The sequence below is a fragment of the Aythya fuligula genome, chromosome 3 (genome assembly GCF_009819795.1).
Source record: "Aythya fuligula isolate bAytFul2 chromosome 3, bAytFul2.pri, whole genome shotgun sequence".
NCBI lineage: Eukaryota > Metazoa > Chordata > Aves > Anseriformes > Anatidae > Aythya > Aythya fuligula.
In genome coordinates this window covers 78,889,437-79,019,534 of record NC_045561.1, presented here as the reverse complement: position 1 = coordinate 79,019,534, position 130,098 = coordinate 78,889,437, and the positions used below count along the sequence as shown (strand labels likewise).

General features: G+C 41.6%; 1 protein-coding gene across 1 annotated transcript; it reads right to left on the bottom strand.

The window, feature by feature from the left end:
• Positions 1-9,118: 9,118 nt before the first annotated feature.
• On the bottom strand, positions 9,119-71,181 carry RSPO3 (R-spondin 3). Its single transcript, XM_032185197.1, is given in 6 exon segments — positions 9,119-10,172; positions 31,282-31,479; positions 33,819-33,965; positions 36,037-36,228; positions 70,644-70,715; positions 70,718-71,181. Coding segments are annotated over 6 exon segments (825 nt in total). The 5' UTR covers positions 70,740-71,181; the 3' UTR covers positions 9,119-9,978.
• Positions 71,182-130,098: the final 58,917 nt, after the last annotated feature.

The window sequence follows — 130,098 nt, the reverse complement described above, 5'->3', positions numbered from 1 at the left end:
ACAGAGAAAAGGTAAAATTATAAACTGGCTGCAGATGGGATGGAAGCAGTATTTTAGTTTTACCTAACTAGGTTTCTTAGAGTGTTTGGCATGTGTTGCATTTTCCTTTGCTCCCTGCCCTCAGTGGGTGTTATTGTTTATTATATCCAGAAAAGAGAGAAATGAGGTTTAGACTTTTAAGGAACCCCTTTAGTTCAGTTTCCTGCAGCTGTCCGCTGAATGATTCCCGTTTGTGGCCATACCCATCTCATCTTTGGCAGTGTTGCTATAAACATGTTATCTGCTTTATAGATAGTTAGATGTGAGAGAATCATAACAAAAGATGGCAAAAGGAAACATTAAGAGATAATATAGTCCATCCCTCGGTTCTAATGCATCACCACCATACACCTTTGTTGTTTAATAGCTATTTTTCTAACTTGTGCTTGCTGAGGTTTATTGACAGAGGCTCCACAGTTTCCTTATAGCATTATTTCAACCGGCTCATGCCTTTTGCCATTCAGTACTGTTTTTTAATGCCTCATCCTGATATCCCTTTCTGTAGCTCAAAACCATAACATCTCTTTAGCTTGTGTGTGCTGAATGACCAATGGTACATACCTGAAGTATGTCCATGTGCCCCCTCCATCTTCTCTTCTCTTGCCTAGCAGTCCAGACCCCCGAGTCTCTCTCCTCACGGAACGTTTTGCTGGAGCTCTGACCATACTCAGTGCTCTTACCTGAACTATTTCCAGTTACACCATCTCTTTCTTGAACTGTGATGCCTTAAGAGGACAGTGTATTTCAGCTGAGATGTTTAGCAGTACTGAGAACAGAAGAATTGCTTTGTTTGTATGTTACAGGCTACATCTTTGCTTGTGTGTGCCAGCATGATGTTGCTTGCTTTCTGACACTTGCTGACAGCTGTTACCACTGCTGCCTAAACGGCCTGTTCTCATTCCTCTGTGCATTTGTATATTCCTGCCTATGTGTGGTGCTCTGCATTTTTCTTCTTGAATTTCATCCTGCTGCTTCACAAGTACCCATGGGTACGTTCAGCTGTTGGCTGAGGACTTCTCAGAGACTTGTTCTTGTGCTTAACTGAGCAGAGACACTGCGCATGTTTCAGACCAGCCAGACACCAAGGAAGTGGTAAAGCAGCCCAGGCACTTATCATAGCCTGGCAGCAGAGCTCATGCAAGGCTGACAGCTTTATTTGGAGTTGTGCTGATGGCTTTTTATGGGATTATTAGTCATTGTTATTGCTTACATAAAAGTGGCATGCAAAGAAACCTTAACTTCAGATCTGTGTCACTATATTAAAAAAAAAAAAAAAAGTCAAGGAAAAGGCTGTTTGAGAAAGTATGCAGTGTTATCAACGTATCCTCTAAATAAGCCTCTATCTAGGTGCTTTCTGTTGCTCGTTGCCTTATAGCTCGCAAAGAACATCCACTTTTCAAACTGATATTGAAATTCCTCATGGTACTATCAGCCATTTTTCAAGCCATGGCAGTTATTGCTTTCCTGCAAGGGGAGATAGCTGAGGGATGATGAGGATGCTGCTGCAGCTCTAACTCTTAGTAATAAATAATACAGTGCTATTAGTGCTATTAGTGTGATTTTCATGAAGTAACGTTTCCGTAAAAGCTGGTTACAATACACACTAAGTAGGATTTATAGGCCTGAAATTATAACTATCCAGCATTCCTGACCAATGACTTATTTATTCTTGTAGTCGGAAGACAAAGCTTTCTATATTGAAAAATAGTTGATACCTCTTTAATTCCAGCTTAGGTACAATGTGGACATTGTGCTTTTTAACCACCCGCTGACAGTAACTAAAGTGCAGTGGACCTGCGTTTTGTGATGTATGAAATTGCTCCTAGGATTCTGCAGGACCCATGAGAAAATTGCAAGGAATTCTTACTTATCCCTGGGCTGAATAAAACAGAAGTCTTTCTAAGAGCTTCATTCTTAAGACCTTATATTAAGGTGGCCCCCTAATGGTGTACCAGAATCTCAGTTTAAGGTGCCCAGCTGACTTTCAAATACTTACTTTTAATTACCGTCTTTTCTTTCCCCAGGGATTATTTTTGAAAATGTAGGTCTCAGGGTGCATGTGCTTAAGAAATTATCTCATGTTGACATTTCTCCCTTGTACAACAAAGCAAAATGAACCAAAACAAGAAAATGATCTGTCAGGCAAAATTTCCACTAACTTGAGAAGTCTTGCTTCTCTTTTCTCCTTCCCTTGTGCAACGAGCACAATATGTCTAGACTTCACTAATGCATTAGGCACAGAGAATGCAAAGTTGTAGGAAATAGGATGTGAAAAGAAACCACAGATCAGAGATGCTTATTACAACATTTGATGCACTACTGGAGCATAGATAATGCCAATTAATAAAAGAACTCTTGTAGGGTAAGATGTGTGCTTGTTCTTATCATCTGGAGAGCTATCAGCAAAAGATGCTCCTGTAAGATTTGTCCAGATAGAGAATAACAGACAATAATGCAGACCACTTCATTAACATGTAAATGCTCCCTTTCAGGATTTCAAGGTGTTTAAAACTGGTGGCTCATGTAATGGTAATAGTGGCTTATGTAATGTGTTTCCTTTTTTAGATAAGTGTGATCCGAAACCCAGTCTTTGCCCAGTCCTTCCACCCCTGACCCCATTGCACAACACACGCACATGGGGCTTCCAAGTCATGCTGTCAGCAGAGTGGAGTTAGCAATCCTGCATATGACCCATCTGTTGAACAGAAGGTGTCTGAGGCAGGGGTTGGTGAGTAGGAATGGATTTTAGGGAAACATAACTTGAATCTGGAAAAACTAGGTGCTCATCACACTCCAGGAAAGTCAAAGTCGCTCTTCAATGGAAGGGAGAGATGGGAAGAGCAGTAATATCTCAGGTACAGCATAGCAGCAAGACATACACATCTGACAGAGGCATCATCACCAAAATTGGCAGAACTGTGCCCTTATGCCAGTCTACGAGAGATCTCCTGGTTTAGTAACAGTGAGTGACAGCTCCTTCCCAGCTAGTGAGTCTCTTGTTTGCAAGAGCAAATACTACTCTCCTATTAGCTAGCAGACAATTAACAGTGGGGAGAAAAAGGGCTGAAAGGGTGAGCTTTGTTTTATTTAATATTTTGGGCATTTCTTTTCCAATAACTAACAGTGGTACACTGACATTTGACAGTGTTACGTAGAGGCAAACTACCCATTTTTAGTTCCTTCCCACTGTGTGAGACTATCAGTCTTGTTTCAAAGAGCAGAATTATTAGAGTAGCTCTATGACAGATTTGCTGTCATTTACTCACTGGAGGTTTCTTTTATGAGCAAAGTGTCACAGTGGAGGAACAAAAAAAAGACTATCATTTTTAATTTTATTTTTTGCTGTAAGGTGTTTTTCAAAGTTTGTTCCTTTGACAGCAGAATAAGACAACATGCCAGTTCTGATAAGAAAAGAACATACCCTTGCACTGGTTGTGTTGACTTGCCTATGAAATTTTATCCATCTTTTCCTTATTCATAGAAGCCTATTTTAAGGACTGAGATATACAGAGCATTAATAACACAGTAAGGATCAAACCATCAGCATGGTTTTTGTGATATTTTGTGCTCTAGCATAAGGTAGAAAGAGGAGCTACCTTCCTGTTTTTCAGTCATACATGCACACAAACAAACACAAAAAGGCAGTTCCTTCATTTCTTTCTCTGTGAGAAAACCTGTTTCACACGTTGGTTGCTCTACTGGTTCCCCCTGGGCAATGACTGTACAAATGTCGCTAGAACTTCATTAACCTGCTCGGCCCTGGGTATGCTGGAGTAGGCTATGAATCAGTAGAGATTCTTTCATGCACAGATTAAATAATCATGAGAGTGTGTTTTACAGTCTCTTCTCTTAGCCAGTCATCCCTCTGTTCCTGTATCTGCCTTAATTTGCTTTTTTTTCCATTTTTCTTCTATAGGCACATCAAGAATAAAATAAATAGAAACCTGTTGGTTCCATTTGGGGATCATTTATCTTTGTTCCTTATTCCCGTTATACAAGAAAAAAAAAAAAAAGGTTGCTGTTGCTAGTTTAATTTTATTCACATCATCCTTTTAAAGGTGCCAGACCAGCTCACAGCTCTTCACCCTCTTGTTCCTGTTATATTGCAACCTAATTTTTGTGCCTGCATTTTCTTCTGCCTCCACAGTATCTATTACTGAAAAAGTTGTGTGTAAATTTCATCCAAGAGAGCTTCTTTCCCTAGGATGAGACTCCTTGATTACAAGGAAGCCTTGTGTTGGAACAGTTTGGTTTTGCTTTACTTCCTAGCCTTCATAAGATGAAACAACTGAAGTAAGATAAGCATGAGAAAAGTGCAAAGAGAAGGAAAAAGAAATAGGAGCCTCAGCAGTCAAATGCAAGGAGAGGTTTGTCATTCAGGTAGCAGATTTGTCTGTCAGGATACCCAAGGAAGAAGATGGATTAGAAGAAGGAGAGGATCAGTGTTAGTGCAAAAGAAAGGGAATAAGAAAAGGACACTTAGGATTGAAATGGAGGGGACAGAAGGAAGAAACAAGAACAGAGGAGAATGTGAGACTAATCTGTGTGACCGCAATGACCAGAGCTCCAAAAATTTCAGACAGGCAGGGAATCCAGAAAGTATGTGTATGCAGCTGAATAAATGCCAATCAGAAAGGAAAATGGTTAAAGACCCACAAACGAATCCACTCACAAGAGTGGCTGTGAGCTAAGAATAATGTAGATGCACACACAGAGTAACTGCAGGCTTGTGTGTGTATCTAGAAAGCAAGTTGGAAATATCCTACCTTCTATTGTGTCCCATGAATGGCCCCGATTGGATAAGGTAAGGATGAGATGGAAACGGAGCCACAAGGCACTGGTGTACATTTCAGATGACTGCTAGGAAATACTTAGTACATTCTAAAGAGGAGAACCAGATGGACAATTTCAAAGTTCCTTAAAGGTCTGTTTTCTTGCTGACATGTGTATGATCATTCTCAGACAGCTTTATATCTAAAAAGATGGTTAACAAATGTTACCCAGGCAAGATGATCTTCCAGCCAGCCTTCTGCACGAGTGCAGAGAGTTTATTTTTAAGAAATTGAATGACTGTCTTTGAGTGTGAGGGATTCATGTGGACATTATTAGTATATTGAAATACTTTAGAGAATATTATCAACAAAAGTTTCATCCAACCATGAAAAAAGATAAATTTCTGTGCCAAACAAATCAATGCATGCACTAGTTTCTCAAAGGCAGATACAATTAGCATTCTGGAGCTGAAAGAGCAGACCTAAATCCACTAGGAATATCACAGCTAAGTTAGTAGAGAAAGATGTAAGAGACAGATGGGCTATCGTAATAGTGAGCAAACACGCTGACTTAACATCTGTGCAAATGATAGCAGTTTATCACAGAATGCTAGGAAAGGGCTGATCCCCCTTTATCAAGAGGCCGTATAGGAGAATTATTTGAGAGTGTATACCTGCAGAGTATTCTTGCTGCCTAAGAATGCAAGATCCTTAGTGTTCAAACTTTGTTCTAAATAATGGCAGTGAGGTAGCAGATGTGAGCCTGGAAATGTGACAGTATCACCCAAGCCCTCCCTGTTGGATTTAAGCTACCCTGAAACTGCAGCTCTAACTGCTGCTTGCAGAACGTCACTGCAAGTAAGGAGTGACTCCCATAATCATCTCTTATGTCATGCTATGCAGATTTATTGTTTAAATTATTGTAACTTCATGTGAACCATACCGATGAAACCCAGTGCTGTCTCTGAAAATAACAATGCATAGCAATTAAGTACAAGACTTATTGTACATTCATGCTGCGTCACAAAGTCAAGCCTTCAATAAGCTGCAGAGCCTAAAACCACAGAAACAAAAAAGAGATGACAGTGACTCATGGGGCTATAGAGGAATACTTCTGAATTAATAACAATATTCATGTGCTGCTTTCCCATCAGCATAACAACCACAAATATCCAAAGGCAGTTGGTAGAGAGCATGACACAAGACCTTCATTGTGAGGGCTGGCTGATGATGGTCCCACTCTGCTGGTGGGTCCTGCTGCTGCCGCTGCTACCGCACGCAGCTAAGCCCAGCTGAGCGGAGAGTCATTTATTCAGTGCTTTAATCAGCCCAGCAATTCTCCTGTGGTGGTGGCTGAGAGTAAAGCTGCTGGCACAGTTTCAATGAAGGGTTCAACAGGTCACAGCTTTAACTGTTCATGACGCCTTACCACTGGATTCCCATATTCAGGTCTTCACTAACATGGAGCCAGGTGAGGGAACCAGGTACAGCTTGGTTAGACAGGTCTGAAACCTGGGACATAACTGTGGCTTTTTGGAAATATTATCCCTTTTTGCTAATTATAATTCCCTAAATGGTTTTACTGTCAGAAACAGCACATCATTTGTGTTGTCCTACTGTTCATAACAGATACTTAATATTTTATTCCAGAACTATTCTTTAATAATTAGCATACCGTGAATTTGGCCAACAATTAACACCTATTCAATTAGTCCCCATTTTGAGAAAATCAATCATAATCCTACTGTGTTCATAATGCGACTCTGGGAATTACTTAAAATTGACTATTAAGGTTTTGAGGTATTTTGTAACAATCGTCAGGAAAGAAATTTCCCACAAATATAGTCACAGTTACGTGCAGCACTTAATTAGCATTTCTGCAGTAAGGTCATGAGACTCCCCATTAGCTCTTAATGAGTTTGCATGTAAGATCTTCAGCCCCCAATTTCACATAGTTATTGCTTGGTGGGCTGTGAGTGCCATTGCAATATATCTGACCTACAAAGACCCGTATTCTTCAGCTTCTTGGTAGTCCCAATGGAGCAGTTCACCTGCAGTCAGTGTAGTTTCCATTCAGTGCCAGGGCTGGAGAAACTCGTAGTTGCCCAGATGAGTTGGATGTACTTTTTAGTGCTTCACCATGGCTACAAGAAATATTATCAAACACTACTTCTTGTGGGAGTGAACAACATGACGGCAGCTTCCTTGATCATTTCCAGGAAAAGTTGTATCATGGTTTTTCAGGTACTCTTCCTATAAATTATTACTGCCACAAGCCAGATTCCTTTTACATTTGTATGCCTTGATGAAATGTTGCAGTATTCCAAGTCTTGCTCTTGGTAAGACAAGCCGTCTCTCTTGTCACTGCCACTTGCGTAAGAAGGGAGAGGCACTCTGGATTTTCAAATAAAGGTTTATATGCCAGTGTACAACAAAGCTCACATTTGTATCCTAACTTCTCTTCCTTTGGCCCTCTTTTTTCCTTCAACCTGTTGCTCCTGATACTGCTTTTCCAGTCTTCTGTCTGTCTTTGCTAGATACATAGCACTCCTTTGTTTCCTCCAAATGAAGTAGCAAAAAACAACTGAGATCAGGGACATTCTTAGTTTGGCTCCCTTATTTTGCTTTTTCCTCTTTTTAATTCCCCTCTGAACACTCTTGTTTGTTTTTATAGGTTTTGTTCATAATTCTATCAAGAGACATTCTTCCGTTTGAAAGCCCCTTGCCATTTAACTCCTATGTTAATTAAGGCAGGGAGAAGCCACCATCCTAGTGGTCCTTTTTAAGGGCCGCAGACAAAGCGCTCTTGGGTTCAGTTATTCATGTGGTCAAATTGGTGGTCTAGCTTGAAGTATCCGTAGGGATGGCTCATTTGGCTATCAGCCTGTCCCTGGAGGAAGTAAATTGAGCAGTATATTTCTCCTGAGCAGCTGAATATCCCTGTCTGCCCACCAGCACCCCAGATAGATGGGTTGCTACAGCTTGAAGCACTGAATGCTGCTTTCTGTTGCGATGCCAGTCCCTCTCCGCACAGAACTGCAGCTGGCACCTCATCTTTTGGTGGCAACATCTGAGCCTGGCAGCAGCAGGAATTCCCCTTCCCTCTCTCTGCCTCCCCACAGCATCACCTGGAGCCTCATTGCAGAGCACAGGTCCTGCACCTTCCAATTCTCTGACACCAGCTTCTCCTGGGCTGGTGCTGCCAAGACTGGGAGAAGATGCTGGTGGAGGAAAATATCTGCTGCTGCCAAGGTCAGTGGTGGGAGGTAGATGCCAGTGCACTGTGAAGGAGGGTGTAGATAAGTTACTTGGCGGAGGCACCTCCTTTCAAGTTTCCCACCACTGGGTACCTCGCACAGGCATTCAGCACACCCCACTTTTCCCTCATCTGTTCAGACATTGTTGTACACGAGGAGTGTTACACACGTATGACACTCATCTCTGCAAAACTCAGCCTTTAGTGTTTAGTTCTTCTCACCAGCAAAAATATGACATATGCACACAATCTGGGACCAGTTACACAAAGTTTTGACTAGTTCTCATGAAAGATGAAGCCAAGCTGTGGGAGCCTTAAACACCCGTGTTATTAGAGTACTACATCTATACACATATCATTAAGAAACAAAGTTCTTACAAAGCAAAATGTAGGAAACTATCCTGCATCGCTGGTTGGATGATTAGTATCTTCCTCCAGAAGTCACTGAAAAGTCAGTGTTGGGTAGGGTCGTTTTCAATGTCCAAGACAGACTGTCTAGGCAAAATCGTTGTGAGAAAGAGCTAATGAGTAGGGACAGGAACTGGCGAGGAAGGCTTGCCTGCCGCGTTTTCTAGACCACACACCACACTAAGCAGCCTGCTACCCTTATGGAATCTACCCTTGGGAGGAGTGTGGCAACAAAGCAAATGTGATGAGTTGGCTCCTCAGTGTTTTTCTGCAAAAATAAACCCATTTCTGAGCAGAGAGGCAGCATATAGTATAGCCTGTGCTTCTCTTGAGGGTCACTCTAGCCACTGAAATAACTAGAATGATATTCAGAGGTTTTGCTTGTTCCCTGAGCAATGGAAATTTTCACCTCTACTTTGTGAGAGAGAAGAACTAGGACAAGAATTTAAGTAAAATTGGACAAAAGTTTACAAATTCTTTTTATCAGTAGAGTTATGATTGTGGGTACCCTTTCACTAGATGCACATCGTGGCTGAAGTTGTGTCCTTTTCTCCCTGTGAAGCTACTAAATTCTTCCCCCCACTCCCTCCAGCAGAAAAGGAGACAGCATCACTGTGAAAAACAAAGAGGGTTACGTGGTCTATTTCTCTGTTTTTTTATTAACTCAACATTGTCTCCTACAAATACGATTTGTCATTCACCAGAAGATTTGAAATGTAGACTTAAGTTACACATAGGTATAAAAAGCATAAAACAGCACACATGGTACCACTGTTTAGACCAGAAAACATTGTGTTGTCCCATAGATAAGAGCTCAAGCTCAATATTCAAGCTCAGCACCGTCACTTTCTACCTCAGGGATTCAGTCTTCAAAGCTGCAGATGTTTCTGCTTCTTTTCCCTCAGTTTTTGAAGCCCTGCAGGCTTTCCCCTGGTGTTTCTCACCCACATCTGGAGCGCGGACCAGGGAACCACAGGCAAACCCACTCTGCTCCACCAGAGGTTATAAAACCTTGGGTTCCTACTGGCTCTTCAGAAATGTTTTCCTCCTTCTCATAATATTTATGTACAATATATGAAGGGATACGATTTGCGTCTTTGACTTAGACATATCTTTTGCCTCATACTTAAACAATAACTTGAAAAATATTTTACAAAGAAAAAGAACATTGTTCATCTGAATGTCATTCATTATTATATTGCTATATTTTATACCCTATTATTAATATATACAAAAATTCTTATTTGCCTTTTACAGATGCATGGAAGCATATAATATAACAGTTTTAAAGTATCCCATTTTTAGATTTTATTTCTTGGCTCATCTCAATCTCTTTAATAAACTATGGTTGCTTGGAGAATATAGGAAGTATTTGGAATGTTGTTTAGAGTTTAATAATAACTGGTAGCATTGTCCATTTGCGGCCTGAATGGTTGGAGCACCTGTCAGGGCGGTCTGGTAGAGATAGCAGCATCATAAGACTTAAACAATCATGGAAGGCTGTTAATGTGCAGTGTCGACGGGTGCCAGGGTCTCTTCTTTATTGGGGGCTTTTCGTTTCTTCGGCTGCGTTTTGTTGTTGTTTTCCCTCTGTTCTCGGTTCTGTCTTCGGGCTACTCGCCCTTTGCTTTCCTGTCTTGTCTCTTTACTTTCGTCTTTGTTGGACTTTTTTCTTTTCTCCTCCCTATTTTTTTTCCCTGAAATAAAAATTATGACACGTTAGAAGATTTGCTCAGGCTGCTGCAATTTCTGACTCCCTTGCCTGTAAAACCTGGGATTAGCACCTCCCGTTGGAAGCTGGACACCAGTACTAGTGCCTGCAAGTGTCCAACGCTTCATCAAACCACTAAATTCAGCAGCTGGCCTCACACCTCCCATCTGACTCTAAGCAAAGAGGTGGAAGTTCCCTGGAGAGTCTCAGTGTTTTAGAGCTGGTATAAATATATTCCTGTCTCTCACAGCCAAGGGCACAGCTCCAGGTACTCCACCAAAACACAGCAGATTTGAGGACTTCTATGGCCTAAGCCAGGTTGTGCTAACTATTGACTGGTCTAACTTTATAAACAGCATAAATTTTAATAATACTGTAAATAATCTATCCCACTTAATTGCAGCACAAATACTTTTTGCTTTGAAATATCAGCAGAGATAACTCAGGCTTTCCTACACCAATGCTAGGAGAGTTAAACAAATTTGACAGTAGCTCTTGTGGTTGAGGATGCTGAATACTCACACTATGCCCCTTCCAAAACCAGAGCTGGGATTTTTTGACAGCTCAATGAGCTCTGCAGGAGTAGGCTGTAGTAGGGGAGTAGGCTCAGGGCAGTGGCTTGCTCTTAGAACAGATGACCATCCAAGGTCAGACAGAGTAGAGGTACTCTACCATCCAAGGTCGTGTACGTCAGATAAAGGGAGAGAGGTTCAAAGGAGGGGAGGAAAAAGCAAACAGCAAGAAGTAAGACTGAGATGTGAGGATACACTGTACCCTCTTCTTATCGTGTAGCATAGAATGGGATATTTTACAGGTTCTTCATTCCTGACCAACTCTGAGATCGGAGACCAAGGGAAAGTTTAGATGCAGCTGTTGAGTCAAGCAGGGACAAACATCTGATTTTTTCATCTGTTGCTGTTGAAACACACAGTAAAGCTTTAAATGTAAAATGGCTCCTCAACCTTTCAGTAACTAGTCAGATATGACCCCAATACACACACACACACACCTGCATAATCCCTCTCTGGATTTGGCAGTGCCACCTATGATACCCAGGGGTGAGCAGGGCAGACCTGCAGGATGGGCATGCGAGGCTCGGTGTGAGCTAGCCACCCCTGGGAGAGCTCCATGCGGCAGTGAGCACACGTCTTACTCCGCCATAACGCTGTCTCTGACTAATGGATAAATGACAGTATGGAATTTCATTCCAGTGGTTTGTAAATACAGTTGGCCCAAGATGAAATGTTACTTGAATGGAAACTGTCCAGGCATTCAGTGTTTGACATTGTTCACTTGGTGATTGGCCAAAATCCTTCAGCTGTGATGTCCTAGCCACAATTCCTTAAGCACGTTGGAAAAATACTTAATGGTTTCCCTTTTTGTCAAGGATCAAGATGTATTTTATTATTTTTTTAAATCTGTGTGTGAATTTATAAAGAATGCACACGACTGTACGTCTGAAAGTTTTGAGGGAGACCTGACATCTAGCTAGACCCACCTAGGCATGCTTTTTTCTGTTGCTCAGCCTACATAGGATGAGCAAAACTGATTTCTGGTAAGTACTAAGAACTCAGTCTACTTTTCCTCTGCTCTGAGGATGACTAATGTGAAGTCCTCTGTGTGGTTTTATGTGTGGGTTAATGCCAATATGTCCATATTGATGAAGTTTGTGAAGGGTCTGCCTTCTACTCCTGTGCTGTTCGGGTAATGTGGTAGAACACTGAAGGGTCATCTTTGTCCAGGCTGGTTGTTCACCTCCTTTCACCACTGTCTCAAAAAGTGGGAGGTGTTATGTTGGAGTGATGCTACTCCGTTTTATCCCACCCAACCCTTGGTTCAGCATGCACCCGAGGGAAAAGTCTCCCAGCAATGACATCTTGCCATGATATCTGCTGGCATCATGACATAGCCAGAGGGAAATCCCTGCATTTATCCCCCTCCCTGCTCTCCTCCGAGAGCATACCTATATCCTCTTCCCTGAGATTTGTTCCCGAATATTTTTTTTTTCTACGGCAGAGAAGCAGTGAAAACTCTTCCTAAAAGCGGGCGCTGGGCCGGGTGAGAAGCACAGGAACAGCACGGGCCGCTCCAGCCGCACGTCTGCCCCCGAGCTCCTCTACACGGAGGACGACTAGGCGAGGAGGGCAGGGGCCGGGCCGGAGCCCCCGGTCCCTGGAAGGGGCGGTCGGGGGGCGCGGGGACACCGCGCTGCGGCCGCGCGGGGGCGCCCCGGTGCCGCGCCGCGATCGCTCCCGCTTGGTGCGGGGACATCGCCGCGTCCCGGGGGCTGCGGGGACCCGGGGAGAGGTGAGCTGCCCCTCCTGGCGGGTCAGCGAGCCCTTCTGAAACAGAAAAATGAAAAAAAAAAAAAAAAGAAAAAAAAAATAAAGGAAAAAATAGGGGGATAAATCTTTTTCAATAAGAGATCACCAGATGTTTCCGAGTGAGTCTTTTCCTCGTGGGTTCGTGTTGTGTGAAGCAGTTAATTCGTCATTAAAACAGCTTTTATTCCAAAACCGAAACTTTGTATGGCCATCTGTGCTGGAGGAATTAGTCTACAGGCACGGTGCAGTCTTTCCTTGTAGATTGGAGATGCTTTGCTGCTTCTAATGCTACAGCTTTGCATATTGAAGTAAATCTACAGACATGCCGTAATGTTGAGAAGTGCAGTAGTTCAAATTGAATGCAGATGGTGAAATTAATTCAGAGAACAATATAATTACATGTCAAAGCAGCTTAAAGGTGCTGAGTTCTTGTTAACCTAATTTATAGCCCACGGTCTCAGAAATCCCCACATCTGCATTTATGTAATCTGTGCTGGAATACATCTTTAAATATGCAAACCAGACCATTTCAGTGACATCTTTGCATTACTTCATCAGATGTGGGGTTTCCACTAAATCTATAAGCACATCTTGTCGACTAAAAGGAGCAAAGGTTGGTCACAGTTTGGGAGAACTTGGGACTTCAGTACATCCTAGAAAAAATCATAGCTGAAGTGGAATAACCACTACAGGTTCCAGATTTTGTCATCTTTAGGCATTGTCCCTTAGTCTCACCCTGTTACATTGGGCTACAGTTAAGACATATATTTGTTCATATCACAGAATCACAGAATTTCTAGGTTGGAAGAGACCTCAAGATCATCGAGTCCAACCTCTGACCTAACACTAATAGTCCCCACTAAACCATATCCCTAAGCTCTACATCTAAACGTCTTTTGAAGACTTCCAGGGATGGTGACTCCACCACTTCCCTGGGCAGCCTGTTCCAATGTCTAACAACCCTTTCGGTAAAGAAGTTCTTCCTAAAATCCAACCTAAAACTCCCCTAGTGCAACTTTAGCCCATTCCCCCTCGTCCTGTCACCAGGCACGTGGGAGAACAGACCAACCCCCACCTCACTACAGCCTCCTTTAAGGTATCTGTAGAGAGCGATAAGGTCGCCCCTGAGCCTCCTTTTCTCCAGGCTGAACAAGCCCAGCTCCCTCAGCCGCTCCTCGTAGGACTTGTTCTCCAGGCCCCTCACCAGCTTCGTCGCCCTTCTCTGGACCCACTCAAGCACCTCGATGTCCTTCTTGTAGCGAGGGGCCCAAAACTGAACACAGTACTCGAGGTGCGGCCTCACCAGAGATGAGTACAGGGAGAATATATATTATATACATATAATATACAGGGGGAATATATATTATATTTATATCGTATATATCATATTTGTTCACTTCTCCCTTCTGTGGGCACTGAAATCCCAAACCACCGTAAGAAGGCATTAGATCTGATGGTGCAAGAAGGCTTTGCTTTGGTGGGGGCTTGTCACAGGGTAGGTCCTATGGGGTGAGAGAGGGGTGAGAGTCTGGCGTCAGGCACTGGGGATAATTGTATTTCTTTTAGAGAGATTGCTTCTGTGAATAAATTTACCCTGGGAGAGAAGAAGGGACAAGAGGAGTCCCAGAGCTGCATCTGGAGGGATTGCAGGCACCTACGTAATAGGCCCCTATCAGGAAGGGTCCTGGCACTTCGACTGTGCATGTCACCACGGACCACAAAATCCTCCCCACTACACTGCTTTCAGCTGAAGGGCTATAATAAGAGACCACAAGCCACAGCTGTAACGTGCCACAGTGTTCTTTCACACTCCTCACAGCCTCAGCTGACCCCTCAGCGCTTTCCCTGCTGCTGGAGCACGGTCAGCACCCGCGCTGCAGCCCCTCACGACCCCACAGGGCAAGGGTACACACTCTGGGGGCCAATTGCTACTACTCCATGTCCCTGCTCCTTCCCACCTATCTGCATCTTTTTCAGAGACATTTTCAGTCTAGTTAGGGATGTCACCCCTTCCTCACCGCACTGCATGGACAACAGCATGATAACCTGGAAGAAGCTGTGCAAAGTGAGGATACCAGTAAGAGGAGCATGCCCCAGGCTTTAAAATCACTTACTACAGCTCTGTCCGTAATCCAGTCATGTTGTGTTATGCAAATGGACAGCTCACTCTCATTTCCATGAAAAGTGACACATTTTTTTTCTGGAACACGAGCTGTAGCATGTACTCATACTACTTGCCAAGATAACAAGCCTCCAAAGCTGCAACTGCCCAGTGATGCAGAGGACATTGTCCTTTCATTCACAAGCCATTAGTGGCTGATTCATCTGGTAAAGCTTCTGAAGTTTAAACAGCATAGCTTTCTTATCAGCGATCATTTCTTTCCTAGTATGGTGGCCCTATTTCATAATCACCACGTCTGCAGGTGACCAAAATGGCAAGGGTTACCAGTTTCAGAATCACCTAGGTGCTACATGGCTCAGTGCATTTCCTCTCCTTGCTTTTATTCCTCTTGAAGATGAACCAACTGCTGAAGCAAGTGATAAAAAATTTAAAGGAGCTACGGTCCAAAGGCATTTAAGGAGCAATTACTTAACTCAGGCATAGGTTCTCCTGATGTTAGGATGCATGAGGACAGCTGACCTGGCCTCCATGTACCAGTCCAGATGGGTACAGATCTTAAAGTACCTGTATGTTTATATCCACTGTACTTGGATACCTCAAGGTACCTCAAATGATGCAGACATACGGTTGAGCAGCTGCATTAGGGGACTTGGTGACTAATGTACTTGCCTGTCTCCTCTAGAAAATGGAAATAATTTTCTAGATGCAGACTGGAGGGGATGTTGGAGCCTGAGACCCACAGTAGTGTTTCCATGAGGTTTAGGGTCCTTGAACTACATTTGCCTCTGAAAATTTAATTTGCCTCTGGACTACTAAATTGCATTCACTTGAAAAATATACTTGCTAATGTTATGTGCGCTAACCTGTCCTTGCAAGGAAAGGACAATGCTGAGGTAGGCACATGATGGGGAATGAGAACACTGTGTCTAAATACAGGAATAGATCAGGCCTGCACAGAATCCATTTGCATAAAGCAGGCAGAGGGGAAAGGAAGGAGGCCGAGCAGATTAACGATGCTGAGGCAGGAGATGTCAGAAGTTGCTGCTGTAACAGATAAAGAGCAAGAGCAAGCTGCATCCCATTTAGGCATATAGGAAGTAAGAAGGGATCATTTCTTCCATGGCCTGCTTGAGAAATGGCACTGCTACACTCATGAGGTCATAAGCAATGCTTATGGAAAGTCCCTGGTCTGAACTGAACTCTGCAGTAGGAATGGGCTGGAGCTCTCTTTCTTGTGCCATAGAAAAGACATTGCCAGCGCCTGAAAATACAAGAATATCCTCCAGTCAAAGAGAGACAGAGGAGGAGGATTTCTCTGATGAGTTCTGTTTGCTGTTTGTGGAGGCATTTATTGCTGTCTGTTCAGAACAGAGCCTGTAGGCATCCATTTCCTTTGCACTTGCCTGTTGGGACTGAGGAAGTTTCTTAGCAGCCTTGTTTTAATCAGCACTAATGTGCTAACAACAGCAATTTTATAATTACATAACAGTTTGCATCTTATAAGATCCCACAGCTTATAAAATCTCAACAGTGCTTCCAAAGACAGGAAACTCATGGCTATTTAGCAGAGCAGAAAACCACTCCACATTGTTTAAGATGGGAAGTGACATACAACATGCTGGTATTTAGGAAAGTGGTGTTCTCCCTCTGACCTTTATGCTGAGCTTGCACTGAGATTTTTAACAGTGATTTCCGGATGGGATTTGATTTTTACAGCTTTCCTAAAACCTGTAAAAAGGTAGATGACCGTCCAAAACCACCATATCATTCTCGTTTAAGACTAATGCAATCGGATGACAACAGAAATATTGGAAATAGTAGTGATTGGTACCAAAAAACCTTACCCTGTTAAAGTTTCAGGATATTGGCAGAAATCTATAATAGTTGATTTTCCTTTTAGGCACCAGTAATCCAAGTCCTCCCACTAGCCCAGATTGAGGTGATAAATATAGTCCTTTTTAGAGACTTAGTTCAGATGGTGCAGGCTTTTGGGCAAACCAGAAATAAAAATGTGATGCTGCATTATGTCAGAGACTCATGTTTAGTCTGCCTCTCTAGAAATAATCAAGAAAAGTTATACATGATAAGAGACAGATGCTTGTGCCTCAGCAGACATTTGAACTCTTTCTAGTACAATAGTAAAAAGGAGAGAGAAAACACCCGAAGAAACTTGTTTCTTTAGTACTCAGATTTCTACTCAGAGTTTTTAGAAGAGAGGGATAAACAAGAGAAGCCTTTTTCCTTGGCTTTACTTATGATGATATTGCATTGATGTAACCTGACAATTCGTAAGATATTCATACAATTCAAATGTTTGGATGCATCCCTGCACAGCCAATGCAGAATGCCTTTTTCCCTAAATGAACATGACTTTGTACTGGGCTACATTGATGATCGATCCTAAAGTGGATTTGCTGATGCTGACTATAACACTTGGACCAGGTCATCAGTTCCAGCCACATAATGCGACCTTCATTTGTGGCTAGCACTGTGCGTGTGCATGCGAACAGAAAAGTGTGCGTGCAATACATATTTGTATAGATATAACCCTGCTGCTCTGAAGCTCATGTAAAGCACAAGAGTGCAAGGTGAGAAGCCCCAAAGAAGGGAGGTGGTTCAGAAGACCTCCAGAGGTCCTGTCCAGTCTTGAACACTCTGTAATTCTGTGGCTCTGCTCCCAGTGGGGAGGGCCAGGGCTGGCCAGGCTGGTGCTCATTGCCTGGAGCACTGCTGAGCTGTCAGAGGGGAAGCCAAGGAGGGGAAAATCCCACCTTGATACATCACTGGGAGCTCAGAAGTATTTCTAGCCTAGCTGTACTCCTAGCCATGTCTACTAGTGCTTAAACACAGCCATCAGGAGGACTGCTTCTGCCACCTGTACTGTTGAGTGGTTGAAGAGGTCCCTGGCATGGGTCAGTCTCCAACATTTCCCTGGCGTGCCTGAGAGACAGCCCAGGCTAGGGATAGTTCCCATGTGGCCCTCTGAACCAGGCCACTCAGTTCTGGAAGCAGAGAAAAAGCTGTCTTTGGCATGCCAAATGGCTCTGAGTGCTGAGTGGCCCACAGCATGGATGTGGCCTGGCCATACCATCCAGCACCAGTGCCAGGGAACCTGGGGATCTGGCACTGTTTCCTTTGCCAGGATAGGCACAGCCATGCGTTCCACCTGGAGCCCTTTCCTTACATCTCTTTAAGTTTCCCGATACCCCAGGAAGATGAAGGAAGATGGGGAGTCAACAGGATGCCACGCTGGCCTTGCTCTGCACGGTTCACTTGTCCCGTCTCCTCTGAGCTCCGTTTGTTTGCTTTCCCACCTGTGGTGATGCCTGTGCTGACAGGTGGATGGGCGCCCCCGCACATTTTGCAGATAATCCTGGCCAGCCTGGCTGATTGATCAGCCAGTCCACAGAGGCTGATATAGGTGCAGGAGGCAGCCTCTGATGGATCCACTCAGCAAAATCATCAGCCCAGAGCCAGGGTGTTATTACTTCAATTTGCCAGAGGCCCGATTCTGCCCTCTGTTCTACCTGCTCAAACACGCCAAGGTCACCAAGGTTGTTTTCTGGTGTAAGTGAAGGGAGAATTTGCTTTCAAGGAGATTTTTCACAAGCAAGGTGTTGAAAAATGACTGTTTCTTTCTGTTAAGTGCCTCCAATATCTGTGTACTATTTCAGTTGGCTGAAGCACCGATCTTCCCCTCTCAAGCAAGTGCCAATATTTCCAAATACATTTTCATCCTTAAAATGACAGGTCAGGTTTCTAAATTTCACACAGATCAGTGACAGCAAAGGTCCCCTTTCAACAATAGTCATGAAACATTTAACTTTGGCCACTCTACATTTTCTCACCTACCCAGAAGATACCTGGCAGCTCAGCAGGCAGAGAGCAGCTTGGGGAGAAGGGGATTGGGAACACCAAGAGTCCTGGGCTGCCTCTGAAAAAGGCTCAGGAATTTTTTTGTGCCAAAGGGATTCGGAGTTTAGCCCTATGAAGCTCAAGGAGCTCAGGTGACCAAGATGTTCTCAAAGGGATCTCAGGTTTTCAGGCTCTTGAGTCCTTGTCAGCCTGCCAGGTCGGCTGCCAAGGGCCCTCCCAACAGACAAACTGGCAGAACGCTAGACAGAAACCTAACACAAAGGCAAAGCTGTTTCAAAACCTGCCTGCTTTCCACTGGGACTTCCTTGAAATCAGCATATTTCTGGGAAATGTGATGACTTTGACAATTTGGTATTTTCCATTCCTTTGGAAAATTCAAACCTATAAAATACTAAAAACAAAGATTTCTAAGAAGGGGTCATGGAGGACATGCATAAAAAAATGAATGCAAATATTTTAACGTTGCCCATAAGTCTTCAATTTGAAATGAATCACAGATAGAAATTGTCCATGTAAATTTTATACAGGCCTTTTTTTTTTTTTTTTTTTTTTTTTTTTTTTTTTTTTTCCCAAGAATGTGATAAGTTTATTCATTTTTAATCCCTCTGGGAATGAACTGTGAGTCTAGAGCTGTTTGTAGTAACACAGGCTTTGCACACTGAAGTTAGCAGCTGGCTTTATGAGTAGCTTGAAGTGGAATGTGAAGAATGAGTATTGCATGTGGTGATGCATCACTGGAGTCCACTTTATTTGGTGTACTTTATAAACTGACCACCACGCCATTTAGATCCGGTATGAATGAGGTTAGATGGCCCACAGGCTAGATGAGATGCAGCTCCCACTGAGATGAGAAAGCAGCCTTTCATGACATGGGGCACCAGGCAGCACTAAACAAAGCCTGTAGCCCCCTAGCCACCCCACCAGGAGATCTGTGCTGTCCCCTCTGACACCGTTCCTACCAGCAGTCTATAATGGCAGCCCAGCAGAACTTGCTGCAGGCATGTGTTTTTCTGCTTGGTGCTCGGGGGGTGCCTGAAGAGAGCTACAGCAGTGCTGGTAAAATGGTAATAAGCCTGGGCCTTACACTTCTAAGCATGCCTGTGGGATGTGCGCTGCCTGTACTATAGGGCCAGTTACAGGCGCCAAACTGTAGGGCTGCTGAAAGGTTCTAGGGAACCAGATGTAAAAACAGAGTGAGTGATATTTTCTCTAGTAGGACACATGGCAAGAAGTCAGGACCTTTTCTAGACCCTGAAAACTGGGACTGTGGGGACCAGCATTCTCTTTCCAGCCACCTCCTTCCTCCATCTGAACTAGAACCTGTACACCAATCAACTATACTGAAGAAAATCTCATGCCTCTCTTTAAAACCAACTAACTAATCACTTTCCCACCTGCTCCAAGAATATTTAAATTAGTCACAAACAAAACTACCCACTGTTTCTACAAACCTGACTGCTGCCAGTCTTTGATAGGAACTCCTTAAGCACTTCTATAACACCTGAGACCAACCCCATAGCCACTAAAACCAATAATATTTTTCAAGGTTCTGGTATGACATAGTCTGAAACACTTCAGAGACTGTCATACAGAAGTGTAGAAATGTCAGGGACAAAAAACAACAAAAAACAAAACCAAAAACCAAAACAAACAAACAAAAAACTAACAGTAAATACTTGGAGCGTACATACACAGTCAGATGTATCCCTGTAAGATATCCGTATAAAGATACATTACAGCATCCATGTAACACCAACAAACTCCAACACCTTAAAGTAGACTGTGGATGGAAATGTGATCCTTCATCTTGGTGATAGACTCTTTTTTCTTTATAGTACAGTCTTTATATGATTCTCTCATGTTCCACAACTGTAAAATGCAGATAACTCTTCCTTAATTTTAGTTAGTGTTTTTGGAGCTACAGATGAAAACCACTACTGGTATAAATCAAAGCCATTGAAATGGATGGAAAGGCTCCTCCTTACTTCAGTTAATGTTTTAAAGGACTGAACATCATGCTTCAATCACACAGAGAGCTCAGGAGCCTCCTTTAGAGTATCGTTTTCTTGCTTGTGCTTAAAGGTAGCACGGGCTAGATCTCCTACTGGCATTCTCTCCCACCACCCACATCTGTACAAGAAATAAAGTCAGTTCCTCTGGATTTAAACTGAATCCTTCTGGTTTAGCAATGCACATTTCTACTTAAGCAATAAACATCTGTCGTCTGCCATTCATTAATATTAATTATAAATGGTGACTAGCTCATGAGATCCAAGTCCACCAGCTGAGATTTTTCCAACTGTGACCTTGTTAGGGTTTGTATAAAAAGTGTTCAGAAGGGTCCTTCCAAGCCTGAAGCCAACAATAAGTGCAATTTGCAGAGTACATACAGCGTTTAGATTATGCACTTAGAACAAGGGAAGTTGGAAAGGGTGATGGGGAGTGGGGGAGGGAGGGAAGGAGAGAGTACAGGGTCTGAAACAGGGCTTCTTTAAATGCTTAAGTGTTTTAAACCTTTCTGTAGGCTAATGACAGGGAGAGGCATTGTCCATAACTAGACTGGGCCATCCATTAAACATTACTGTAAATGAAAGGTTGCGTGAATTAAAGGTTGTTCATCTCATGTTTCAGGAATGTAGCTGTGTTTCATGTCTGAAGCCTGTTTTCCTTTTAAACGGAGTTCTTCAGATGACAAATGAGAGAGAGAATTTCAGAAAGCAAATGGGCAGAAGTAAATACACGCTTAAGAACAAAGCAGAGACATAACCATAGCTGTAAATCTTTATGCTGGGGCTACTGTTTGCCATAGATATTGGGGAGGATTAGGTTAAAATCAATAAATTTCATTACTAGGTCATTTTGCTTATAAGCCAAAAAACAGTAGAAAAATCCCCCCAGTTAATCATTAAATTCTTGCCTGTTTATGATTCACTTGTGGACCACTGGTCAATTCTTTTACTATCATTTCTTGTTTCAAGGAACTAAAAATAGAAAATTTTGGAAATGCTTTTTCTGAATTTTGCATTAAAGACATGGCCACAGAACTGTTATGACAAATGATCTTCTTTCTTCTCTTTATTTTCTTGCCACTGCAAAATTACTTCAACAGAAATTAGTGAAAAATATTGTTTGCATCAGTTCTTAACATTACCTCGTCCCTTTCTTTTTCTTTCTTCCTTTCTTTCTTCCTTTCTTTCTTCCTTTCTTTCTTCCTTCCTTCCTTTCTTTCTTTCTTTCTTTCTTTCTTTCTTTCTTTCTTTCTTTCTTTCTTCTTTCTTTCTTCTTTCTTTCTTTTCTTTCTTTCTCTCTCTCTCTCTCTCTCTCTCTCTCTCTCTCTCTGCTTTCTCACTTTCTCTCTCTCTTTCTCTCTTTCTCTCTCTCCTTCTCTCTTTCTTCTCTTTTTCTCTTTTTCTCAAGCCTAAACGTGCAACAATATTCTTCTCATGGGCCATACCCTCACTTGCTTTTAAAATATACATAGCTTCATTGACAAAGTGGGGCTAGCTTCCATCTCTGGTGAATTAATGTGATATGCCAACTGAAGTTTTCTCTTTCTATCATAATGATTCAAAGCAGGTAAATGCAAAGGGGAACATGGCAGATATACTAGCAATGCAGGATGCATACACCAAACAAAATGGAAGGAAAGTTGGTTTCAGTTCCCTGTTTCAGACCCAAAAGAAAATCTGAACTTGGTAGAGGCAGCAGGAGGCTTTATTTTGATGTCAATGAACAGAGACACTTGAACTTTTGCTCTGTAAATGTACAATGTGCTGTCTCTCTGTGGAAGCCTTACAGAAGGCAATAGGCGTGAAGAAATTTCATGGACAATTTGTGGTAATTTCAGAAATGTAGAGAAGCCTGTCAAAGCATTATCTAGTCCCTTACTGGACTCTGTGGCTGGACTACTATACTCAGACTGTCTCTGATGGATGTTTGTCTAACCTCCTTAAAAATCTTCCATGGTGGAGATTCCCACAACCTCTTGCCTGATCTTTATGGTCTCTGATAATAACGCTGGATATTATCTCATTGGGAATAACCTGAAGCTCCTTTGGAACTTTATAATTTAAAATTATGGCAGTGAGTGTTTTCTTTTTCAGAGCTATGAGGCTGGAAGAGAGCTGGGAGGTGGCAGCTTAAGCAGACCAAAGGCTACAACAGGTGTCAGAGCTGGCAGGGAAAGTGTGTTGAGAGAGACAAGGAGACTGGAGATGCAGAGACCTAGCTGGGGAAAAGCAAACAGAGCTGCCTGGGTGGGGAAGAACAGACAAATATCTAGAAAGATGAGGAGAAACTGCAGCCAAAAAGTACTTGTTTTCACTTTGTTACAAAGGAATGTTGAAAATCTCTTCTTTACAGCTAGGTCCAAAGTATTCTGAAATCAATGGGATTTCAGTGGGCCTTGGATCAGGCCCTTTAAAAGAATTAGGCAGCTAATACAATACTGAATGAGTGCCATTGCTTTCCACAATTTGCAATGTTATAACAGCATTGCTATACATGGAAGTGTTCCACAGCCCAGGATTTAGCTGATTAAACAGTGCTGTGAGTGTCACCATCAGGCTTGAAACACCCACTGCCTGATTTACTCTGTAGCTTGCATACCCCAAATGTTTTGCATTCTCGGACTAAATTCGATAGATGTACCAGCAAACTTCTTTCTTGCATATGTTCTTCTTTCCAGGTCATACAAGCCAAAATGGTGTGGGGTTTAGATCTCCAGATGACAAGGGCTGGGTGAGACTTGCTGTCAGTAGCCGCTTTCCTACATCTTTATTTTGTGGTAATATCGCCCTAAGACAAGTAAAAAGATTGCTGTGGTCTTCTGCAGAGTCAAGAGAAAGAAGTTGTCAAGGTATTTTGCCATGGCACGCAGCCTTGAAGAGGACGATTTCAGCTGTGATAAAAAAACATCCCTCAGGAAGAGCTCCTTGAATTGCTAGAAGTTAGGGTGAGGACTTTGGATGTATCAGCCTTGAGAAGTGAAGGGAAAGATGGATAAAGGAGGATATGCAGGCAGACCAAGGAAGTGATGTAGGGAAAGAGAGAATGGTATTCTGCTCTTTCACAAGAGATTTCCCCCCTGCACCTTTGCACCCACAGCAGCCAAAGTTTCCTATTTTCACCTCCCTGAAGCACAGTGATATGATGCTACCAAAGGTGAAGGTGCCATGGATTAGTAAAGTATGATGAGCAAAGGAAGAAGGGCAAAGAGCAGGCAGGCCTCTTTGCGTCTGCACTGGTGTGGGACTCTGGTCTGCAGCAGCTCTCTCTCTTTTGTCTCTCTTTCCCCAGACAAATCTGCAGAATAGCCCCAACTAGTCTGGATGCAGATCAAAAGATGCTCCTTGACCTTGTGGTCAGGGAATACACCTTTGCCTGCTTTTCTTTGGCAGCGTAGACATAGCTGCAGATTTCACCTTCTAAAACTGTAGCTACTCCTCTTGATCTCAAACATTTCTATTCAGGACAGAAAGGTGGGGGAAGTTTGGTGCTGAATGGGATACCTGATGGGCACTTTGGAAGGGTGGAGGGAGAGGACTTGGTGACCTCCTGTTTTTTCTACAGAGCTCAGACATCTAAAAGATAGCCTGCCAGCCACTTCTGGAGCACAAAGAGTCTCCAGAAGGGAAGATCAGAAAGAGACAAAGAGCTGACTTTTATCCCTTATTTGGTTTGGTGATCTGAGGAGAGAAGACCTCGTGTCATCCACACTTTAATAGAAGAATGCAGTCAGATTTTTTTTTTTATTTTTTTTTTCTGATTCACTTTCCTTACAGGAACAGTTGACCACCCACTCCTTTCTCAGATTTGACAGGACTGCCACAGTGCATAGTAATGTATGTGCAGAGGCACACAGCATGTTTGTATTACCTGCTTGCACAGTGTATATGTGTCTGTCAGAACTGGGAGGTACGATGAGAATTTAATGTTCACACTAGCACAAAGTAAACGTACCTGAAGCAAAATGCAGTATTTCTATTAATTAGCTCAGATTTTAAGGTCCCAGTTTGCAGCTAGTTACCTAACATGACTTTCAGAAGTGCTTAACCATGATTAAATTTGGAAAGTGCTGTGATTAAAGTTTAGAAATAGCTTTTTCCTATCTTTTCAGCCCTTGAATTCTAGTGCCAGTACATCCTTGGATATAAGCTATTTTGGATTCACAAATCTCTCTGACTCATACCGATCCTCTTTTTCCCTTCTTAACCCTTCTCACCCTGGTCTCTTTTCTAGATGGCACCTATTTGTGCTGGCCAGTGGTGGTGGGCAGCCTTATGCTGTCCACATCCTGCCTTGCTCAAAGTATTTCCAGAAAGTCATTTCCCTTGATGCTGGAGGTAATGGATTCCCAGTCTCAACAGCCCTACTCTTGGAGGCTGGAAATGTGTTAAAGTTAAAGAGTCAAAACCCCTACGAGGAAAGGAAATGAGAGGTCCTCTTGGCAGGAATAAACAGAAAATAAACAACCAAACTCTTTGCAAGACAGATTCCTCAATTATAGTAACTCAGGCTTGCAAAGGCCAGAGTTATGACCCATTGGCGTATGCAGAATGTAAACACGGGGATGCAGTAATTAGCTTTGTGTTCATCTTGAAACTTCAGAAGTCCTGTGACCCGCCATGGAGTAAGGTCATTAACCATAACCACACGAGTGACCTTCACACAGGACACCCCATCTCTCACAGTTAGACTAGAGAACTGTGCACTGCGTTGTCTCTGTGGCTCACATGCTCCAGTCCTTCTGCTTCAAATGTCACTGAGCTCTACGTAAGGGAGTGGATTTGACTTTCAGGATGAGCTGTGATCAGAATATCTTACTTTCCCCGTGTAGCTATGCTTATCACAGAATCACAGAAGGGTGATTGGAAGGGACCTCGAAAGATCATCAGGTCCAACCCCCCTGCCAAAGCAGGTTCCTCAGAGCAGGCTGCCCAGGTAGGCGTCCAGACAGGCCTTGAATATCTCCAGAGAAGGAGACTCCACAACCTCCCTAGGCAGTCTGTCCCAATGCTCAATACTTATGACTTAAATATGGTTAGATAAAAATTTGAAGTATCAAAAATGTCTAGAATTGCCTTTTTTAATTATTATTATTTTAATGAGAAAAAAAAAAAAAAAAAAAAAAAAAAAAGATTAAAAATAGTACACTAGGGAACTGTTAGCCTGCCTTGGGCTTCCCTTGCCCTGGGAACAGACTTTTCTCTTTAGTGTGTGGAATGGATAAAACCAGACTACTTATAGCTTGCTCTGTAAACAAGAATTCACCTTTGAATAAGCAGGTGTCCAGCCATTAATAGATGTTTATCAACAAACACAACAAAACACTGCCTAACCCTGATTTTGCCAGCACTTAATGAAATGACTATTGCAAACAAGTATTTTTCAGTTCTACTTTTTGTTTTACTTTGACTGACCCATGGATCCCCTGACACACACTTGCCTTGCTTACTGAGTCAGCCTGGGTGAACCCTGGGTTAGATTTTGCAGTGTTACAAAGTCATTACACTGCAAATGGGGAAAATGTGTCATTTAATTAAAAATATGTAGAAGTTAGCAGGTAAAAGGCCACATCACTCACCCTAGACTGTACTTAGCTGAGGGGAAAAAAGGGCACCTTCAGGGGGCAAATCATTTTGCCCTTCTCCGAATGCATCTAATGGGGCCATGAATCCTCCTCCCTGGGTGCAGTATCACACATTTAACATGACCCATCTATAACTTGCTTAGACATAAACATCTGATTATTAGCATTTTTTTTTTCCTTTTTCCTTTTTCCTTGTTCCTTTTTCCTCTTTTTCCTTTCCTTCCCATACTAAAGGGCCTTCAGTGATTCATTTTTACCTGGATCCATATGGCATCAGAGTGTATACATTAGGGTGGGTAACTCAAGTAGTTTAAGTTAAGTGAATGTAATTAGTTTATGGCCTAATATTTTAGGCTTGTTAGTATTAAGTTACACTGTTTTCAACTAAAGTAAAATCTTGATAAATGGCTTGGAATTTTTAGCTGAGTGGTGGTTTTGGAAGTCTAATGGGTGCCTGATAGGACTCCTTCCTCACACCATAGACAACTGAAGACATTTTCAGACATAATCTGATTAATATGTTTGAAGCATTATGTGGACACATACCAACAAAGGGTAGAGGAGTTACTTCACAGAAACAACAGAGATGACCTGAGTATCAGCCTTCTTAGCTATTAAAATCAAAACTGCATTTTTATATTCACATTTACACAATAGAGTATAGAAACATTTTTTACACATAACTTTAATAGTTCTCCCAAACACATATGCTTCCTTCAATAAAACTGCTCAACACAAAATCCTGTTCCCTTAGTTCCCTTATTTCTGGCAGTGTGCATCTAGAAATCAGCTCCTCATCTCAAAGGCTCTGCTTTCTGTCTTATTCTTGCTGCACACCAAAAAAGAAACCACACTGTAACAATTATATTCTCCTTAGAGCACAAAGCACTTATTTTTATAACAGCATCCTGCTTTCAGACCGTGTAGGGTGACAATTACTACACTCTACAGTGAAAAAGAAATGTATCATTCCACATTCATCTCAGCATTTTTTTAAATTTTATTTATTTATTATTATTTTTTCCACATCTAATGCTTAAGTTTTTGCCATTTAGGAAGAGAACCTTCCATTGGTTTGTCTTTGCACAGAATGGACACAGTTAGCATTCATTCTCTCCTTTGAACATACGAATGCCACCAACATACAAATGAGTGAATATATGAGCAGAAAACAACTGAAATATGTTATTTATTTTTTATAACAATACAATTGTGTAACCAGTGTAGCCTATTAGCCTGAATAATACCCAGCTTTCTAAGATATTCTCCCTTTTTCCCCCTTTTTTCCCTGTTTTTCCCACTTAGTCTTTTGGTGAGTGTTTTCAGTCTCTTCCAACTGATCAGAAAATGTTATCTGAAAGCATGTAAAGGTGACTACTCTGTAGGGGGGTTAGCTGAATATTCTCTTCCATTTGGATGTGGGGTCTTGGTAGAGTTACTTGTGCATGAAAACATGCAATTCCTTCCCCACGTACTTCTGGATGCAGTTCTGGCATTTGTCTTTTGACCAGTAAAAGTTAATCTCATCCCCATTTGCAGACCAAAAGGGCTGCAAATTGTTTGTGTTTGGCCAAGCACAAGTAATTCAACCAAGACCCCACATCCAAATGGAAGAGAACATTCTCCACGTAACTTTCTGTTCAGTCCCAGCTAACCTCCCATTTTTACCTGACATTTATTAAAGCAAACTAATAATATAGATGGATAATTTGCAACATTTCTCCTGCTCTGAAAACTATGCTTTTCTAATGTATCTGAAAATACATTTGCCATTTATGGACATGGATACAAGAAAGAGTTGACTATCTATGTATGCCTTCTGCCAGTGCAGAAGGAGATGTTAAGTGTAGAAAGGTAAAAGCAGCAGTGCATTGTGCTGAGGGCACTGAATTATGGAAATATGCTGGAGAGAAAGGAATAAAAAACTGGAAATTGAAATCATAATCTTGTGGACTAAAAAGAACTGTACATTGTGAGTTTTAAAAAGGACAATTATGAAATAAGTTGCAGTGAGGTTTCAATTGGACTGAATTATAAAAGGAGCCTATATGGGAAACACATGCAAAGTACCATGTCAAAACACATTGGAATCAACTAATGTAGTGCTAAAATGAATAAGAAGAACCTTTTAGTCTAGTAAGGCTATTGGTAATCTAATTATTCCCATTTGTTTGCATTCATTCTGGAAAAAAAAACTAGCATCTTCTCCCAGTAAAACTTAATTTAATAGCCAGTGAGGGGAAAAAACGAGTTGTAGCAGATTGCACCAGCTTTAAGGACACACCAGCAGATGGAAAAAAAAAAAAGAAAAAAGAAAAAAAAAAAAAAGCTGTATTCATTTGTTTTATCTTGCTTTGCATAGCTGTTCCAGAAACATGTTCTTTCTTCTGTGAGATAGCAGCAATTGAACTGACTAACATCCTGTCTCTGGTCTCAACTTCTTGAGCAAAGTCATTGAGGCATCTCTGACGGACATACCCCATCATCATGTGGTCTTTGCCCTTACTCCCTCGGCCACAGACATGTATTCAACATGGAAACGGCAGAGGCTGACCAAGCTAACTGTCTTTGCTGCCGTGGAGGGAAGATCATTAGCAGTGCTGTCAGTAATGGCCAGCTCTGCTGCCAGACTTCAAGCCAGAGCTGTGGAAGCTGGGCTCCAAACCAACTCCCAAGTGGCAATGTGAAGTTATACAAGGCAAAACAGTATTTTCAAAATTAATTAACAGTAAGTATTTACTTTCCCTTCTCTGTCCAAAAGAGTTTTTGTTGTTAACTTGCCTTTCCTTCATTGACTGGACCAGCTAGCCATAAGAACAGAGCCTGGCTTGGCTTCTTGTGCCAGCGCTCTCGTGTTCAAAGGGGAACAGAAGTTTCTCTTGGAGTAATATGGGACAGTGGCAGTAAGCAAGATAAGTTGCCTGGAGATTTAAGTTGGAAAGCTTCATTTCCCTGCTTCAGTAGGAACATAAGGAAAACCTTTAGCTTAATTCTCGGTTTCCTGGCTTGTGTCACCATAATCTATCTCTTCAAGCTATTTTAACCTAATGTTTTATATGTGAATTTCCTTGGTTTTATTAATTTTTTATTATTATTTTTTTAAATAATAAATTCATCTCCCTCTGAAGGTGTGCAAAAGTAAGACATTTGTGGTTAATGTTACAAAGGATTGTACAATGGTGGATTTCAGAGCACTAAAAAAAAAAAAAATACTTCTAGCCATAGACATGCAAATCCTAAGGGTACAGGTAGTGTTGGAATATATGTTACATCTGGCTGCATTTGTTTCATAGGAATTGTCTACCAAGAGTAGAACAGGCTAGGATGTAGTCTGTGACTTGCTCAAGAGGAAGAAAAACAAAAGAGTTTTATGCATATTGCAGGAAAAAAGAAGATTCACAATTTTAAAGGAATTCTTGTGGTATGCAGCATTTTTCAAATATGGCTTGGCTCAGGTCCCGTAAAACAAGAATTGACAGTAAAATACATGAGGAGTTTCTTTTAAAGTACTTACTACACAAGAACAGCAAATGAAGAGCAAATATTTCTCAAAAAGAAATCTTTTGTCCAGTCTGAAGATGTTTCCATATTGCCATAACAAATACAAAACAACATTATCACCTCAAGGAAAAACAACAGTTTTCAGTTTCAAAATTAAAGTAAGTTCAGAATTATGTTTTCAGTTCTAGCAAAAGTAACTGGTAGGAAAAAAAAAATACACTTTTTGGCCAGTTACAGTGGGCTAACAGGGCCGTGTTTTTCAAGCTGTGCTGCTGTACATGAGCAAAAGTGATAATCTTCATGGACATTTTGAAGATAGAGTCTTAAGCATGAGGGAATCTGTAAATAGTTTGCCTTGGCTGCTCCCTTGAGGCAGCCACACTGCTCTACCTCTCCAAGGCACTGCTGGACACAGGGAGGCTGAACCAAACTCAGGAAGGTGAAATCTGCCCCGTAGGTTCCCATAAATCAGTAGATCTAGCCAGTTCTTCAGTGAGGGAGAGGCACCTGAAGCTTCTGCTTCATAACATCTTCCTTCTAACATTTATTTCCTCATGAGGTATATTCTGAGGGAACAAGCCATCCTTCAAAAGGATTACGAGCTCCAAAACCTTTTCACATTTCTATCAGTAATCTGCAGCAATTCTAGTGATAATTTAACAATAGACACTGAGTTACTTCTTGCTGGCTCACACACATTCAGCTGCTGCACCCCTTCCACTCATCCTCAGAATAAAGCCTGCTTTTGAGTTTGAAAGGTTTAGGGGAAATAGAAGGGATGGAGAAACAGGAAGGGTGGGGAAAATGGGAGAGACAGTGAAAAGGAAATGTTCCCGTGGCACTCCTGTGTCAACCACAGTAACTGCACTGGAGACAGAGCAAGTAACTTCCCTGTACATTAAGGGGAGAATATCGAATAACAATCTCTATTGGGTAGAATTTGTATAAATTATTGTTTCATACACTTCTGAACCATCTCCCATTCTTAACATGTTGGATGGCATCCACAAGGTCCTGTGATGGGAAGTAAGCCCGACACGCTGGCTCATGTGGAGGGACAGTTCTGCTGGCATTCCTGATAACTGGGCAAAACCAGGTGGAGTGTCCCTTGGCTGCCAAGCAATGCTGTGGTCTTTCTCCCATGCTGGAACTCTGCAAGCCACATGTAGATGGCAGGATCAGGCCACATTGTTCAGCCAAAGCTATTATAAAGAGGTCAGGGTGGGAGAGAGGCCACAGCACTGTAACTACAAGAATTATGGGCATACCTGTAGGGGAGCATGAAATAGGAACCAGTTTGGAGGAATCCTGTGGTTGAAGCATAAAATTTGACTGCCTGATACCCAACAAGCAACTCCCACCATGACATGTTTTATGACAGACCTTTTTGCTCTGAGCTCCACATGCAACCCCTCATCTTGGCAGTTCTTTCAGCAGAACTTAGAGAGAATGTGCCTTCCCATCCAGCCCACCCTGTCCTCTCTAGATCACACAAAGCACATTTTTTCAGCAGCATTAGGACTTTATTTACTCCAGGCAAGGGCACGGCTCTCTCCAGCCCAAAGAACACCACATCAATGGGAACTTTGGTGAAACCAGCAGTCAAGGCCTGGGAATTCAGATGTGAATTATTAAACAAGCACAATACCAGTCTCAAATTATGATGATGATAATGTGGTACCTTTTCCTTCCTTCTGACATCTCTTTCTTTGTACAACACATTTTCTGCTCTCGCTTGTAGCTGGGCAAGGATTGCCCCTTGCTGACGGATGTTGTACGATCTCTCTGACCCTTATTTCATTTCCTCTTTTGAAACCACATGTTTTTCCTTTCTTTGTGCAAGGGCTCCATGGACTCCACTCACTAGCTTCACAGTGCACTGCAACAAACATAGGACAAGCTGAGCCTGGCCAATACCTTTTAGTATACATAATGCATATGGTACATTCATTTTATTCTGCATCAGCCAAAAGGCAGCAAAAAATAATGGAATTAATCAGGATTTACAGCAGTGAATTGAGTGAATTTGGACTGCTGAAGGTATATTACATAAAATAATGTCCAACAATCATGTCAGACACTCTTTTGTACCCACTGTTTTGTAATTCTGTTCCTGAAACAGGGCAACACAACAATTGCTTTCAGTGAAATCAGTTACTAGGTTGCTTTGGTTCTGTGGAGATATAGATCCTTATAACCTCAGCAGAATTAAACTTTGGTGTGACAGGAGATTGAAATCATTGTGTCAAGCTGCTGCAGTTGGTCTTAGAGGTACTGAATTTGGAAATAAATAGAGTTATAGTGAAACAACTAATATCAAAAGGTATTACATTAAGAGTCAAGCATCTTTGGTTATCTCTTGCTTGGTATTCAACTTAAATAATGAAAGAGCCAACATCTGTAATGCATATAATATTTAAGTAGGCAAAGCAGAGGGATGTAATCTTTTAAGAAAAGTACAGGTTGCCATTTCCAAACTACAGTGACCTGAACATACATCCTGTACTATTGGGAACTCAAAGGTGTGCATATGAACACTTGTCCTAAAAATATAGACAAAAAGGGGAGCAACCCTTGGAGCTTCAAAACATGCTCTTAATAGCTATGCTACTCTTGTGCCATCTCCTCAGTATCCTTCTCTTAACAAAAAGCAGTAAACACTTATAGTTGCTTTATATTCCCATGTGTGCTTAAGACTATAAACCTCCTCTAAAGAAGGAAAGGATTCTTGCTCCTCTATCAGGAGGATTTTGTAAGTCAACATTTTTCCAGCTCCAGAATTTACTTTCAAATTTTTCAAAACCTAAAACTATAACTGACCTCAGGCAATCTCTGAGCCCTCCTCCAGTGAATCGTCATGTGGCTCATTTTGTTTTTAATATTACACTGGAGCTCTCCTGTTAAAATAATTGGCCTTCACGTGCACAAAAAGGTTCTGTTTTTCCTCCGTAGCTTTAAATGGCTTTTCCGAGTTGAGACTGAGTCATTGTTAAAGCAGCTAAGTCTACGGCACTTGGAAAAAGCCACCAAGAAACAAAAATGATTTCTTGAATTGCTTTCAAAGATGAAAGTCTTTGCTAGAAAATAAAACCATAAAAACCATCACTGCCACCTGAACTAATAAGCGACAAACTACTTCACATTACTTTTACTCCTGCATTGCTTGCCCTGCAAAACAGGCCATGCCAGGGTGAGTTATGTGCACGACGCCGTGGGAGAGATTTCCATCGTGGCCAGGCTGCGCCTAAGTGCTCCCTGGTTGCTGGTGGCTGAAGAGGTTACCGCTCCCACCGCAGCTCCCAGCCCGCAGCCACCACAATTCACAGCCCGTGCACTAAAATAAGCTGAGCCCTGACGCAGCCTCAGCATGCCCGTGGCAGCGGATGTGAACTGCAGCAGCCCACAGGCAAACACATAACTCTTTCTGCTCTCTCTCAGCTGCAGGGGTGGTGGAGGGATGGAGCAGACAGCTAGGTGTGGTGACCTCCAAAATCACCCTGGCCGTGAATAATCGGAGCTTGTGAGTCAGAGGCTGAAGAGATACAAAAGCAGTTCTAGTCTCTGCAGCCGTGAGTCACTGCAGCAGTGCTGCCAGTCTCATTCCTTCGCTGACAGCGCTGTGCTATTCGGCATTTTGTTTTAATCCTCGCTGTCTGCAGTCAGGTGATTATACAAAAATATCATTTGGAATTTCATCTTTATCTTATTTTTTTAGCTTCTAGCCTTTGCTTCTGGGAAGGTAAGCTTCAAAATGCTCTAGCACACATGCTTGGAAGAGTCAGGTAGCCTAAGGGACTGAGAGCAAAGTAGTTAAGTATTTTAGTCTTTAAACTAGGTGCAGGGCCTGGCTCAGGATTTTTGAGCCTTTGATGTTAGCGATGCTGCATAACGCTGTAACAGATCATGCTTGGGATGGATGTCCTTCTACCTCAGGGTAGGCCAAACAGGTGTGATGACATGGGCCATAAGTCCTGAGGCAGAACTGCTCTTAACTTCGGGGCTGTGTTTTGGGGCACAGCCAAGATTGGCTTTTGTGAAATGTCATGAGTTTGCTGTGCTGAGGAATACACCTTGTGATGCAGAACTTGTCCAGGGCAGATTTAAGTTGCCCTTCCCTGGTGCCGTGACTGATCTAGCAGTTCGTGGCCTCCACTGACCCCCCACCCCCCTGAGGAAACCGGAGAGGATCAAGCCGTTATGTGACGGGGCCGGACTTACCGATACTGGTGCACTCCATCGTGTGGTTGTTGGCTTCCAGCCCATCAGGGCACTTTTCAAGGCACTTTCCACTGTACAAGTAAAACCCACTTTTACACTTTGTGCAGAAGTTTCTGGTGAAGCAGGTTTCACAGTCAGCTTTACATTCTGAAATGCAAACAGACAATAACATTGATGCTCTTTGCCATGAAAAACCACAGGCTCTCTCACACACACTAGAATTCAAGGCAAAATCACTTCATATGAATCACACACAGAATCACAGAATCACAGAATTTTCTAGGTTGGAAGAGACCTCAAGGTCATCAAGTCCAACCTCTGACCTAACGCTTACAGTCCCCACTAAACCATTTCCCTAAGCTCTACGTCTAAACGTCTTTTGAAGACTTCCAGGGATGGTGACTCCACCACTTCCCTGGGCAGCCTGTTCCAGTGCCTCACAACCCTTTCAGTGAAGAAGTTCTTCCTAACATCTAACCTAAAACTCCCCTGGCTCAACTTAAGCCCATTCCCCCTCATCCTGTCACCAGGCACGTGGGAGAACAGGCCAACCCCCACCTCGCTACAGCCTCCCTTGAGGTACCCATAGAGAGCGATAAGGTCGCCCCTGAGCCTCCTCTTCTCCAGGCTGAACAAGCCCAGCTCCCTCAGCCGCTCCTCGTAGGACTTGTTCTCCAGGCCCCTCACCAGCTTCGTTGCCCTTCTCTGCACCCGCTCAAGCACCTCCATGTCCTTCTTGTAGCGAGGGGCCCAAAACTGGACACGGTACTCGAGGTGCGGCCTCACCAGAGCCGAGTACAGGGGGACGATCACCTCCCTATCCCTGCTGGTCACACTGTTATGACTCTAGCATTGCAAAACAATCTTCAAAGGTAGCAAATTATTTTTAGATCTTCCCTATGCCCTGTACACGCACTGTGGGAAGCAACAAGTGGTCTTAGTATGAGTCGGATTTTAATAAGGATGGCCTGATGCTGAGTGGTCACACACTTCTTGTATTCTTGCAGACCTGTTCAAACTGAAAACAGAGCACAGCTCATCAGAATAACAATATAGTACTTATGATCTACCTTGACATAGCACAGGTAGTAACTAACTCCACCAGCTACATGTACTGGACCCAGTTCCACGCTATTTATCTCCATCCATCCAGAAGAAATAAAACATGTTTTATGTCAATGTAATTTTCATATTTTAAGTGACTTTCTCATGTTTGACCAACAATCCTGTAGTATTTCACACATCCTCTATATGATTACCCAGAATGGCATTAACAATATATTTTCCAGTTCTCAAGTATTTTTAAAAGACATAAGCAAAAACTGGTGCATGACATAGCTCGTGTCTTATATTTAAGGCCACACACTGCTAAAAAGTGAGCAAGTACTTACAGTGTCAAGTTACTCTGTAAGATTTTACTCTGGGGTCTGTTCATTAAATAACTTTTATTACCAGGTAAAATCTGGGAGAGTGGCTTGGCTGTCGCATGTATGTTTTTATATTACCTGTGGGGTTAAAAACTGAACTCAACAACAAAAATCCCAGGAGGGAGGGCAAGGAGGGGAATGAGAATGCTATTACAATCTTTTCCAGTTCATTTATGGTTCAAAATACACAGTAGGGTCAAAATGTTGCCCAAATGGTAAAGAATAGAATTGAGTTCTCTGTCTCCCAGCCCAGAGGCAACATGGATTGTTAACCTCCCCCAGATCAGGCTGAGACCTTGCCAGCTGGTACAGACATTTACACTGCTTGTGAGGCAAGCTATAAAGAGACCAGGGCAAAGCGCATCTCCACAGAGTGCCACCTTGTCTTCACATCTCGGGAGAAAGGCCAGGAACTGCCCCAGTCCCTGAGGCTCAGTGGCCTTTAGCCTCTGCTTTACAGAACTGCAGCTGCTCAGCCTTGCTGCCCCAGCCTTTGGAGGGCAGTGCCTGTCCCTGCTGCTGCCCTACTTCTGCATCAGGGTGTAGAGACAGAGGCCACCTCCCAGCTCCTAGGCAAGTCACTCAAGCAGAGCTGGGACCCTTGAGCATTAGGCACTTTTCTAATTTTTCAACTTAACTCCTTGTTCAGGTTAATATTTATTGCACTACTATAACAGAACTGAAAAAATAAAACTCGGCCTGTCCTCCTGCTTCTCTGTTGACTCGACTCCTAAGGAGCATTCAAATGAGGACAAACAAATCAATGTTCTTCCCCTTTCCCCAGCACTTACTTGCACACTTATTAATATCAGGATACCGTGTCCCATAGTATCCGCTTGGACACGAGGAAAGACATACTCCAATCTGTTTCATGCCAATCCTCTCCAGAACAAAGAAGAGTCTGGGCTTACATGACAGGCATCCGTTGTAGTCCGAACACGTAGCACACCCTCCTTGGCAACCCTGGCTCACGTTAGGATGCACTGCAAAGAGAAGTATTAAAAAACAAGGTGGAGAAGGAAGAGAATAAGAAATTAGAAAATTTCTTTCCAAAGAACAAGAGCATAATGGTTCCTCTGTACTTGGAAGGGTGGACCACCCTCCTCCCCTCTGACAGTTCTTTAAAGATTGTTTGTTTTTTTTTTTTTTTCTTGCATCTTTTATTATGATCCAACATTTCATTTCGGTGATTACTTCACCTGCATAAAAATGAGAAGCTTAACTGACATGCTCACATCTTGCAGAAATAACAAAGTGCAAATTAAATTTAAAATAGATTTTGTAGAACAGCAGCATCCTAGAGAAAAATTATTTTTCTTCTAGTTATTTCCAGTGTTTTTCCTGCTGCTTCTTCAGTTAACCTTGTATGCACTTGACTCAGCAGATAAATACACATTCATATATATTTGCTTTTCAAATCTGGATGATTAAAAAACAACCCAGTATATCATTTCCTTCATTGACTAAATGTATTTTGATTGAGTTCTGCTGTGCAGAATATGCCCCTGTTAGATCTAATGCTAATTTGCTCTAATAAAAAGACACAGGAGAGCCATCCTTCTCACCCTCCTTCTTCCTCTGGAATGTTCTCTCTGGCATGTTTTTAATCTCTAACAATTACAACCTGATGTTCAGACTTAACTGTGGCATTTACCCTGCTCCAATCCCAGCATGGAGCATAGGTAGGATTATATTTTCTTTTCAATTGGATTGTTATAATTCTTCAGACAACGAAAGGAAACCTTAGTACACTGACTGCTTAAGACTATCCAGTTTTTATTTGGAAGTAGCAGAAAAACGGGAGATATTGCAGGCTGTATTTTCAGCAGCAGATATTAATCAGTGAATTACTTCTCAGTGGTACAGAGTAATGTTTTGTATCTCTCAGTATTTCAGAAGTTCTTACCTCCTTCTAATTCCTTCTTGGCTGCATTCTTAAATAAGAGTTTGATAATTAAGCATCAAGTAGCTCTAGGCCTGTGTCACTGTTTTTTTGGCCTCTTCTTGTATGACAAACCCAGACGTTTTTCTAACTGTAAACTTTAATTAAGACATCTGATTCTATTTTATATGTAAGATAAATCCAGTCCTCATTTATATTTGTAAATCCAATTTGTAAATACTGTCATCTTCCTGTTCTGCTTTGTCCTCAGGCTTGTGATATTATTATAAATATGCATGTTCCATACTTTTATCACCTATTTTAGTGTTCTGAACTTATTTTTATCTGCAGACGCTGATAAATAGTTCCCATACACAATGAACTTGCTTTTGTCATCTCCCTTCTGTGGATCCCTTGGAAGTGGACCAGAAGCCCATATGAATCCATGGCTTACAGGGTGAAAAGCACCACTCTTGCTGCTAGCCTGGGGGAGTTTGCCTGGTGGCAGGGAAGTTTGGTAAAAATACATAGCCCAGAAATGAGAAAGGCACTCCTTTATACTCTGAGATTTCAATGGCCAGTATCACAATCTGAGAAATCTCAAAAGGAGTTCAAATTCACTTTTCCTCTTCAATTAACAGAATACAGAATGAAGGTTATTTCTCTCAGTAGGGCTGAACAGGTAGGAAAAAAGAAATCCTTGGCCCTGCTTAGGACAAACAATTTCAATGAGAACATAAGAGCCTAATTCTCTGTGCCCCTAAGGCACTCTGTGGAACAACCACGAGGGAAGTGTATTTACCACCAAGACACACCACTACCATAAGAATAAACAGCATTCTGCATAGTGAGAAGCTGCAAGCACAAACCATTTATCAGATATGTTTTCACCAAAGTAGTGAACTCAAAGTACCAAAAGTAGTTTGTCACTTCAAAGTAGTGAATGCTCTCTAAATACAGGACAATGTTTTGCTGAGAAGATTCCAAAGGTACAGAGTGTATTGATTCTGAAATTAAGAGCCAGAAAAAATTGCTTTTAAGAGTTTACCATGTGAAAATGTCCTTGTCTCTCTCAACCCTGTGTTTTGGTTCTTGCACGAGGCTACTTTCAAAGGCAGACATCGTAATGTGATCTAAGAAGCTGACATTATTTAAAAACTATCCATGACTTTCCTTCATTAAGTCTGACAGAGGGAAGAAAAAGCAGCTGAAGTACAAAATATTTGTCATCAAAGCTGCTATATAAAATATGGATGATCACTTTTGACAGGAAACATATTACGTGTGAGCACCTGTGACAGATCATTATGAATACATTCACTTGACAGAGAAAACATTACGTGCAACTGCTCAGAGGTCAAGCTTTGTGTGTGAGCCCTTAAGACAGGCAGTGCTTTATTGCCAAGAGAAGATAATTCTCTACAGCTAAAATCCATCACATGGCCAATTTCCATCTCCACTAACTTCAGCAATATTAAATATAAAATAACATGTTTGCATAGCCATTTTCACACTTTCTCCTCTTTTATTCGTCTCAGATATATCTAAAAAAAAAAAAAAAAAAAAAAAAAAGCACATAGTTTCAAATGGAGAATCATGTTGTTAGTGTTACGGAGGAAGGAACAAGTTAACATATGTAAGTCAAGCTCCATTTAAAGGTTGATTTCATGCCATGTTATAACACAACGTGTGAAACAAAACAAGCTTCTGGTCTTAGAAATGCAGAGCAAACGTCTCATTGAAAAGTTAGAATTGATATTTTAAATTAGGAGGAGTATTTTTTTTTTCTTTTTATTTATTTTTTTAATCTTAAAAGCTATTAAAGGGATTTTTTTTTCTGACTGTCTGTTGTGCTGGACATTTCTTTGAGCCTGATAATCTGTGTAATGAAATTGTGTCTCATTAAGCTTGCTTCGAATGCAAGGTAGGCCCCTATGCTGGCTCAGGCAAGGAGAAAATCAGGAACAGACAAGTGCTCCAGAAATTGGTACTGTCTGAAAGCCCAGCACTGTGCTTTGTTAATGAATCTGGAAAAAAAAAAATTATGGGTGGAGGGAAAATATTTGTGTCTAGAAAATGAGGGAGCATGCTGGAAAAGGGTCATCTCCAAGATCTATCTGACAACCTTGCCCTCCATAACTCTCAGCCTCCACCCTCTCCAGTTTAGGGCTAGGCACTTGCCCGAGGCCTGCAACACAGTGAGCAGTGGCTGCTAGGGCTGGTCCCTCCCGTTCCTAAGGAGGCCAAAATGAAATAGGACAAACTCATGCTTCTGACCACCTTTGTGCCTGGGGAGGGACCTTACTGCTGCAGGGCAGAGAGCTGGCCTTTACTACTTCTCTCTTGGTGCATCAAGCTGCTGAAGCCTGGAAATCTCAAGCATTTCAGCAGTTGCACACTGTAACCATGAGGAAGCAACCAGAAGTGGTGAAATCTGGCCAGTGGTGAAATCAGGCAATGCCTGGCACAGGCATTGCTTCAAATTTCTATACTTACTATACAGTAAGTAAATACTATACGGTATTACTATACAGTAGCAACAAATAAGTAATGTAAAGAAGTGCTTTGAGGTCTACAGGTGAAAAATTACTAGGAGAGCAGCAACTGCTCCTGTTAGCCACAAGTTTTAGATGTGGTAGCCAGGCAGAGAGAGGGACGGTGCCTTGGCAGGGGGTCAGGCACTGTGTCCGCACAGATTAGGCCCTGGCTGTACAGCCAAGTGGTCAGGGTTTTAGCATTCCCCAGAATGCTCTCACTTGTAACCATGTGGCCTTTGGTGCAACCTACTTCATTACAAAGACACGATAAAATAAAATGTGTTATAAAAATTCCTCCATAACCCTCAGAACAGTTTTTTTTTTTTTTTTTTTTTTTTTTTTTTTTTTTTGTGACTTAAAATGGAGGTATGCTGTGAGCAGCCTGCTAGGAGCAGTGCCGGCAGTCAGAGGTGGCCCAGCAGCAATTGAGCAAGCCATCCTCTTGTTTTCCAGAGCTCTTTGAACACAGTGAAATCCTACACTCTCAGGGATGGAAAACACAGCACAACAATGGGCAAAGCAAATGGTGGAAGCACAGAGACCCACAGAGATATCCTTACCCACCTCTTACACAAGGATCAACCAGGACTGCTTACTTGCATCAGATCCAAAAGTATGTGTGTGCAGGCTCATGACTGGTTTTAGGTCCAGAATCCATCCATTATGTTTTTCTCTTTAGAAAGCCTAACTACTAGAGATCAGAGAAGACACTAAGCTAATCTTGAACTATTCCCAGCCCCTGTCTGTCTTTAAGCTCTTTTTGGCTTGAATGCTGTTTTCTGTTTTTGTTTTTGTTGTTGTTGTCATTGTTGTTGGTTGGTTGGTTGATTGATTGATTGATTGATTTGTGTGTGTACACTGTTTGTCCAAATATTAGTTTTCAGCCTCATTAGTGAATGAAATCACTGGGGATTTTCCTTTCTCAGAATATTTTCCAAAGTACTTCTCTGAAAACAATGAGTTGTGATCTCCCTATTAAAAATAGAAAGTTAGGGACAAGGAGCTGAATTTGAGTCTGAACTTTAAATCCTGGGATGATAGGTGATTTTGATGGCACGCAGCAAACAAATTCTAACACCTTTGGCGATGAAATTTTGCGCTTAGTTTTACTTCGTATACATATTGAAAGTGATGGTATTAAAAAAAAAAAAAAAAAAAAAAAAGAGTATACATGAGAAATCCAGGAATCCAGGCAGGAGTATATTTTCACAGCCGGGGGAAAAGCTTGGGGTAAAAGAATATTCTTTTCCCATTTGCTGCAGCTGAGGTGCACTGTCTTACCATCAATCTTCAACTACAAGAAGTCCATTTAGAGGGTCATTCTTGAAATGGATGTGCTAGACAAATGAAATCCATCCGTGCTAGGAAGCTGTTGTTACTTCTGGTTTCTCAGGCCTGTGAGTGCTCACAGGAAATATTTTCACAGCAGAGTTACTCTGGAATTCAGCCTCTCCTGGGTGGACCTCGCTGCAAGACCTGAGCCCTGCTTCAGCTTCACCTACCAAATCACACCCCATGGGTACCAGCCCTGGTGATGGGAGATTTGTGACAAGATATCCCTTGAGTTCTTGTAACACTTATCACTCTGCAAGTTCTTTGGCGTCTGTTTTTCTCTCTCTTGCTTAGTGTGAAGCAGCTGTCTGTGGCAGTGGCCTGAAAACAATACTTCGTGTGAAGCACAGTTACTCTTAATCATGCGGACTGTCCTTTAGGCAAAAGCAAATAGCATTTGGCAGTGAGCTCTTCTAATGAGAAAGTCATTAAGGAATTCAGTTTGCAAACCACAGCATATTTCCTCATACTCTTTCTTGGACAGCATTTCTCTGTGTGCAAAATACATTAGAAATGGAACAGACAATTGTGGGGCAAAACCACTGAACCAATGTGTAGGTAACATACAGTGCAGAGCATGGGAAAAGCCCAGGGGTGGTGGAACAGCACTGGGAGAATAAGTACACATGGGTTTGATTAGCTTGTATTATCACTGCTAAAGAGATTGCCAGCCTGGGCTGAAATGAAACCTGAGCTTAATCTTACAGGCTAAGCTCTGCTTGATAGCTTGGCCTTAAATCACCCACACGGAGGCCAGGGACTTGATGTGTTGTGATGGGGCAGCAGCTGGGCTCTGTAGGGGAGGTAGACCCATTGCACAGTAATTGCTACGTTTGATTGGCCATAAGGTTTCTGGGATGCAACGGAACCAGTGGTGATGCCTGAGGAATGTGAGCTCTCCATCCAACCTCCCCTGGATTTAGAGTAGTCTGAGGAAACCTTGAAAGGAGAGACAGCCACAAAAAGAGCAAACAGGAAAACCAGTCTCAAAGTCAAGTGTTAAACTCTTAACATCTTCTCTTCCTCTTTGTGATTTGTGCTTCACAAACACTTTTAAGATTTCTTTCTAAGAGGATGGCATCTCTTCCAGATATTTGTCCTCTTCCAGATATTTGTCTGACTTCAATTTTGCTTCAGAGTATTGCTACCTTCTGTAGTACACAACATATAAAAAAGATGATCGTCAAGTGTTTTGAAATAAAAAGATCCCATAAGGACTGAAACATCTGCCTGGCCTGACAGAACATTTTCCTCCTCCCTCAGTTACATCTGAGGATAAAGAAACCAACCTTTTTTGTTCACCAAGTGTCAACAGTTCTAAAGAGGAACAGAAAGATGAGTATGGGACTGTCCCACAGTCTGAGGGAGTATCCGTGACCATTTTGTAGTGGTGTCTACCAGCAAGGAGGCCCTCATCACAAACAGCCAAGATCTCACTGGGGGATGCCTCATCTTTATTAAATACATGTCTGGCAAAGTGATCCTGAAAATTAAGTACACTGGCTGCCAGAACACATTTCCCCGGAATTTAGTTAGAAAGAGCATCAACAGACTGAAAAATCTCACCAGGGGTACAGAGTTTTGTGCAGTCTCCTAGCATCTTCAGTGCAACAGAAATGAGCCACAGCAACCACAGATGGCTCCTTCTCATTCCAGAGAGTTTTGTAAATAAACTGAAAAATTCTTTTCATGGAGAAAGAAGGGAAATTGACTTTTTTTTTTTTTCTTTTTTTTTTCCCCCACGTACTATGGAGCACCACTACAATTCAGGGATACAGGAAGATTAACCACTATAGGGAGCAAAGAGGATTCCAAAGGCAAGTTGCCTTAAGCACCCTTGTGATGATGGAAATGGTAGGATCAGGTCATGCAATATCTGTTTACATCAAGTTCTAAATCCTATAAGCAACTACAGATTTTACAGGTAGAGCCAGCTATAGTTATTTCCAATAGCCAACCTTCAAGACTACATTATGAGTCTTCTATAAGGGTAAGAAACTGAATGACATTAGCACATCCTTACTGTCTAGATAAGATTACATGTTACAGAAGGAAATGTATAGGATCTATAAAGAGTAGCAGTAAGAAACACCTAGTAGCTCTTTAACCAGTGTGTCATGACATATGCTAGACTCGGCTATATGCAAAGCAAGCATCTGTGCTGAGGAGAAAGAATGAGACATGAGTTTTGGGAAGAGATTATACTTTCTGTATGTATATTTGGACAGTATTTTAACAGTCTAAACCTGCAAGATGACGTCATGAAGCTCTCCAGTTGATTCTGCACTGTTTTTATGGGCACAGAACTCCAAAACCAGCGGTTTAAAAATTGTCAAATGCCACCGTGATCCCCATGACTCCCAGATCTCTTCATTACAAGAGGTGCAGACTTTATTCAGGTAAGAAAAACATACTCTTATATTGTACATGCTCATTCTCTCAAATATGCAGGCACATTTTCTGCCTTATGCTAGCCTTCCATTTATTATTCATATGTTTCTAACAAAGCTCATTGGTGATAAGGTTGTCGTGCTGGCAGCAGAGCCTGTCCCCCCAGTTTACCTCTCTTTTTTTTTGCTGCTCCAGCATACTGGAGACTTTTATTGTTGCGTATTACACAGATGCTCGTGCACTTCCAAGCTGTATAAGGATCACTCAGCTCATACTGTCAACATTACACAACTACAGTAGCATTTGCAAGTTTCCCATTTCCCACAGGGTCTTTGGAGACCAGAGTTTTTCTCTCAAAGTTTTGTTTCAGAAACCACAGAAAGAACAGCAGGATGTAACAGATTTTACTTTCCGTGCTGGGGACTAGGGAGAAGGGTTTAGACAGCAAATGCCTGTAATCCCATGTCAAAGTTATGATTTTTCTACTACTATGTTTACAGCGTTAAAAAATTAATAAGCTAGACAGCAAGCCAGCCCACTGCCTTGGCGTTGCTCAGATGTGCCTTTGGTCAATTACTTAATATCCTCTCAATTTTGTATATTTTCATAAGTGGCATTGATCAGAAGTTTGTACTGAATGAACTAATTTTTTTCTGTGTGATGATTAAATTCATACCACGCTGAAACTAACTGGAAGCCCCAAATTATGTTGTTTGCAGTGGAACTATTCTGGATCGATGCCTGCAACCATTGAATCAGAACCTGTCTCTTTAAATTCAAGTCTCACATCAAGATTTGGACCCAGAGTATAGATACTAAGAAATATTGCAGTGCTGGAAGGTCTCTAAAAATTGGGTTCTACAATTTGTAACAGTGATAATGATCTCAAATTTTCCTAGAGGAAAAAGGGTAAATTCTTCAGGCTGACTGGCCTATCAGTGACACAAGATACCGTCCAAAATTCAAGTTTAAGTTAATGGCAAAAATACTAGAAGCAGTCTAGTGACTGCTTCTCTGCTGCAGCATTGGGTAGTGATGCATACGCTATCAACACCTAGCAAATGAAGACACAACTATTTTCATCTCTCTCATGCCACTGGGACCTGTGCCAGTTAAAAAAAAAAAAAATACCAAAGGTTTCTGAATGCAAAATGTGATCAGTAATGATATGAAATCAAATTCAGCTCTGGTAGAAAACAGACAAGAGACTTCACCACCAGCTGGCTCAGACTCTTTGGCTGCCATCCTGGCCCACCAAAGTCAACAGCACAGATCCTCTTAAGAAAGGGGGACGAGGATCTCACTCATTTGTTAATCAACAGCTTTTGGGTAGCCCATGATTTGGAGCGCCCTTATCTGATTTATAAAGGTCAGTGTGATTAGATGGCCTGTTTTGAGTGGGATTAAGCTTTAGGTTGGGTGAGATTTAAGTAAGTGTCTGATTCCTGACAAACTGACTCAGTTCAACAGCTCTGCAAGTCTGGCCCTCCTTGTGAAGTAAATATGAATGGCACGTAGTTAGGGCTTGTTTCATCACCCTTTGTGCCTTCTGCCCTCCCTTTGAAGTCCGAGCCTCCCCCTCCCAACCTTCTTTGCTGCCTCACACACTGGCCCACATGAAAGACATTTCGCACTCACACCAAGCATCCTTCTCTTCCCTAAGACCATAATAGATCCAGCGTCACTGCCCTGATACGCAGCAGGCAGCTTACAGCCAACCCAGAGCCATGCTGGGCAGTATTTGAGCTGAATTATTGGGGCACGGGTGATGAAATCAAGGCTAATATCCACTCTGGGCATGAGCAGGGACACAACTCATTTGTCATACGGTGGTGGTGCACCACCACTGCCTGAGGATTTGCACACCCATCTCCTCCGCTGAGTGCAAGAGAAAACAAAGCATCTTTTTCATTATTGTTACTTAAATGTGGCCTCTGTAAACATACGTCCTTCATCCCAAAACTAATTAATGGCATAATGCTCACACACCAAGCTCCACAGACAGTTAAATCAATCAAAAGCATGCAGCAATCCCATTGGGTGCTGTGGTGGCAGGAAGAGGCCCAGGCAGAGGCCAAGGTACCTGGAGGCCAAGGCGCCTGGGGGGGAGGCCAAAGTGCCCAGCTGCCTCCTTGCTGGCAGGGTGGAGGAGCCACAAGCTGCCCAGGGTGGGGGTGGCCTGGAGAGGAGGCCAAGCACTGGGAGTTCGGTTCTGGTGGCTGAAGGGCACCCCTCATTTGCTCTGATGCTTGTCCCTATGGATCAGCTGTGGAGCAGAGGATGGGAAGGCTGTTTCACAAGGTTTTTTAAATGTGGGATTCATGGGAAATTGTCATAAGAACCAAAAAAATACAAAATATTCCATTTAAAAAAGATCTATTTCACTTTGTTGGAGATATTTGGCTTCAGTTTAACTTTTTCAAAATTCATATTACATATAATAAATCCAAACGAAGCATTTGATATGAAAAAACAGTTCAGAATATCTCAAAAAATCAGTTCCAGAAGATGTTACAGGTGTTTTTTTTTTGTGTTTTTTTTTTTTTTTTTTTTTTTTTTTTTATGGTACAAAATGCTTCTTATTCATTCTCAGACAGAATTCTGTCAAAGTTGTTTTATGAAATATTTGAATTTTTAGAGAGTGGCATGTTCAGTTGGAATGTTTTTCTGTAAGTGATTCTCCAAGTGGCTTTAATTTGTAATAACTAAAATGGTATGGAATGGTAAGATATAACATTTTAATTTGCAAGAAAAAGGAAATTCTAAAGAAAAAAAAAAAAAATGAGACCACCTATTGACAAGACTAGGTAAAGAAAAAATAACCAGAAAGGCATACAATTGTATATGAAACTGGTAATTAAATATCTAGAAAAATTTGGGTTAGCATTATGAGTCTGATTAAATATTTTCAAGTAAGAGTTATAAAATCAAAGTTTTTTAAACTGCTTTAATGTTCTTTCTTCAATTGGGACAAATTACCCCAAAACCAACAAAAAACAAACAACAACAAAGAAAAAAGAAAAACACAAAAAACTTGTGTCTTTAAAATCAATTTAACCTAAAGTAGAAATTAAAAGAAATAAATTAAAAAAAAAAAAAAAAAAAAAAAAGATTATGAATTGTAGCTTCTAAAGGTGGCTCATTTTTTATTTGTCAGATATATTATTTAACATTGTTGTTGAACAGCAAATGTGATGTCCAACACTTCTAATTGCACAAATTGTCTTAAAAATATACTTTTGCTAGTCTTTCGCCTACAGCAGTAGTATGTGTCACATAATTTAGACTGAATCACAGCAGCATCCTGAGGGCATGTCACCCTACACTGCACAAGTACAATTTGTGAAACACCTCTTCCTACCCAACTTGCTTCACAATGAAGTGACCCATTTGCTGAGATGCCTGCTTTTTCAGGTGTCAGATGCCTTAGCCAGCTTGAAAAATATTCTTGGCACTTTGCAACAGTGCTCTGTTGAAGAACATTTTTCTAATAACTATAGCAATGAGGAAGAGAGGACTGTTCTGTTCTGTTTTGTTATTCTGTAAAATAATTAACAGGATGCAGAATAAATTATAGAAATAGAAACCATTGCTGCAAACAGAACTGTCTAATATAAGCTATACCAACAATTAGTCAGGCTTCAGTGAAAACCAAACATCCCCCAGATATTAGAAAAACATGAAATCACAGCAGTTATTTTTAAAGCATCCAATACGATGAATATTTGGCAGCTCAACTGGTGGCTAGTGGCTTGCGGCTCCACGTTAGGCTGCCATGAGCCAGGCGTCAGATATGAAATGACCACAACAACACCACTCCAAATGCTGGGCTGCTGCAGCAAAATTGTGATAAAAAATGACACAAGCGGATGCCAAAAAGGACAAAGTGAAAGGAAAGGTTGAACTGTGCCCTAGTATGAAAACATCCGCTTTAACTGACTCCTTGGGTTTGTGGAGTTGCATGAAGCAAGTCAAGTGACTTGCTGTTACAAAGAGGTATCAGCTCCTCACCAGTACAGTATCTGGAGACAAAAATTCACAACAAGCCAAGCTGCAGGTTTAGGGGATGCTGTTCTGATGCAGAGTGATGGACCAAGTCATCAACCTGTAATCTGTAGAGCACTAGAGGTCTGCATCGTTTTAGGTATTGAAAAAAATGATTGAGATGGTTTTGGTTCCCAATGCCAAAACAAGTTTCCATACACTTCAGTACAGAAAAAAAATGAAACAAATATTGTGGAAGAAAACAAAAGGAATAGGTAAACTTTCAACATCTAGCCTACTATTTCCATATATCTGAAGACCCTCTAGCAGCACCACAGATTTTTGTACTTTTTGGAGAAAGCTAGGAATTCTTGTATTTGAAGGTTGATGAAATTACCTCCATATTGTCTGTTTCAGAAATATTTTCTGTTTTCTGTCATTGGAAAGCTGAAACTATTAGCATCAACATTTTCAAATCCAGGGCCTTCAGTGAGACAACTAATGCCCCCACTTCATTCCTGAACACATAACCTGATTTTCGACATGCCTGTGGAAGATGCAAATGGTCAGCAGTCTGAAAATGCAGCTATTTATTTAGGATGTTAATCAAAGGGTTGTTGCTTCACTTGTAGAGCCAAACTTAAAAGTTTTGGCCTTGTCATATTTGGGCTTCAATTTCTTCAGCTGCAAAGAAGAAATGATACCTATCTCTTAGGAGTGTCGAGGTGTTTAATTCATAGATGTTTACGATATGTTCTCAGCTTTGGCTGAAATTTCTGGCTTCTTACTTTGCCTTTATATGTAACTCTGTGCTTGGCACTACATTCTGCTTTGCTTTATATGAGATTCTCTTATATACATCAGATTGTTACGAAAACATCTACTGAGTCATGGGTGCAAGTGTGGTAACAATTTATTCTAGTTACTTGTATGACGTTTCCAAGCACAGATTTCAGAGGCAGATTGAGACAAGTTGGGAAGTCATTTCTTTTAACTTTCTGATTTCTGCTCTTTGACTGAGGAGATTAGATTATTGGAAAACATGCTATTAGCGCTGGCTTGTAACCAAAGGATCTGCTTTGCATTCTGCAAGGGGTGCTGTACTTGCTGTAAATGAAGGAAAAGAGCTGGTTAAGTTACTCCAGCAAGGAATGTTCCCTTTGGGAATTGTCCACAGAAAACTAGAACTGTGGTTGGTGAGCAAAGAGCAACAAGGAGAAGAAAAATAACAAAAAAGGTCAGAAATTTCAGGGAAATAAAAGGCCCTTTTTCTTCTCTATACCGAGCACCAAGTTAACAAGATTTAATGTTTGTTGATCTGTTTTATGCTGCTTTCTGCGTACCCAGACCCAACAGAATAAAAACCTAAACGATTACCATGTCAGCCCATGCTTAAATTCCTCCCCATTCAAAAACTCACATCAGCATATGGTTACCTTCACACATGTGTTACAGACCCCTTGACTTCAATTAGACCTAAATACCTGATTAAAATTAAGGACACATTCTTGAATAGAGGCTCTTGTGCTTGGAGCAGACACATATCTTCCTGAAGTAGGCAAAAGCCTGACTGTTAACCTGAACTTTGAAAAGAATGCATAGCACTTCTTATCCTTTAATTAATTCAAAGATTCAACTTTTTTTTTTTTTTTAACTTTTCAATATTTTAGATAATTTCATAGTAAAGAACAAAAAGCTTCAAATATTTGCAACATGACTGTGTTTTCATTTTTCTTCAGAGGAGCAAGAATATTCTTCTTCTTTCTTTAACAGACAAAAAATAAAAATAAAAATATATTTTTTTCCTTATTCTACAGAGAAAAGCATGGCTATGGGAATACAAAATTTCTTATTAAGAAAAGGGTTTGGTACTATTTTAATTTATTGGCTCTTTAAAATTAATGTTCATGCTTTTAAAATCACTTTCATAATATCTGGGAGTAAGATTCCCCTGGTGCTTACAGTAAGTAAGCAGCCCTGTTTCTTTGTGACTGCAGGAGACAAAGCACATATGATAGTTTTGGTGCTTTTCAACATAAAGGTTTTCAACTTTGAGATTATCAATTAATTTTATCAAGTAACTCCTGAACTGTATTCTGGTAGGAAGGAAATCAGATTGCTTTGATTTCAGTAAGAATCAATCTGGTGTCCTAGAGAGTCTCTCTTTGTTAATCTTTAAAGTATCTTTTTCAGCTTGAATCTGCTGTTTACTGTGTAATACTTTCCATACCAACATCATATGTAACACTTCACATGGAAAAAAGCCAGTACAACAAAGGTGTTCTCACAGAAAATTAGAAAGAGGTGTTCAAAGGGAAACCAAGTGAAAAGGAGGTCAAATGATTGGGGAAACTGATTACAATGTTTTCCACTGATGTGAAAATGAGAAAAAGTATAATTATCACAAATCATATTGTGATTTCAGCCATCCTTAAAAAACCCTGAGAACACGATATGATCAAATCACAGCAGCAGCAGTAACAATAACATTCCAGATATATGTGCAATTCTATAGGACCTGTTATCCTGAGGTCCTTAAGGCAATCAAGTAAGATCCAGTTCTGTGATGTAAGAGCTTTTACACTTTATTCTTTTAAGGGGTCATATTACTTTTTAGGTCACTGAAGCAGCTCTTTAGTAGCACATGGTTGGAAAAGAAAGAGAATGCATTGCCTGTCTGATAACCACCATAACCAGTCTGAACTGATTAATTTTGGGACACTCTAGAGCTGTTGGGCTCTTACCAGAAAACGCAACAAGGTTGCTATATTGGCCTCATTATGCTTTATATTACAGTGAAGAGATGTGGCTGTCCCAATGCCCATGATGAAGCAATAGTCCAGTACTAGGAATTCAAAAGGGCCAGTGAATCACCCTGCTGCTGTTTTCTTCCTCTGAAGAACTTTAAGCTTTGAAGTATCTTGATGGCACATAATTCCTGAGAGCTGCTGAGGCAGGGCACAGCATTAGGCAAGCTGCACAGGGACACCTGCTTTCAGGCTACATCTTCATGGCATTCACTTAGATCAGGAATACAATTGCTTGGTCATGACGCAGGAAAAATTCTGTGCTAGACCTGATTCTTTCTTCTGTTATGACATTTTAAGCAAGGAACAACTCTATGAAAGTTTAACATCAAAAAAGCTATACTGGCACAAAACAGGTGTGAGAACAGATACATTAATGCCTCAGTCATGCTTGCTTTAGAGATAAAAACACAGTAAAGTCTGTATCTAGGTCAGAGTGTTTTCTTTAAAACCAGCCTCACCTGAGACTCCGGAACAGCACCTCTTTCTCTAGGTGGAAAAAACAATTAGTGTGTAATTAGGAGTTCCCCCTAAAAATATCTGATGTTATAAAGCTACTTGTTATTGTTAGTAAGATACAGCAGATCAGTGGTTGGAAATGGGAATCAGTGAGTCTCAACCACATTATCCAAAGCCAATTCAGAAAACCTTGCAAGTTAATCATTGCAGTGGTCTCAGGGGAGGCAGTATAATCTCATTCATATGTGTGCTTCAAATAAGAGGTCAGACATCTTTGTAAAAGTATGCTGTACCTCAACCATAAATTATTATGCCTGAGAAAGGAACCATTGAGTGGATCCTAGATTTTTGCTAAGCAGGTGGTCATGTTACCCTCTCCCAGCAGGCCCTCTGGCCTTAAAACCCACAAGATCTCTCAGGTAACACAGTCCACAATGCACTGCAGATGTTGCAAGTGCCAGAATTGCTTCTGTGCTCTCAAGTGTGCAGTTGTGTCTGCCTGAGGAGCACCTTCAGGCATCCATCCCTGGTTGCATCCTCTGACAACTCAGCAGTGTGTTAACATTTTATCTTTAGATAGCATCAGCAATATCATCATTTTCTTACTCACAGTGAGTTGTGTTATGCTCATCAATCTGATTTTGATGACATAGAAAAAGAGAATGAAATAATTGTGGATAAAAGCAAATAAAAATGCCATATTTTTAATATGGGGTGATGATCCAATATTTTCTTTGTGATTTGAGAACTACTTGCTTCACGGGAGTTTTCAGAAATAAAATAAACTTCAGTTTCCTTAAAACAAACTCCACATTGTTGCCTTATGAACAAAATTGGATTTTTATGTCTCATAAGGTTTCAATGTAGCATATCTGCTGGATGAGGCATCAGTGTAAGCAAACAGATGGTAGAAGACTTGTTGATTTTACCACAATATATTTGTGCAGGATAGAGAAGCAGAGAACCTCAAGAAAGTATCCTTTTGATTTCAATTAATTTTCTCTTATTGTGTTGTAGCCACTTATCTAATGCAGTTTAACATTCATATGAAATTACTGACAAAACAAAAGAAAACAGACAGTACCTTTTCATTTTTTAAAACCTAAACATTTATCTAAAATTCTTCAACAGTATGGTCTCTTCCTCAGTTTGTTTATTCTTTATATCTGAGAAATTTAAGAAAGCACTGATAAATTAGTATTCTAAAGAGAATGTGAAAATGGAATGTTGTTTCATGTGTAAATGGAATGAAATGATGAAATACTCCCCCTCTTTCAAAAAGCAGAAGGGATAACAAGTCAAGTTATTCACTGCTCCTGTCTTGTCTGAACTATGCCATGCATTCCACTTGGTTTCTTCAAACCAGCATCTCTGAGGCATGTTTAAGGTGCTGTCTTATATAGAACTTGTAGACACTGTTACCTTAAACAGTATAGCTCCTCATCCAGCATGGCTATGAGCAAAAGAAAAATTAACTACTTTATTATAATCTCTCTTTTTACACTTTTATTTCTTCCCCAGCAAGCTGGGGCTCCTGCTCTGGAAGTGTAAGGCTGGACCTCTTGCTGATCCTGGAGTAGTCATTCACATCTGGGCTAAGTGTCTGTAAAGTGCTTCTATTCTCAGTCACTGGTGTCACACTGAAATTGTGCATGCTTATGCTGTGACCAACTGTATTGTAACAGAATAGCAAATTTTGAGAAATTGCTTTCATTGTGATCACAACATCGAAAGATAAGCGAGAATGGCTCACAGCATCACAAACTAAAAGGAGACGATATCCCAAGAATTCTGCTGAAATGATGTATAATTAAAAAGTCTGCTGCCCTTGAACATTCAAGCATGACTCTAAAGTAGAAATTAGGATTTCTGGAGGTTCATTTCCCTGTCAACTACATTGTAGTACCTCTGCAAGATTTTGTCCAATTTTAAAAATCAAAGTGCCTGCACTTATGGACCCATGCTGGGTATCACTTTCCCTTTTTGTAGGCCGTGAAGATTCAGATATCCATGACTAATCCAGCAGTCCAGTCTCCTCAAATGAGTCTTGATGGGTTTAACTCTTCTATGGATGGAGAGAGGAGATCCTCTGGGCTTGGGGACAGAAGGCTTTGTAGTCACTGAAGGCAATAGACATTTCTAGAGCTCAGTATATCTGAACTACCTTAAACCTCTAGCTAGAGATGAGATTGTCCAGTAACTTCCATTTTATGTCCAATGCCTAGCTTCTTATTGGTGTTTATGCTTTCAGTTCCTGCAGTCAAGGAAGATGATCAAATTAGTTAATTATTTGGGTCAAATTTTCACAGTCTTATCAACATCGACAAAGCCCTACCAAATTATCCAGTGGAAGTTTTGTTCCTTGTTTACTGAAGAGGTATGACCACCTGGGCTTCAGCAAGATTTGTCAGTAATCTGTGTCTTTAAATGCGATCACTACTGTTGACTGGTCTTAGAAAATAACTTCTCTACCTCCTTTTTGCTTTACATATAATCATTACAATGGCTTATTGAAAAGTTGTCAAGAGGATAAATAAGAAAAATGAACTGATATTTGTACATTTGTATTTGGTTTTGAACAGTGCATTCTTACTGCTGTTTCTTATTGATATTATAAGGAGAATGTTTACAGAACTGCTGATGCAAGTGGAGATATGTGTGAAACTAAGCTCAACACCTAAATTAAATTGACTATGCTATTAAAAATTTTGCTGTCTGTAATTCTAAGAAAGATTCTGGATCATCTTGATCCAACAATATCAACATGTATCAGAAAAGAAGCTATTTCTCCAGACAGAAAATCAAAAATTGCCCTCAATTTCAGATCAACAGTTCCTTAGAGGAATTTTCTGCAGAGCAACTCCATTTGCTTTCAGCTATCCAAGCCCACTAGCTTAGAAACATTCCTTACTAATGTTCCTCTTCCTTGAAGAGACTGTCTAGTCTGCCCTTCTGTAGCTTTTCCAGGGCATGAGCATTGATTCTGTCTGACTTCCCAAAGCTCCCACATATGCACACATGGAGGTACAGAAGAAGATAATTCCCCTTATCTCCTACCTGGCATTCATCATCCTTGCCACTGTCAAAAAACAACACAGCACCCTTGCTCTCTCCTCCTGCTTCCTGCTGGTTCTTGAGGTGGAAGAGTCTTGGCATCTGGAAGCCTATGAACAATTTCAGAAAGACCACAGCCCAAACAAGACTTCACGACTTCCTGTTTCCTGCTTTTGGATGTGAATGATGGCCAATGATAGTGAAAAGCCAGAGCTCCCACCAAGACCCAGTCTGCAGCAGTCATTCTCTGACAGATGGCTACCGACTTCAACCAAAAGTCAGAGAGGGCCCCGCCTCAGCAGCACCTTGAAAAATGCACTGCACCCACTGAGTCAGGCACATCACCACCTATGCTTTGAGTCCACCTCATGCTTGGGAACCAGTAATAACAACATGTTGCTTTTTTTGTGCTGGGTACTAGTTGACTACACAAGGAGGAAGCTGGAGCAGACATCACCCTCCTCCTGAGTCTAGACAGCAGCCCAGCATCTGAACTGGTGAGGAGGGTGTTAATTACTTCTTTTGCTATCTCTCTTTCTGTTTAACTTGCTGAGGCTTGCTTCAGGTCATCAAAAGCATTGTTTCTTCTCCTATCTTTTCTCTGGGCAATGTGCACCATTAGTCTTTACCTTAACAAGTTTCATACTTCTTCCCTGCTGTGACACAGAAGCCTGTGGCTCTGTAAGCCACAGCAAGAAGTGATGAGAGAATCCAATGAACCAGCATGTTTCTGCTCAGCAGCTCTCACCCAGCTCTATATATGATGAATATTTGGCAGCTCAACTGGTGGCTAGTGGCTTGCGGCACCACGTTGGGCTGCCAGAGACAGGCATCAGATATGAAATGACCGCAACAACACCACTCCAAATGCTGGGCTGCTGCAGCAAAATTGTGATACAAAATGACACATGCGGATGCCAAAAAAGACAAAGTGAAAGGAAAGGTTGAACTGTGCCTTGGAATGAAAACATCTGCCTTAACTGACTCCTTGGGTTTGTGGAGTTGCATGAAGCAAGTCAAGTGATTTGTTGTTACAAAGAGGCATCAGCTCCCCACCGGTACACTCCCCTGGAGACAGAATTCATGACAAACCAAACTGTGTGTTTAGGGGATGCTGTCCTGATGCAGAGTGATGGACCAAGTCATCAACCTGTAATCTGTAGAGCACCAGAGGTCTGCATCATTTTAGGTACTGGAATATATATATACCTAATATTCACCTAGTCCACTGGAAAGTAATTTCTGTCAGCGTTACTTAAGTATCTTACTGTCAGGCCAGGAACACCATTGGTGTTCATTCTTTCTCTGCTATCAGTATCACTCTGCACAGTGAATGCTTCAGATACCGTACAGTCAGGAGAATTTTGCAATATGAAAAAAGTTAAAAACTCCACCAAAGTGGTGCTTGTTTTTTCCCCTTTAACATATGACAATACTACAAAGCCTTTTCTTGATGCACTAGACTTGGGGGAGGGCTTGGAGTTGCGCTTTTTCATTGGCAATGGTGGTTTGTTTTGTTTTGTTTTGAGTCTATTTTTCAGGGGCAGGCCACAGAAAGACAAAAGAGTCCCAACTAGGGCTTTGAGTACTTTTGCAGCCTGATACAGATCAGTTAAAATACATCACTTAGGATACTTTCTTAGCATATTCTACCCGTTGCTGTCTAGAAGATTTGCAAGCATAGTGCACACATTAGAGAATGCTGTCTCTGCACTGATTATTTATAATGATAACACACTGACTCTCAAATTACACTGCGTTCTGCCTGCTGCCTTCTATCTTGTCATTCCCTACAAGCAGCCCAGAGGTAGGTTCATATGTGCTTGTAAAGTGCCTATTGCTGCAAACATTAATAAGAGCTATCACTTAGGAGCAGTTACTTACACTTTGTTTAATCTCTAATGGATTCTTCTAAATATTTACAGTAGAACAGTTGTCAGACCAAATGCTGGAAATCACTGGCATCTTCCCAGAAGCCAAAAGGAAGGAGAAAAGAAAAGAAACCCACTCGTTGCATTCTTCTGTGGGGTTTTAGCAAGTCAGGGTTTGCATTCTGTAATGTGGTGGTGCTGAGCACAGGTACCTCTGGACAGTTGTATACACACCAGCCTCGAGCACTACAGCTGTGCTTCAGCCACATAAATTTGCCTTTACTCTTTCTAATTCTGAGGGAAGTGGCTGTTTGTTTTGCAGACCCTGAAGTAAATAAACTGTCTGAAAGGACAGTGTCTGCTACAAGAGATGGAGGATCTCCAAGCTGTTTGGGGTGTTGAGATAGGGCAAGATACTGTTTGTTCTTGGTTGTGCTGCACACCACACGTGGGGAGTATCTTGGCTGTTAGATTTGGAGCCTGCATCGCTGTGAGGGAGGTGTGCAGGAGGGACACAGGACGGGGCAGCAGTGAGAGTGTGTGGCTCCTGGGAGGGACATCTGTGCCAGGCAAGTGACCGGCACGTGGGGCCCTGGGCAGGCAGTGAGGAAGTGAGGCAGGAGCAGAAGAAGGATGGCAGTTGCACCACTGCCATAAAGATTGCAGAAGTGCCAGCACGTTGGAGGGAGACCTGAGACAGAAGGTATTTGTGCAGCTCTTCAGCTCCCACTGTGACACAGCAGGTCATAAAAAGGCTCCAATGGTTGTTGTCTTGCTTTGGAAAAAAATTCAGTGATTTTAAAATGAGAGCTTTGCCTGAGTAAAACTCAGTATCTGTGATACTTGCCCAGTTATAGAAGTTTTCTGTAGTATTTGCTATTGTAAGGGCCTGCCCTCATTTTGAGATGTGTATGTGTGTGTGAATGTGTGTGTGTGAACGCATGTGCGAAAGAGAGAGAAATCTCACTGCCTAAAACGGTTCTGCCAAGATAAACTTTGGAGCATTTTATAAATTAACTCTGCTCTATGTGTTTATTTTTCTTCTGGAGATTCTAAAAGGAGACTGTTCAACTCATCTTATTAGGGGCAGCATACTTTTTTAAAGAGAAAAATAAGTTCCTGCTCTGCACTGGAAAGTATTTGCTATTTTCAGCTAAAAGTATTCTTTCCTTCTGACCTGGCATATTAGATAAGATTTATATTTCTGACCTGACATTAGGTAGTTAAGATTTATTCTTTTATATTAACTTTACTGAGCTTGCAAGCTATTCATTTACAGCACAGGGAATGTATTTATGGCAGAAGCAAAGAAAGTTCACTACAAAGTAGTAAAATATGTTATTAGGAGTGTCCCGTAGACTGATGAAAATTGTGAGTACCCTTGCAGCTGGCTCCCTTCTGGCTCTTTTCTCCTTCTTTGTTATTTCAACTTTAAAATTTGAATTTGAAGTCAGTTTCAATGGTGAATAACTTAAAAGAGTCCAGATGATTCTAATATATCCACATATATATATGTGTGTGTGTGTGTATGTTGTGATTGAGAGGTGCAGGGAAGGGGATAACAAGTGACTTGAATTCTCTCCGTGTTCTGCTGGCAATGACCCAGGCATAAGTAACACTGGACCTCGCTCTCCTGCCAGTATAAATCAGGAGTAACTCCACTGAGGTATGAAGCTGGTGTGTGAGTGAGAGCTGAATCAGATCTATAGCTCTCCTATGTCCAAAGGTGTGGGTCCAGGCAATCTGTTAATGTCCAATTTACTTAAAGAGGAGAACCGCAGACTATGATGGAAACCTGGAAGCACTTCAAGCCTCTATAGACAGAGGCCTCCTATTGAAATCAGTGACAAAACCTCCCATTAACTTCAATACGATCAGAATTAGGCCCTAAAAATGGCTGGAAGCCAAAGGACTGGATGGCTCATGAAATAGGTAATAAGAGCTGATGACTCTCACCGATAAATCACCAATGCAAACCTGGCTGTGCTTGGTTTAGACTCAAAATTGCTTTCATCTGATGTTTGTTTGAAACTGTCCACATTGTAAAACCTTCAGGAAGAGCTGGCAGTCGTGATAGCTGTCTCAGCAAGAGGCTGGCGGCTGGACGGGGTGTGGTATCTCTTCCATCCCCACGTCATCAGAGGGAGTCCATCTTACAGAGAAGCGAGACGCACTGGCCCGCCCATAGAAAAAGCAGTGCTTGGGTTCTGTCATTAACCAGAGGTTTTCGATTTCAGAAACTGTCAGGCTAGCTCTGTAAATCCACTTAGGCTGAAAATATTGGGGGAGGGGGTTACTGTAGCAAGCCAAGGGGAGGAGGAGATATTTCCATTTGTAGACATTATTCAACTGCTGTCACAAGAGAGAAAGAATAGAGATGTGCAGAGCTTTGAGAAATTCAATGTGTTGAAGAAAGGGCTTGGCATACTGAAAGCTGGGATGATCAGGCATTACAAAAGCTAGGAATAGCTTATAGAGTACAATGCGTTGCAGTTCAGCTGAAGAACTGCACTGCTGACCCCTTCCGTGACACCACACTACTCTGCAGCTGAGGAGAGTTAGTAGGGCTTTTAGTAAGAGCCCTACTAAACTGAGACCCGTTGTTCTGCTGTCTGGGCATCTAGCAGCACTCCCTGACAAAGTTTTGGGGAAATGCAAAACATTATGGGAAGACTTTCAACTTTACTCCCCCTTTCCCCCAAATATTTTTGCAATCAGTAAACTTTTTCTGTTGGTCCCTGAAGGGTCCTGCCCTACTTCTTGAAGAGCAGTAGACAAACTGGGTGAATATTTTGGTACCTGTGCTTGGCCAAACAGCCCTAGAAGTATTTGATGACAACTGGCACATTCATAATGGTTCACCACTTTCCAAACAGCATCCTTCATGATCTTGTATTTGATAGCCCTCAGGGCTATGTACTTTATTAGAGAGCATGCAAGTTTTTCCATCTCCCTCCTGACTTCTACCAGGCCATGTCAGACAACTGCTCCAAGGATTCGTATGTTCTTTCTGTATACGCAAAGATTCATGGATTATTTTTACAATGCGGCTTTGTAAATCAAAGAAGCCATTCACTGCTTATTTTTTCTCACCCAGAAACCCACTGCTATCATCAAGTCATCACACCATGGCTCAAGGGCATCTGCTCTCTTTCCACCACTTCTCCTCAAAACGCTGAGCTCAGAACCACGAGTCGCAATAACTTGTGGCTTGGCATCAAAGGAAAAAGTATGCCAGGGGGCAATCTGCTATAGGTGCTAAGTGGGAATAAGGGTAAGGGAATAGTAAGGGAGAATTCCTTTTGGGTGACACTAAGGAAGAAAGGAATCGATAGTGATGGGAATATTTCAGGGAGTTGTTTAAAAAATCATATGAGACACAATATGAGGCACAATATTTATATCCCGCATAACTTTGTTACATGTTAATTCTGTTTGGTGTGTCTACTCTGGTTCACTGCATTCACCTGCTAGTTCTTATTCTCCAGTAAGCTTGAGTTGGATACAGGCATACTATGGATAATGCGGAGGACATGGAGCGTGTCTGTATTTATATCAGGCAGGATAACGGAGCTGATCTACAATTCCTCTATCCCTTACCACTTCTGAAAATGCAGCACTTTGGGTCTATCCCTGTGCTTACTCTTTTTAGCTGGCCACTATTCATGCTAGTACGGCTTGGTGTATGTTCTCATTCTCTGAATCTCTCCAGTCACTACATTGAAAAGTAGTGCCAAAGTTCATAGATATAGAAAAAACAGGGAAAGAGAGCTTGATAACTGTAACTGAGGGATAATACAATAGGAGAAAGCTCATGAGATCTGGATCGGGGTGAAAAACATGGGGAACACAGTGAAAGTATTCCTCCCACACTTTTAAATGGCAAATTACATCTGTTCTTTGACAAAAAGGGTGAATATCCTCACTACCCTTACCAGCACCTCATGAAGAGAAGTGGAGACCTCATGGCTCTCTTTGCTTGGTGAGTGAGAACAAAAATCCCCACCAACTATCATGGTCTTTTTTAATAGCCTATATAGACATTTAGGCTGTATTCTGAGAATATGCAAATTTCATGTTGGCAGAGCTCTGCGAGTTATTGCTTCCTGGACACAAGCTTTAACTAGAAGCAGAATCAATCCATTAATTTTTGGGAGATGCTTATTCTGCCTAAAACCAATTCCCAATAAAAGCAATGCCAAGACTCTAATTGAAAACCTTGTGCTAATCTGGCATGTGTCTTATCATAGAATCACAGAATTGAAGGGGTTGGAATGGACCTCAAAAGATCATCGGGTCCAACCCCCCCTGCCTAAGCAGGTTACTTAGAGCAGGCTGCCCAGGTAGGCGTCCAGGACAGGCCTTGAATATCTCCAGAGAATGATCATGGTATTTTTGTCATCTAATAAATGATATGAAAATCAAATTCCCTGATGTTTCCTCACCACGTACAGATACAGATACACATGGACACATGAACATACCCCCCTGATAACGTTACCAGCAGTGATGCTGAGTTATCACAGGGGAACATGAAGATCCTTCTCCACACCACTGATTTCCCCTGCCCAGAGGTCCATCCAAACAATTGTTTTCTTTCTCCTCATTGACTCAGGTGTCCAACCTGGTGATACATGCCTCATGAAAAGCTTTGCCTCAGAAAGTTTTACCTGTCCACAACCAAAAAAGGAAGGATACATTTAACTTTCTGGTTGTAGTTTTAAACATACCAGGCTAAACAGAAACAGAAGGGGATCCCCTACCAAGCTTCTCATTTATTTTTTGTTTTAATTTAGTGTTTGATTTAAACTGTGCAGCTAAATAACAGACCACAAAAACAGTGGGAGAAAAGGTGGAGTTTCAGATAGACCAGAGTTTTGAAACAAAATTTATTGTATCTAGGGTTATCTGTCCTTTATGTCTTAAGATGATTTCAAGTGAGAACACTTAAAGAACCTGTCAAAACCTTTAATTCTTGCTTGAGTCTATGTGAATTTGTATGCATATATATTATGTAAACTTGTATATAGATATGAAGGGCAGGGAGAAAGGGAGAAAGACACAGTTGACTAAATATATGGACATGCATAAACATATTTTCAAACAAATTGCTGTATTTGGGTAATATTTGTGAATGGCTTTAAACACTATCCTGCATTTTTGGTAGGGTGTGATTTTCTGACACTTTCATCAAGTGTTATAAATGATGGACAAAAAGATCTTTTTTAGGAGATCATAGGCAAATGCTGCATAAAGGGTATTTTTCCATCTTGAGGATGACAGCTCTAGGCTTGTGCCTTGTTGTGATTCTAGGGGACAAAATAGGTAAAAGCAGAGGTGGGAGACAGTGGGCATGCAGATGGAAGACTCTTCCTGAACAAGCTGTCTTATATGCAATACTGCAATTTCTGTGGCCTGATCTATATCTTTTGGACAAGATGTACCCAAGGTCTCTGCATATCCCAGATGAAAAACACAGGCCCTTTTTGGTGCCCACAACAGTAACCACAGACAGTCAGGAAACCAGGATGGAAGACTCAAACAAGAAATTCCATAAATAAATAAGTTATTCTTCAAGAAAATAAATTATACAGGGCTTCAGAAAGGATCATGGCCTTACTTTTGTACTGTTCAGTGGTCTTTTAGTGGTAACTGTATTTGAAATCCTTTTTTACTTAATTGGTAAATCTGGGAAATGCAAGAGAAGACAACTCTTTTGATTAATCTATTTTATCTGGACTCAGCTGTGATTTACACAGAGGAAAAATGAGCTTCTCCTAGCACTGGTTAGGTGGGAAATTATATGATTTCAGGAAGAGGTGAATGGCGGCTTGTTTTTCATCTTGAAGTGTACAGTCTACAGTTTCCTTTGTGGCAAGTCAGATCTCAGCAAACAGGACTCAGACCCCCCATTCACATTGCTCCATGCCTCCATAAAGTTGGGGAAGACTTGCATTCATCAGAGCATCCAGCCACAGACACACAAATAAATTGCAAAAGAAAGCTTATGTGAAATCTCCTCCATAATTTCTTGTTGATGGAGCCCACTTTGCGCCCTTAAGAGATCACATAATCATAAAACATGTCACCATTTGTTACATTATTTCCTTAAATATACTTAACTCAGAGTTAGTAATGTAACAGCTTCTTCTTTCTGAGAATTACTCAGATGAAAGGACATGGTGCCCATTTATGGAAGAGAAAAAGCATTCTCAAATCACATAAATTCTGTAGGTTGTTACCAGAAATAGATGATACCAACAGAGAAAGGAAATTATTTTTGTCCACAATATATACAGGGGAATTTGTTTTTACATTTACCTCTTACTTAAAATAACTTTAGTCTTGGAATTAATACATGACCTAAGCAGCCATACAGATGTCCTCTTGCTGATATCACTCATACCTAAATCCTACCAACAACTTCTTACATGACTGAAGATTCTCCTCAATAGATAATTTAAACAGCACATTTAAATAATTTATATCCTGTAAAACCGGTATCTTGGGCTTAAAAATCCTTATCCAGGATGTTAGCACCAGTTATATACTCTATGCTCTCATACAGAATTGCATGTTCAGTTTTAATACATCCTCAACTCTGAAACTCATTAAGTGCTCAACTCTTTCATAAAACAGAAACCCTAAAAGCCAAATGTGTGACTTCACTTTGGACTGCAAAATATAACCTATTTCTTTGCAAAATAAAAAACTGTGTAATTTATTTACTTTCCTGACAGTAAAGATCTGTCTATTAGATTTATGACATCTGTGGACACTATGCCCAGTGCCTCATCTTAGCCGATTATTCAATGCTGTGTTATACTAAAACATTCTGGAATCTTCATCCATCTCCATGTGTTTGCTAAATTCATGCACTTAACATCTTCTGACTCTGACTTCATGTTAAATAAAATTGTTTGGTCCCCCCTTGGTTCTATTTGCAGAGGTAATTCTTCATTCAGCAGTGTAGCATAAACTAAAATAAAACCAGCAACCCCTTTTTTCAGTGGCATAGAAAAGCATAGTGAAATTAATTATGAACATTCTAGGAAAAGGAAACAAGGTTATGAAACACTTGCCGACACTGGTATTTGTAATCTTCATGAATAAGCAATCCAATAATTGCAGGGCAAATGTGTGTGGGAGGCATGGCTCTGAAGAAACTGGCTGTTTTTCCTCTCTCTGACCAGTGGAGCTGTTATGAATAAAAAATGTTGTTGCTAAAGGAACCTGTAATAAATCCTGTTGGGAGTATTACATGTGCTGATAACACATATAAACTTTGTAAACATATTAAAGTGTCAGGTTTTAGTAGCTCTGGTTCATGTGGATGTTTGTAAATGTTAGTCAAGAAATGCAATGGAAACCTTGTTGCACCAGCTGTTTGCTCCTATGTTTCTGGCTCACATGAGAGCTTTCTCCTTTTTCCCTCCTCCAAGGAATGCTTTTCCTCACTTCATAGGGGAGATGAGGAAAAAATGCTCAAATCGTACATCTGCTGTAGCTTCCCACTAGAATGCTATCACCAGAAAAGCTGCTCCCTGGTGAGTTATTTGGAGAGAAGTGGGGTGGATGAGCTAGTGACTGATGAAGGATTAATGCTATTCTGAACATTGCTGCTTTGTGCACACTGATGCCCTCAGTCGATGCTTTGGTGAAAGTACTGTTAGCAGCCCTGAGAGCAGCATCCAAGTTGCCTTTTAATACGTGGAAAGCACTGGGCACCTCCAAAATGGACTGACAAAAAAAAAAAAAAAAAAAAAAAAAAAAAGCACACTGAGCAAGGAATTTTCAGCTCGGGTCAGAAACTGATTCAGATCCTGGCTATCCATGGGGTTTGGTGCCCTAGCAAAGTGCACAGCCCTGCAAGCTACTGTGTTCTTTAGCAAAGCAAAGGAGGCCTCAGTCTTGTCTTGTGAAACACACCATGAAGGAGCAGCAGCCTGCTACCCTTAATGTATCCAAAAGCTTAGCAGCAAAAATATTCAGCTAGAAGTGGAAAAACTAGAGTAAAGTAACTCTTCTGTCTCACCTGATCTAGCCCATGTCATCTGAGGTGCTTTGCTTGCACCTATTAGCACAGGAGAGGAGCTGGCTGGTGAGCCCCACTGTCAACAAGCAATTGCCTGCAGTGTGTGGAGACCTGTGCTACCTTTGGAAGAAGTGTAGTTTGTTATTTTTTTTTAATCGTTATTCTCTGTTTGCGCCTTTTTACCCAGGGTTTCTGTAAGAGAAAATGTTGAACTTTGCAGAAGAGACATGAGCTCAGAAGTCTCCTGTGCCGGAGTGAACGCTCAGTTGGCAAGCTGACATCTCATGGCAGAAACAAGAAAATGCCTGAGAAATGCCCATGCTTCAGGAGTGAGCTGTCAGTTAAGCCAGGGCTTTGAAAGTAAGGGACTCAGGTGTTTAAATCCTGCCCCAGACACACCTTAGGCACCTAAGTCCTGTTCTTGATCTGAGCCTTGCTGTTTCTCCCCTAGCACTTTACAGGAAGCCACAGAAATCACACATCATTGCTATTCCAACACCCATCAATGAGCTCCTGTTTTATTTACAGTGCCCCAAAATCTGCTTTACCCTGCAGGAAACATCAAACATCTGAAATCCCATCTCAAACCTTTTAAGTTTAAACATGAAACATGTCAGGACGTAAAGCTGACACTCTATAAGGAGCTTGAAAGGATAATGTTTATAGCAGCACGCTACCATAGCTCTGTATAGACCTGTGGTTCAAGGTTTTGCTTTCATTTAAAAGTATCACTATAAGCATCCCTTTATGTTCTTCCCGAAAATTACTCTGCTGTGTGGAGCAGAAGCATCGGCGCAGTGCAGGGACCTCGGTGCCATCCCAGTGACAGGCGAGATTCCCCTTCCCGTCTCTCGCCATTCAGGTCCGATCCCCAGAGAAGTAGCGCTGGAGCCGTGTAAGTTTTTGTGGCTCTTTTTCTTGAGCAAGTGCTATTTTTAATCACACAAGTAATAATAACATTTAAGAATGTGTGATCTGTAGCTTACAAGCTAGAAATCGAAACACAGACGTTTGTTAGTCAGCTATCCTATAAGTAGTATTGCTCATTGCACTGTTCATGACTAGCAACAAAAATATAAACCGTAATAAATCCTGTTGGATTTTATTATGACAAAGTGTCCAATAAGTAATTATTATGTCACTGCCAGTAATTCAATTATTTATGAAAATGTTGTAGATCTTTTTTATTATTTTTTATTTATTTATTTAATTTTTTGAGAGACAGAATGTGTTTTGCATGAACAAATGCTCTCTGAATATTTTTATCTGTGGCATTGTTCGTGGTAATAGCAGACAGACAGACTTTTATATAAAAAAGTATATGGTTTCAGCTGCCTTTTGTCATCTGATAAGATTGCTTGTTATGAATTATTTTGGTGAAAAATTGGCAAAGTGATTTGAGTTGTTCAGAGTCCAAAATTAGAAATTAGACAAAATATTATTATTTTTTTTTTTATTAGCCTTTATATATCTTTCACCAGGCTTCTTTTGAAACTTTTAAATTTATTTCAAGAGCAAAAGGGGCAACTTTATTGTAGGGGGGAGAAGTTCTTAAGAACTCCCTACGGTTTTACTGCGATGAGTTTTCTGAGTAGTCACTGTCTATAAATGACCTGAATATGAAATGATAGACAGCTTATCAACGTTAGTGGATAACAGCAAGAGTTAAGTCAATGGTGCTTTACTAACCAGAAAGGAAAGTGATCAGGATAAACAACAGATATTGAGTACATCTGATTTTTAAGTTTTCACTCAATTTTTGTTAATTAGATGTTAGAACTTACATTATCTTCAGGAAAAACAAAAACAAAATTTTTACATCAAGAAGGAACAGACCAGGGATTTGCAAAGGCTTGGTACAGTAATTACAAGCTTAAAAGAAAATAATCTCAGTGTTAACTTCATTGACTTCAGTCGGGTCAGTAGGTGGAAAATAGTAAAATAGCTGTTCTTTTCGTATGCTTAAGAAGGAGATGCCTCCCAAGCAGATGACATATCAGAGTTTTGAAAGGTACGGGGCATTGTTTTTTTCTTACATAGGTATCATACATAATTGGATTGTAAAATTTTGCAAGTACTCTAGCACAAGACTTCTATAATCAAAATCTTCCCTGAGAAATCTTCCCTGCAGAAAAGAACCCTCTCCAGTTCCAGGAAACTCCATAGGACATTCTCCACTGAAAACATGGAGGCAGGTTTCAAGCTCCTAAAATCACCACATTAATACAATTTTGTTCTTTCTGCAAAGAAATATAGGGCTTTTTATATATCTGCTGATATGCATCCTATATCAATGGTTTGAGAAGTGGTGGTTATATATCCATTTACAGTTTAACAGAAATTTTAAATAGTTTAAGAAATGCCTTCAGCAGCTGAAAGAAAAAAAAATCACCATTTCAGATATGAAATGGTTTGAACTGGACTCTATTGTTCTTTAGTCTTGCATGCTAAGGCTCTTGGGATAATAATACACATTGTTCCACAAGCAGATGGTATACTTCAAGCACGGGTCTACATGCACATATAGTTTAAAAACAAAATGAGATAAAACAAAAATTAAGCTAACTACTTTGTAATTCTTCTAAGCAATGGGTGGTGTTTTTCTGATATTTAATTATTTTAAGATACCACTACTATGAAATATGTTCACAGTTTATGAAAATACAATGAAACAGTCCTACGGCTGCTTTTGTTTCTAATGACTGTAATAGGAAATTTACAGTCTATTTCGAAACAAACAGGATCTCATCCAAAAATGAGAATACAATTTCATTGCAAAAAAAAAGATGCACTTGTCACCAGCAAAGCGTTTACTCTGACAATAAAAATATGCAATCATCACAGAAAAAGAAATGTATCATACAAATACTTTGAAAGAGAACTAACAGTGAAAATAATTTAATCTTGCCCAAGGACAGAATCAGCTTACTTGATGGCTGCTTGCCTTGGTTAACTCCTGCCCTAAATTATTACTAAAGTATTTCCTTTTATTAAAAAAAAAATAGTAATGTAATGAAAACCTATTTTTTGTTTAGAATACATTGTATTACTGTCCGTGCTATGCCAACCCTACTATACATATAGGTACTAGAAATATGTATTGATGGTGAACTATTAATAATTAAACAAACAAAAAAAGTTTCCAAATGTATAACATTATTTTAATTAATAATGTAATTCCTCTTTTCCTGTTGCAAAAGAAGTAAATTTTAACTCCATGTAGATGACACCCTTCTTGAGTGTGTAAAAAAATGAAGGCGTAATTTTGCCAGTTTTGCATTCTGTCATTTCTCTTCTGTTTTATTTCATACAGCCGTCTTTTCGGTTAGCACAGCCATACACTAACTTAATTGTGGACTCGTACGCGTCTGTGCGTGAGGTGAGGACAGTGAGGCAGAGAGGTGGCCGGGTGGATCTCTCCACTCGTGACCATGACCAGGAGTGGATGCTGTAAGACCCACTGTCCTGTAGCGGTTGGAGGAGCCCATGCAGGGGCAGCCGAAGGAGCAAACGCCTTTACGGTGACGGTGCAGCTCTTGGGAGCCCCGGGACAAAGGGACAAAAGCAGGATGCAATTGCCAGCATCAGGCCCCAATGGGCTACCAGTATCAGGCATCATGGCACATTGCAGCTCCACTACATCGTGCTGACAGTTTTACACCCTGTGTAGGAGCCGCGATACAAACACCAGAACTTTCTATCTATTTTCTGTCACTGTGTTTATTCTGGTGATTCCCAAATTTAGCCCCCAGCTCACTCACAGCCACGGGGTCACAGCAAATGCTCTGGAGGTCATTCACAGAGCCGTATCAAATAATGCTTCATTTCCAGCAGTTAAAAGGTCAAGAGAAAGGTGTACAAACTGTCGGTAGTGAGTTTTGAGGGTTGCTGGTGATCTGCAGAGCCAAAATATTTTGGAGCTATTGACTTAATCCTACATCTTTTCTAAGAAAACTGCACTCACTGGCAGGTATGTAGAATTTCTCAATTATTGGTATGCTACTCTATACTTGCTGCATATTAATCTCTCTTGTAGGACCCAAATGAGTCATTCAATTTGTTAATCTTAAGTGCTCTTATCAGAATAAAAACACAAATCTCTTTGCTAATGGCAATGTTTGCTTTTGAACTTTTATTGATCATGTCTGCTGTGCCTAATTATGGACACAATCCCCTGTCTGCCACTCTGCTGTGACTTCGGACAAGTTTCACCTCTCTACAGCCAACTATGTGTTTACCATATGAGACAGAAATGAGGATGCTCAAGCTGGTAAATACAGTAGGGATTTGGGGAATGAAAGATCAGACTTTGCTCCTAGTAAAGATTACTTTGACAGTAGGTACAAAATAAGTAATACTTCAGGTCCAGGTCCTTCACTGGGGTAAATTAAGAAAGAAATGGCATTTATATGAGTTGAGAGTTTGGCCCAGCATATTCTGAATTAGTCAGTTCAGGCTTTGTTATTCTTTTCTCCTAAAATACGGCAGCATGCAACATGATAGATTCTATACAACATAGAATAGGCCCTCGGATATTTAACAAAATGAAATAACACGAGCTCACTGATTCACTGCTTGACAGCAAGTAGTTTGGGCTGCATTTAAAAATGCACAGGTAGAATGAAATTTTGAAAGCACTTCTCAGCAATGGGACTAGGACGTATGCTTAAAGGAAGCTGATGAGGAAAAAAGAAATGGAAATCCAGAGAGAGCCTTCCATGTAGCAGGACAGAGGGCTCTGACAGGTGTCTTCTTTATCTGCATCCTACCATTTTTTTCAAGTTGCAGTCTTCACGAATAACTATTTATAGATTTTAAAAGCCAACACTCAACACCAGTGGTTTACACCAGAGCATCTCTTACAGCCAGCCTGATCTGAAGACCTCAACCAGCGGATAAGGTGCACCATGCCTAGGTGAGATGTTTCTGGTGGTTATTTACCTTCCCTTACAAAACAAGGAGCCAGCTTTCCATCCCGACTATTTCTATCTGAGATTTTTTTTTTTTTTCCGCCACTTATTCCACTGTGGATTTAGCTCAACTTCCATCTTTAAGCAGAAAACTGTGAGCAGCTTCTTGGTACCTTCCCTATGCACCAAACCAGCATTATTATTATTATTATTTATTATTATTATTATTATTATTATTATTATTTATTTTTTTTTTCAGCCAGCAATTCCAGCTGTCATTCCCGAAAGTTACGCAGCTACAGAAGGGAGCTAAGAAAGACCCGGGCCGGAGCAGGCGAGGAGCACACGCATGCACAAGCGTTCACACACACGCACACTCACACCCGGCAGCCCCGATGCTAGCAAATAGCGGCTGCTCTGCGCCCAGCAGCCCGGGGCAGCACGGCGGCTGCCTGGTCCCCCATAGGAGTGGCCTGGCGACCTCCGCGGGGCAGCGGCCGGGCCAAGCCGAGCCAGGCCAAGCCGGGCCGAGCCGAGCCGAGCCGCTTCGCACCTGCGCCGGCTGCCCGCCGCGGCACAGGACAGCAGAGGTCGCCGCTGGCCCGGCTCTGGGCACGGCGCGCACAAGGTGCTCCGGGCTGCCCCCGCTGCGAGTCCCCGCCGCCGGAACTCCGCGGTGCCCCCTTTTGCCCCCCAGGGGGGTCCCGGTCCCTCCTCTCCCCCCCGGCCGAAGCCCTGCACGAGCGCCCGTCGGGGGCCCCCCGCGCGTTGTGGGGCGCGGGGCAGCCCGCAGCTTGCGGGACGGCGGCTGCCAGGGTTAAAGGAGAGGGTGGGAAGGGATGGAGGCTGCGGGGCGCTCCCTTGCCAAGGACAATAAATCGGCCAACCCTGACGTGTTTTGCTTAGCCCCGGGTGCTCCCTCCGCCGTGGGGAGCGCAGGATCGTGCTGCGCCGCGCTGCAGGGGCTCCGTGGGTGAATCGGAGCTTGTGCGGGGAAGGCGAAGCGCACAAAGGAGCTTTTCAGGAGCTGGCAGCGGCGCTCGGGGAAGGGAAGCGAAGGCCAGAGCGAAAAAAAATAATAATACTAACAGCACCCCCCGCCCCCTCCCCGAGGAGGTAACTCGGCGTACCCCTCGCTGATTAAATGCAGGCTGCCGTGTTTCTGATACTGCCCCGGCATCTGCCGCCGGCAGGCGCAAGCAAAGCGGTCCCGCCGCCGTCGGTGCGCGAAAAGTGTCTGCCCCGAGCTGCCGGGGGTGGCCGGGCCCGGGGCACGTCCCCACAGCGGAGCCCCCCCGGTGCCCCAGGAGGGACCAGCGCCGTCCTGCAGGCGCCTTTCCCAGGGACCCTCCTCATCTCGGGCCGGAGCAGCGTCCCAGCCGGCAGCCCCGGGTTACTGCCCCGGAACCCCCTGGTACTGCCCCGGGACTCCCGGGTACCCTCCCGCTGCCAGCCCCGGCCCCGGGCGGCTGCCTGCTGCAGCGGGCATCGGGGCCGGCCTGGGTCAGACGGTCAGACTGCCTCCGTCCCAGAGGCACTAAAAACTGTCCGAAATCTGGGGTCGCAGTCCCCGGGCAGAGCCGGCGAGCCGGGACGGTGCCACCGCGGTGAGTGGAGGCTGGAGGATCCCCTAGCCCCCCCTCACCCCGTCGGTGGGCTTGCTCTGCAGTGTTGGTCCGTCCCGGGGGTTCTTGTGGAGAGGGCTGCCCTCTCCGTCCTGCCCCGGATCGCTAAGCGGTGTCCGAGGGTGGAGAAAGGCGCTCGGGGCATCGCGGCCAAAACCAAAGTTACCTGTCGCGTCATCCTGCTTTCCCTTTGGGAAGTGCTAAGAAAGGCAGAGCTCCCCTTTACCGCACATCATTAAAATTAGAAGGAGCACACGCAGGTCTTCCCGGAGCCGGCGCTGCTCATCCCGGCGAGGTGAGAGAGCAAAGCAGAAGGGGCTGGGAGCTCGCCTCCATCACCCCCTCCAACTCAACAAACTCCCGTAGCAAATCTGCTCGGGCGCGCCGCGGGCGCGGGACTCGCTTCCTAGCGCTAGCAAAGGCGCCGGGGGCACACGGAGCTCCCGAGCAGACGTGAACGGCACAACGAGAGGAAGCAGAAGTATCAAAGTATAAATCTCTTCGCACTTACTTCTTCCCTGTCGCCGTACCCTGGAGGCGTGCTGGCTGCCAATGTATTCCATAAAGTTCAAAGTGATAAAAACCAAGAAAGCAGTCGCAATTGCATAGTAACCCTTTGAGAGTTCGACTTCTCCTTTTCGTTGGTTTTGTTTTTTTCCTTTTCTTAAAAAAAATAATAATAATAAAAAAAATCGGGGTGCTAGGCGGCAAGGGATGAACACAGCAGCAGAAATACCTGCACTGAGATCCAAAGCTTGGCTTGCTGGGCTGGTGGCCTTTGCCTTTTTTTTTTTTTTTTTTTTTTTTTCTTTTTTTTTTTTTTTTTTTTTTTTTTTTTTAATCCTTTTCCTCGCCCCTCCGCTTTTCCCTATTGCACTTGGAAACCGTCCGGCCCGCTACCTGCCGCAAACCTCAGGGGGGTCTCAGCAGCGGAGAGGAGCCGTGCAGCCGCCGCCGGGGGTCCATGCCGTGCCGGCGGCCGGCAGCATGATGTGGGGCGCCGGGGGTTGCGTGCGTGCGCCGGGCGGGCGAGGTGCCGACAGGACAGACGGACAGACGGGACGGCCGTGCGAGAGAGAGGAGTGGCGAGGGCGGAGCGCCGGGGGGGGGCAGGAGGAGGACCCAGCCCCGCCGCCGCCGCCGCCGCCGCTCCGGAGCAGCCTCGCTCTGCGCTGCGGGCACCGCCAGCCGCCGGGCGGGCGCAGGTGGGCCCGGCCCCCCCCCCCGGCGCTCCCGCCCCGCCGCCGAGCAGCCCCCGGGCCGCCCGCGGGAGCCGCTCCGCTGCGGGGCCCCGGGGGAGCGGCCCCGGGGCGGGGCGGTGGCGGGAGGAGGCGAGCCCGAGGCGCCCCGCACGGCGGGGGGAGGCTCCCCGAGCCCGGCCGGGCCCCCGCAGGGCGGCTGCGCCCGAGCATCCTCCGGCGGCGGGGGCGGGCGGGGGCGGCACTTTGCCGGGGGGGAACCCGCACCGTGCGGCGCCCCGACGCCCCCACGGATCGAAATGGGGATGGGGAGGAGGGTGGGGGTCTCCCGTCCATCCCGTCCGTCCCGAGCCGTGCCGACCCGAGCCGTGCCCCGGGGGTGCCCTCCCCGCCGCCGCCGGGACCCCCAGCGCAGCCCCGGCAGCAGGGGCACGGCTCAGCCGCACCTAGGCGAGGCACGGGCCGGCTGTCTGACAGAAGGGTATCGCGTTCCTTTCTGCGGCCAAGGGTTTCTTTTTTGGGGGGAAGGGGGGACTTAGAGAAGGGGGAAAACTGGCTGCTTGGCCGGACCCAAGCCTCGACTTGCCGCTTATCTCAGCGGCTATCGCTGGAAAAGAGGGGGAAAGCCGAAGTAAGACGGCGCTGATGGCATCAGGAGCCTGGGCGGTGTGAGGAGCAGCCGCTCGATTTGTAACTGTTTTCCTCGGCCTCTCCCCCCGTGCCCCTCTCAGAGCTGTTAAATATCTGCACCATAAAATGTGGGGGATTTAAAGGTCTGTGGGAGGCTCCCTTTGAAAAGGACTCTGGGGAAAGTCTTTCTAATCCAGGATACTTGAGCCGGATTGGGGTGGATTGCCAGAGAGGCATAAAATAAAAGTAATTCGGCAGACAAGCTGAGGGGCTATGCTGACACGAAGAAAGCCCGTTCGCCTCGCTGTCGGGTTTTGTTTTGCTGGAGACTGAGACTTCTTGTGTGCTGGTGCGTGTGTGGAAACGTCGGAGCGAGCCAGGCGAGTGGCATAAATAAACAGGGCTGCGGGGAAAGGACGGGACACGCGTGTGAGCCAACCTGCAGCCAGCCAGACGGCTCGCTCGAGCAGCATTAGCACCAGCGGGCAGAGAAAGCATGTCAAAAAATAAACGCTCGGCGAGAAACATAAGGAAAACATTAAACAAGCGGGGAGTGCACTCCCTCCCCTCGCCCTGACAAAGCGCGGCTGAGAAACTCCGCTTGCTGCGCCCCCGGCCCTGCCTGCCCGTGTGTCCCCACCACGCCGTGGGGTGCAGAAAGGGAAGAGGGCACGGGGGACAAAATCCCTGCCTTGACCCGAGGCTGGGCTCTGCTACAAGGCAGAGCGACGAGGATGCCGGAGGGCTGGCTGCCTCCTGCAAAGCGCTCCATTTAGGGGAAGCGAAAGCAGAAAGCAAAAATAAAAAAGCCAGCGGCAATAACAAACCAAACCCATAAACAGTTACTGCAGCCCTGCAATAAAAGCGAAGATTTATATCGCTGAAATGTGTGGAAGAAGCTCGTTCCAGAGCGGAGCTGTGCCTTGGTGCTGTGCTGCCCATGCTGGTGATGAGCGATGGTGGCCAAGTCAAGGCCACCAGCAGCCCAGCCCACAGAGGCCTTGAGGGTCCTGGGGTCAGAGCTGACTAATGGGGTGTTTCCGTAACTATCTTGGGGCTTTGGGCTGGATGGCAGAGGTGGGGAGCTGGGGATCAGCTGGTGGCCCAGGGCGGCTCCAGGAAGCCAAGGGTTTGGAAGCCCTCTGTTTTAATGAACTGCGTGCAGCCAGAGACCCTAACATCAGCTAGGAGAAGTTTTTGAAATACTTTTTTAAAAATAACTGTCTGTTAATCAAAGTGCATGTTCTTTCACTATTGCAATAACTGCCCAGTGGTTTCCCTGTCCAATCTCCGTAGCTGGAAAATAGTATATTTAATTTTCAGAATAGCTAATAACTTGGTGGAAAAAAGAGGTGAGCTCACGTTGCTTGATTATGTCCCAGAAAAGACTTTAAGATAATAATATTCAATTAATAGCTGTTATTGTGCTTGCTTAAAATGGCACTCTGGTCCATAAAAACTAGCCATGTGAACAGGACAGCTGAATACTAACCCTTTGTCATTCTTCTCCAGACTGGAAATAGTTTGTGTAAGTGAAACAAAAGGGTTGTTAATTTGCCTTTTTCAACTTGGGAAGCATGGTAAAGAAATAAAGGTGTTGGATTAGTTCTGATACATAATTTGGAAATGGAACAGTGTCAAACATGAGATCCTTATTTTTCAGGTGCTGCTCCTGGTGCAGATTACACAGATAAGACTCCCAGCACTGAGCATCCCAGTAGATGCGGGTCAGTAATGTCTGCTCAAGTGAGAAGGGCTGGAGGACTGGAGCCCTCATCCTGCGTGAAGGTTGCACAATCCAACGCCTTCACTGTTTGTTAATCACTAACAATATTCTTGGCACTACCCAGGACCCCAAAACATTACAGCCTTTGCCCCAGATTTTTATTTTTATTTTTTTTCCCATACAAACTAAGAGGCAGGCATGGAGTGGGGAAGACATGCAGGGAGGCACATATACAGAAGAAATAACCCAAATCACATATACACGTATGTGTATGTGTATGTGTGTGCGTGTGTGTTTGTATTACTACTCTTTTTCCACATTTCCAGATCTGACAGTTGTTGCATTTCTCTGTTATGTTTCCTAACATAACCCATTGTTCTTTAGTCAAATTCAATTTAGGAGGTTAATCTTCTGCAACATCATGAGTGTTCTCAAAAGCTGTTAATATCACAAACAGAGGATTATAATTGTGTAGTCTAAATAAACCAAAAGAAAGGAACGATGTGAAATTACTCACAGTAGGTTAAAGCTATGAGAATGTGTTGGGGTTTTTGTTTTATTGTTTTGTGTTTGTTTTCCAAATAAAGTTGTTCCTAAGGGTCCAGTCCCAATATTTTTAATAACACCTTTATGCTTTAAATATTCAAAAGACATAATGGCAGAAAGTTAATAAAATGTGCAATAGGGAACAATCCTACATTGGCAAAGAATAGACCAGATGACCTAATTGATTTTTCCCATCTCCGACTTGTGCAATTCTGTAATTGTAATGAAATCTCAGCGTAATCAAAGCCTGCAGGATTGGGCCCTAAATTAGCATGTCAGTCTGGGCCAAGTCCAAAGCTTGTTGCTGTCAGCTTGACCCTTCATCAGTCCAAGAGAGGTTTGGATCTGGTCCTCTGGATGACACTGAAAGGGAGCTGAAATGTCGTTTTATTGTACAAAAGGGAAAAAAATAAATAAATAAAAGGAGAATTGTTGGGAAAAACACATGGGTAATTCTTCAATACAAATCTTCCAGATGCAATTCAGTTAGGAAAGTCCAACAGGAAGGCCTCAAAATGAAACTGAGAACTTTTTTTTTTTTTTTTTTTTTTTTTTTTTTTTGGCATAGAGAAAGCTTTAGCAGTAAACATGAGGATGATCAAAACCATGCTAAGTCATTGTTTCCCTCTACTCATCTATCAGTTTGTCATCCTCTGGTCTTGCAATCAGATTGTAAAGCCTTTGGGATGGAGGACCAACCTCTTGTTCTGTCTTTGCAGAAGCTATGCCTACAGCAGCTTTGATCTTCAGTAAAAATTTCAGCATTGCCATGGGATTCTTCATGTAGTTTAGGTGTAAATACTCAGCCTAGAACAGAAGTGATTAACAAAAACACTTTCATGATATATGATACATTAAAAAAATGCTTTTGGTCTAGAATAACTAACCACTCGGAAGGCAACACCAGAATAACAGCACAGGTCTAAATTCATGCACCAGTTTACACAAGTGTACTTTTCCTGTGGTGACGGCCCATGAGGTAAATAAAGCTGTGACTGGGTAAAACTGCAGGATATGAGTAACGAACAACAAAGGTTTCACAGGACTCTGACACATTCTTTTGTTCAGGCATTGGCTTCTCTGTGATTCCAGTAGTTGGGAGGACGACTCATGGCACCTAAGTTAGAAGCCTAATGCTTTCTCACTTTGGCTGTGGTTCCAGTGAGATTCTTTAGCAGGAATGTCCCCCTAGGTAGATCCCACACTTGCCCAAGTGACTCGCTTGTTCCCACTTCCTGGGTTGTGCTGGCCCAAACCGTTAGCAGTAGCACACTGGATTAGGGAAATATCTGGCTGGAAAAAAAAGTGGAATCCCACAAAATAAATAAATAAATAAAATAGAAATGGTTTTGTTCCAGCACATTTGGTTCCCTGATCTAGTTTAGCATGACAAGCCAGGAATAAAAAGCCTGATGTGTAAAACAGACAGTAAGGGCAGCAAGTGTCTCAAAGGGGTCTATGAAGCAATCACACTACTGAATTCACAGATGTAGTGTCCTTCAGAAAGGCAGAGAGTAGAAAAGAACCCTATCTTCTCACGTGTGTGCTCATCCCCTAGCAGGCATGATATGCATATAGTCCTGTGTGCACGCAGACGAACAGACAGGCCTGAAGAAAGATGATGGTGCATGGTGCGGAGCTCCTGTGTCCTCAGCCACCACATCCACTTGCCAGGAAGTCCTGAGGCAGTTCAGCTCAAGCTGATCTGAAGGCTCCTCTTCTGAGCTTCTGAGGTTGTTCTTGCCCAGGCCCAGCACTTTTCCACCTCTCTAGGTCCCAGGCATGGACAATTCCTCTGCCAAGTTCCCTCACAAGGAACAAGCTTAGAAACACAGCAATGAAATTACTCTGCCTACAAAACACCATCTCATTTTCTTTTAAAACACATAGTATTCACCTGGGAGGAAGGGCATCAAGGGCATTGAAGTACAAGGACAACCCTTGTACTTCAAACAGGATGAGCAGATCCCAAACTCTTTTCATTACCTGCTGTCATGTTATTGACAGCTCCTGACTCGTTATCCTGGGCTGTCCTGTATGTAAGTAATGGTACATATGACCTGGAATCAATTGCATTAGACAGGAAGGTGGGACTATTTTCATTTCAGACTATATTTTACAATATGGTGTCACTGCATCACACACAGTCAGGTACTGCATCTACAAGATGTCTGTATGGAAAGGCAGCAGTGATACAATCCTTGCCCTCAGTGGGCAGCCACTGTCATGACATGAGGCATGGAGTGTGCAAATATGGGGTGCCCTGCCCTGGGGTAGCTCATCTGTATGGTACCAGGAGGGGCAGTAGGTCTGCCTGGGGTACTGGGTCTCTTGTTAATAAATATAGGGAAACAGCAGCAGAGTCCCTCTTAAACAAGCATGTCAGGGTTGGCAGGACTGACAGCTCTCATCACAGCTTCCCTACACCCTCTACCTCTTCAGCAGCACCACCACCCAAGCCTACCTCTGGCTTCTTTTCCTCAGTCACAGAGACAACACTCTCAAATGTAGTGCATGAACATGACCTTGATGTACCTGATGCTTCCTCGGTTTCCTCGTCGTACTTTACAGGGAGCTCTTTACCTCACTTACTGACTTAATATGCCAGGCACCACTGGTGGATGTGCTGCCTGCTGTGTTGCAGAGCACTGCGCTGCAGTCAGCTAGTCCTTCACTAAACGTTGGTAACGTGTCACTGATAATTATTGTGTGATATTTCAGTAACATATGACTGTATTAGGGAGATAATGCTAAGCAATCAAGAAACATTTCTGTACTTAAATGCTCTTGATTCATATTTCAAGGTGTAATCTGAAGGTCCAGAAAGACTGCAGAATAGTAGTCTTGAAGAAGGATGTTCTCTGCTAACCTCTGATGCACCAGAGACATGGTCCTCTGTTGAGAAAAACTTATCAGCGTGAGCTGATGTCTGTGCCTGTGCCTGATGAGCAAGAAGCAGATACTTATATTGCAGTGGCATCATCTGAACTGAAATAAGCCCTTGTACCTGTCATGAAGAGACCTGCTTTCCTCAGTCAGAGCATCACCACTTTGTGTACCTTCAAGCGTATTTTTGACTGCTGTTCATGACTGGAAAGAACTTCTCTGTATTTCAGTTCAGGACTTTATTCTTCTTCATATGGTGCTGATGGCTGGCAGTGGAACAGCAATCATTTAGTGATGTGGAGCTTCTGCTGAACTATCAACATTTACTGCATTGAACAAGCTACAAAACAGACATCAGTTACAGCTTGAAAGCCAAGGTTTAATGAAACATACAGGCACCAGCAACTTAGGAGTAACATTTTTAATCTTTTAGGTGTATGAATTTCCAAGTGACATTAAAAACTCAACAGTTAGAATCATAGAATCATTAAGGTTGAAAAAGACCTTCAAGATCATCTGGTCCAACCATCACCCTACTACCAATGTCACCCACTAAACCATGTCCCTAAAATACTTAAAAGCCCTGAAAAAAAGCATGAATAGGCACACACCTCTAAATTGCAATGAAAACCAACATTTACCATGAACTGAAAGACAGCAGGAGCTGGCTATATAGAAAAACTTAGCCCAAAAGTTTTTTTTTTTTTTTTTTTTTTTTTCCTTGCTGGTTATCCATCCATGCCCAATCCAGCCAGTCTCCCCATAAGGGCAGAAAGCTGCATCCTTTCTTTCAACAAATTGAGTTTGTTTTCTCCTTTCTTCCTGAATCCACTGACAAGAGATTGTCCTTGGTGGCTATGACCCTTGGCCAGGGCGTGAAAGCATGCTCTGTGTACACCTTCAGCATGAGCTACAGCCTGCACCCCTAGCTCCTGGTTATGGGACACTTCATTTGGGGTCACTCCTCCTGCTGCAGCCATTCCACTGCATGGCAAAGGAAACCAAATTCACCGCGTCAAACCATTAGAAGGAGACAGTTTTAAGGCACATGAAGGGAAGTCTTAATTCGTCTCTCTCTCTAAGATTGCTTGCACATTTCACATTAAATGAAAACAGTCCTTATGAGCAGAAAACTGGTATCTCCTGGCTGCGTGTCCTAACCACTAAGCAAAAGCATTCTCACTACCATTTTTTTTTCTGTCCCTGTTTTATAAAGAAGTTATTGCACACAGCTTGTTGAGAGGGGTCCAACCCGGTGACTGGGTCTAGCTCTGCAGAGCGTTTGTGCTCTGCCCTGCCTCAGCCTTGGCCCTCAAGCTGCTCACCCAGGAGTCCTGCCTGGGTCAGCTCTGGGTCTCCACAGGGCTGAAACACCGAGGAGCATTCACCCCAAACAAGGAAGGATGTTGTGCATTTAATTGGGTGCTTCTAGACTAAGCTGCTGCTGAGGATGATTCTTAGATCGCAGTTTTCCACACAGCTGTCAAAGTCCCTGTTTGGATCCAGCTTCTCATACCACCCACTTTATGTCCTTGCAGAGTGGCACACAGTAATAGTATTCAGGACATAGCAGAGAAGAGTTTCATTGCTCCTTAGATGATAATACCCCACCGACCCACCTTCTAAAGGTGAAATAAATCTAAAGGTGAAATAAAATCTCCATCTGCTTAGTCTGCAGGTTACTTATCTTTAATAATTAACTATTTGAGAGTGTTGTAGTACCCACAGATTCGTAACAAGGCATCTGGAGCTGAGTTTTATACCAGGACTTAAAAAAAATCTTTGTTAAGAAGTTGTGTCTTCCTGGACAAATATTTATTATAACGTACGGAGCTCAGAGTGTTTTTTATCTACAACAGTAGCTTCTACAAGCATTACTGCCAGGCTATTTAAAGAAAACCAGGCTGTTTAACCATGGGGTACGGATACAAGAGCACATGTATATGTATTTCAGGAACTCGAAAGCTAATTTTGTAATATGGAGTCAAGCAGGGCATATGGTAGATAACAGTTCCCCTTTCACATTCTAACACAGGATAGAGATTTCTTAACAAAGGCAATAGAGTTGCAAAACAGCATGACTTTGTTGCAGTTAGTAATTAATGAGGTGCTAAAAGTGCCTAAACAGAGGATCCCAGACAGAGAATGCATGACTCAAGAGGATAAGAAGCCCCCATCCTTTCAAACAACAGTGTCATTTAAATAAACAAGCAGCAACTCTCTGGGTTTGGTGGGGTGGGAAGGGTGCATTAGCAGCCATCACAGCCCTTCGCTGCCAGCAGCATGCAGAGGAGCCAGTGCTCTCCTGCCCTGGGAACCAGTTGTGCTTTCCTTTTCCAAGTGGAGGCAGAGAGCCCTAAGGTGTGAAACATTTGTTTAATCCGTTACTGGGGAGGGGGGACATCACAGGCTCATCACTGCTGATGCTTTTCCAGCGGGATATCAGTCAATTCGAGTCATAATCAAGCAAAGGTGGTTGCCCTGAAGGCTGTTACCAGCTACATACTATGCAGGATGCAGTCTACCTGGCAGGCCCTCTTTTTTTCTCTCGTAAAATACATCATTTCTATGTTCTCAGATGAGGTATATACACCCTTGTTTATGCTTTTTGATTTTTATTTTTTTTTTTCATTTTTGCGTTTTAACAAGCGTGGGAGATTTTGTGCCATTCTGCACAGCAGTTCAGGATTATTATTATTTTTTAAACAAAATCAATGCCTGTTCGAGTATTATATTAAAATAACTAAGGTTTATAAAGTGTTTGTCTCATAATGTTTACTTTCTTTCAACCAAACATTTATAAATAGATTGAGAGAAATGTGGCCAAAGCACCAAAGCTATCCACTAAAATATTTCATAAGAAACTATAATGTGAAAGGGAATAAAGGAGCACTTTTGGAAGTGATGTTTGTTAGTGAATTCTTTTTCGTGTAGGGGGATATGATGCAATATGTCATGTGACCCTTTGGAGTCTATGGCATACTGATCCAAATTTATTCCTGGAGGGCCTGCAGTGCAGTACAAGAGTTGTAGTCAGATTGAATTTATATACACATTTCTACAGCTAAGATTTTTTTTTTCTTTTAATGCTTTACAAAACTAGTAACTGAGAGTCATCACATGCTGAGAAGTGATGGAGTTAGTTTCTGAGAAATACAGTTTCTGTATTTTCAAATCCAAGCATCTACAGCACACTTTTTTTTTTTTTTTTTTTTTTTTTTTTTTTTTTTTTTTTCCCTCCAGGTAGGTATTTTTCCATCCTAGTGCCTGGTGAAGAGAAATGAACAATCATGCATGTCCTTCATTCTCTCTTCCTTGTTACATATGAAACTTATGGAACATATGTGATGTCCTGTTGTTTTTCATTAGGCATGTTGATATAAACTCTGGAAGAGAGGATGTTGTTTCCACTATGATCTTTCTTGAAAACTGAGTGGCTTTTTTCTGTGCTACCTTTCTTCTGTTGATTATCTGACTACTACTTAATCCTTTGCAGCTCCCCCAGAGTGAGCAGTAGTGGGATTAGTAGCAGGCACAGACCATGGCCGAACACTTCTGGTTCTTGTGTTGTGTCCAACAGATCTGAGGGAGTTCAACTGAAATGGTTGTGAAGACCTCAGTAGCTACAATGATAATGTTATTTTTGAACTAGATGAGTGATCTTTCTTTTATAAAAGTACACATGTGGGATCTGCAGATGTTGCAGTACTGTATTGAGCTTGTTTGAATCTCCAGTGCAGGAGATTTTTGACCCCAAGGGTCAAAGTGAATGATGGCTTTGTCCCACAACAGGTCCCCTATAGACATGGGTCTACTGTGGTCTGACTCATCAGGACAGACCAAAGGAAAGCAATCCTACTGTTGTTAGTTTATAAAGACAGGAGGGATTTGATTCTCTTTCCTGAAAATGTAGCCATCCACTGCTATGGCTATTTCAACTTTTATTAAAAATGAAGATCTTCCTTTGTTTTTCAGTCTCAGTGACATGGTCTGAGCCCTGCAAGGCCTGGCTTCGGCTGGCACCAGGAAAGGGCTTTGCTGAAGAAAAGCTACTGGGCACAAAGGGGCTGCACTTAGAGAGGATTACATTTCTACAGGACTGCCGTGGGCGAGTTTCTGCAACAAAATTTATTCCCGTGTCAAGCTTTTCCTTAGAAATACTCTAGAGGGAGTCAAATCTAAAGTTTATTTATCTTTAAAGTATTTCAACTGTAGTTCCCTCTTTTCAAACATTCTGTTTGCTTCCTGTTTATTTATTTTAGGCCTGTCTATTAATGCGGCATTTTTGTTTGAATGTGTTTGTACATTTTCAGATCAGATACGTGCTAATAGTACTTAAGAGGCATTACTTGGAGTGATGTGTCACTGTCACAGCAATAAATAGCCTTTGAAACTAGCAAATACCAGTTTTAGCTTTGAACCAAACAGAGTCCTAGGAAACAAAAGCAAAAAAAAAAAAAAAAAAAAAAAAAGAAAGTAAAAGAGTTTCACATACCGAAGAAATGGAAGTATGGCTTGTATTGAAGATCGCTTTCTACAGTGTTTTCTATGGCTTTGGTATCTGGTGACACATTAAGTCCCTTACATGAATAATTTGGATTAGAAATGTAACTTTGAATTGGATGTAACATCCCATCAGCTATATGCTACTATTTTGGGTGAAGGTTGTGGATGCATCCTACTTTAAAAAAGTGAGTTCACTTTTAACATTGAATTATTATTTGAATATCCTATCTACTATCCTTGCTCTGCAGTGGTCATTAGACTGTTTTTAAACATATTAGACATATTTAAATATTTATTTAAACATATTATTTTAACATATTATTAAACATAAGAATTAAACGTATACAGAGATGGAGGGGAGGGAGGACTGTGCTACTTCAAAAATTATTCAGTGGGACAGTCTCTCCTGGGCAGAGCTACCTCTCTTTAACCTCATTTGCATACGTATCCAGCATAGCAGCAGACTGGAAACTTTTCTGCGTTTATTTAGCTTCCACTGGTTACAGCTGCTAAATGTCTTCTGGCTTTCTGACAACAGCAGAAACAAGCATTTGTCAGACAACCTATGAATTCGATTTTTTTTCCTCAAAAGAGAGAGAGGGCAATGCTCATGAGGTTCACTTCTAGAGATTCTTCCACAATCATTGAAGGAATTACACCCACTGCCTCGCAGAAAAGACTATCTGGTATCTGGCAGCCCAGAAACTCCACAAATTCCCCTGAGATCTAAACACCAAGCAGAGATAATGAGTGGGAGGCCAGAGCTAGCAGTTGAATTTCAACCTGGTTTCACTCATCAATGAACACATCCTGGTGTGACTCTGCAAGCAGAGCCCAATTTGTGCTGAGCCTTGTGCTTTGAGGGGATCTGTGTTTTGTTTTGTTTTTTGATGGGGGAAATGGGAAGGATGTAGAGGGAGTAGTCACCTGTGGGTGGAATTGATCAGACCACATATCTGCATATGAACTTGTCACCTGGGCAGCTTTCATAATAAGAGAAATAATAAGACGGGATTTCTACAAGTGATTTGTTCATCTAAAGAGCTAGACATCTAAAAGAGCTGAGTTGAATCATGCTTTAAAATGTGTAGGTGTCTGAAGTTAGTTGAAATAATTTCCCTTCTGCACTGCTGTGTACAAAAGAAAGTGCAGAGGGGAGTTGAGGAAACTGGTAGAGCATGGGAAATTCCATTTTAGCTCACTGATATTTCCCAAATTATCCTTATTGCCTTTGTTTCACAAAGGCCTGAGGCAATCTGAAGAAGCCCCTGGAAAGCGCTGCTCCCCTCCTTTCCTATGCCTGTGCCTCTGGAGGTGATGAGGGTGCATGACTGTAGTGTGGAAAGACCGTGCTCATGTTTCTCTTTGTCATTACATTTGCTATTGAGTCTGTAGTGAGAAACTGAATGGGACATCTCTGACCTAGCCGTGTTCATCCATGTTGATGCAGGCTTTTGCAGCCTATCCTTTGTGTCTTGCCATCATTGTTCTTCCCAGGTTTTGAGCTCCAGAGAAACTCTGTGTCTCCCAGCCAGCTCAGGCAGCTCTGGCTGTCTCTCTGATGGGCCCCAGGGATGGGTAGCTAGGTCTCCACATAGCATCTGAATGTCTCTGTCACTGAAGGCTGGAAGATCTCTCTTCCCCTGTGACAGTCTCCTTGCTGGATAAGTCCCAGGTGGTTTGGAAAGGGCAAGTTGTTGATCAGAAATCACTGGCTATGGCAGGGGTGGGCCACATCAGTATTCTTGTTTCATGCCAGGTGGGACAGGGGTTTGATTTCTAGATCTCTGTACCCTCAGAAGATGCCCTGGTCTAACCTAACCTAACCTAACCCAGCCCAAGGCAATCCAGTGGTTTCTGTCTGGGCCTTGCTGGAAATTCTCCCGTCTTTCCTGATAGCATCAACCATAAATAAATAAATAAATGTTATTTCCATGAGAAACTTCAACTCAATGCATCCCCTTTTCTTACAAAGCTGCCAGGTTGAAAAAAAATGTTTAAATTCCTCAGCAATATTTTTCCTTTAGCTCTTTCTAACCATAACAATGAGCTTCCCTGAGGAACACCATGGGCCATAGGACTAGGTATAGCTGTTTTTCGAAGAAGTCAGCTGGATGAAGAGGAAGCTGGGGTTAATATGAAACATCACCGTACACCTTACATTTGCTCAAAGAACATATTTTCTTTCTCTCTTTCTTTCTTTCTTTCTTTCTTTCTTTCTTTCTTCTTTCTCTTTCTTTCTTTCTTTCTTTCTTTCTTTCTTTCTTTCTTCCTTTCTTTCTTTCTTTCTTTCTTCCTTTCTTTCTTCCTTTCTTTCTTCCTTTCTTTCTTCCTTTCTTTCTTCCTTCCTTTCTTCCTTCCTTTCTTCCTTCCTTTCTTCCTTCCTTTCTTCCTTCCTTTCTTCCTTCCTTTCTTCCTTTCTTCCTTCCTTCCTTCCTTCCTTCCTTCCTTCCTTCCTTCCTTCCTTCCTTCCTTCCTTCCTTCCTTCCTTCCTTCCTTCCTTCCTTCCTTCCTTCCTTCCTTCCTTCCTTCCTTCCTTCCTTCCTTCCTTCCTTTCTTCCTTCCTTTCTTTCTTTCTTTCTTTCTTTCTTTCTTTCTTTCTTTCTTTCTTTCTTTCTTTCTTTCTTTCTTTCTTTCTTTCTTTCTTTCTTTCTTTCTTTCTTTCTTTCTTTCTTTTCTCTCTTCCCTCCTTATTTTTTTTTTTTTGTTACTACATGAGATGGATTAGTTTTTCCAAAGCTCATTAAGAGGAAGTGCATCTCTTGCTGTCATTGTTTATGTACACTGATTGACTGCCCTCTCTCACAGTCAAAACCCAGCATTAGTAAAACATTATAAAAGTATGTTTTACTTAGTTTAAAGAAAAGGCAGCATAGCTGCTGTCTTTGCTGCATGTACCCCTTTATAATGAAATAGAACATTTCATACTCTTTTGCTTCAAAACACTTTATAAGCATTTGTTCATTTGTCTCTATAGTAACTTTGGAAATACCATTATTTTTATCATCAAGTCCATGAAAAAAGCTGAAACAGAGGGTAACTGTCCACAGTTATTCTTACAAGCTGCCCACCAGCAAAACTTGCACTGTGGTACTGATGCTGGGAGATTTGGTATAGACAAGCCAGCAGTAGCCACAGTCTCTCCTGGGCCACAATTAGACAATATTACTGTTCAATTAGCAGGGGTCATTCACAGCACTGCTGCAGTTGTTCCTACCTACTGGTGGAACTGCAGCAGTGGGAATGTTCTTTGGATCAAAATCAGTACAGACACAGCAAAACAGACTTGTCCACAAGCAGGCCTATTAGCTATTGCAACATAATTCTTGTGTAAATACTCCCATTAAGTTCAGCTGGAATTATAAACTCTTAACTCAGGATGCTCTGCAAGTCATAGCTAAGTTGTGGAGAGGTGAAAACAGTAGTGCCAGTAATTTAGCTCAAACAGATTTTTTTTTTTCTTCTTTCCTTCTTCTTTCCCAAACCAGTTGTTGATCTTGAAAGCAGATGCCTTCAACTTGTCTCCTCCTGGAGGAGTGTGTGGCAAACATTTTTACATGGCAGTGGAGCCTGCCTTTCACAGTACCTTGGAGGAAGAAAAAGGCAGAAGATGTGACAAAAATTTAGGATGGTTCTTGAGGGACACTGAATAACATTATAAAACCACAAGATGCTGGCTAACCATAGAAATGCATTGCTGTCATCAGAAGCACTGTGGCCCAGATTTGTACTGCTCAGGTGAGCCAGCCTGCAGAATCTTTCCAATTGTCTGCCTCAGGACACTTATATGTAAAACCATTTAGGGATAGCTAATTAAATTTAAATTTATAACCAGTCTTCATACAGATTATTTTGCAATAATCATCAGTCCCCAGCATTTTGGCTTCACCTAATTTAGCTAAATAGGTGAAGACAAACCTATCCAATTCCCTATATAAATATTTTTATTTCATTTTTTTTTTTTTTTCATTTCTTTAAACTAGCTCATTTTAATTCACTTAACAGCTCTTCCTGACAAGTGAAAAGGCATTTGAAAAGAGACATGACTACCTCATCATTCAGGATTTATGCTACCTATTAAACCCATGGAGAATACTGCAGCGAGGGAGATTATGTTGCATCTGTCCTGCTGGGGTCTCTTGTTCCTGTCTCTGCAGTGCCTCTTGCACATTATTGCCAAAGACAGACACTGAAGTATTTGAACATTCAGGATGGTTATGCCTCTGCTGCATCAGGAGTCCTGGCTCAGCTAAACCACTTACATTCAGCCTACTAAGAGTTTGCGGCATGCCCAAGCTTAAAGAGAAAAGTTCTCATTTTTTGTCCTCACTTTTCTGACTAATCACTAGAAACACTGAAGAGCTCTGCTTCTGTCCTTTGCAAAACCTTACTTAAGCACCATGAACTGTAGGAACTAGTGCCTGTGTGAAAGGGAGAAACACATGTGCACAGAACTAAACAGATCAATTTTTAAGAAGAGGACCGGGGGGTAGGAGTTAGGGGGTAGGGAGAAGGAAAGCATATGCAAACTGAGCTCTTAAGTAAACTCTGTTTCTTACTTGTGGTATGGACTTTTCACAGTGTACTTTGTTGGAACTGGGTCCTTGAATGAATAGAAGATGGGCAATAGATGTGACTGCAATCTCACATGTAGTTAGTCAGCGTTAACATCTGTGCAGTTATTTGTCACCGGTGTGCAGCTTATGTGGGCAGCAGGGTAAACACACCATATATAAATAGGCACACAAGCAAACAGCACACTAAAGATTTATATCTCAGTGGGTGATTTCAAGAGAATAGAGCTTTACTGCCTCCATTGCCTGCTGGGATCCAGAACCAAAGAAACTGGTTTATGAGTGTGAATCCCAAGCTAGGAGGCCTGCTAGGCCCGGTCTGTGCTGTGAGAGGCAGCTTGGAAAGCTTCATGCTGTCCCAAACTGCAAGAGGATGTGGTACGACGTGGACGTGGTCACTCAAATGCAGATGCTCAGCTGAGGCGTAAAGGCCCTTGTCTATTCTTGTCACCCACATACCTGTGGCTCATTTCAGGATGGTTGGTGTGGCCCTGCAGGACGGAGCTAGCTCTGCATCCCCATGGGTGTGCATGTTCTCACCAACCCCACCTTCTCCTGCTGCCTGAGCATCACCTGGGGCCTGGTGTCGCTGCCCTCCATGGCCCTGCCTCCCTGCTCCCAACCACATGGGGTTACACAGGTCTGTTGGAATGATGGAACCTCTGTTTGGGTTTTCTTGTGCCAAAAAAGGCTGCAGAAAGGCTTCGGTAGAGGTCAGCCCTACTATGAAAAGAGGTATCCACCTGGAAATGAAAAAAAGACGAGAAAACAAGAGTAACAAGGCTGTTTCACTGTGCTCAGGACTGTCTAGGTGGCAGCGAGCGCTGAGGGTTAATGGAGTCACCTCTCACCCTGGAAACTAGTTTAAATCTTGCCTTAGGGTAATAAAGGGAAATTGCATCTGATGGTGTCAAATTAGTCCCTAGAGGACTTTTCTCCACATCACAAATTCACCACAAATTTCACACAATTTCTCATGATTGGCAGGATCTGTTCAGAGAAGCTGAGGATGGAATAGCTGGGGTTTTGTAGGCCAGAAGTCAGGGGCTGTTTGCAGATGGCTTCAGCACTATCAGGCCAACAGTGTTAGAACAAAGCCTCAGGTTCATCCCTGCTCATCAAAGCAGGGGAAACAAACAGAGAAGCCATCATCTCATGACAGGGCTAAACTATTATTCACCTCTACAGCCAAGGAGGTATGGCAGAGCAAGCTCTGACCTATTGATTTACACCAATATCTCACTGAGTTATAAACCACCACTATTTGGGGTTTATAACAGTCTAAATGAGATCAAAAAATACAGCCATATACTTACTGGACTTTAAAATATTCAGGTATTTTAAAAAATATATTTTATGTATTTTAAATATATTTTAAATGTATTTTAAAATATAGTGGTCTTGGCATAAATAAACATGCAGATTCTGATGAAATTGGCCATTTCATGTGGTTCACAATGTGTGAAATTACTAGTTTGAGAGTACCCTGCCTGAGGTGTGTCTCTGCTTCATGCATTCATGCACAGCACACATCTATGTCTCACGTTTGCTTTGTAGATGCAGTATTTGAGAATAAATAAGAGCATTTTCTGTGCATTAAAGACAATGTGAAGTCAGGTCCTATCTCCTCTTGGCTGATACCTGTGCAAGAACACATCGGATGGATCCAGGCCTGCTATGAAAAAGATGGAGAATTAACCCCAAATCACTTTGTTCAGTGGTGTCTTTTGATAAATAATGGATGTCATGAGAAAAAGGCAGCGTACAGTCATTCTGATGCTGGCCCATTTGGCTCTTGGAGTAATAACCTGGTCGATCTGTGCAGGCTGGTGTTACTGTATGCTGCCCTTGAAGCATCACAGCCCCTTTCCATGTCACTACTGGATGTCCTCACTTCAGCTCAGAGGACTTTTCAGATGGCTGCTTTCCAGATTTATTGACTTTGTTCATATACTGTTGAAAATTCTTTATAACAGTGATGAATAGAATATAAACATGTGCTTAATGGGTTTGAAAATGAAACCTGAGTACTTTGCAAAGAGTAGCTGAAATAGGTGGCAATAACACATGCATTTTCTTTCAAACAACAGGCAGCAGTTCTGTGCCTTTGTTTGATGAAGAGTCTCTTGATGAAAAACCCTTTAGAAACCACGAGCTGCCTCATCCTGCTGGTCATTTTGGATGGTCCCCACAGTCTTTTTCCATGCTGGTCAAGCACTGAGGCAGTGACACATCCAGCCCTTGACCCATTCCATGTCCCAGATGAGGTACAGTTTTGGGGCCAGCTCGGGGAGCCCTTTCTCGCTGCCTTTTCTGCCTGTCCTTCCCCAGACTGGCACCTCCAGATAGAGTTTGGAAGTTCTGGCTGAAAAGTAAAATTCTTGCATCCATTCCCACATGTTAGCACACTTAGCATCTCCCTTCGAATGACTAATAGCAAAACCTTGCATGCATTTAGCAGTCTTTTGTAATGCAGATCCCTGTCTAGCTCTTTAATATAAGTGCTAACATTTAAATAAAATAAATCTGTGTTCTGGTGGAAGTAAGCAATGACAATAAAGAGCAATTAGGTGGGCCAAACTTTAAAGGAAGTGAGCTTTTGTAGCTCTAAAGACCAACTACAAAGCTGAGTTAAGTACACTAAGGTGAATGATAGGTGCTCAAATCCCCCCTCAGCACTAGGAAGGTGAGGAAGGGAGAACACTTGGAACTGAAAAAATATGTAAATTGTTTATAAGTTGTTTAAAAAAAAAAAAAAAATTAAACAACTTTTTCTAACATACTCTCTCATTTCCTGTTATTCTAAAACAAAAATCCCCATAGTGCATTGGTTCACATTAAGTCCTCCATTTGTCTCTGGTTAAGAGTAAAGATGACTTGAAATTTGACTTTAGCTCACTTTCATGTTCCATATAAGTGAAAGAATAATCTCTCTTAATTCTCAGTGCATGAATAGAGACACATAGATGAATACAGATATATCTACCCTTCCCACATTTAGCCTCTCTTCCATCCCAATCCATTCAAATAATACTTTCATCAAAAATAATTATAGAAAAAAATACTATGGGATATGATGTGCAAAGGGTTGCTGAGGACAAACAGAGACCATGTCACAGGCAAGATCTGACAGCAGAGGAAGGATACAGATCTATACTTACATTAGTCATGGTTTCTGTACAAATCTGTGTAGATTTTTTTTTTTTCCTTCAATAAAATACATCCCTTAACTATTTTAATCTAAAACAGCACTCTGTTAGCTAGTAAAAACAGTGAGGTCTCATCTTTTTTCTGGCTACTCACTAACAGCATAAATTAGACTTAGAAACTTCCTTCTGCTGTGGAACGTCTGATGCATAAATAACACATATGTTCAGCAGCAGTTTATATAAAATATCATTCTTACCTTGACAACGACAGTTTAATTTAGGAGCTATGTCTGTAATCAAAAATGCAAACTCTAAAGTGTTCTGCTTAATCTTTGTAAAAAAATGTATTACTTCTGTGCTGCCCTGAAACCATAGAAAATATTGCATTATATGCAAGGGGAAACCCCCATCATCTTTTAGCTCTCTGCTGCCAATGTATACCAATCAGAAAATCTAACTGTCATCAGGAATGACCAAAAGGGTAAAAAACTTGTTCCTAAGAGCATATGGACCCCACTGGCCTCAGGAAATATTTGAAGAGTGCATACACATTTCGTCAAGATTTTTGAAATCCCAAAGGGAGAGGAAGGAATAAAAACACGATGGAGTACTTTAAAATGGCAGGTATTGCACTTTTCTTGTTCAGCACTGGAAATCAGATGCCTAATATTAATAGAAGCCATTATTTTTATTACTCCTATTAAAGAGGCTAACACCTGCCATCTCCCAGATTTCTGAGAGTGATTTAATTCTTCCTTCCCCTCTGCAGTTGTGATTATATTATACAGGATGGGGAGGCAAATGCCATCGGTTTTTAAACACTGACATTGACTTTACCTTTCTAGGGAGGCTGTACCTGGAGCAGTCCATTCAGAACACAGGGAGAGGTAAACCCTCACAGCTGGAGCAAAAGTGGCCAGCAGAAGCCCCATGGACCCAGGAGGGCCAGAAGGTCCAGAGGCATGTCCTTTGGGGAGGATGTTGCCCTGCTGCTCCCTGTGCTGAGGACAAGCCGCCCTGCTGCTGCCTGGCTGCTGGAGGTGGCGGAGACACATCCCAGTGCTGCACCATGGGGATCTGCTTCCCCTTTGCTTTCCCACCACCCTGCAGCTTCACTGAGGGCAAGGCACATTTTGTGGGGTTATTTGGATGGCAAGGGATGAGTTCCTTTTTTTATTCAGGGCTGAGCAGAGTATTTTAATTGTTTTTGTTGTTGTTGTTAATTCATTTCCATAAATAAAAATGGAAAACAACTTACAATTGGTGACAGCTAGTTGAATTCCTCCTCTTCCTGAGTACATTTCACTGCCTGCTCCAGTCACTTTGCCTGCCTGTCTGTCCCACATTCTCAGGGCCCAGATGCAGAATAATTAATTTTTCTAATGCTTGTTTCATATTAGTCCTTTACCAGCCTCAGAGATGTTTACTCTCCTCTTAGTAATTTGAACTGGACTTTTCCAAATTCCTGCAATAACATTTTTAAACACTTCAGCCAGAAAATTACAGCATCCTTCTTTTCAAGGCTAGATATCATCATCATCTCTCTCTCTCTCCATTTATATAGACAGACTTAATACACATAGATAACCTTCTGACTGTATGCAAAGGTGATTTGGGAAGTCTGATACAAGGCCTGATACCAGGCAGGTTTTGCAGTTGTTGCTGTTCCTGTAGTCTCTTGACACAGGCAGGTAGCCACATAGGATGTTGGTGAGAAATATTCTACCAAAACCTCAGCCGCAGGATTTTCAAAGGCATTGCACATATTTTTCAGGCTACTGCATGGAGCATTCCCTTGAGAGCACAGCAGGCTTGGATTTACTGCTGCTGGCTCAGGGTGTGTTGCGCTCATGTAGTTGGAGTTTTCCCTATGAATCACATGCAAGTTACCTACTTTTGCCTTTGTAGCAAAGGAATGTGAAGCCTGCCCACAGTGATGCATGGCTTAATATTAGATGCTTTCTAGTAGTGTGTAGCTGAAACATTGTGAAGTTGAAACATTTTACAGAGGTGAGTTTACTGTGTTGGTATTCAATGCCACAACACACTGGCACTGCTTCCAAATTTCTCAGAGGTTTTCACAGCTCATTTGCCCTCAGGTTCAAGCACAGGTGAGTCATGCTGATGGTGATAGGGTTCACCTGGAGGCTGCTTCTTCACCTAGGCTTGTTGTGTGACCAGTCAATGTTGCAAACACTGTGAATAAATGACATCAGTGCCTCTTGTAGGTGGCTGTGTGCGTATTTGAGAAGGTCTGGCCAGCACATGCAGGAGGAAGGAAGAAAGGGTGAAGAAGAAATACGAGAGAGATGGTTAACAGGCACAAATCTTTGCTGCGTTCATCAGGCTCTGGGTTCAGAGACAGAAGTCCAACTTCAGCCCTTCTGTGGAGGCGTATGGTTAACCCTCCCTAGTTTTTAGCGGATTCATAAGTAGTAAAAGGAATTAGAAATGTGGACTGGTAATTACCGTTCATAAATTTCACAGTTAACACAAGTCTGTGTGAGGAGATATGGTGCCAGATGTCTGGGCTGGCAGTGGATGAGGTTGCTGCAGGAACAGAAGTGGCGTCACCACATCGGTATGGCACAGGACCCAGGCAAATGAGCCGCACAGGGAGAGGCTGCTCAGTGCTGTTACTGCACTGCCACCGTTGTCTTCTTTCTGACACCATCGCTCACCTCTTTGCATGGTGCCATGTAGGAACGAGAGCGCATTCTCAGACAATGTAGGGGCATAAGGTCTTGCTGGAAATGGCCATTCCCAGGGCAGAATTGTAGAGGAAGCAGCCTCATTTCTGCCAGTGCAAAATCAGGGTGACTTCAAACAGCCTTTGCTGTAGGGTGCAGAAAGATTTGTTTCCTTTCTCTTCTTATATTCCTTTTCATTTTGCAAACCCCAAATCTCTACTTAGTAAGTTTTTGCTTTTCAGCACTGTTTCACCACGTAGAGCAGGGATGCTCAGCCAGAGGCTTGCAGGCAGAATCTGGACTGTAGGTTTGATCCCAGAAGAGTGAAAACTAGGCAGACACAGCATGTACCAACGCAATCCCTTCCTTTTTCTCAAGGAAGATATATGCCTGGAGAGGAAGCATATGCTGCCCGGCTGTCTTTTTTCTCTCAACCTCTTTCTCTCATATGCGAAGGAGTTGTGCTGCATGCTGCACATCCCTGTACTAGTACTGAAGGAGACTGGGGAGGGGGGATGAAATACCAGGAAACCGCTGAATAGGAAGGTAGATATAGCAGATATTTGAACCATGTACTTCTGACCTCAGCAGCCTTTATCTATGGATGGTTTGTGTAGACTATTAATTAGCTATGCCATAGGTACAGAAAGACTAGAGCAGACCTAATGCATCACTAATTGCAATCTAACAGGAATCAGGCTCACTCAGTCAGGGTTTTTTACATTAGCTAGGGAAATCCCAGCTTCCTGGTCATCCTGTGACACTCCTTGCAAAAGAGAAAAAAAAAAAAAAAAAGAAAAGAAAAAAAGAAAAAAGAAGAAAGAAAAGCAGACACCAATTAGTTATATAAATACTTTCTTCTGTATTGGTAGTTCTCCCATAGTTAAAACCCACTGCCCAGATATTGGATTCCCAGCAGAACAGTAGCAGTTCCCAATGACAGAGAAGTGATTTTAAAGGTAGGAAGGAGTCTCCAGAGATACAGAGCTATTTATACTAAAGAAGGCTTCTTGCTTGCTCAGAAGTCTGATCCTGAACCTTCCAAGTCTTTTGATTATTTCTTCTGCACATTCCCTGAAAGCACTTTGGATAAGGATGGTTTGCTCTCTGCACAGTTGTAGCTTATTGTGCTTTATGAGAGTGCAATAGGACTAGTCCATATGCACATGATTTTAGGAACTGGGTGGCAAGAACATCCAGCGCACGTGTACTGTTCTATACAGGTGATAGAGTACTCTGTGATGACAGCACTAGATTTTCTTTCTGTTGGCTTAAAATTTATTTTCACATATGTTTTGCTTTCTTTTTTAACCAGATGATGATTTCATTGATTTGATTGTTATCTTATGACCTCATACATCATCTTATATCACCAGGACTGCCTACAATGAAACAGCTCTCCCACATGATGAAGAGAGTACCATGTCAACTTGTATGCATACTGGTGATAGTGATACATGCAGAAAATAATAAACAGTGTGAGCAGGAAAGCAAGTCTTCAAGTGACAAGAAGAGTTTCCAAAGGTCAGGCAACTATGTTTTGAAAGTGTTGTAGCTTATCCTGCTCAGAAACTTTACTAGCATGACTCAAAATACATTTTTAATTGAAATTTCACAGTGGCAGATCCCTGGTCTAGATGTTATGCTTAAGAAAAGCTAAAAATCAGTTGAAATCAGACCTTTGTATTATAGTTTTGCAAAGCAAATTGACAACACTCTTCCGTTGAGAATCCAAAATCTGCGAATTTGGATTCAATTCATTGTGCAGTTTTCTGCAACTTTTGATATTGTGTGATTTTAAGCCAGATCTTTTAAGGCTCCATAAAGCAAGTGTATGACTTCCACTTGAGCCTTCACAACACAGAGCTCTCTGTCTAGTAAATACCACTGACAATGATACTGTTGAATCTGTTCACCCAAGAGGTGAGATTTACTTTTGTTTTTCAGGGACAGAGACATCTGTCTATAGATCTGGAAGAGTGGGTTTGAAGCACCCTATGGTGATTTGCTCATCTCACTAAGCTACACACCAGGAGAGCAGGTATGTCGTTTGCCTTCATGGCCAATTAGCATTAGTGTCTGCAGGAAAATTCAGATGACTGGAGCTAGCCCCCAGGGCATGATATACCCTTTCAGCTGGCTAAGGTAATGCAGAGGGCTCTTTCCTTATTAACCTACTCCTGCTGAACAGGCACACACCAGGGAGCCATCATAAGGCAAAAGGAATTGATATTTTGGCAGGTTCCACACTTACTTCATAATAGCTCTGGAAATAGAACCTGCCCAAATAAGCATATGTAGGACTAAATTCTGCCTCTTATTTCACACAGACATTGGTATTGAAGCTGATGAGAGCTGAGTGTGCTCCCAGAAGAGGTCTTTTGGAGAAGCCTCCAGCATCTCTTTTGCCTGGATAAAGTGAGCAAGGTTGACACAAGGAAGGGTTTTCACAGGACATGCTTTTTGATAGAAAATCCCAATTCAGTGGAGTACCCAAATGACTATCAGATAACTGCAGCCAGACCATTGCTGGTGGGATAGGTGTGTGCCATGAGGCAGTTCTGGAGCCCTTTGCCCACCCACTGCCCTGGCTGGAGCAGGGTGGGAGGCTTCCACCAGCCGCTTGCAGTATGGGAGGTATTGCCACAGAGCAGTGGATCCACAAACCTGCCACTGAAGAGGAATGAGCAGGTGGTACAGACAGAAGAGAAGTCTGCTGCCAAGGAGAAATCCTGTCCAGCACTTGTCCATCAGCAAAGTTGCTGTGCCCCCATCAGCCTCGATATCCTGCTTCCTCTTCCCATGCACGGCAGTCAGTGCTGCTCAGGGAACAGCAGAGTGCTTTGGTTTCTTCTTCCTCGCTCTGGCTTCAGATTAATGTTTGCACTTTCCTATGGTTGGCAAGCAGCACAGCTTTGCATTTCTGAAGCCATAAGAAAGGAGTTGATTCAGCAATGAGCACAGCCTGTGCTGATTGGGTTTTTCAGGTGGCTGTGAGAAAAGGGGACTACTCATACTGTACCTCTAGGATAATCTGAATCTGGTATAAATCTGATCTGCTGCTGAAAGCGGTGGTCTCATCCTGTCCTGTAGGGTCAGCCTTTCATTCCCACAGTCCTCCCTAGTGCTGTCACTAGCATTTATGTGGCTCTGTGGCGAGCTGGATCAAAGAGGGCATCCCACCGCACACCCAGTTCTCACCCACTCCTTTCACCATGAAAGGTTCCATACTGACATGAGCAAGTGCTACCTCTGAAGGGCTCTGCCTGCCTCTGCTAGTAGTTTGCTTCCCCAAAAATGGCTCAGGAAAGCAAAGGATGAAATTAAAGTAGCAGGAAGCAACTTGTTTCTTTCCAGCAGTCATGGCTTTTGTGTTAGACTTGTTTCTAGACTTTACCCAAATGCCAAAATGGGATAGACAGATCAAACCAAACTTAGAATAACTCAAAACACTTGTGAATTCACGACCTCTGAGCACAGGCCGTGAAAGTTGCACCTGCTTAGTCCACGCTGTATTATTTTGTTTCATCTTGTACTTCAATGTTCCCTGCTATTTGAGGAAACTATACTTAAAGTGCCAGGAAACATGATTGAAAATATGTTCAATAAACTCCCCAGGGCAGTTTGTGAAAAAGACAGTGTAGTTCAAGTAGCATCACACATGTTTAAAATTGCAACAGACACTTTGAAACCATGTGTTGTGTAATGATCAGGGTGCTAAATCATGTGTCAGAGCTGAGGGATCTGGTTTCTCTGAAAAGTGCTAATGTTTTTTGATGCTGAGTAGAAGCTGTGTTTAAAAGAAATGATCAGAAAGCACAAGTCAGTTTATGAGAGCATTAGTGCTTCAGATGTGGTTTATCTACTTAGCAGCAAACCCTGCCTGAAGCAAACATATTTTGGACATACGAAACGCATCATCCTATCTGCACACAAACCTCACATAACGATTCGCCTTGGTAGTAAAAGTAACCAGTGATTAAATTGCTGTAACAGTAAAGTTGGTAAAAAGTGATGTGTCAGAGACAGCACATTATTTAATGGTAGGTACCTTTCTGTTGAAAATGAGGGCTCAGTGCTGCCTCTTGGCCAAATCTGAAACACATTAGTCATTTCAGTGATTTGAACCTCATCCAAGACTTTCTCAGAACTGTTCCTAATAATGTCTGCACTGTCTTGCACTTGGAGTTGCCCCAGTATGTCCCTGCAAATCTGCTGCACCTGACATTCTTGGTGTTTGTAAGCCAGATCAGTGTTTTTGTCTGCTGACTCACTAAAAACCTGTCCATACTATTACGGGCTACCAATTGTTTAACATTTCCCCAAGAAGAAAGCTACTAAAACTCATTTAGGAGACGGAAGATGGGAAGAGCTGAAGCAGTCAAAAACAGTTTGAGAGCAGAGGGAAGCAAGAAGTTTTCAGTCAAGGTAGCCCCATACTGTTATTCTTTGACCTCTATACAGGTAAGAAAGAAGACCAGACCAGCAGGCACATCAGAGAACAGTCAGGCACACAGCAACCCAGAAACCATTGTCTTTACCCTTACTGTGGCACCATTAAGTGATCTGGCCTTTGCCTACTACTGACAAATCACTTATTCAAGTGTAAAATATTCTCTGGGTTAAAGTCATATTTTTCACTTCAAATGTTAGTTAAGGGTAGAACTTCCATTCTCTTAATTTTGCTTTTGTTACGTAGCAGATGTGATTCCAGAGGGACTCTAAGTAGAGGAACCACATTTTCAGATATGTACAGAGTGGTTCACAGTGTCAAATGGAGTGCAGGGTGGCCTTAGTGATAGAAATCCAGCAGTTCTTGTGGGTGAAAGTGCAGTGTGCAATAATATAGGTATATTATTTATTTATTTATTTATTTGCCTTGCCTGAATTTTCTGAGGAAATTTTGTTTGAAAGTTCAGTGTGCAACTTCAGTCTTCTGGCTGGCCTGAAATCGTTTAAGCCACAAGCACATGCAGAGTGCACAGATCCCACAGCAGCTTGCAGTAATCAGGGCTCTTGTAACCTCACTTAGCATCCTGTTCCTGTTAGTCCAATTTCAATCCCTACCTGCACGGTGGTGCAGGGCAATTTCATTTGAAGCAGAAATGTCATAACAGACTTTTGGACAATTAACTTCTAGCATTTTCTTGTAATTTGTGTTTCTTCAGTCTTCATTGTGCTCTGCCAACAAAGCTCAGGAGAGGGCCACAAACACAAGGCAGCTATGCTCCTGCCATGATCCTACTCCTTAGCTAAGTTCAGATCTTCCAGATCTGAAAATATGTTAGCACTGTAGGCTATAAAGGATTCCTTGTCTCTTGCTTCACAATGTCCAGCCCAGTGAACTCGATGGAACCCCTCACATTTGATTTGTTTGAGGATTTCAGGAGTTTTACAACAGTACCACAATTTATAATTTCAGGAGTTTTCAACCATACCTCTACCACAGCAGTAGCTCACCTGAAAAATATCTTTTTTACAATCCCTGCAATTGTCAACACTAAATTTTTGCGAACAACAAACTTTTATCCATTAAAAGGGCAGTTTATAAAGAAATGTGTAATAACAGCCCATTTCTAGCTTGATATATATATATATATATATATATATTTTTTTTTTTTTTTTCTGATCTGTGTGTCCTTATCTGGGTTGGAGAATGTCCCTCAAGCAATTTCTCAAATGTTGTGCCAGAAAGCATGGCTATATAGTCCTGGTACTCTATTCCACTCTATTCCAATATTGACCATCAGCACAAGGAAATGTTGTAGTTATTAAAGCCTGCTGTATCCCCTTGTAATCTGTGTGATCTTAACAAGGCCAAGCTGCCTTCTTCAGATGCCAGGTTTCTCTACTGTATGCCTTGCTGCATGAAATCTGCTCAGGGGCTACAGAATGAAAGCTGGCTTCATGTCAACAGCTAGAACAGGTCTGCACCCTCTGTAGAGTCTTGCACCCTCTGTAGAGTCTTGCCATCTGTTAGAGAAAAATCCTAGATAGAAACACAGAGCATAACATATAGGAAGGAAATGTTGCCGAGCTGGTGGGCTGTGAACACTTCAGTGTATACATCTGGAAAGGAACAGGATCTCTCCTAACACATAATGAAAACTGTTCAGGGTAGTGCCACTTCATACAGTACTATGAGTCACAGGATATGTCCTTACAAGTCCTAGCACCTCATATGAGAGGTGTGCACATCTGGATGCAGTAATTAGAGGATGGCTTTCTGCTGTAGCTGTTCACATCCAGATGCAGCTAACGCAGATGCCAGGGAGCATCTGAATAACATTCAACAGGGGTGGCATACTCTGAAGCACCCCCTGAAGACCTGAGACTCTTGAAGATTTACTCCTCGCACTTGAAAAACCTATCACATGCCCTTTTTTTCAGCAATAGGACACACATGGTGCAAGTCAGTGCTCAGGACGAAGATCCAGATTCAGGGATCCAAACAAAGCCAGCAGCTAAAACACAATCTGAAGGTCAGGGGAAGGGCTAGCAACAACAGGCTTTAGTTGTCAGCCAGCCCAGGAGCAACTGCAAGTTCTGGCTGTTCTCACCAGTCAGTTGCATGGGGTTACTTTAGCATGACCCAAAGTGGTTGCTTATTCAGTCATTCCTGCCAGGCCTCACTGGCAGGGAGGTCTGGTCCAAACCTAGGACCCAGAAACAAGCACTTGGTTTTTATTTGAGAAAATAAACAGAGCTAGAGTTTCAAACTGTGGGTGTTAAATGCCCATGAAGAACTTGCACGGTACAGGTCATTCTCCCTCCTCGGCTTGAAATATTCCACATGAAAATCTGGCAGACCATATCTAAGAAACAAACACATTTGTCCCACTGTGGGATCTATTTTGAGATAATTCTTAACCAAAGAAGGGCTCAGCCTGAAGAAAACATTTTTCCCTGTCACTGGTAAATTGCAGAAACAATTTTCAAATATGCCTAATGTTGGACAAACTCTGCTATTAAAGTAAAAGCCTAAATTCAGGGACTTCAACAGAAGCCAATTAGTGCCAGACAGAAAACGCCCCTTTTGACAGTTTCCCCCACATAATACCCAGTTTTGGAAAAACTGTAGGAAGATTAGTGTCTAATGAAGCTAATATGAAAAAAATACAGTGTGCACCCTTTCAGCTTCTTGCATTTCTGTAATTCTTCTCTTGCAAGTGATAATCCTGTCAAATGTCATGACTATTTTGTAATTTTGTTTTTTAACTGACAGGATACTTGAATGACCATTACTAATATCCCTTGGTATGCAAAGCATGCCATGATACAATGCAGCAAAACTTTACAATTCAGAGAGCAAAAGGGTTAAATGTACAACTTCTGACATTTTTCTTCTCATATATATATATTTGTAAGAAGAGATTTTTAGAAGAGAGTGATAGATTTTCACCAATATTCTTATACTTCTGCATGTGTGAAGATTGTGTGATGATTTAACCGCATCACAGTGTAACTTCTTTGGGAAGCTAACTCATTTTAACTAGAATAATTCTAGCTTTGCATTAATATCTCTCAGAGTAGAACTCAGGTATTTATCTTTCCTTTAATTAGTAAAGTGTCTTTAATTCTTATAGGAAATCTCACTGAACCTGATGTAGAATCTATGTGTCGTGTGGGACAACTGATTTACAAGGGTCATACAAATTACAGCTGCCACTGAGCTTTGTCATGCATTGCCTAAACCAAGTTTTAGTAATATTGAAGAAGTGCAAGATTCTTGCACTTCTGATGACATTTTACCATGCTGACAAAATAAACACCATGATATTTAAAACAGTTACATTTCACAGGAAATTAAAAAAATGTATTTTTTTTTTTCAATTTAATTAAAGCAAATAACAGAAGTTCTACATAAAAGCAGAAATTCCAAACTTATTTTGAATTTTTTTATTAGAGGAAGAATGTGAGTAATTTAGAACAGAGATTCCAAGTTTTCAAAAATGCGTTGGATTTACTTGCAGCTCTGGAAATCCCCAAGAGAATGGAATTACAGATCACAACACTATCAACAGTCTCTTCAGAAAATTTATAGGGATCTCTAAATGAATAGTTTAAATACCATATTTCTTCAGTATAGTTACATGAACAACAATTTTGATGGCAAAGCCATTGTACCTATGCTGACAGAACTATATGGTGAGAGCGGAGTTTTTATCCATTTTGACTCCTGGCTCCTTTGCTGCAGAATATGCCACTTGTGTAGTGAAGAGGTGGGAGATTGCAGGGAAGGGAAAATCTCACAGCAAATGAAGTTTAAAGTTCTCCCAGACAACCTTGATCCCATCATAGCCCAATTTCTTGCACAAGGAATTACAAAACTTATTCAGAATGTAATAATTGCATATAAGGAGGGTATATTAACTTGTAAGTTCTTTGGGAGCTGTTATGGATATGGAAGTCCCAACAATAATTTGCAGAAAAGGGAAATATAAGCCTTTCATAAATATCTTTCTATATTTTCACTCCTTTTATTTATTATTTTATTATTATTATTTAATTTAATTTTATACAATTTTATTTTTTGGGGGGTTGAAGTAATAGTGAGATCTTTTTCCTGGAAGTTTTTTTCCATGTCTGTACTTTGAAAGTGTTCAGAATGCCACAGTCTTACTGAGTAATACACTGTATATTTCCAAAGTATTGTCTGCTGTTAGCTTGTTTGGCTACTGAAACTACCACAGTAGCTTTAATTCTGTTTAACAGTGTAATAGTGTAAGCCTTATTCTATCCAGAAAATATGATTCCAGTAAGCACAGACAGGCTTTGCTGTCATTCTGATGACTTCCTATGCAATCTACTAAGATATTGCTATAATGGTTATGATAGAAAAAACATTTATTTATTAAGTACCAGTACTTTTTTCAACATACAAATATACACATGGGATTTACTTATACTCTGTGTTGATGCAATATAATTTATTAGTCTCCATTTTCTTGATTTATTTCTATATACTATTATTATTCTGCTATTTCTTTTTGCTAGAACCAGTTTGTTAAATGCAAAATCTTCTGTGGCACTTCTGCTTTCTGTTACATGCAAAGATCATTTTGTTTGTTTTCTTGATGATTTTTCTGGTTAAAAATATTTCTTCTTTTTCATGCTATTTTACTGTCAGACATCTCAAAGTTTCACTCCTAGACTACTCAATCCTGTAAGTATTTGTGGAGTAGAGCTATTTGTTTCCATTTTTTTTTTTCTTTGCTGTTTTAAACATAAACAGTTAATTGTTTATTCATAGAATATGGATAGAGCTGATGCCAAGGAATTTCCCCAGAGCAGGGAGGTTTTTTTCGTTTGGCCAAATGTGCAGCACATCTAAATTGATATAAATTAATTGGAAAAAAAAAAAAAAAAAAAGACATTCCTAATTTATATTGTGACAATTTAAACCAGTTTTGTTGAATTCACAATGTGTGGAAGGTTGGTGTGTATGTATCATTTTGATCAATTCATATATATCACATAAAGAGATCCAGGAATAAATTTATATGTCAAGAAACTGTAGTCTTATATTTATATCCTTGCCTCCAAATGGGAGAGGCATCTACATGATGGATCAACCACATGGTGGGTAAGGAATTTGCTGGATGGTCACACTCGAAGAGTTGCAGTCAATGGCTCAATGTACAAGTAGAAATTGGTAATGGGTGGTGTTCCTCAAGGAAGGGTCAGTATTGGGACTGATGCTCTTTAACATCATTGTCAGTGGACATGGACTGTGAGAAAGAGTACACCCTCAGCAAGTCTGCCAATGACACCAAGATCTGTGGTGCAGTCAACACGCTGGAAGGAAGGGATGCCATCCATAAGGACCTGGACAGGCTTGAGAGGTGGGCCTGTGGGACCCTCATGAGGTTCAACAAAGCCAAGTGCAAGGTCCTGCATCTGGGTCAGGGCAATCCCAAGGACAAATAGAGGCTGGGTGCAGAATGAGAATTGAGAGCAGCCCTGAGAAGAAGGTCCTGGGGGTGTTGGTTGATGAGAAGAAAAACATGAGCCAGTAATGAACACCTGCAACCCAGAAAGCCAACAGTATCCTGGGCTGCAACAAAAGCAGTGTGGCCAACAGGCCAAGGGAGGTGATTCCTCATTTCTGCTCTGCTCTTGTGAGACCCCCACCTGGATCACTACATTCCACTCTGGGGCCTCCAGGATGACGTGGACGTATTAGAGCAATTCCAGAGCAGGGCCATAAGAATGATCAGGGGGCTGGAGCACCTCTCCTATGAAGACAGGCTGAGGGAGTTGGGGTTGTTTAGCCTGGAGAAGAAAAGTCTCCAGGGAGGCCTTGTAGAGGCCTTTTCAGTGCCTAAAGGGGGCCCACAGGAAAGCTGGGGAGGGACTCTTTGTCAGGGAGTATAGTGGCAGGACAAGAGGTAATAGCTTTAAACTAAAAGATTGGAGATTTAGGATAGATGTTGGAAGGAAATTCTTTACTCTGAATGTGGTGAGGCCCTGGCACAGGTTGCCCAGAGAAGCTGTGGATTCCCCATCCCTGAAAGTGTTGAAGGCTGGGTTGGATGGGTTTTTGGGCAACCTGGTCTGGTGGGAGGTGTCCCTGCCCATGGTAGGGGGGGTTGGAAATGGACGGTCTTTAAGGTCCCTTCCAGTCCAAACCTTTCTGTGATTCTATTATTTATTTATCTTGGGAACAGAAGATGTAAAACTGGTTGCCACACAAGATGCTTTTCAGCACAGAGGTGTTTCTCCTACTTCAGCTTCAACAGGTATCTGCTTTTCCTTATGGTTGCCATGGTTGCTAACTTTAATCCTTATCTTTTTTTTTTTTTTTTTTTTTTTTTTTTTTTTTTTTTTTTTCCCTCCTTTAAGGTGGCCTTAATGTCTGGAAAAAAAAAAAAAAAAAAAAAAAAAAAAGCAATAGTAATTTATATAAAATGGAAAACTGAGGAAAAAAGCTCCCAACCCCTTGATAGAAAGATTATTAATCTTATTCATATAATCTGTTATTCATATTGCTGTGCACATGGTTCTGATCAAATTCATTTTTTCTCACTATTTTACCCATCATATGAACAAAATGTCATTAAATTGGCATTTGCAGGACAAAACAATTGCCACCAGGATGCTTTGAAGACACCTTTATTATTTTTCATATATCCTTTTCATGTTTTCTTGGTAAAGAAAGAAACCTCAAGAATTTGAATGTAACTGCAGTCTGTCTGCTGTGTGCCTTGTCAGCATGCAGACTTGTACACTCTTTTAGGGAACATGGATTTGCTAAAAGCAATTATAGCCACATGGCAAAAACTCAAGGTAGTCAAGGAAGAAAGCATTAAATGAAAGAACCTGGAGAAATGTCTTGTAAGAAAGAGATGTCAAGAGCCACTAGTATTTTGTATCAATGAAACTATACAGATATTGCCCAAACTGCCACAGTGAGAAAGAGTGGTAAGGAACATCGACTCTGTCATACAGATGATGTGCAAAGGAGCCCAGCCAAATTATGGCTCCTGGATAAAGCCAACAGCAAGCATAATCATGCTGGGCTGGGATGTGGCATGTGTCACCTTTGTTATGCCCATATTTTTGGTTCTCTTCAACTACAGACTAGAATGACTCAGAACACCTAATCTTTGGATTCACCTTAGGCTTTTGTGTTTCCTGGGGGCTGAGATCCACCATTGTCTTAGGTTGCCTAGTTTCCTGGGAGAAAGTGGAAGCCTGGGTGCAGACAAGGGAAAACAGGCCTTTGTGGCAGATGCTGATCCATCTGAGGGTCAGACCCTCCCATAATTTCAAGCTGGGGCATTTCTAGCATTAGAGGGTGGTCTGGAAAGTACTGCCAGAGCCTTTTGCTGTCATGGAAAATGAAACACTGTGAGAAGGACATTCTCCTTCCCATCATCCCAGGAATGGCATTAAACCAAACTACAGAGGTGTCTTCACACTACTTCCTTCTTACTGTATTCATGAATATTTCATTCACAGAATGGAAAGTTAAACAGCCACAGCTAAAGCTAATGGATTTGTTTAATTCCATTCACTACATCCACCGCTCAAAAATGAAACAACTCAGGAACATGGGAGATGTGGCATGACCCCATCTCAAGTAGAGAAAGAGACCAAACCCAAAGGACACGTGTCATACTGGTACTGAGAAGACAGTCTAGAATGGAGATAGGAAAAGTATTTGAAGTACACTCCTGCTTCCACATTTCATATTAGCTGCAATGGCTAAGTCTGTGCGAAAAAAGTTGCCTTCTCCAAATCCCGTCAGATCTTTCTATCTGTAGACTTGTGAAGCCTGGAGCTTCTCTTCAGGCTGTGACTAGTAGGAAGTGTCCACATAAAAAATGCTGACAGGAAGCATATAGGCCATAGAGAGCTGGAAGACCATGCTTTGGTCTTGCTAAGGTTTAATTTTTCATCCATGTGAAAACATCTTTAACTCTCAGACTGAGCAGTGTAAATGTCTCTTATTAAAGACAATGAGAAACAGGAATGGATCCTTACACTTACAAAAATATTTATATTTGTACAAATCACTTTTCAAAAAGTAATTTCTCTTGCAGTATTACAAAGACAACAATGGCTTTTATGGCAGCGGAGAAATTCCTCAAGTAACACTCAAGACTTTTAGAATTAGCAAAGATCCTCCTTAGCCACTATAGATAAAAGCCTGGCTCCTGGAATTCAGTGGGAGCTTCATCATCAGTTTCAGTGGAGTCTGGATTTCAACACATAAGTATAAAGTCATAGAAATTAGAGACAGAAAAAGCTTCTTAATCATTTGGACTAGAGGCTCCCAAAATCTTTTAAATTTTGCTCTTTTTCCCCAAGGACTTTTCCAGCATTCAAGAATATTTCATAGTCTCTTTTAATCTGAGATACTCTTTTCCTGCCTTCCTTCCTAAGCATCAGACTCCTTATTTAGCTGAGGAGCTGAGAAGCAGAGGCAGCAGCTTGGAGCTCCTCGTGATCCATGGACCCATGGATCCATGTCATTTCTCCCTCCTATTCCTTGCCAGCAACAACACCCTCTTGTGCTTCCAGAAGGATGAGGATTCTGTCCCCCCATTTCACCCACAGGATTCTTTCTGCTTTAATGAACACATGAAAATCTTTACCACTTGAATAACCTTCAGTAGCCCCCAGGATCTCAGCTTTGGCCACGATAGCTTTAATCTATCCTGCGCCACTTCAGCATCATACTCTAGAGTGAAGCTTCTCCATCCTTTATAGGATTTACACATGTCATTTGGTTAATGGTCTAAAAATCTCCATTAAGTCATAGACTAACCTTAATAGTGAGGGTGCAATATCACAGGACTATCAAGGTGGTGTTCTCCAGGCATGAGGAAGGCAGCACCTACTCATACTATTTGAAAGCTATAGCAGATTTTTGTCTACATGATTTAAACTGATAGATTCAGGCAGCCTTCCTAAAAAGGAGGATGAGTCAGAGAGGGAGCAAGCATCAGTATCAGGACATCATTATTCATATCTTTTTTTTGTGGAAAGAAGAAGTAATCTAATGGAACTTCACAGAAGATCCTGTGAAGAGAGTTGCGCAGGTGTGTTAGTACAGTTTCAAAAGAGACCCAGATATCTAGAGTTATTAAAGCTGCTAAAGCAGCAGATTACCTGCAGGGATATATTCAGAAGTGTCAAGGGACCTTTTGATTGCAGCTAGGTTGAGAATCTCTGAGTGCTCTGTGTGTCTGTCTCCTGCACAACGCCTTTGATGGTCAAGTTTGAAGACATTGAAGAAATGTCTGTAAGTAATGAGCTGCTTCCCTTTGTGCCTGTTGAGAGTTCACTGTTAAGAAGCTTTTATATCACTTCTACTTATTCTATGTGTTCTTATTTCTACTTCATTATTTCTAGCTATATGTCAGACAACTTGACCCCTGGTAATGTATCACATAATATTCCTCAGGTGCTGAAATACAACACAGGTGCAAGAGGGATGCTGAGAAGGGGGCTTCCTGGAGAGGGTACAAACACAGAAGGTGTCAGGGGTTCCTACAGGGTCCTGTAGCTGCATTATAGTGCAGGTGGGATGTTGGTACCCTCTGGTCTGCTCCACCCACATTCAGAGATTGGGTTACCCAAACAGTCCCATAGGCAAACACTGTTATTGCCAGTCAGCTGATGTAGATAAGGCTGGGCAAACCCAGCATGTGATGCTGAAGAACCTGAAGGAGGGTTTGTGTCTCAGCTTACCAAGCTGCATTCACGTGTTAGCATTTCCAGACTCTCCTCACAGGTAGTTCTTCTTGCTTCCAGGTTTTAAATGTGGTGTGTTTGATTAGCCCTGTGGGTTAGAACTCAAGAGGGGCATGATGTTTACAGTGCAGATGTCTTACATGGGATCTGGTTCCCAGCTTCTCCTTATTGTCAATGTCAAAAAAAAAAGACATTTTAAGGATTTGGCTAACAGATTTAGTTTAGAAGTCTTTCTCACAAAGAGGCAAGCAGTGCCTTACAGATGCCTCTTCCCTAATTGTCTAAAAGAACTTAGATGAATAGCTCAGATGTAGACATTTATATTGCTGACACCACACATGAAGTAAGAGGAAACCCAGCTAGATACCTATATTAAGACATCTATATATATATGTATGACATTTTCATTTGGAGGTACTGAAATCAGTTCTTACAAGTCTAAATTAAGCTCAAATTAGAGATGTATTTATGGTTCTAGACATTCAAACATGGAAATTGGTCCCTTCAAGTTTGTAGTGAAGAAATGTGTTCATCTTTTCATCATCTTTTAGTTCCTCTATGATAGAATCCTATAGTTTTATCACTGCAGGAGTACAACCCATATCTACAGAGCAAGGCCTATATGTCCTGGTGACCTAGACAGCTGTGAATTCTCAGACGGGGTCTAGAGTATGCAAACCATATGTTTGCCATGCCCATAAAATGCTGGAATTGGACTCATCTGTAGTTAACCACTGCTGTGTGGGGGTGGGTGTATTGTACAAACTATAGATGAATATAGAGGTCTAGGTAGAGATACCTAGGAAGAGTACTTAGTAAGATCACTTTGTATTGGAGAAGGAACATGTTAGTGAACGTACTACTTGCTCTTTATAGCAGATATGTACATTACAGTTTACATGAACTTATCTAGGGGCCCAAGATGCAGTTCTCAGTTTTTCTGTCTCTTATCAACATCTGAGTTCTGCAGAGCATTATAGTTTAACATGTGATTGTTGAGGAAGCACATTCTCTGAAGTTTCGTGCATGTGGAAAAATATGATAGCATTTGATTTTAAAAACTACTTCTCAAGAACTGCATAGCAAATCACACATAAACTCTCATTTTCCAATTAAAAAGCCTACCTTTAAGAAATGTGGCAATAAGCAGAGGCACATGGGCTGTTTGGCAGCCTGCCTGAAAATCCCTGTGTCCTACAAATAATGATTATACTACAGAGCATCTGCTATCCAGAAATAGACTGTACTGTCTCAAACCAGTGATTGTGTCTTTCTACACAACATGGTGGAGGAGTAAGCATTTTTTTTTTAATTTTCTAGATGCAGTGTTTAATTTATTATTATTTTTACTTTATTTAAATTAGAAGTGTAGCTAAACAATGCTCAATAATGCATAATGTTAGTAAAATACTAAAATATATCATACATTCTGCTTCAGATTTCTTCATATGAATGTTAAACATTTAGTTTCTTGTTATTTAAAGGTAGAACAGTTCTACCAGAAAGTTGTTTTCCAGTTGTCTGCTATTAAAAATTTAAACTGATTGAGATAATGGCTGACATCTCCAAATAAATGTTTCAGACAACATACTAAATATAGAGAGTTGTCAGGGCAGGTCAAGCCATTGAAACCAATCCTTCTCCACCCACAATAGGGGAAGTATTTCCATTCTCATCAGGGACTCAGCTAATCAATCAAAAGTCAATCCTACCTCTTTCTTTACAAGCAGAGGCATCCAGGAAAGCACAGGGAGGTCATGAAGAACAAAAATTTCTCCAAAAGGCTGGGTAGAAAGAACATGCTGTAAATAGCTGGAATAGCTATGAACTGGAGAGAATGAAAATATTTGCTTTCCTGCTTTTTACTTTATTTATTTAGTTATTTATTGAGGTTACAGTGCATCTCTGTCAGAAATTAATGGGCACTCAGCACCTTGATAATTGTATCACTCTTACATCAAACCAGATGTACTTGTATCTCCTAATATTAAGGGTGTATGAATATTGGATAATGGTACTACTTTTTCTCCTCTGTGTTTCAGTGACTTGAGTAGAATTCAGAGGGATTTCCTTTGACTGCTGAGCAAGGAAAATGGTAATTGTTCTCAACTCTCTGGACTTCCAAAAGAATATGATGTTAACAACTGAATGGCAATTTAGGAAGATTATGGACAGGCTCTTCCAACCTATGGTTTGGCAACCAAGAAGAATTTAGGAAGCAAAAGATTACATGTCAGGCACTTGTCAGTACTAGAACAGCATTAACAGAAATGCCAACTCAATTCTCCTATATATTTCTAAGTGGGTCAATTTAAAAACTTGTAGGTTTAGGATGTAAAACTTTACTTAATACATTCAAAAATAAGTATTTATACTAGGAAAAGGTTTCAGATTTTTGGGAATCAGTTGGTTCAGCTTTTCACCATAACTTTTGAAGACATCAAATAATTATATATTCTAAGCAAGACTACATTTCTGTTCGCTTTCTGGTGGTTTAGAAATTTATTTAATTTTAGCCAAATTATCCCAACTTGAAGAGCTATATTAAGGTAGAAAGAATTATCACCATCAGCAATGTTCTCCAGTGACACCAAGCTATGTGGTGTGGTCAACATGCTGGAGGGATGGGATGCCATCCAGAAGAAACTGGACAAGCTTTAGAAGTGGGCCTGTGAGACTCTCATGCGGGTCCTTGATAAGGTCAAATGCAAGGTCCTGCACCTGGGTCAAGGCAATCCCAAGCACAAATAGAGGCTGGGTGCAGAATGGATTGAGAGCAGCCCAGAGGAGAAGGTCCTGAGGGTGTTGGCTGATGAGAAGAAAAACAAGGAGAGGGAGGGAGGGAGGGAGGGAGGAAGGAAAAGAAAGAAAGAAAGAAAGAAAGAAAGAAGAAAGAAAGAAAGAAAGAAAGAAAGAAAGAAAGAAGAAAGAAAGAAGAAAAGAAAAGAAAAGAAAAAGAAAAGAAAAGAAAAGAAAAGAAAAGAAAAGAAAAGAAAGAAAAGAAAAGAAAAGAAAAAGAAAAGAAAGAAAAGAAAAGAAAAGAAAAGAAAAGAAAGAAAAGAAAAGAAAAGAAAAGAAAAGAAAAGAAAAGAAAAGAAGAATCTTGACCTTTTAGGGGCTGGAGATCTAGACATCTATCCTTCAATAAATTATTGGTTTTTGTAAGTCTGTAAGAAGCTATGTGTTTCTTTATTTGATATAAATATCAAATAAAGTAAATGATAGCTGTGATTATGACAAAATAAATGCAATTTATCTCTAATACAGAAAATTATGCTAAAGTGATAGAGCATTTCAAATGTACTGTCTGCAGTTTCCTGATTCTTTTCTTATAAGGGAAGTTACTTATTGCAATTGTTTCCTCTCAACATCATCCTCTTATTATATACCAACCTTGGTTCAAGCATCTTGATACCATTGTCACACGTCAAACCAAACATTACTTGGCAACAGGCAAGGACAAAACAGATAGGCTTACAGTTTGCTCTTATAATTAGCTACTGTGTCAGTGTGAAAACTAGGAAAGAGTCTTAGGGTACATAGCCAAGATACATGATCATGAAATGCTGTGCAAGACTACCTGCTAGGCTCATTGCAGCATTGATGGTCATACACAAATAAGTATGTAACAGTGTGTAATCTCAGGCAGAGCAAGGACAATTTGAATGATTTAAGTGATTTATTGAAGATGCATTTAGAAATTGAAGTGGAGACAGACCATGACATGTTATCATGGAGACCTGGAATCATCCCACCTAATTTCAGGTCTTGATAGTGGTGCTTAAGTTATGGACAGAGTCTTGCTAAATTTCTTGTCCTGTCATTGGAGATAGAGAACACTGCCAGAGGCAGACTTCTAATGTTAGGTTGGGATGAATAAAAGTGGCAACTGTATCCATATGAAAGGAAGGTGGCATGCATTGCCTTCACAATCTTTCCACATGTTCCCATGGAAGGGTAGCTTTCATGAACTGTAACTGAGCTGTGGCTGCTGCAGTACAGACTCACCCCCACCCACAATGAGTAGATATCAACTGTGACATGAAAACTTCAGAGTTATGGGTTATTAGAGGCCCATCTCCCTTAAAGAGCTTGCCTTTGTAGACTGAAAATCATACTAGGATGTTCCTCGTACACTATAAATGGTAGCAGGATGTGTCTGAACAGAGAAAGAAGATGTGTAGACATGATAGCGCTCAGTGCTATTATGATGAGAGCAAGTAAGCTCATCAGTGGCATGGATGCTACCCTGGGGAAGACCACTCAGGGTGGTAGTGTAAGAGCGATGTTAGGACCTCCTTAAGTCCTCACCAGTCCTCCCCTCTCCACTAAATAATGTGTTTTCTTACACTGTGTGAAGTTTCCCTGCAATTTTTAATTATGTCACGTTCTGTTTGACAGGGGGAGGTGATACAGTGGGCTATTTGTGTTGTCTTTTGCCTTGCAACAGCTTAGGAAGCAATGAGAACACATTTAGGTTGTGTATTTGTAGACAGCTTGTACTATATACATACGCATAAAATCTGTTTTCTGAGCTTGATATATTTCTGTGTGTGGAAACTATACGTTAAATGCAACTGCTCTCAGCTGAAAGGAACTTTGTGCTATCTTGGGCTATGTGGTTGATACAATAGGACATGTAAGAAAACCAGGACCATATTGTCCAACTTCATTTCTAGAAAAAGAAGTATATTAATTTTTGTATTTTGGATACACTTCAACAAAGCAGTTACAGAGATACTTGACTCTAAACACATTCCTCAATATGTTTAAATACTTTTCTTTGTCAGGGGCTTGTTTATCTTTATGCCTTTGTTCTTTACTGTGAATACATCCAGCCAACATTTTCTTGATGGCAGAATGCTCTCTGTGTGATGTGTGTATTTGTTTTCCTGAAAATATAATGAATTTGGGAAACTTTCAGCAAAACAAAGGGCGTGTTCTGCAAATTCTCTTCATTTTTGACAGCTCTGCTCCAAGGACAGGATCACTGGTTCCCCAGCCTTGGGCAATTGGTCTGTCTGAGAACAGTGAACCCTCAGAAGCTCCTGTTCTGCTCAGGAAAAGTGTTGATTTCTCTAAATAGTTGCAAGGATAGGGGAAGAAATGATTTAGGTTTAACCATTAATTTTGATTCAGTATGGGCCAAACACTAAAGGAAATCTTGTTGCCATCCCCCCATCACATGCAGTAAATGTTTCCTTACTTGTCTGCAAAGATATTCTGGAATAACTTCAGACTAGTGGCTCAAAGGTTCAGAAGACTGAGTCCATTTTGATCCACAGCTTCATGGAGATAAAGGATTGGGAGCTTAAATACCTTATTGATAACAGAAGGGATGCGCAGTATCCAGAATCTGTTTCACTGAGGGCAACAGAAAACAGAACATTTCCCTGCAGCAAAAAAGATTTATAAATATTGTGCTAGTATGTGTCAAAATGGACACCTCTGTGTTGCCATTTGATTCAGGTTACTCAGCTGTTTCTCTGACCAGATGCTTACTGTCCAAAATAACTTTTCTTTCTATGATCCCAAGCAGACATAATTTGCAAGCATGGATGTGCTACAGAGGGGAGAGAAGAGAGCTTTAGTTCCTGAGCCATCATCCAGATTTGCTCCTGTATTGAGTGATGTGGCTGTGGCCACCTAGCTGTGCAGCCCTTCCAGACAGAATCAAGGCTTCAGCTACCACTGGTCTCAGCTCTTGGTATATCACTGTCTCATAAGCATTGCCCCTCCAAGAGCCTTGTCCCATCTGTCTCTGTGGGTACGATTTATTTAATTAAATAAAGACTACTGCCAGCTAGTTTTCGATATACTCTCTTATCCCTCCCTTCCTGAAGGTATTTGGCCAATTAAAAAATGTCTCATTAAAAAAAACCCTCCACTCTAAATATATACATATATTTTTTCTCCCAAGTGGACTATAAGGGGAAGTAAGGACTGCCAGTTCATGGTTTGATATCTATTCTGTAAAATATATACAGTCAATGACTTTGGAGTTTCATGACTCTAAAACTTCTAATATTTATGGCAGCCTTAAATGACCTGAAAACAAAGTTTCTAATAATGTCATATGAGTCAGTTGAATATAGAAGACTAAAATTTGGCCTCAATATGTGAGGGCTAGTTGCCATGAAGAAATGAATATCTTTAGAAGTCAATATTGTCTCTCTTCCTATAGCGTAGAACACTGCCACAGGCATCAATGGTTCTATCCTTAATATGTATTAGAGAGGAAAATGACATAATCCCTATTATGTTTGAAGACCCAAAGATTCGGACAGATAATTTTTACTTTAACAAGCCAGACTGTTTTATCAGTTTCTGTTCTATCAATTGTTACGACAAACCCACCAGAGATTGCCATATCCCTGCTTGAGGTGACATGACCCGCTCATATGAGATCTCTTGATTTGTCTCAGAGTCTGCTCTGTGCTGTTACCTTAGACCTCTGCAGTGTACAAACACTGATGCATCTTTACAATAGAGAGGCCAGAGGGCTCAACTCACATAATGCCAGGAGGACCTTTGAAGAGGGAAGGGCACCGTTGTATCTGCTCATGTCTGTAGGGAGGAGGTATTCTCCCCAGACTATGCAACTGTCCTATTTAAGAGCATGGGAGTTACTCCAGGTTTCTCAATCTTTAGTTTGGCAGCTTAAAACTTGGATCCTTCAAGCAAAAATAAACAAAAAGAAACAGATTTTTGGAGACATTCATCAGTAAAAGATGATTTGCTGGATATTAAAAAAGATAACATTCCCTATTAAAATCTCTGCAAGGGTAGAGTATTAAAGGTATTGACTAGAAAAAGATTTAGTCCAGAATATAGGCTAAATATAATCTCTGCAATGTCTGTGATAAATTTATCCTCTAGTGTTCATTTTCATTTAACTAATTTCACCATTTTCATGGCATATATTATAAACCAACAGAAATGTTGCAAAATAGATGCGGATTTTACAAGGTAAGATTCTGACTTTTATGTTACATGAAAGGACTGGTCCACAAGGCCTCTTTCTGTATATGATAGTCATGAACTTTTCTAAATAGACCAGATTTATTTATGATATTTAATTTCTTAGCTTTTGCCACGATTAATAGAAACATTGAAACTTAGTGTTGCATAAAATGACAAATAGATGCACTGGAAAAGTTATTTATTTGTTTATTTTTTTTTTTAAGATGTCAATACTGAGCAATGTAATTGAAATTCTTAAGAACAGATGTTACTTAAAATTCACAAGCACAAATCAACATTTCAGAGAGTAAGGAAGTTTATCATTTAAAGATTGTGTTTGGATTCAGGAGCCAAGCAATAGCAAGCAGAAGAGATGCTATATTAGGATTTGGAGAGGCTATATGTCTGGATTCTTAGATAGCAATTCCAATATACTCATTAAATGTTCATTAAAAAGTTACAGGCTGTATAGGACATCCAAAGTCATCTTTTGTGGTCATGAGCAAACAGCACAACTAGTTTGCTGGCATTTCAGATTTTCTGCATCTTGTTTTAAATTCTTTAGATTCACTGTGCTATATAAAAATGTGATAGTTTGCATATAGGGAGTTGTGGTTTTGTTCAGATCTGTGGTTTTTGCATCCTGGAAGTCTTGTTTTGAGAGCAAATGTGGTCATTCCAAATTGATTACACAAAAGCTATACAGTAGGTTATAATTTCCATGGTGTGTGTAATATGTGGTGTAGCTGATTGGGCCCTCAGAAATTGTGGTAGACCCTCCAGCTTGCTAACTTCCTAACTCAGCAGATCACAAGCTTTTAGATATATGTATGTCTCATAACAAGGATGGTGATGTTATTACTGTAGGTCTAATTAGATATCCTTTAATGTTGCTTTCACTCAGAAATCCTGGAGATTGCATTTAATCTGGATTTTTTTATTTTCCATATTTACTTTGTAAAAAAAAAAAAAAAAAAGAGAGAGAGAGAGAAGAAAAAAAGTTATTTATTTGTAGCTCTGCCATGATTTAAAAAATATCACTAAATACTGTAGGAGATTGCAGACTGAAGGGAATTAAAATAAAACCTCCCCAGGAAAAGGAACTTACACCAAGTTACAAAAAAAAAAAAAATCCTCTGCATGAGTAATTGGATCCCAAAATGTAATGAAATGTTGGCAGAACGTTGTGCTGCATACCGAATACTCCCTTTAACAAGCTGAAATCTGAAAACAGTGGAACATAGGTCAGAGTTTTCTCCTCAGAAACAATAGTACAAGAACAAGGATCTGTGTTAGAAATGGGTTTCCCATTCATAAATATCTTTATGATAAGCATTATTTGTAAGAGGCTTTTTTTATGAACAGCTAGAGTCAAAGGGAACAAAAGCATCAAATAAAAACCTATCAGGGCTTAAGAGGACTGACACCTCCTATTAGGAGAATGACATTTTTCTTCCTGAAACAAGATTGTCACTTGGCAGAAATTAAGAGGAGAGGAAACAGAAAGCGTACTTTATACTCTGGCAATAAATTTGCATTGGAGAATTTTTAATGGAAATATTGTCTCTCACAAAAATAAAATAATGTGTGAGTTTATTTGCAGTCACTGGAGCTATTAACACAGACTCAGGTTGTCACCACTCTGGAAAAAAAGTAGTCCAAGATGGGAATGCATTCACAAGAGCTCTCTCTCCTCATCCTTTCTCTCCAGCTCTGGAGTTTCCTGTGCAGCATGGGACCTGGCAGAAAGTGAATCTGGGCAAGTTTTCTGTGACGCAGACCTTGTAAGGTGTAAACAGAAATGCCACAGGAAGCCTAGCACAGAGTGATTGTTACTTGACAAGACAGTGGGATGCTGAAAAAGGAGCAGAGATCTTAAGTCTTGATTCTGGAAGGGAGGAGTGAAAGCATGAAAAGTTCCAGGAGTGAAGGAGAAGGAAGGCTATCCTAGTATGTTCTGCTTAGTTATCCTTTCACACCAATAACTCAGCTTCCAAATGACCACACCAATTTTATGGGATTTGATTATCCTGTGTACAAGGGGGAATCTCAGTATCTTCTGCTGATGCTGGGAGATGGAAACAGATACAAATACAGGGAGAAAATAGAGAGACACTGATACTTCAATGCCGAGTGTACTGCATTACTTCCTAAACTTCGTTTAGGCCTTTTAAGATTTTAAACTTCATTGTATTAATAAGGTGTTTTTTAAAAACTGGAACAGTATTTTCAGAACTGATGCAAACACTAAATCAAAGGAAGATTTTCCTTATTGTCTATCCCTGTGAAAGGTCGAATGACAAAGTTGCAAAAACCCCAGGCAGAGGAAAATTGCCAGGCTATTTCCTTAACAACTGCAGATTAACATCCCTCCACTGAAGGGAGCAGATCTCTTCCAAAATGACTATGTGGCTTACTACATGGCATCCAGGCTTCTTTTCCATGAGGGAGGAGAAAGTGATTCCCTCCCAGTTTTATTATTTCAGTAATGTTAACAGACGTCTTTCTTCACAATGAAAGCATCAGTGTTTTATCAGGAATTGTCTTTCATTTAATAGTTTCAGATTCACACTTGCCATGAGCAGGAGAGGTCAGATCTATGGTAGTTGTTTGATACCCAGGACTAAGTTCTCCTAACCATAGGAGAATATCCATCCGCTTTCAGCCCCCACCCTTATCAGTAAGATATTCAAGTTGTTTGTCCAGAAATGTATGAAGATCTGGGAGATCTTATTGATATCTGCCAGTTCTATATAACAAGTACACTCCCTTAGATATTATGAGGTCTCTGGAGTGACACTGTGTATGAACAAACCCATTAGGATGTTTGTCATAGGATTTTCAAGAATTTTTTGTCATTATTCTCTCACTGAAAGTCACTGGTGGTGCATTTGAATCATTAGCAGCCTCAATAGCTGTCCTTAAGCACTCTAACCTCTTGTTATAAATGAGGTCTCAACTCCATCTGAATTTTGTTATATTTATAAAACAAATATTTCTAAAGGTATAAAAGGCAAGGTAAACAGCGCTGGGTGTGCAGGGAGTCCACGCTCCACCAACACCCACACACAAAACATCAAACTTTCTAAATATACAGAACATTGCTTTACATACTAAACACAAGTAGACCATATAACATATGTACGATCAGAAAGGTAACAAACAATCCTCCAAGTTCCACGACTCAACAGTCTCCATTTTCCATTCCTTTTTGAACAATATGTCTCACTTTAAGTTGTCAAGCAACTCGGTCCTTCAGGCCTTATGTATCCCGTTCTTCCCCGGATCGAAGAAAAGCATATCCGTCTACTTTTCAAGGCCAATAGGCCTGGGTCAAAAGGCATGTCCAGGTCAGCAGGGGGCATAACAGCAAAGGCCCTTCGATGGCTGTAGCAGCAGAGGTGCCCATGGCGTAGCAGTTGGATCAGTAAAGGAGCCCACAGCTCCCTCACTATCTGGCAAACACATACTTCTGACTGTGGTCCCACATGTCTCTTTAAGGCCTCAAGAGACTTCTCACCAGGTGACAAGCAATCCCACTGCAACCTTGCCATTTTTAGTTACAGAGTTCCACACCTTGACCTCAGTTTGGTCTCATATTTCAGGCTCATAAACTGTCCAATTGTTAATAAGGATAATAAGCTGCAAGGTTACCAGGACAGTCTTTGTTCCTAAGGACGTATGATTCCCCATAATGCGCAACTGCTTACCAGCGAGGGGTAGTTGTGTGCACGGGTCCACTTCTCTCAGCTCGAGCTTCTTTCCAGCTCCGGTGTGCCTATTTCCAGCGACTTTCTGTACAAGCTTCTCTGAGCAGTTTGCTGAGTTTGGCCGAAACCTATCTTCATGAGGCAATCAATGTGCCTGTTCCCGTCCTGGTCTCCGTTCTGCCAACCTGTTCCTCTTCACTTCTTTTTCCTGCTTCTTTATTGATGTAACTTCATCGTGTTGCCTTTTTTATCTTGAAGGCAGGCTCCCCTCTTATACCCTTGTCTCCACAACAGTTCTTTTCAAAACAACTTTTCATTGGTCAAACAACTTTGAATGTAACAACAACAGCAAACACCCGAAACATCCATGCCTTAACGGCTGGAGAACAAGAGAACCATCTGGAGAACAAACAACCCAAGACGGCATGCAGTCTCCTGAATCACCCTTCTTTGTTCCCTCTAAGCTCTTTATATTCCTGATGGCCTCATTGTTAAGAGTATGATATTATCTCAACCATGGGGCTTTCCAACCCCCATGGCTACATTCCCAAATCTCCCCCTTCTTTATTAATATCAACCATTTCTCGACACAAATTACCACTCCATATATAACACTGTCACCTTGTGTCTACTGAATATCTCGCATAATAGCTAGTGCATATCTACCAGACAATTTGCAAGGCACCATGGAAGGCGTGGGAATGTATCTATGGGCAGGAGAAGCCACAGGCCCTTAATATCAGCACACAGATGACTCTTTAGAAGATGTTTTTATTGCTATATAAAAACATTATAAACATTTATTAGTTATAGCAATCTGTAATCACAGAATTATGGAACGGTATATAAACATGTCTGTATTTCGAGTAAAAAACTATTACATACCTAAAAGTTTCAAACACATCGTCCTCCAAATAAATTGTCCTTCACCAAAACAAGAACAATTAATACTTCATCAAACACAGTAGCATCCCTTTGCTTTCATCCTAGCAAGAAGTCACTGACTTTGCTGGGGATCCACCTATTTAACACAGCTGAAGACCTGGGCCAAATAGAGTCATTCATCCAGATGAACAAACACTGAAAAATGTTGTACATGGGGGAAAAAACTGAGGGGGAGAGAGGACTAGCAGTGCTCCAAGCCTTGAACATTTGGTTGAGTGACAATCATTATTATTCATCCATAACTTTGGGGCTGTGAATAAGTCTCCCTCACCTCTGGATTTTCTCCTTCTCTCTCTTCTGCTCTCCCCCACGCCAACATGTTTGGCATTTTGGAAGTTTTGAAGTAATTTCCATCCCTTGGCCTCACCTGGGATCTCTGCTGTCCCAGAACCTCCTCCTGACCTCAGTGTTGTGTTTTCATTTAAAGTAGGGGATGTCTATAATGTCAGCAGTACAGGGCAATTAGAAGTTTGAAAGGGCTGTAACATAAACCAGCATTATAGTGAATGGATACCGCCTTAAGCTGCCTGAAATTCACTTGCTGTTGGAAAGACAATATCCTGCCATTCTCCCATGGTGGCCTTCAATTGAACACATTTGGCTGAGGGTTGACCCATTATTAGGATAAGTCCCTGCATGGCTTGAAACAATGAAGAAACACAAGGAGAGAGAAGCCAGCAAATTGGACTGGTCGTTAGCCAGCACTGGGCAGAAATGTGACACTGGATTAGGCCTTAATAGCTGTCTGTGGTGCTATCTGTGAAATCCAATGCTCTCCTTGTTTCCCTGCATTGCAGGGAAGAAACATGTGGCTAGATGTTGAACGAAAACCTCTTTCCCACCCCCTGCTTTTTTTTTCTTTTTTTTTTTTTTTTTTTTTTTCCTTTCATTTTGGTACTGAGAGCCTCTGAAATATACCTCCTGTAACTCTAAAAATAAACATTCATTATGATAACAATTTGGATTGTTAACAAGGTCCCTTTTTCATATGTCATCACAATATGTTAATTTATGATGTTTCTCAGTAGCTCTGTACTTGTCCCTGCAGTGCACACATGCTGCTTTCCCTCCCTGTTCTAAGTTTCTATATATAAACTTATAAACCACTTCTGCCTTCAGACCAGCTCCATTAGAGACATTCAAATGCACTCAAAGTCCAACAAGTTCCCTCAGTGTGAAGGGGAAGAAGAGGAATTTTTAGCTCTGGGCTCATCAATACTACCTTCCCTTTGTCTACAAAGTAAGCTAGTGAAAAAGCAGTGCAGTAACACACACTGAGCATTGGGGAGTAGGTGCTAAAGCCAAGCATGACAAAAAAAAAAAAAAAAAAAAAAAAAAGAAGAAGCTCTGGAGTAGTCTATTTCATATTTTTCTGAGCAGATACATATATTTCTGCAGAGAGATTCCAAGGAACTAGTCTCTCTGTTCCTATGACATCTTAGTATACTTTGCTATATACAAACATCCATACAGGAAGAATTTGCCAATTTTCTGACAGGGAATTTTTAAAATATATGCCTCTGATTTATTAGTGCTTGGATTTAAAAGTGCTGATTTATAAGTGCTTGGACTCATATATGATTTTTTATTCCTCTGAACCTATTATAGAAACATAGAGTTACCTTGAAAGATGCATGTCAAAATAATCATGCTTAATTTGGACTCCTTAAAGTCCAGTTAATTCACTGATCCCATCTACTGCCAGATAGACAGTTAGTTTTTGTTGTTGTTGGTGGTGGTGGTTTGCTTGTTTGTTTGTTTTTGATGTATTTTGGCTTTTCTCAAAAGTCCCTCCCATACTGCACATTCACTTAAACACATTTAATTCACAGTCATATCATGATGCCCGGATGTAAAACCCTGCAAAGGCTCTTGTTGCCTTGAGCAGACTGCAGGTCAGGCTGTGAGAGTTATTTGAAAGGATGCTTTAGCAAAGGGGCAGGATTTCAGCAGATCCCCAGCACCCCACCAGGGATGGTATTGTGGGCAGTTTCAGCATATACAGTGCTGTGCTGTCCCATGACTGTCCCTGGTATGTTTGGATCTATGCTGCTGCCTATGTGCTTGTTGAAAGAGAGAAGGCATGAAGATACGTTACAAAGGCTGATTTCAGAGCACGTGTCAAAACTTCCTAGTCAGTATGACGCCATTTTAACATCTGTAATAAAACTAGTCCTCTACATGAGATACACAAACAGGTCACGGCCTGTGAAAATATCAGAGATGTCAAGGGAAAACCAAAGTATGAGGCTGACACTGGAAGAAATGTGTAATTTACTGCACAATGGCCAGTGCAAGAACTTGTTCTGAGCAGGACTCACTTCCTAGAAGCAAAGTGTTGTGGCTCCATAGGGTATAATATGGTTGTTTCAGCAGATTTGTAGTCACTCTGAGATGTTTTGCAAACAGCATGGTGTGCAAGCTTTATCTCTGACCTTAGCAGTCCTGTTATGAAACAAAAAGCATACATGGGTCTCAAGACAATGTGCTGCTTGCATAGCAAACACATCTGCACAGCAGTATGGTGCTGTGGTCCTCATCTATAAAAGGTTCAACTCCACCTTTGTGAAGGAGGTAGGGATGCAAGAAGAATATTAAATTTGTCTAAAAATTTCTATATGTCACCTGTTGAAGACAGAGAGGTACATGAAACACGGAACAAGACAATCATAAAGCAGAGAAAAAAGACCTTTATTATTTTTCATTCTTCAACCATAAGATATAGGTACGCCCTTTATTTTTTTTTATGAATGCTTGGAAGTTGTATAACCCACCCACTCCAATCTCTGGCCTCCATAGTACCTGAGCTACATCTTCCAATATGCCACTACCAGGTTTTAGTGGAGGGAAAGATAAGAACCGTGTTATTATTGTCTCCAAATTATTTTCCTTCTGTTGATATATAGCTGTACAAGAGTTCAGTCTATGACTCTATAAGGAGCCACATCTCCCCAAAATATAGACAACCATGGTTGCCCTTTCTTGGAAAAGGATCATATGGAAACTTTCTAGGGGGGGCAGAGCAATGTCATGCTGAATGTACCATGAGCCCATGAATACCACCCCCACTTAACAGATATGAGGCAGGACTGGTCCATGCCATGGCCCTGCCCACAGCCTCCAAGGTCCCCTCTGACACATCCATACTCGCAGACTTGGCTGGCCCCCACCGGCTTGCAGTCCCTTTGGCCCCTGAGGTTGCTTTGCAGGAGTGGAGAGCGGGCAGTGACCCAACACATTCACCTAATTCCCATTGCTCTGCAGCTTGGGTAGGAGGTAATCAGAAGTCTGCACCACCAGCACTATCATCTCAGGGGCATCAGTGTGAAATTCAGCATGTGTTAAACTGCTTTTTTGCCTTCAGCTGTTGTAAGATAAATGCACATCCAAATGCTGTCCAGAATTGCAGCCTATGAAGGACCATTTTAGCTGATATAAATTAGCATGCCTCTAATTAGTCAGCTCACTGGCTGCTTTTTTTTTTTGACTATGTTTAGTCTCTTCGTTGGTACAAAGACATTCAACCACTGGGGTAAATTCTGCCTTCAGTTATGCTGGTGTAAAACTGAATGAGTCCTTCAGCAACAAGTAGTCATTTCAGACTTACATGGGCATCTCAGAATAGGGTTCAGCCACAGCTTTCAACATTTCTCACCATACCAGCTGTGCATTAGCCACAAAAACATCTTGGATACACTTGGGTTTGTTTCAGTGGTAAATGAAAACAGGTAATCACTTCTTTAGAGATGATTGTGTGGGAGGTTTTTTTCCCCTTCCACAAGAAAACCTCCATTGGGCTCTAAACCATCTTCTTGCTTGAGACTCCATTTCTAATCCTTCCTACATGACTTTATACCACAGTGAGCACAAGCCAAGCCCAAATCCGTATATAGCAAGCCACAAGATTGTACGGCAGAACACCACCAGTTTACAGGCCAAACAGAACAAATGTGGCATGCCTGAAGACCACCTGATTACCTCCTGTGATGACCAATGTGACAGGCAACAGAAGGGGCTTTACCACATGAGACTGCCTGTTACAGGAAAATGCTAGGGCTATTTTTAATTTTCAGGGGAATACATACAAAAATTGCAAATAAAAGTGGGCTGAATTTCTTGGGAGTTCAAATTAATCTGAGCTCTGCTGAAGACAGTGAGGTGCTGACAAGATATATCAGCATAAAATATGGGTCATTTTATGTAGAAATGCATATGATCCTATTGCTGTTGGTTAAAAATGGTAGTAGGAAATTGTATGGGTGAAAAAGGAAAAAAATATTAAAAAAAAAAAGACAAAAAGAATGAGGAGGGAGACAAAAGAAAAGAAGTTTGTAAAGTCTGTTGGCTTGTGTTTTTAGGGTATGTTTATCTTGCAAGCAGGATGCAAATCTGATCGAATGGCTTACACACCTGACTGGCTTTTTTAACAGTGTGAGTGTTAGACAAGCCTGGGCCATAAGATTTCTTTGCATCACATAAAAGCCAATAGGAAATGTCACGATTTTTGGCTAGAAAGCACTTTAGCACAAGCACACCACCATGTGAGCAATTAAGATTTCTGTTATATTTGCAAGGGTTGAGTTGTAATTGATGCTTATGTACCTTCTCCACAAGTTAACTTGATTAAATCTAGCTCCTGCATATCTCATATGGTGCAATCAGACTCCTGATTTGCAAGGCAGATATGCTTATCTCTGTATTAAAAACAAAACAATAACAAAAAAAATCACATCAATTTCAGTTACGATCTTGTTTCCATAAATGCTCTGTGGTCATTCCCCAAGCTCTCTATTCATAACAGGAGATTGTGAATATACAAGAAACAGAAACATTATTACTGGGTTTACATTCATATCTGTCATGCAGATAAATTACATCTATATTACTGAACCAGAAGGCCCAAGACATGGCAATGTATTCATCGGAAAGTACCTAAACAGTGGCATAACCACTGATATATTATTTAAAGAAACCAAGGTGTTACATTTGAACATGTTATGTGGAAACCAAATAAATAAATAATTATTTTTACCTGAGTCAGTCCTACATTTTTCTTGGCTGCTGCATTCTTAAACTTCATCAACCAAATTGTACTTGTTGTCTCTGATACACTTAAAAAAGACAACCAGTAAGAGGAGGTGATATACATGCTTTAATCTATTCTCACAGAACTCTGACTGCTTTTGCTCAAGAATGCAAGATAAAATGAATGAAAGTCTTCCCCGAGAACCTTAAGCAAATTCCTTGCACAACATGTTGGCACTTCATTGCATAATTAAATTTATTGCAAAGATACTTTATCTTCATTACACATGACAACCTTACATTTTTTTCCCTGCAGTCCTGTATTTAAATCTTTAAATTCAGAAATTCTTGCTTCTCCATACCCATGTACACATGCAGCTTAATGAATTACACAAATCATTTATCTGGGAAGAGTCAGAGTATGTTTCTGAGTTATGCTTCAATCAGAATTGTCAAACAAGTACAGCTATTGCAATGTATTGCAGCCTGGCCCATTACTTACATGAAAGTTAAATTCAGTGTGCACCATACTGCTTCCCTCTGTGTGATTACTTGACTACACTGATTACATCATCGTGAAACAAGATAAAAATCAGTTGTAATAGACTAGTATCAAATAGTCTTTAGCTAGCACATACCAAAAAAAACCTGACAGTTTTAGATCTGAACAGTGATTTCTCTATGAAACCCTCAGAGTAGTATTTGGAGTGTTTATCAGAAGCGCTGATCACCCAAACTTGTGCCCAGATCTATAAGACTTCAGAGAATTTGTAGGGCAGCTACTCATAGTGAATGATGAACTTAAACCAGGGTGAGAGGACTATGGACAAACAGATAAGGAAATAACCCTCTAGGATTCTGTTTGGATCTTTAGTTTAGTAGGAGGAAAAGGAGAGGTAGGAGAGGAGAGGAAAAGGAGAGGAGAGGAGAGGAGAGGAGAGGAGAGGAGAGGAGAGGAGAGGAGAGGAGAGGAGAGGAGAGGAGAGGAGAGGAGAGGAGAGGAGAGGAGAGGAGAGGAGAGGAGAGGAGAGGAGAGGAGAGGAGAGGAGAGGAGAGGAGAGGAGAGGAGAGGAGAGGAGAGGAGAGGAGAGGAGAGGAGAGGAGAGGAGAGGAGAGGAGAGGAGAGGAGAGGAGAGGAGAGGAGAGGAGAGGAGAGGAGAGGAGAGGAGAGGAGAGGGGAGGAGAGGAGAGGAGAGGGGAGGAGAGGGGAGGAGACCTTATCATCTAGATGGGATTTGAGTGGGATTTGCAGTTCAGGAAAGTCCTTGGAGAGGTTGCACAGACATTCCTCCCAACCATCACACCACATTTTTCACAGTCTGCAGTTACGTACCAGGCTTGAAGTTTGATCCTTGGTTATGAATTTCTGGGTTTGGACCTGACACGGGACATTTTCAGATCTGCCTGACCATCTGTTCTATTCTTCTCTTTTGCCAAAACAAACAGGGGGGGACCACAATAATCAAACTTCCTACTTTTGCACTGAAACACAGCCCTCTGACTGCACACTTCCCAACCTGCTGAAATGCTAACAGCAGTTGCAGAGGCCTCAAGGTCTCAACTTTCTGTGCTCAGCTTCATGATTTTATTACCACTGACAGGCTGTGAAAACAAAACCCCCAAAAGAGTGCATACTGCTTAGACTAGATTCTTCTGCCCCCAGTTACATCCTTTCTGCTATATGGTGTTCATGAGGGTTGTGGCAGTGATGAGGATGGTGGAGCTTCCCATTCCTTCTTCCACTGCCTCCAAAATAGTAAAAAGCATTAATGATTATGCAATGAACTCTGGGGTAAAGATTGTAATTAAGGTATATTTAGAGTTACTATACATGAGATGTTAATGGCTTCTATTTCAAAGCACATTGAAACCTATGGCAGGGATGTCCATGGTGGCCTGGACCCAAGTAAGCTCATATAACATTTATAACTACAGCCTTCTTTTGTTTCCTTTTTTGTATGGCATATGTTTGGCATTTTATTTTTGCTCAGGGAGTCTTTTAGTGAAGCCTCATGGCTAATTCTGGGGAACTGAAGATATCCAAATGTTACGTACCCGATTGCGCCAGCCACCTGCTACATCTACATGACAGAAGCAGGGAGGTGGTATCAGACTGCATTTGCCACTTGCCTTTTGTGACTTGTGTGTGACAATTGGAAGAAACGCCCATATGCTTCATGTGTGTATGACATATCAGCAACCTGTCCTCGGAGTAAATGTCAGTTCTGTTTATGAATGTAGGTTCAGATGTTGATTATAATAGAATGGTTGGTATTGCTACCTTGTGAGTGAACTCTGATCAAACCTTTTGTGGTTTCCAGTTGCAGCTGGTTCGTGTTCCCTTCGCCTTTCAAAATCTTGGGAAAGGGCAGGTGTGGGACTTTCAAAAATGCTCAGCAGTTATAATAACATTTATATGAGAATGGAGACATTTATTGACAAGCTCCCATTGCAGCAGCACCTATGTAAACAACCAATCCAGTGTGCCTGGGACTGCACATTTAGGTGTCTGGCAAAAGTGCTTGTCTCACAGAGCTCCCAGACCAACCAGGCAAGCAGAAAATGGAGGAGGGAGGCAAGCACAAAAAGTCCCTGAAGACACCTGATGACAGAGCAGGTCACCAAGACAGTCAGGGTCTGGGGAAGGCAATTCCAGTTCCCCAGACCTTGACCCACATCATGCATTCAGGATGCAGAGCAAGGGTTATGAACAGGGTTATGGTCATTGGCTAAAACCAGCCAACTTCTGGATAAGTCAGAACTGATTCTGTCTGAACTCAAAATAAAACACCTATCTTTCAAGCAATTGAACTCTTAGCTCTTTTACTTAAAAGTGTAACCCAACATCAAAATAAAATGCTATTCTGAAATTACAAATTAAAATCCTTTTTCTTAAGGCCACTAAAATAAAACACTTGGATTTTAGAAATGCCTACATTTTCCCCTTGTCTTTTTGACTGAAGCAAGTCATTTAATTCACAGTTACATTTTAATAAAGATATTTCTTATATTTGAATTTTATATTTTCCAAAAATGCTTTCACACAGATCTATCCAAAACCCTCCAGGTTTCATAAACAAAATGAATATATATTAACTGTTAGAGAGACCTCTCTATATATGAATTTATTGAACAATGGCTATGCAGTATACATAGCTAAAATAACTGGTGCAACTCAGTTGCTATGCAGACACCACAGAGAAACCTCCCTAATAACCTTATAGCCCATCTTCTTTGCTCCTGTCAGCAAGGACCCAAGGTGACAAGTTTTGTTCTGGCAGCCCTGTAGCTATAAATCCAAGCATGAACAAGCAACATCTGTAAGTAAAGTAAATGGAGGCAAGGTGAGAAGGGTCTCTCTGTCCAGCCAAAGACACTGCCATGAGTAGCTCTTACACAGGGGTTTCATCTGCTTGGGCCACCTGTCCCCTGCTCTGTGGACATGGTTGTGTGGTGGGCAAGTCATTGACAGAAACCAGAGGAAAGCAGAGCCCTCTGCAGAGCCTGATCCCACATACTTTCATCAATTCATATTGATTCATATCAATTTCACATGGGAAGGAAACTGAACACGGGTTCAGATGTAGCTTTCTGAAGAGTCCCCTTGCAAACTGAACTGCAGCAAGATGTAAGTGACTCCTCTTTACACCGGTGACTAAAGGTGAGAGAAGGCACCCGTACTCAGCAGAATGGCAAAAATGAAGTATGACTAGAAGAGAAGGGCTGCAGCCACAGACCCTGCCCTCCTGTGGAGCAGTGTATCCCTCACTCTCTCTGTACTGTTGAGTGGTGTCTGGTGTTCTCTACATGACTGGGCCCCTTGGGGCATAAAGCAGGCTCCCAGCATGGAGGAGAGAGCCTGACCTCTGCCAGGTTGCTGTTGTTGAATAGAGATGTTCCCAGTGTGGTTCTGTCTCCATGACAGGTCAAAAGATAACAAAGCCTTTAATCAAAACTCCAGGTTTGTAGCAGGGAGTGAATGAGACGAATTGGGGAAAAAGAAAGAGTCCAATGTATAATGACTGCAGAAACAGCCTCACATTGATAGTGTTTAATGAGGGCATCTTTACATGCTGGTGGTTTCTTTAGGTGTGAAATAATCCACAGTAAATTACTGGAAATAAGTAGCAGTAAGGATGTCAAAGACCAGGAGGACAGAGCAGAGTGAGTTAAGTCAATCTTGTGAGTATTACCAGAAGGTTTTTAGATGGACGGTGATTTTATATCCATAAGAACAGAATGATGCAATAGGTAGCATTCTTCTTGGGGCAAGGAGCACAGCCCTCTTCTGTGGTTGTAAGGAACTGAGAACAGGGCTTTCCTTCTGCTAGCAGGGGTTTGGAGAAGCTACAGTGAGGCAGACAAACAGCCCTTCCAGCTGGGCATACTGAGGGAACCATCTTCCTTCATACCAGATGCTCTTGTCTGGCAAGTAAATATCCATAGATGTCTCCACTCTGCCTCTCTGATAGCATTTCCCTCACCATGCTGGTAGTTCAGTTGGCCCCTTCTAGAAAGGAGTGTTTTATCAGCCAGATGGAGCTTACATCCAAGACTCCTGACGGAGCTACAGTGCGTGTCAGTAGCAGAGCAACTCCTCCAGTGCACAGGCTTGGGGCTCCTCCACGGGAGCTGGAGGAGCTGGATCCTGTTCATCTCCTCTGCAAATAAGGGAATCCGAGGAGTTTGTCTCTGATCCCTCCAGTGACACCAAGTTATGTAAACATGCACGCTGCCGTTAACAGCTCACCATTTTTACTGTTTGAAACATAATCAGTTTGTATAAGGATATGACCGATTTGGGTCTCCAGCCCAGCACACTCTGCCTGCTGGCTAAACATTTTATTGTTGCTAATTTATGGGGACTGTGCTGGCCCCTTCAAAAGACCTTTCAGAATTCCAGCCGTTTATAATGATAGCACAGTGCAATTCAGCATTTCCAAGAATTAGTTTTGCTTTCTTTAGAACAGAAAGTTTTGTTGTTGTTGTTGCTTCTGACCAAATAAAAATCTTTCTATTTATGCATTAAAAATAAAAATAAAAAAAAACACAACACATTTCTAGTTTCTTTCTTTCCTTCTTTTTTTTTTTTCCTTCTTTCTTTCTTTTCTTCCTTCCTTCCTTCCTTTCTTTCTTTCTCTCTCTTTCTCTTTCTCTCTCTTTCTCTCTCTTTCTCTCTTTCTTTCTCTTTTTCTCTCTCTCTTCTTTTTTTTTCCCCAACATTTGGCCTGACCCTCTGAGTTCAGCGGGAGCTGGAGAGGTGTGCACTTGTACCTTGTTGAAGAGATTGCTACCTGGCCAGAGCAGCGAGGCTCCCCAGGCAGGTCCTGCCACTGGTCCCTGTGCACACTTCAGAGACCAGCTACAGACACTCGGGAGTGTGTGCCTTGGCAAACATGAGTGCAGAGGAAATGATCAAACACCAGAGCAATTGTTGACAATTTCCAGTCACCGCCTAATTGCTCAGGGCTTTCTTGGACCTTAGCCACATCTATACCTTTGTGTCCTTAATCACTAGGTACCCTTTGGATAATATGTCACACCTGGGACAGAAGATAATTTATCGCTTGCAGATGGATTAGCATCGCAGCTCACTTAGATAAATTTTACTTTTAGCCTCAGTCCCAGAGGCCCTTCTTTTATAGCACAGTTTTATCCATTAAAATTATGACTTCCAAAATTCTGTTGTATTTTATGGCTTCCATGAGATATTTATGACCCTTGCTGCTTAAGTGGACATTTTTAGAGATTTACTGCAGAAATAATTCAGGCAAATAGCTCAGAAGAGGTACTGCCAATAGCTTACAGTTTAATTTTGTTGTTTTTAAAAGACAGAGAAAATAGTGTGTCTATTTAAATATGGATTCTTAGCACATAATACTGAAATGACACTGAATCTGTATTCAAAAAATTTATCCTTATGGATTAGTTCTACACAAAATCCAAACACTAAGTCCTAATCTTCCAAGCACCCTCTTTCCCCAGAGCTACACATATTCTTTGCTTTTCTGCAAAGTGTGAGAGAGGTGAAAGCAAAGACCAGCTAAAAAGTATTCATAGAGTTAGATAAATTAGAGACAGAAGAGCCAGAATAGCTTCTGCAGACTATCCCCTTGCTAATGCAGCATTACTCCATAGCATATTTTAAGTGTTTTCATTGCTCTTGTTCTATGATGTCCCATGAAATTAAACACGTCTTTTACCTTGGGAAGCCCTCACAAAATTGATTAGAAAATCCCTTTTCTCTCTTCCTTTATGCTTCTTGTACCACAATTGCCCTCAGATATTTTGAAAAGCTAAACATATTACTTGTAGTGGCTACACAGACAAATTATATCCGTAAGATTTATTTTTTTCCCAGAAATTCTGAATGTTGTATATTTAGCCTTAGATGTAAAGCAAGAGACATTTGCAGCTGCAAATGATTGCAATTCCCTGCCATTGATTACCAGAAAAGCTGAGAGGAAAGATTTTTCTATAAGCTCTTGTTTCTTACAAATTGTCTCTCATCAGTGAGCTTTGATGTCTGTTGGAGACGTGCAGCTGGATGATGCTAGAAGTGTTGCTGTTGTTAATGCAGTAATTAAATCGGTGGTACATTGGTGGATTTAAGCATCACAAAAGAAAGTCAAAGAGAGGATTTTGAAAGAAAGTGGCTTGACATATGATGGAATAGCTTTTAGCTCAAATATAAAATTCAGTTTATATGATTCAGAACAGCATACCAGGTAAAATCCTAACTACACTGAAGTCGAGTCCTGATGAGCACATTTCGGGTTATTGTGCTTTAATCTCAGCTGGCTCTTGAGATCCCAGCAGGATCCACAGGTTGTCTGGAAGAAATGCACTTCCCCATGCCCTGTGTGGGGGCAGAGATGAGAGGTGTTTCTGTTTTTCTATCTGCTTAGTTTTGGCCTAATTGGGATAATGTTACGGGTGGCCAGGGCCCCAGAAGGCAGAGCTCAGGTTGCAGTTCAGCAGAGCCACTGCAGGCTTAACCTGCTGCAGAGGAAAGTTGAGCTCTGCCTGTTTGGTCCTTCTAGGAGTAGAACTGGTAATCTGTTTTATACTATAGGGACTCTGAAGATTAGTCAAGTAGCCTCCATGGATTATGGTGTGTCTCTGTGAGAAATGGCTGGTGCTGATGGGCAATTCTGTAATATATCTCTGAGCTTTTTTGTCTTTGGTGTAAATGTGAAGCATTTCACAGCA